The 144,179-nt window shown below is 34.7% G+C and overlaps 1 protein-coding gene across 2 annotated transcripts; it reads right to left on the bottom strand.

Annotated features, from left to right (window-relative positions):
* Positions 1 to 29,396: 29,396 nt before the first annotated feature.
* On the bottom strand, positions 29,397 to 138,782 carry FAM120B (family with sequence similarity 120B). 2 transcript variants are annotated; one of them, XM_051998192.1, is made up of 10 exons: positions 137,752 to 138,782; positions 129,473 to 129,653; positions 114,452 to 114,553; positions 96,603 to 96,775; positions 91,728 to 91,820; positions 57,936 to 58,142; positions 49,160 to 49,268; positions 47,225 to 47,356; positions 37,964 to 38,024; positions 29,397 to 31,199 (listed from the first exon to the last, which is right to left on the bottom strand). In XM_051998192.1, exons 1-10 carry the CDS (start codon positions 138,763 to 138,765, stop codon positions 31,187 to 31,189), a joined length of 2,085 nt encoding a protein of 694 aa, XP_051854152.1. In that variant the 5' UTR covers positions 138,766 to 138,782; the 3' UTR covers positions 29,397 to 31,186. The 2 variants fall into 2 exon arrangements, with proteins under 2 accessions (XP_051854152.1, XP_051854153.1); XM_051998193.1 differs by lacking the exon at positions 114,452 to 114,553.
* Positions 138,783 to 144,179: the final 5,397 nt, after the last annotated feature.

Below are 144,179 nucleotides of genomic sequence, written 5' to 3'. Positions count from 1 at the left end.
ACAAAGATAAATGAAATTAATCTTTGTTAAATGAGATTATAACAGCAGAATTACAGTTTGATGTCACTATCATCTGATAGAATAAAGACTATTTATTTAGTCCCCTCTCAGGGACCAGTCCACCTGGCATTGCAAAAGCAATGCTAAGAGGCATCTATCAGTGGAACACCTTCTCATTCTGTCTAGACCTCAAGGAAATCTAGGGGAACAGCATAATCCTCCTAATTTTTGCAAACCTGAATATGTTCAGGGCAGTGAGAAGGGGCACTGGGGATCAGGTTATGTGGAGTAACCATAAAATGGTCTTTTTACAAATCCGAAGAATCTCTAGACCTGTATCTTTTCCTTGATGGGTACAGTAAGAAAAATTTGGATATTTCAGCAAGCCAAGAACCAAGAAGATGAAGACTTGAGGCTCTTTGATTTTTAGTCAAGTCTTGTATTAAGAGCTCTGGAACTTCTCTAGCTCCATACTAACTTACCTATCATCTTTCCACTGTTATTTCTGCTTCCTTTGGACCTAGTAGACTGATTTTCAAAGTCAATGTAAGTGGAATCTATTTATGGATCTGGTGATGGTATGAGTCAAATTATATTCAACAAACACAGCTATAGGCAATAAAGCCCCATATAACAGCTTATTTTGGAGACAATGTGCCATGATGGATCAAGTCAAGAAGACTTGGATTCAAATCCTGACACACATTAGCTCTCTCTGGGCAAGTTGACTAATATCTATGTCCCCTTAAAACTGTTAAGATACAATAGTTTCTATTGATAATATGCATTCTATAGAATTTCCATACTAGAAGGTCTGTCTTTAGATTGATAAAATCATAGGTATAGACAAAAATTTAAAAAAAAACACAAGATGTAGTATAACTTATATTGAATAGGGTAAGAATTTGTTAAAGACCTGTCATATCCTAGTAGTGAGGGCAAATAAAGCATTTAACCTTTAAGTGTTACATGGAATTCTCTAAGACTAGTTTACAGATGAGTCATTGATATGCAAAAATTGAGTTTTTACTAGGAGTTCCTCTATATTGATGTAAATCAAAAGTTCAGACCAAACAAACAAGCAAGGAAGCAAGAAAGCAAACAAGCCAATATGAAGATCTTTGATCGGTTCCTTGACACCAATGATATAATTGAATTTTCTTTCTCATGATACTTTGCTAAATATTTTCCAATGTAATGAAATTTCATTTAGTGGAAAAAACTTAACTCAAATTCAGCATAGAATTTAAGAGGAAGAAAAATAAAAATGTAAGCAGGTTATTAGCGGGGCAGCTTAGATTAGTAGATGGAGTGTTGAACTGGCAATCAGATGACTGGGGTTCATATCTGGTGTCAGGTACTTGCTAGAAATATGATCAATCTCAAACTGTCTGAGCCTCTATTTCCTTACATGCATGGGTACTTATGCCACCTCTCTTGTGGTGCTGTTGTAAGAAGAGGACTTTGCAAAGTTTAAAGTGTTACATAAATATGAGTTATTTTTAATGTCTTAGGAGCTTTTCCAGTAAGACAGCTCCAGGAATAGCTTTGGCTCAAATTATTTTGGTTTTGAAAACATGGGACCAGAGCAGAATTTATATGACCAATCTAGTGAGGAGAAATGAAATCATATGCAAGCATATTACCTTCTAAACAAAGTAAGAAACTAGTTTTTGAAGTTTAAAAGAAATCTATGGAAAATATATGAAACACATTAGAAGGAAATAGACTTTTTTGTTTTCATCCTTGTTACCAATGTGGCTATATCAGCAATACAGATTCCATTGCAATATTCCATTGAATAAGTTAGTGGCTTGGATTTCTCTTTAAAGGAATTTCTCTTTTGTACTTCCACATATTTTTTTCTTTTTTAATTTAATTTTTTAGGTTATGCATGTACATTCATTTCTTTATATATTTCCATATGATTCATTTTGGGAGAGAAAAATCAGAACAAAAGGGAAAAATCATGAGAAAGAAAAAAAAAAACAGAAAAAAAAAGGTGAAAACTGTATGCTTCAACCTGCATTCAGTTTCCATAGTTCTCTCTTTGGATACAGATGACATTTTCTATACAAAGTTCATTAGAATTGCCTTAGATTTCTGTATTACTGAGAAGAGCTAAGTTTATCATAGTCAAACATCACACAATCTTGCTGTTACTATATACAATGTTTTCTTGATTCCATTCATTTCACTTAGCATCAGTTCATATAAGTCTTTCCAGATTTTTTTTTCTGAAATCTATCTTCTGAGAATAGCAAAGTCATTCACAGCTGATCATCTCACAACATTGTTATTACTTTGCACATAGTACATTTCACTTTGCTTGAGCTCATGGAGGACTTTTCAGGGTTTTTTTGAGAGCAACCTGCTCTGATATCCTTGATATTATAGGATATTATATAGAATATTATGTATTTCTTTTTCTTTCTTCTTCTTCTTTTTTCTTTTTCTTTTTCTTTTTTTTTTTTTTCTTTCTTTCTTTCTTTCTTTTTTTTTTTTGCTGAGGCAGTTGGGGTTAAGTGACTTGCCCAAAGTCACAAATAAGAGGTATTAAGTGTCTAAGACTAGATTTGATCTCAGATCCTCCTGATTTCAGGGCTGGTGCTCTATCCGCTGGGCCACCTAGCTGCTTCATATTATGCATTTCTTTAATGAAATTATTGATACTTCTTATCCTGCCCAGTTCATTACCTTCAGTATTGTTGCCTACTCACACTCATCATGAATCGCTCTAGTGGTCTTTGGGAGATCCTCAATTCTGTTTCTTCAGAAATTATATTGTTCCTATATCACCAGATGAAAAATGATGTTAGAAAGATGGGATTTTGTTTTGGAGAAAAACTTGTGGTCATTAAGATAATCTCAGTTTCCTAAAGGCCTTCCTCTTCTTCCATTTAGCAAAAGTTTATTGTACATTTGAATTATCTGACCAAGATATATGCGCTGATTGTTGTGCTTTACATGTGATTTATCAAATTGTATGTCATTCTCTGGAAAATAGGTAGTTTGGGGTTTTCTTTTGTATTTTTTGTATTTTACAACCTGGATCTTCCATATCTTTTATTTAGTTTATTTTATTTTCCACATATTATACTTCCCTCCTACCTTATCATCCACAGCACTCTACTATCAGATTATGTATCATTTGTATCATTTGTTCCTGGGACTTGGAATACTGTCCCTCATCACTTCTGTCTTACAAAAAGCTTTTTCCAACTCCTCATTTCTCTCCTCTCTCTCAATACCTTCTTTCCCCTATGGGAGTCCCTTTCATTTACAGCATAAAATGTCTTTATATGCACATAGTTGTTTACATGTTATATACCCCAGTAGAATGTGAGGGTTTTGTTGCTGCTGCTGCTGCTGCTGTTTTAGGGCCAAGAACCATTTATTGCCAGAATTTCATGTGTCAGAAGTGGGATTTAAATCACCAGTCATATTGGCTCTGTCCTGTCCTTGGATAGTAGTAGCTCATAAAGAGAGTGAAACTGAAGACTTTGTGCATCTCTGACTCACTTAAATCCAATTTACACATGAATCAAAAGGCATCACTATACTATTTTACCATTTCTCTCCTTAAAGCCCTGTGATGATGGGCTATAACAAAGTAGCAGGTGAAAATACACTGGGAGCTGTAGTTACAACCCTGCACATAGGCAACCTGGACCATAGGGTCTTCTTCTCAATGGAAGCAGCAGTGAGATTTGGCAGCCCCAAATCTCTGAGCAACATTAGAAGTTTTGCACTGCTTACCTCCATGTGTGAGGAAGGGGCTAGAAAAGGTTCCCTAAAAGTTGCTACTCACCCAACCTGATCTGACTACTGCAGCAGGTGGGGATCCCACCCTGTGGTCGAGATGCTAAAAAAAGTACAAAAACTTCGGAAAAGTTAATTCTAAATGTGCAAAATTAGAGAAGCCACACCAAATGTTCATATGAACTATTTGTGTCCAACCTGTGCCCTCCAAACATGCGTCGGTTTGACAGTACAGTTGGACACACTATAACTGGACTCTAACATAGTGATGTCATTTTGGTCCTCTTCAAAAACAAGGACAATCACCAACCAAGCAACCATAACATTCCTGTGAATTTTCATCTTTTGTTCCTGGGACTTCTTTCAGGGATTACTGTCAAACCAACTGCAAGTTTGGGATTTTTAGAGTTTTTTTTTTTTTCCTATAAATTTTTAGAGCTCTTTTTCCAATTGGTTGACTTTATTTTCATAATTTTCTTAGACTTCTCTTTTATCCCCTTAATTTTTTCTCAGATTTTTTTATTTCTTGTTATTGCATCTTACACTTAAGACAACTTGCCTCTCCTTTTTGGTCCTTTTTAAGCTCTTCCAGAAACTCTTTTTGTTCTTGTGACCATCTGACATTTTTCTTTGAGGCAGGAGTGGCTTTTTCCACTATCTTCTTCTGAGTGTGAACACCGATCTTCTCTATTCCAACAGAAGCTATCTGTGCTTGGTTCTTTCTCCTTGCTTGCTCATCTTTTTTTTTTTATGGCTTATTTTTATAATCAGATTTTAGTCTTAAATTGTAGGGGAATTATGCCTCAGGCTTTAGGTTTTTCTTATAATTACTTTCTGAGCTCTGTCTGATCCCCTGTCCTGACCTTGGTACTCCCCTCTACCCCTAAGCCATGGTCCTAGCCATGTTGCATTTTTCAGTCCCTCCCACATTTGCAACTTTTCTCTCTGCCTTGGAACTTAAGCCAGGGACTTCACTCTCCTTTAAGTGCCCAGAGTCAACAGGATCCCTGTCCATCTGCTATGTGTATGCTCACTCCTCTTCATCCTAGCTGCAGGTTAGGACCATATGTGGTCAGAATAACCAAGCCTGGTGTCCCATGACAGTGAAGAGTCCTTCAATTTTCCTCTATTCAGCTCTTTTATCCTCATGCTATCTATGAAGTGAAATTTCCTAAAGCTAAGGTTGCTACTTGTCATTTGTTGATGTAGTGGAATCTGCCTGGAGATATTTGTATTTCAAAGGTCCAGGCTTCCACTCTTGGAGGTCAGGTCTTCTCTGGAGTCCTCTCAGATTGTCTTAGGAGGACAACTGCTTTCCTCCAATTTTATTTTTGCTTCTTTAAGGTCACTTTGAGGCAATATTTTCTCTTGTTTGTGGGAGAAATTTGGAGAGCCCAGTACTTCCTATCTTATTCCACCATCTTTCCAGAATCTTCCTCTTAATGCAGTTTTAAGCTACTTTATGCCTCACTAATGTGGACCGTTAGGTGGCTCAGTAGAGAGACTGGAGTCAGGAAGATTATAAACCAAATCTGGTCTTAGACAGTAGCTTTATGACCTGGACAAGTCACTTAACTCTGATCGACTCATTTGTAGAATGAACTGAAAAAGAAAATGGCTGTATATTTGACAAAAAAAAAAAAAAAAAAAAGAACCTCAATGGAGTCATGAAGAGTCAGACACTACTGAAATGATTGAACAATAAAATATCTCACTTTATTATTCTGATTAGTAAACAGAGAGAGCCATCAAACAAAGTTACGTTGTTAATTTTTTTTTTAAAGGCAACCAAGACTAAAGCAATAACTATTTGGCCATATGCCCATTTTCCCATGAATATCAAATTTTTATGCAAACATATCCATAGATGGACGGCATCATTGAAGAAAGAGAACATTAGAAGGAAATCAGGTTTTCACAAGATAAAGTTTATAGTAGATATTCTTTACATCTTTATCATTATATAAATGACTGAAAGATATAGAGTGTAAGATCATTCTGTACTTGTTGGTTGAACATGAAAAACAAGTCTTTAATTCTATAGTACAAACTTCCTCCTAAAAGTTTCTTCTCCAAAAAGATGCCTCCTATGGATGTCAAAACTGTAAGATACACAAATGAAAAGAGAAGCAAAGCAAAGCAGAAGAAAACAAAATAAAACCCTGTCCCTCCTAACCTTTGATAAAGCCTTTACTGATTCTTCGCTAAAATTCTCCATGGGTTTCTATTGTTGTGGTTCAATCACAGTGCAGCTGGACCAGTTTTCATAGCATAGCATAGCACAGAGGGTTTATTTAAATAACTTATCTATATAGCAAAACAGGCAGCTAGATGACATAGTAGTTAGAATACTAGGCTTGGAATCAGGAAGATTCATCTTCTGGAGTTCAAATCTGGCATGATATTAGTGTGATCCTGGGCAAGTCATCTTGTTATGCCCCGAATAAAATTATTATAGGTGTCCCTTTTTTCCTTGCCATTAGGACTGGGAGAATTAAGTCAGGAAATTAAGTCTGGCCACTTTACATTCCACTGTATCATAAACTCCAGGTGCATTATCTTCATCCTCCCCCCTCTCCTCACTGTCTCCTGCCTTCAACCTTCCTAACTTGACCCTTATTCTGTCAGGATTAAGTTATGGTCCTCTCCTGGGTCCGACCACCCAATGTCCTTGTCTCTCCCCTCCCCCATCTGCCTTTTAAGATTGCATATTCAAGTTATGGGTCCTGTTTAGCTAACATCCTATAAAAAGTCCCTGCCTCAGTTCCTCAGGGCTGAATGAGTTTTGAACATGAGTTCCATTTGGCTGGCTAGGCTAAACTCTCCATATTAAAAGATTATAAACCAATCTCTGTCTTGCCTCAGTTTCTCTTACATTACAATCTAACCTTATTTGCTTCAGTTTCTTTATCTGTATAAGGAACTGAAGAAGGAAATGGCAAATCACCCCAATATTGTTACCACAAAGAATCAGACATAGAATTTTCCCACATTGCCTCTGTTACATGGTCTCATGTACTGAAGTCGGAAAGACCTTATCATATTAGTTAGGCTAACACAGTTGTGTAATATTCTGAGAGATAAGCAGAGGGAATGCCTGAATTATCCTTGCCCACAGTATCCTGAATGCTTGGAGGGGAGGAGGAACCCTAAGCCTAAACTATCAATGTGGCTTTGAGGAAACAGCTTTGGAGAGATGAGAGTTCTTCGAATGGGTACAAGTTCCTACTTATATGAGCTAGAAGAAGGGCTAGCTTGACAGGAAAGTTAAATTCACCTGATGAGATGTAGAACACCCCTGCCTAAACCATGAGTTATCTGTGGGCACTGTCTCTGCCTCAATGACATTCAAAGAATTTCTTGAATTCATCCTGCTGCTCAAGGGGTGGTGGTAGAAGGAGTAGGGATTTAAGGGAGGAAGAGAAGAGCCTCAGTTAGGTGCCTGAGGGAACTATTTGGATAAACAAAACTGAGATATTGAGTGAAGATAAAGGTGAGCTTTTTCAGATGAGAGTCTGACCTCCTGGGAGAGAGTGTTTTAAGAATAGAGACTATACCAACTGGTACTTTGCTCCCGAAGCTTCCATTAGAAATGGAAATGTGTTTCAAAGAGACGGTGACCACATTTTAAGATGCATATTTTAGGAAATTATGATTTCAAAAAGGAATTTCAAAGGAAATATTTGTAGAATTTAGGGATCCCAGTTTCAATTCAGTTCAATTTTGAACCATTAGGAATTTATTAAACACTTTGATAAGTATTTAATAGGGATAAAATCACATCAGTGAACCAATTCTTGCCCTCAAGAGGTTCACAATCTATTAGTCAAGTCTCTGCAGTTTTAAATGAGGACTTATAGATAAGCTACCTAAATTCCTGAAGGTCACTGAGGAAGTAAATAGCAGAGACTGGATTTGTTTGTTTGTTTGTTTTCCCGAGTCTGGATTTAAATATGGATCATTCAATTACAAACCCTGGGCTCTTCTCATAGTCTCCCAAATGAAAATGTCGATACTAAAGTTTTGAACCTACAACCTTCTTCTGATTTGGAATGACTACTGGACTAACATTGTATCACAAGGTCACATCCTTGATCTATTTTTAGGTATACTGGTTTAGTTCTTGGCACAAGAGTTATATCAGAGTTAATGCTAAAAATGAACAGCTCCTAACCTCTCAAAAATAAAAGCTTTTTGAAAGAATGAGGAATGAAAGAATGAAAGAAGAGGAAAAGTATATATTTTTACAATTGCTTTTTGGCATATCTTGTTCCTAATAAAAGGATAGCTTTAAATTTCATTAAGATATTAAAGAAGACTTCTGTTTTCACCTCTATTTTCCAAGAAAATCAAATCATTCAAGTTTGGCTATCTATAGAGAGCCAATTTAACATATATCTTCTAAACTTGTGCAGGACAGACTTGACATCTCACTGACATTGTGGATCTTGTTCAGAGAGCAAGCATTTCCCTCTCAGCCCTCTGAGTAATTTGGAATGATTTCAATTTTTGAGTCAGAAGACAGATCCTGAGTCATGCTCAAGAGACCTTAAAAGCACACACACAATATGTTTCATGCAGACTTGGAGGAAGACATAGCAATTCATAAGTGAGCTATAGGGAAATCAGTCCTGCCTAATACTTAACTAGCCGGGACAAAAAAAGGGACAAGAGGAGAAGGGAGAAACTAAAAGGGAAGATGGAAAGGAAGGTCATTTTCTCTCTGCCTCAAAAGATCTCAAAACAGAAGACTTGGATTGATGTTACTGGTTGTTCTTATCTCTTCAAATCTTCATCTCATCAATCAAATCTCATCAAATCTTCAGATCCAAAATCAAGTCTGCTCTTTCCCTAACTTTCCCTTCCTGTGCTTGGCCATAGGGAATATGTAACAAATACTCTGTTATACTCTTTTTTACTTCTTTTACCTAAGTACTTCTTCAATAGTGATTTAGAGATGAAAATAGATTTAAATTAGGACAGAGAGCTAAACTGCTGGCTGAATGGGAAGAATTTTCTTAACCAGGGGAATCTGAACAATTGTGTTGTACTACTAACTTTTTTCCTAATATAATTATAAATCAAAGAAGGAAATAGCATGGACCTGAAAGAACATTCCATCGCCTCTAAAAGCAGTGACATTTAAGAGCAAGCACAGAGCCTGGAATCAAGAAGACTCAGCTTCCCAACTTCAATTATGATCCCAGACACTTACAAGCTACGTGACCCTGGGCCAGCCACCTACCTCTGTTTGTCTCAGTTTCCTCATCTTTAAAATGAGCTGGAGAAGGAAATGGCAAATCACTGCATTATCTTTGCCAAGAAAACCCTTTAATGGGATCATGAAGAGTTGAATATGACTTAAAAGAATGGACAGCAATCACAAATTTTAAAAAGCAAGCTAACAGTTATAATAATTACGACTGATTAAATCTCCACAAAGGAGATAAGGAAGTGTGGTAACCAGAGGAAAAAACAAAATTACACCTTCAACCACCCCCAGGAAGAAGACTGAGAAGGATTCAGTCTGCGCCTATTCAACAGAAAGGATTATGCACAACTTAACCTCTAAATCTACTATAGTGATATGTAAGCGTTACACATGAAACAACTAAAAAATTGGTTGCTAAATGTTTCAGGGGATGAAGTGAATTCTCTGTTAATTAGGGGATGATTATCCAGTATGTGGATTATCCAAGATTTTGATAATTTCTTCTCTTTTTCTCCCTCTTTTATTTAAGAGTGGGAAACCTACCTGGAAGAGAGGATTTGAGTTTGTTTAACTGTTTTTAGCAGCTCTTAAAGGATATCAACTAAAGGGCTTAAAAATTCTATCAACACAAATAATAAAATGGAATAGAAACTACCTCTGAAGGTTAAACATGAATGTTACAAAGAGGACAATGGAGAAGTGCATGGTCAGTGAACAGCGATGTATTGAAGAACCTGGGAAAAGAACAGGAGTAACAGATGTCATCAAGGAACTGTATGGTAGACACATGCTGGTTCTGTGGTAGGAGCCAGGACACTATAGTGACACTCACTAGACAGGGGAAATTAAGGAAAGTTCCTGGTGCACTGGGTGGTTTCCTACCATGGTGAAGTTAAGTCAGGATGTGGGCAAGAGTCAGACAATATGAGCAGGGGGTGGGTCAGGATCTGCATCATTGGAGGGAGTATCCACAATGATGAGAGCAAAGAGACACTTGAGGAATTGAGTATGAGTTGTATACAGAGTGAAAAATTAAAATCCATTTTATACCTTACAATGCTTTCCATCTCTTGTTTATTCATAAATTACTCATCTGTCCATAAGTCTTATATGTCCCATGTTCTTTTGATTTTCTTGGGATATCTCCTTTCATATCTAGGTCATGTATCCATTTTGACCTTATTTTGCTAAATGGTATACAATATTGTTCTATTCCCAATTTCTACCAAACTGCTTTCCAGCTTTCCCCAAATTTTAAAAAACCAAATATTTATCCTCCAAGTTTAAATTTTTTCATTGGTCAAATAAAAGGTTACTATAATCATTTGCTACTATGTATTGTATGGTCCACTGTTCGTTCACTGATCTACTTTTTTTTTTCTTAACCAGTACCAGATAGTTTTGATAATTACTGCCTTATAATATAGTGTAAGATCTGGTATTGCTAAATCTTTTTTTTCCCTTCGCTTTTTGATATTTTTGATATACTTTGATATTTTTGATTTCCTTTGGTGGAATAGGCAGCTGAGAATAATTGTTCCAATTATGTTGGTACAGTGACTTGGGCTTGGAATCAGGAGCATCTGAGTTCAAATCTGGCTTTCAACACATTCCGTGTGACTCTGGACAATCTACTTCTGTCTGCCTGATATTCCTCAACTATAAAACAAAGATAATAATATCATCTGCTTCCTAAGAGTTGTGAGAATCAAGCACTTACCACATAGCCTGGCACAAAGTTGATGCTTAATAAGTGCTTGTTTCTTTCCCTTCTCCTTCACCTTTTCTCACAGAGTTGCTGTAAAGATCAAAGGAAATAATACATAAAGTGCTTTGCAAATCCTAAAACACTCTATAAATCAAAACCACTCAACTTTAAAAGTTCTTACCTAGCGGGCACTATATAAATAGTTACTATTACTATTATTATATACATTCTCTCTATTATTATGGCAGAGTTGTTTTTTTAAAATCCCTTTGCAAGGAGTGCAAGTATAATACAGTTTTAACCTATAAAGTAAAGGTCAATTGCTTATGGTTGGAGAAAACCTAGTGGGGAAAGGTGTGGATGCCAGCCCAGAGGGCTGCCTAACAGGCTTTTCAGAGCCTCATTCCACCTTTCAGTAAGTGTCACTGTGTAAGCAGCATCCCTTTTCCTGAACTAAGTCTGTATGGAGGAGCTAGGGCAGTGAAGGCACAGGGTTAGCTGCAGAGAGGAATGTGGTATTATTTACCACCGACTTGTATGATGTGCTAACGTGCTTGCCTGAGCCAAGATGCTCACACATCCTTCATTGGCTCAAGTTCTAGATTCCAGGCAGATCCAGAGATTAGTTTTCCCCTGGCAGCTCTGTGCCCCATGGAAGAAACTGATTCCTTTTCCTGAGAAGACAGTAGTATGATGTGGCTGCCTGAAGAGAGTCCTTTCATTGAGAGACAAATAAAAGCACTTTTGGGGTATTTTCTCCAGAAGAAGCAGAAAGGAACAAATCTGAAAGCCTTTATCTTCTAGTCCCTAGAGGTGCTTATATGCAAAGACCAGTTATGATAGATAGTAAGTCAGTATGCATAGGCTAAGTTGTAGTTTACATGAAATTTCCACTAAGAAAAGGCTCTAAAGGGGCAGTTAAATAGAGTAGCAAGGTGGAAGAGTGGATAGAGCATTGGCCCTGGAGTCCATAGGACTCAAGTTAAAGTCTCACCTTAGACACCTATTAGCTGTGTGACTCTGAAAAAATCATTTAACCCCATTGACCCAATGGCCATGGTACTCATTTATAAAATGAATTGGAAATGAAAATGGTAAGCTACTCTAGTAGTTTTATCAAGAAAACTCTAAATAGGGCCATGAAGAGTTGGACAGGACTATCTCAACAAAAAAATTGGTTGTAGAAACAAAGACCAAATGTCTTTTCATAAAAAAAATCCCTTCAATCCTATGTTCTGTAAATGCCCTAACATTTCAAGTCTAGGCAACTAGGTAGCATTGTAGATAGAGCAGCAGAATTGGAGTCAAGAAGAACTGAGTTCAAATTTTACCTTGGACAACACATTTATTTTTAAGTAGCCTTATTTGATTGTCATTAAGATCAAATGAAATAACATGCCAAGGCACTATGTAAACCTTAAAGTGCTATATAAATATTAGCCATTTTTTTGCTATTATTAATAATAAAGAATAGAAAAGTTGTTGATCTAAAATATATTCTGTCTTTTCCATATATTCTTCCTTGTGCAGATCTTTTTCACCAATACTAGTTCTAATTAGCTATCCCATTCAGCAGCCTAACTTTTTGTGGTAAAAAGAATATGTTATTTGTGGTATTCATACTAGTGATTATCAGCTAAAAGTTTTTAAAGGCCCTACAAAGAAATCTAGTGAAAGCTCTGAAAAGAGGAAATTCTTTATATTATGGATTGAGATTTGTAAAGCCTTTTAAATAGCTAAACAAAAATACTTAGAAATAAAGGATTTCCATGTGCAGTTTCTAAGTACATTTTTGATTGATGTTTAAGTAAAATCTGGGATGATCCTGCTTACCCAAGAAGCTTGGGTTAGGTAAATGATGGCAACAGAAGACTTCTAGAAGTAAGGGGGATAGGGACTGTTCATTTTTAATATTTTTTCTATAGAATTCTTAACAGAACACATGAATCTATGACATAGTATTATTCATGCCTTATATCAGGCTTTCCTATAGACCTCTTCCTGCTTTGAAGAAGGAGGATTTGAGGAATCTGAAGTTAAGTGATTGGCCTGGTTTCACAGGAGACAATGATAAAAGCAAAGTTTGGTTTTTACTTGCATCAAGAAAGAATTTAAAAACTGTATGTGTATATACAAAGAAGCAGCCAAATTTAATGGATAGAGAACTGGCCTCAGACTCAAGAAGATTTGGATATTATAGATTTAGAGATATTATGGATTATTATATTTAGCTATTATAGATTATTATGTTTAGCTATTATTTTTTGATATTGAAGATTTAGAGATAAAGCTATAATTTAGAGCTGGGGGGCCTCAGAAGCCATCTGGTTCATCCTTATTTTATAGATGAGGAAAGGAAGGCTGTTCATAAAATAAGTATTAAAGATGCCATTCAAACACAGGCCCTTTGATTCCAGGATCAGTACTTTGCCCATTTTACTATGCTTGCTATTTTCTAGCAGTCTGGAGTAAGCAGGCAGAAGAACCAGATAATATTGCAGGTTTCTATTATTTCTATTCTACTTTTGTCATTATCCATAAAAACCTCTTAAAAGGTTTAGCAAACCATTGCTTTATTTTTTAAAATGGTGTTTTATTTTTCCCAATTGTATGTCAAGACAATTTTCAGCATTCATTTTTACAATATTTTGAGTTCCAATTTTTTCCTTCCCTCTTTTCTCCTCTTCCTAGGCAATTTGATAAAGGTTATATATGTGCAATTATATAAAACATATTTCCATATTAGTCACAGTTGTAAAAGAAGAAACAAATCAAAAGAAAAAAATGCAAAAGAATAAAGTAAGCAAAAAAAAAGTAGGTTTCAAGCTTCAAAGTCCATCATGTGGATAGCATTTTCTTTCAAGGGTCCATTGTATTTGTCTTGGATCATTGTGTTGCTAAAAAAAACTAAGTCATTCATAGTTGATCATCACACAACATTGCTGACACTGTGTACAATGTTTTCCTGGTTCTTCTCATTTCACTTTGCATCAGTTCCTACAAGTCTTTCCAGATTTTTTCTGAAATCTGTCTGTTCATTTCTTATTACACAATTGTACTTCATTATATTTATATACCACAGCTTGTTCAGTCATTCCCCAATTGGTGGATATCCCCTCAATTTCCAATATTTTGACACTTTGAAAAAGGCTGTTATAAAGATTTTTGTACATGTAGGTCCTTTCCCCTTTTTTGTGATATTTTTGGGATAGACATTTAGTAGTAGTACTGCTGGATTAAAGTATATGCACAGTTTGGTTGTCTTGTGGACATAATTCCAAATTGTTCTCCAAAACCATTGCTTTAAAAAGAGAAATTAAATGAACAAAAATTTCAGTACTTGCCTGTGGAAGGGATAGTTGGTAATGATGTTGATACTATAAAAAGAAATGATCAGCTGAATGATAAAGTTATTACATGGCATGATGGATATCAATTGTTTTCCCTGACAGAATGTAAGCTCCTGAAGAGTAAGAATTATTTCATTTTTACCTTGAACTCTAACATCTTATACAGTGGTTGACACAGGTAAGGGCTTAAATCTACTGACTGATGTAAAAAGCCACTCTTAGTCTCAGATTAACTGCCTTTTTAACTAGGTGAACATTTTTAAATTAGCTTTTTTTAAATAAGCAAAAATGGGATTAGCTTGGGAAAATGAGATCCATGAGTTTTCTCTAATCTCCACCTATCACAAGATCTGGGTTTGAATTCTGCCATGCACACTTATTGGTTACAGAATGAGAACATCACTTAGAGCTAGATTCACCATCCTCATCTGTAAAATGGAGTTTAAGATAAGCCAAGCAGTTTTTGCATAGTATCCCTGTGTGGTTAGTGAATTATTATTCCCATTTATACTTGTACTGCTTCATGAGGGTGTTTTGAGGAAAGTGTTCTACAAACTTGAAAATACATTTTTTAAGTGCAGTTAATAAGAGTTTATTACAGAAGGAGTAGAGAAGAGGATGGGCAAGGAAGGAACCAAAATGGAAAGAAATAGGGAAATGTGACCAGGGACTCAGAATCAATTATAAATATAAACTAAAAAGATTCATAAAATGTGCTGAGTGATTCTTTTTCTCTGTGGCAACAGGATCTTCTTAGGCTGGATGATGATGCTATTATGAGAAGCTTTTCCCTGTGACATTCTATTCAAAATGCTCTTTTTTTTCTCTTCATTTACCTACTCTCCACATTAATTTCCTGAAATGTATGAGCATATTAGTTTGGGAAAATAAGAAAGGGATTTCAAAAAAATTGGCAAGGGCCATAATTTTCAACTTCTTCTTTCTCTTAAATTACTTCTCCATACATCTAGCTAGAGTTTTATTTACTTTTCATTGAAACATGGAGTACAGGCTATAGGCCTGGAAGTATCTGACCCAACCAGGTGGGTCAAAAATCTAATCCAAATAGAACAAATTACAAATCTCACATTTTAAAATCCACTGGGGAGTGGAGATTTCACATGATGGTATTGCTTATAAATCAGATGCTAAAGAGAAGAAAAATTCTAATACATTTTATGCTGAATTGAAATCTTAAACTTAAGTGAGATTAGCATACATTAAACAATATTGTCAATGGGTAAACCTAGCATGGGATCAAATCTTACAAAAAGGAAGTTTCTTTCCTGGCTTCTTCATTTTTAAGCTTTAATATTAAAATGCTGTGACCTTCAGTGGGGTGCTCAATTAAAAAAACTAAAGATACATTTGACCGTATCTGAAGACATAATCAACACTGAATTAATGATTATATGTTATTTAAAAGTCAAAACTAAGGCAAAGGAGCTAGAAATACAACTAAGAATCATCTACCTGGTGAAATTAAGCACTCATGGGAAAAATAGTTGTTCAATGAACTAGAAGAATTTCAAGCTTTCATAATAAAATCGGAATTGAACAAAAATTTTGTCTCTAATATCAAGAACCAAGAGAAGTCTAAAATGGTAAAAAGTGAAATGAAAATATGAAGAGTTCAATAGAGCTGAACTGTTTCCATCCCTACATGGGAAAATATATTTGTAATTCTTAAAAATTGTACCACTAATAGTATAGCTAGAAGAAAATACATAGATAGAGACTGTGGGTGTAAAGTAAATTGGAGGGAATACATAAAAATTAAAAAGATGAAAAAGAGGAGTATACTGGGCAAAAGTAAGTGATAGGTAGAATGGGGTAAATTATTTCTCATGAAGAATTATGAAAAACCTTATTACAGAGGAGGGAAAGATGGGAAGGTGGATGGTAGTCTTTTTGTGAACCTTGCTCTCATTAGTACTGGCTCAGAGAGGGAATAATATGCACAAATAGTTGAATATAGAAATCTATCTTACCTGACAAGAAAGTAGGAAGGGAAGAAAGGAAAGGTAGAAGTTCGGAGGGCAGTGACTGACAAAAGAGAGAGCAGACTGGGGGAAGCAGTAAAAAGAAACAAAACACTGCTAAGGAGGGAAATGATGAAAGAAGAAAGGACAAATAGGAGGAAAAATAGTGTGGAGAGAAATTCACAATTAGTAATCAAAACTGTGAATGTGAATGGAATGAATTCTCCCATAAAACATAACAGATAGAAGAGTGGGTTAAAAACCAGAATTCTACAATATGTTATTTATAAGAAACACACTTGAAGCACAGAGACACACATAGAGTAAATGTAAGGGGCTGAAGCAGAACCTATTATGCTTCAGCTGAAGCAAAAAACAAACAAACAAAAAAACCTAGGGGTTAACAATTCTGATCTCAGACAGAGCAAAAGAAAAAATAGATCCAATTAAAATAGGTAAGGAAGGAAACTACATCTTGCTAAAAGGTACCATAGACAATCAAATAATATCAATACTAAACATATATACAATAAATGATATAGCTTCCAAATTCTTAAAGAAGTTAAATGAGTTATAGGAAGAAATAGACAGCAAGACTATATTAGCAGGAGACCTCAACTGCCCCCTCTCAGAACTTGATAAATCTGACCAAAAATGAAACAAGAAAGAAACTAAAGAGGTAATAGAGTATTAGAAAAATTAGATAGACCTGTGGAGAAAACTGAATGGGAACAGAAAGGAATATACCTTTTCCTCAGCAGGACATGTCAGCTATATAAAAATTGACTCTGAGCACAAAAACCTCAAAACCAAATATAGAAAGGAAGAAATGTTAAATATATTTGTTTTGAATCATTATGCAATGCATTCAACAAAGAGCAGTGAAAAGATAGATTAACAATTAATTGGAAACTAAGTAATCTAATCTTAAAGCAGGGGTCCTCAAACTATAGCCCAGGGGCTGAGGATGATTATCCACCTCACCCAGGGCTATGAAGTTTCTTTATTTAAAGGCCCACAAAACAAAGTTTTTGTTTTTACTATAGTCCGGCCCTCCAACAGTCTGAGGGACAGTGAACTGGCCCCCTATTTAAAAAGTTTGAGGACCCCGTTAAAGCATCATGTCAAAGAATAAATCATAGAAATGATAATTTCATTAAAGAGAATGACAGAAATGAGACAATGTCCCACAATTTATGGGATGTAATCAAAATGATGAGGTCTAGATTTAGGGAACCAAAATGAGATTAGGGTTCCTGGTGGTCAGGGAATTAAATGATAAGGTCTAGTGTCAGGTTCGGGGTCCACGGAAACAAATGGAGAGGTTTGGCTCCCCTGTGCCCCCTAGAGATTTGATGCAAGGTAGGGAGTTTTGGGGAACCCCCTTCTGGTGGCACAGAGATTCTCTCTAAAGGAATTTACAAACCCGAAAACCTAGATTGATAAAAGGTTTATTATAGACACTGGGATCTGATAGAAAGGCAGAAAGCCTTGTTAGGGAAATAGGTGAGGATAAAGAGAAGGTAGCACTGGAAGAAAATATCATCCCAGCAGGTAAAGGTTTCCTTGGCTAGCATGGCATAGCATGGCATGGTATGTCAGGTCCTCTGCAAGGAAATGAGTTTAAAATTGGCTCTTTTATAATAAAAGCGTTGGTTACAAGTTAGGCCTGCTCCATGGGGGCTAGGCTAATGGGTGAAGTCCCAAGTTGGCTCTTTTTATCTACAAGCTGGATTTCAGCTTAAGCTGGAATTGAGGAGATCTTAGAATTGAATGAGTCTTTTTAATTTAATATGGTTGGAATTCTTTAGTTCAGAACTGAATCAACCCCACCTAGATAAACCACTTTATCTGATTTCCTGGGGCGGTCTTGAAGGTTGAAGGAGATTTTCTCCTTTAAGGAGCTTCAAGTGCTTTATCTCATGGCTCATTCCCAAAGTCAGAAAGAGAGAAAGAGAGTTTTGGAGTCCCTTCTTCAAAAATAGTTCTCAGGGGAAAATTTATTCTTTAAATTATTACACTCACAAAATAAAGAGCAGATCATTGAATTGGGCATGCAACTTATATAACTAGAAAACAACAAATTAAAATTCCTAATTGAGCATCAAATTTGAAATAATGAAAATCAAAGGTAAAATTAATAAAATTGAATATTAAAAAACAACAATCTCTTAATCTAATAAAAGGAGCTGGTTTTATGAAAAACAGTAGCAACAATGAGATAGATCAACAATTGGTTAATTTGATTAAAAAACAAAAGAAAACCAAATATCCAGTATCAAAAATGAAAAAGGTGAAATCATTACCTATGAATAAGAAATTAAAGCAATTATTAAGAAACATTTTACTCAACTATATGTCAATAAATCTGATAATCTGAGCAAAAACAATTAATATTTGCAAAAATATAAATTACCTAAATAAACAGATCAGGAAATAGAATGCCCAAATAATCCTATCTTTAAAAAAGAAATTGAACAAGCAACCAATGGACTCCTTAAGTAAAAATCCCCAGAGTCAGATGGGTTCAGAAGTGAATTCTACCAAAATTCCAAGACTATATAAACGACTTGTAAAAATAGGTGAAGAGGACCTACCAGACTTCTTTAATGGCACAAATATGGTGCTGATATCCAAACCAGGAAGAGCCAAAACAGAAAAAAATTATAGACTAATATAGATGCAAAAATTTTGAACAAAATACTAGCAAGGTGATTACAACAACATATTACTAGGATTATATACTATGACCAGATGGGATTTATACTAGGACAGCAGAGCTGGTTCAATATTAGGAAAACTATCAGCAATTATGACTATATCATTAACAAAATCAACAAAAATCCTATGATTATCTCAAAAGATGCTGAAAAATCTTTTGACAAAACACAGCACCCATTTCTATTAAAAAACAACAACAACAACACTAGAGAGTATAGGAATAAAAGGAATCTTCCTTAAAATGATAAGCAGTATTTATGTAAAACCATCAGCAAGCATTAGCAGTAATGCGGTTAAACTAGAAGCCTTCTCAATAAGATTGCATTGAATCTTATTATTATTGAAACATTGAAGCAAGGATACAAATCCAACAAAGTACTAGAAATAGTAATAAGAAAAGGGAAATAAATTGAAGGAATTAGAAAGGGCAATGAGGAAAGAAACCTATCACTCTGCAGATGGCATGATGGTATATTTAGAGAACCCTAAAGAATCAATTTAAAAAAAAAAAACTTGAAATAATATAACTTTAGCAAAATTGCAGGATAAATCCATTTTAATTATTAATCATCAGCATATATTTATATGATGAATAAAGCCTAGCAGAAAGAGATAGAAAAATTCCATTTTAAATAATTGTGAACAATATAAAATACTTAAGTCTGCCTGCTACGACAAACCTAGGAACTATATGAACACAATTACAAAACTATTTTCACACAAATAAAATCAGTTCTAAACAACTGAAAAATATCAATTACTCATAGGTAGGCTGAGCTAATATGATAAAAATGACAATTCTAAGTTAATTTATTTATTCAGTATCATACCAATCAAACTACCAAACATTATTTGATAGAGCTAGAAAAAACAGTAATAAAATTTATCTGGAAGAACAAAAGGTCAAGAATATCAAGGGGATTAATAAAAAAAAAAAAACTACAAAGGAAGATGGTGTAGCAATATCAGATCTCAAACTATATTATAAAGCAATAATCATCAAAACTATCTGGTACTGGCTAAGAAATAGAGTGGTGGATCAGTGGAATAGATTAAATACATAAGAACAATAGTAAATGACTATAGTAAACCCAAAGATCCCAGCCTTTGGAATAAGAACTCACTATTTTGATAAAACCTGTAGGGAAAATTGAAAAACAATGGGATACAAACTAGGTATAGAACCAGGTATAGACCAACATCTCACACATCATACTAAGATAATGTCAAAATGGGTACATGATTTAGATATGTGGTGATACTATAAGCAAATGAGAAAAGAATAGTTTAACTGTCAGATCTATGGAGAAGGAAAGAATTCATGACCAGACAAGAAATAGAGAGCATTATAAAATGTAACATAGATAATTATGACTATATTGAATTTAAAAGTTTTTGTAAAACAAAACTAATGTAACTAAGATTAGAAGGAAAGTGGAAAGGTAAGAAACAATCTTTACAGCAAATGTCTCTAATTTCTCAAATACATAGACAACTAAGTCAAATTTGTAAGTGATTCCCCAATTGATAAATGGTCAAAGGAAATGAACAGGCACTTTTCTGATGAAGAAATCAAAGCTATCTATAGTCATATAAAGAAGTGTTCTAAATAATTTTTTATTAGAGAAATATAAATTAAAACAATTCTGAGTTACCACTTTATACTTATTAGATTGGCTAATGTGAAAAAAAAAAAGGAAAAATGATAAATGTTGGAGAGAAAATTGGGATACTATTGTACTGTTGGTAGAGCTGTGAACTGATCCGAGCATTATGGAAAGCAACTAGGAGCTATGCCCAAAGGGGAGCCAAATTGTGGGTACTATTTGATCCAACAATACCTAGTAATCTGGTAGTAAAATATTAGAAATTGAGGGTATGCCTTCTGATCGGGAAATGGCAGAACAAGCTGTGGTATATATAATGAAATACTATTGTGCAATAAGAAATGATGAACAGGCAGATTTCAGAAAAACCTGGAAATACTTGTAGGAACTGATGTAAAGTGAATTGAGTAAAACCAGGAAAACATTCTACACAGCATCAGCAACATGGTAGGGTGATCAACCGTGAATGATTCAGTTTTTCTCAGCAACACAGTGATCCAAGATAAGCACAAAGGACTCACTAAGGAAAATTCTATCCATATGCAGATAAATGAATGGATAAAAATGTATTTTCTTTCACTTACTTTATTCTTTTGCATGTTTTTTCTTTTGATCAGTTTCTTCTTTTTCAACTGTGACTAATATGGAAATATGTTTTACATGATAGCACATATATAACCTATATCAAATTGCCTGCCGTTTTAGGAAGAAGGAAAGGGAGGCAGGGAGAGGGAACCATTTGGAGTCAAAACTTTGTAAAAATGAATGCTAAAAATTGCCTTAACATGTAAGTGGGAAAAAAATATTAAACATTAAAAAAGAAAAGAAAGAAAAAATAAGTCACAATAGGAGCCAGATCATTCTTACATTCCAATTTTGATCTCCTAGTAAAAGAGTCAAGAGGTCAGGCAGCAGTTGGATACCTAATATCTGGAAGATGACGATGGCAAAAGCAGCCAGCATTCCAAAGTGTTTGATCATAGGGCATTGCCAATTGGCATGCTTCCAAGTTGCTTTTTTTTTTTTTTTTTTTTTGTGCATGTGTGTTCTCTGTCCATCCTCCCCTTTTTAGACTAGATGAGAGGTAGGTCTTCAGTGTGTGAAAACCTAAAGAAATGAAGATCAATACTGAAAACATAATTTGTTTTTTGAAGTTCAAATAACTTTCTAGGTAAAGAGGGTAAAAGGCAACTTTTTTATTTCTTATGAGAAGCCATATCAAATTAGCAGTAACACAACAGATCTGATTTGGAGAATGAATGGCTGGTCTGCTCCATGCCTTTGCCATTTCCAAAACAATAAACAGATTGCATGCTAGAGAAGCAGTCTTAATGGAAGGATTCTCATAAATGAGGGGGAAACCTCTGGTTTTAACACCAGGAAATGCCAGCCAGCAGCCTCTCGGTTTCCTGGAATTCCTGCAACAATTTGAAACAAATCAGCCTCAGGCGGAGCATTTATATTATAAATGTGTTCAGAGTGTGTGTAAATCTAAAAAAGATACTCATTATCCAAAGGAAGGTCAGTACTAGTTTCAAAGAATCAATTCCCATTTTATAAACTAGAATATTCTTGGTCATCAGAAAAGACCAAGAAATAGAATTAAAAGGATGCATTTTCTAATAAGTCAGTACTTTCTTATACTTTTGGTTCAACGTAAGAAAAAATTTTTTTTAATGTTTGCCAATTGCTGGCCACTTTCATCACCGTTTGACTAAATTTCACGGTCAATTTTGTAAAGCTAGCCCTGAGTCCTAGGGTTCTTCTTAATGCTTTACAAAGTGCTTCCAGGAACATTTGGAAAACGTAAGCCAAGAGAGAAAAGGCACGCTTCGGCTTTTGCTAATGTAACTAGGAAACAGATGGTTTGGGGCTATGGGCCATACCCCTGGGTGTTCGACATTGCATCAAACAAGAGGGGATTAAAACATCAGGGCCCCTGAGAAGCAAACAGGACTTTTAGGAAGGTGAACACAGCACCTGGTGGAAGCAAACCAGATGTCCATTCTCTTCATGCACAGAGGAGTTACAACAACTGTGAACTCTTGCAGCCTTCAACATGGAGACAAAAGTGGTTGTTTCATCCCTTTCTATTGAATGATGCAGGGTCTGGTTGCATAACAATATCATTGTTAACACAATGGTAAAGCTGCCTTTCAGATCTTCCTTTACTGAACCAGACTCTGGGACAAAGGAGCTTTAAACAGTCTTAACCCAAATGTAAAGAAAGAACAAGGAAACAGACAAACAAAAAAAATCGGGTCCTTTCTACTGGGATGTAACTTTAATAAATCTAGGCCAAACAATATCCTAGGTGTGGTCAGCTAATGCTTAAGATGGCATTGTTTCAGTCACACATGGCCACTGAGAAGTTCCATAATCATACCTTTCTGTGTGGGCTTTTCATTATTATTATTGTTTTTTTGCAAAGCTATTTTTTTTTTAAAATTATAGCACCTGCTTGCTTACTTTTTTCCTGCTTAAAAGTAGCAAATGCTTAGAAGTGTTTGAAAATCTAGCCAAAAGTTTAAGGTAACAGAAAACAGGAAATGATTGTCATCAGCCTGTGATAGTTTATATTCTTTCCTTAAATGCCAGCAATATATGGGAAGATCAGATTCATTGGAAAGTATTTCCCAAAGACTACATATATTTATGTATATATGTAAGTGTATATACCCACATACACCCACACATATATATATACACACACATGCACATATATATACTATATAAGCATTTTTACATACATACAGAGACAGACACAGAGAGAGTACAGAGAGAGACATGGGAGGAGACACACACACACACACACACACACACACACACAGAAAGAGACAAGAGAGAGAGAGAAGGAGAATATAGAAAGGGTGCTTGATTTGAAGTCAGATAAGTTAAAATCCCTGCTCTACTACCTTATTTACTGAATAGTCTTAGACAAATTGCTTGACTGCTCTGGGGCATAGTTTCTTTATCTAGAAAACCAGAGAGTTGAATTAAATGTCTTTTAAAGTCCCTTTCATCTTCAAATCTCTGATCCTGTGTTTCCTTTGCTTAACACAGAAGCCATATTACAATAATGGGGTGTCAAGTGGAAAAAAATCTCACTGGTTTGAGGAATCCAGAGACCTGGGTTTAAGAGCTAGCTGGCTTTAAGAACAGTTGGTCTCCTGATATTGAGTAAAGCACTTTATTTTTCTGGGGCTCATTTTCCTAACTGATAAAATAAGAGATTTTTGATATTTTCTTTCCCCATAAAGTTCTGTTTAAGCTGATATATACATACATACATACATATATATATAAAACCCCAAATAAATTAAATTTCACAATTGACTTATTGGGTTTTTACATCATCAGTTGTTGTGCTACTTTGAATTAGTGACAGCCTTCTGGGAACCAGAAGTAAAAAAAATGAGTAAAAGAGGAAATGGTTCACTGGACTTTGTTTATAGAACTCATAGTTAGGAAGGCAATTAGGTGGCTCAGTAGGTAGTGTTGGGACTAGAGTCAGGGAGACCTGAATTCAAATCCAGCCTCAGACACTAAGTGGCGCTAGGCAAGTCACTTCACTCCGCCTTAATTCATTGGAGAAGGAAATGGCAAATCACTCCAAAATCTCTATCAAGTAAGCCCCATGGACATATGGTCAGGAAGAATCAGACATGATTAAACAACTCAAAAGCAAATTTCCCTCTGATTGAGACTTGATTTGACTCTGCACCTTCTACTCATTATTTCTGGCTTTGTTCTCTAGAGTCAAATAGGTCAAATTTAATCCCTCTTTCAGAAATATATATAAAGTATTCTGCAGATCTTAAAGCAGTTACCCACTGAAATGATTCATTTCATTTTTGGAGAGTTCTGATAGGTACTTGTTTAGTCAAAAACCTTCCATTAACTTCACATCACTGCTGGGAATTGCTCTCCTCATGTATCACAGGAAACTCATACCTTGAGTATTTGCCCATACTAGGGTTATAATGGACTTCTACTTTCGATTAAACCCCTTTTCATGTGGCAGGATGAGAATAACATGAGAAAGAGGTGAAAAGTAGAGGCTGGAGTTATGCATATGGCAGCAGGGCAGAAGATAGGGTTAGGGTGACCTCTTTGATGGTCAGAAGAAACAAAGCATTTGCTAAAGCATCAGTTAGAGAGGTGACAAGTGACTCACTCTAAGCCAGGCAGCTCTGGCAAGATTAGGAAGGAAGCACACCATCTGGTAGCTTCCTATTTTAACTCATTATTCTTGCTAACTAGGTGCTAAATTAAATTGTTTCTACCTGCCTAAGTAAAACACATCCTTGATATTTCAGGGCCTTGTAGCAAAGCCTTCCCCTAGTTATGGCTTTTTTAGCTCCCCTTTGCAGATAATCACTAACACCATAATTAATTCTTCCTGTCTGTTTCTGGATCATCTCTCACCTGAAAGCACCTGAGAATCCCTGACATCATTTCCTAGAAGTCAAGTAGCTACTTCCTTCGTTCTCAATGAGTTCTTGTTATTTTTCAGTTGTTACCAACTCTTTAGAACCCCAGCTAAGAAAGGAATTTGGGAGACTATAAATTAAAATATAGGAATGATGAGTTCCTGGTTGAGATGGGGAACATCTAACAAGGATTGGGAAATATGTGTCTGCAAGTGTCTTATAGATGTCTCACAAACGATTTAAACCCCAGTTGGGGTTTTCTTGGCAGAGATGCTGGAGTGATTTGCTATTTCCTTCTCCAACTCATTTCACAGATAAGGAGCTGAGGCAAACAGGGTTAAATTACTTGTCCAGGGTCACATAGCTACCAAGTGTTAGCCATATTTGTCCTCAGAAAGATGAATTTTCCTGTTTTCAGACCTAGTATTCTATACATTATGCCATCTAGCTGTCTAGCAAATTACTTCTTGGGCATCCCAAAACAAATGTTTCATAAAGTTTATAGGATGTCCAAAACATATTTCATCTTTCCAATCCCAAACTTTCTCCCTTCTGAATTTTATCACTGCCTCAAAAGCCACAAGCTTGGATCATCCTTGATTTTTCCCTCCCATCCAATTTATTGCTAAGTCTTGTCCTTTCCACTTTTGTGTCATCTATATTCCTTCCCCCTCACCCCCCTCCATTCATACAGCCATAATTTTAGTACAACCCTTCATCTTCCCTGACCTGGACTACTGCAATAGCTTTTGAATTAGTATTCCTACCCCCACTCCAATCCTTGTTCAGCTTTCCAAGGATTGATTGTCCACATTCATCTGCTTGAGGAGCTCCGGTGTCTTCTAATTACTTTCAGGACCAAACATAATTGAGATTTAAAACTCTTTATAACCTGATTCCTTCTTACATTTTTGATCTTCTCACATCTAATCTCACCTGCATGAGCTCTATAGTTCTGATAACATTTTGGGGTTTATTTGATATCTTTCAGATATAGCATTCCATCTCCTCTCCCCTTCTCCTCCAAGCCCACAAAGCTTTGCCCTGTCTCCTTTGCTTCTTAGTTTTCTTAGATACCTTCAAAATTGCTCAAGTCCAGCCTTCTTCCTGGTTCCCCCAATTGCTGAGGTTTTGCCCTGTAAGTACTTTTACTCTGTTATGTAAGTGGTATGTATCTAGATACTTTCATGATAAAATCCTCATTACAATATATTCAAGAGCAAGAATTAGAGGGGTTTTTAAACCTTTGTACCCTCAGTGTTTAGCACAGTGCCTGGCACAAAGCAAGTGCTTAATATGTGCTTATTGAATTGTATAAGGAACTAAAGACCCTAAGAATACAGCTGCTACCTTAACTACTGCTATCCATTGATAGAAGGCAAAGGCTTCAGAAACTCAAGTAATATTTGGAAAGTGATCAGCTAAGAATGTAGTGGGAGGGACCATAGAATAAAAATATGAAGGATGAGCTCCTGATTGGGAAGGGGAACACCTAATAAGGACTGGGAAATATGTATCGCTAGAGTCTCGAAGATCTTTCAAAAATATATTTAACTTGAAATAGAAGGAGAAAAGTGTGTTTGTATTTATCCTTTATGGTAACTTAAAAACATTTTTTTTATTATATCTTTTTACTTACAAGTTATATGCATGGGTAATTTTACAGCATTGACAGTTGTAAAACCTTTTGTTCCAATTTTTCCCCTCCTTCTCTTCATCCCCTCCCCCAGATGGCAGGTTGACCAAACTTTTTTTTTTTTTAAACAATTAACAAGAGGATAGAGATATAATTTACTGAATATAAAACCCAAGGGAGCCAGTAATAAAACAGAAGGTAGGTGTAATAAGAAAGGTGAACCAGAGATTCAAATACAAGAAGAACCATTTGGCTTTATAGGTATAACTGGTGCAAATAGGATTCATTGTGTCTGGTCATAAAAGGGTTTTAGATAAAAAAGTCCAAACCAGCATGGTGTTGTATTAGATAGAATTGTAGACTTGGAGTAGGGAAAACTCAAATTCGAATTTGGCTTCAGATACTTACTAGTTGTGTAACCATTATGCCGTTTGCCTCAGTTTCTTTATCTGTAAAATGGGGATAATAATAGCACCTGCCTTTCAGGATCATTGGGATGATCAATTGAGATACATATCAACTACTTAAAACTCTATATGAATGCTAGCTGCTATTATTATGCAACTGAGGCTGCTATTAAAAACAGTTGTTTCTATGTTATTAAAACCCTGAAAGTGCTCTGGATACAGAGTCTTAACTATCATAACAGAGTCTAATACATAACTAGGTTAGGAAAACCGGGAATTTGTCCTAAAGCTCTGACATTAAGACTTGTGACAGCACTATATAACTGAATTTAGTAAAAGGTGGGGAGCAATATTCTATATTAAAAACTTATATTCATTTGAAGACATTTAGTAACTAGAAGGGTGAAGCATGGGGGAAAGAACGAGATCAAAGATAAGAAACCAGAATCCTGGCATGGAAGGATGATATAGTAGTAAACAGAGATATTTCAAAGATTTAGATATGTTTTAGATTTCCTTCTTCACAAAATTGAGCAGCAGAGATTTAAAACTCTTTATAACCTGATTCCTTCTTACATTTTTGATCTTCTCACATCTAATCTCACCTGCATGAGCTCTATAGTTCTGATAACATTTTGGGGTTTATTTGATATCTTTCAGATATAGCATTCCATCTCCTCTCCCCTTCTCCTCCAAGCCCACAAAGCTTTGCCCTGTCTCCTTTGCTTCTTAGTTTTCTTAGATACCTTCAAAATTGCTCAAGTCCAGCCTTCTTCCTGGTTCCCCCAATTGCTGAGGTTTTGCCCTGTAAGTACTTTTACTCTGTTATGTAAGTGGTATGTATCTAGATACTTTCATGATAAAATCCTCATTACAATATATTCAAGAGCAAGAATTAGAGGGGTTTTTAAACCTTTGTACCCTCAGTGTTTAGCACAGTGCCTGGCACAAAGCAAGTGCTTAATATGTGCTTATTGAATTGTATAAGGAACTAAAGACCCTAAGAATACAGCTGCTACCTTAACTACTGCTATCCATTGATAGAAGGCAAAGGCTTCAGAAACTCAAGTAATATTTGGAAAGTGATCAGCTAAGAATGTAGTGGGAGGGACCATAGAATAAAAATATGAAGGATGAGCTCCTGATTGGGAAGGGGAACACCTAATAAGGACTGGGAAATATGTATCGCTAGAGTCTCGAAGATCTTTCAAAAATATATTTAACTTGAAATAGAAGGAGAAAAGTGTGTTTGTATTTATCCTTTATGGTAACTTAAAAACATTTTTTTTATTATATCTTTTTACTTACAAGTTATATGCATGGGTAATTTTACAGCATTGACAGTTGTAAAACCTTTTGTTCCAATTTTTCCCCTCCTTCTCTTCATCCCCTCCCCCAGATGGCAGGTTGACCAAACTTTTTTTTTTTTTAAACAATTAACAAGAGGATAGAGATATAATTTACTGAATATAAAACCCAAGGGAGCCAGTAATAAAACAGAAGGTAGGTGTAATAAGAAAGGTGAACCAGAGATTCAAATACAAGAAGAACCATTTGGCTTTATAGGTATAACTGGTGCAAATAGGATTCATTGTGTCTGGTCATAAAAGGGTTTTAGATAAAAAAGTCCAAACCAGCATGGTGTTGTATTAGATAGAATTGTAGACTTGGAGTAGGGAAAACTCAAATTCGAATTTGGCTTCAGATACTTACTAGTTGTGTAACCATTATGCCGTTTGCCTCAGTTTCTTTATCTGTAAAATGGGGATAATAATAGCACCTGCCTTTCAGGATCATTGGGATGATCAATTGAGATACATATCAACTACTTAAAACTCTATATGAATGCTAGCTGCTATTATTATGCAACTGAGGCTGCTATTAAAAACAGTTGTTTCTATGTTATTAAAACCCTGAAAGTGCTCTGGATACAGAGTCTTAACTATCATAACAGAGTCTAATACATAACTAGGTTAGGAAAACCGGGAATTTGTCCTAAAGCTCTGACATTAAGACTTGTGACAGCACTATATAACTGAATTTAGTAAAAGGTGGGGAGCAATATTCTATATTAAAAACTTATATTCATTTGAAGACATTTAGTAACTAGAAGGGTGAAGCATGGGGGAAAGAACGAGATCAAAGATAAGAAACCAGAATCCTGGCATGGAAGGATGATATAGTAGTAAACAGAGATATTTCAAAGATTTAGATATGTTTTAGATTTCCTTCTTCACAAAATTGAGCAGCAGAGATTTTTAAAAATTCCACTTAATGATTTTTTCATCCTTCAAAAGGTGGAGAACTAAGGAGGGAAGCTGCTCTTCTACCCCTGATCTCTCCAACCCCCCAAATGAAGGACTGCTGTTTCTTGGATGGAAATGATTGGCACTTTGTACAGATGTGGTCATTTCACCTTAATAATTGAATGGAAAGTTGGGCATAGTCAAACACACAAAATTTTGGAAACTTCAAAGTTTATCAGAGAAAGGGTGGATGGGGGTGAGGGGGGCGGGTCTGTAGACTAAAATTCCATAGGGAAGTCATCTCAGGAAAGATAAAAAGTTTTGATAATACATTATTTGAAAGAAGTTTTATTGATGACTGTTTTTACACAAATAATTTCCTGACATACCACAAATAATTAAATAAAACGGAATGACAATCATTTCTGGCATCACTCTATATAGAGAGACAAAGTATATTTTATCATTAGTTAGGATTATCATAGGTTCTGTCAAAGTAAAGAACCCTTTAATCTGTATTTCTCAGTACTTTAAAAAGGTTTTCTTGCAGTTACTTTGTAAAAAAAAATATTGAGATTAATAAAACAAAAAGTATCAGACAAAAAATAACACTGTCATTCGTCATCTGTAATATAGAACACAATGGCCTTTTAAATGCCTCTTTATTTCTAAATCTATGATCATATGTAGGGCTGCTTAAGAATTGAAATAGCAGGAAAGAGCTTATTGCAGCCTAATTAAAAAATATACAATTTGCACAGAGTATTGTAAATTATAAAGGTTATTTATTTTTAATTGTATTTATATGGGACTATAATTTTAAAGTCCTTAGTCACGTAAAGATATAATTTCTAGGCCAATGGGAGAACTTTCAACATAGATGTTACCAGGGAATACCCGATATATTACAGATTTCTTTTTTTTTTCCTTCCCTCTTTTTTCCCCCTTATTTCCTATCCTTATTTTTTTCCTCCCACTCCTTTTTATTCCTTTTAATTTTTCCTTCAAAAAGGAAGTTCCTCTGGTAATAAGCAGTTGTCTCAAAAAAAAAATCACCATAAAAAGTGAAAATTTCTTCCTTATATGAGAATACTTTCCATGACTACTCCAGTTTACAATGATCCTTCCTTCTTGGAACTCCTATTGACACAAAATAAATTCCAAATAACATAGTACTTAATTATATATATTCACCCTAATTGCTGTTTTATTAGTATTAGATTCCTTCCCTTCAATCAAACTCTATGCTTCCTGAGGGCAGAAGCCATGTCTCATACTTTAACTCTATCTCCTGTGACATATAGTACAATTCTGGGCATGTAGTAGGCATGATTGACAGATGATTTCAGTATCACACTTACAAATAATTCTTTACTAATCTCACTTTTTACTCAAGTTTTTAATGCCATTTACACTTGACTTTAGAGTTCACATATTTTCCAGATAAATTTCTATTATTGTTTTCAGACTCTTCTCGGCAACATAGAAGATGGAGAAGATTTGGCTAGGATCCAGGTGGATGTAGTTTTAAATTCTGGCTCTGACACTTAGTAGCTAGTGATCCTAGGAAGTTACTTTATCTCATTCACTTCAAGCAGTTCCCCAGAACTTACTAAGTCATACTTGGTCGTAAATCACAGATCATTTCCATATTGTTATAAACTTCTGAAGGTGGTAAGGAACATTTGGAATTATCTTTTTGCTCTAGCACTACAGAGGAAGCAGTGGCTAAACTCAAATCTCTCCAGATGTTTCACTATACAGAAATGACACAGGAGGAAAGCAGCTTTTAATGTGAAATTTACATTGAAATCTCACTCCATATCCAAATATATAAATTAGCAACTTCTTTTCAATTTTTGTTACATCTTGCTGGAAAAAAAAGAAGCTATTTTTGTGCACTTTTACTTAACAGCAATGGCCAAGAAATTAGAATAGAGAAGACATTACACAAAATATAATGATATTTTTAAGAACACCATCTTTCCTAACTATGTATATTTTTAGATTTGGTTTATAGACAGAATTAAATAGGTATATTTCTCTTCAACCAGTTTTCAAATTTTAAAATGTTTTCTTCATTTGTAAAAAGTCTCTGCTCCATCTCAGCAGCATCACAGTATCATCTGGGCCACCTAGAACATAAACAATCGATATGAAATAAGATATACTACAATAAACCAAAGAATTAATGTGAAGGCTTGTGTGTGTGTGTGTGTGTTGTGTGTTGAAGAATATGGTCAAAACTTGACAGCCAAGAGATCAGACAGTTTAGATGCTTATAATAAGGACCATTTTCTAAAGAAAGAAATTGAAATTCAGGGGGAGGGGAAAGAGAGGAAGATGGACAAAGTGAGTTAAGTGACGGCTTCACCTTCATATTTTTAATGATCCTTTTAAGAATTAAATTGTCTTTTTATCATGAACTTTGATGATGACCAACAAATACAAATACTGCAATATACAAAGAAAAAGAGGATTGTATATGAACTTGCGAATTTGTTATATACAATTTGTTCTTTTAAAAAAAGTCACTATGTTGATCAGGTTTTGAACTTTCTTTCAAAGTTATGCGATGAATCTGAGTACCTTTTAATTTACCAAAGGAAATATCATCTTATATTCAACATAATTTTAGTGGAAAGTATGTTTTAATCCCATTTGAAAATTTTCAAATGTGTGGTATACATGATAATCCAATTAGTTCTACACATTGAGGATCTTAAGAGAGGCATATATATAGTGGGCATAAGCAGATTATAATATATAAATAAGGAATTTTGAAGTAAAAGCAGTGAAAAGAATGTCATCAAAGGAATGAAGGCTTGAAAAAAGGAGATGGGCTTGCTTCAGATGGGTGAGAGAAAGGAATACCTAACAGAGATACAGTGGTCTCCTGGTGATGTCAGGTGGATTTGCAACGGTGTACTTATGAGAAGACATGACCAAGGGTCACTAGGATGGGTGGACATATATGGGTTGCAATCTGTATCATCATGGGGTATACCCTGATGGGAGAAATACACTGATGAAATCACAAACCAATTGAATAACTGAAAAATTAAAAGTCAGAAGGTACCTCAGAGATTATGCCCAACATCCTTATCTCTGAGATTAGTGAGCTGCTCAAGGAGATCACAAATCAAGGTAAATGCAAAGCTAGAGCAAAAGCTTATGCTTAGAGACTCCAAATCCAATGCTTTTTCTACTTTCCCATGCTCTTTCTCTCTGACTAATGAGAATACCTACTTTCCTAACCAGTTAATAAAGAGCATGAAGCACTTGAATTGTGGAGAAATTACAACAGTTATGTGTTGACCACACAATATTATTTACAACATAGCGCTCAGAAACTATGATTAAAATTCAAAGAAATTAATATGGTGGCATTTTTCAAGAGCATAAAATATTAAGTCCATATCAACAACATATAAATGGAAATTCCAACAAATATATTTATGGAAGTATTGGAAATTTCAAACTTACAGTAAACAAGAATGTAGGCAACTGAGGCATTTATAACAGACTGATCAGAAATGTAAGGGAAAATGATCAAGTTCTAAAACTTATGATTTCCATAGGATTTATATGACCCATATGAAAGTAATTAGATATGCAAATATTCTTAAGAAAAGAAACTACAGGAAGTATATAATCAGGATATTTCATACTTTGGAAATACAAAGGTATTAGAATATCTGGGGAATATTCTGTTTTAGAAATGAAAGATGGGATTTGAATACAAGCTGAAGCCTGAAGCTATACATACTTGGGTTTATTAAATGCAGAAACACAAATGGGTTTATTTTTAAAGCTAAAAACAACTGGAAGGGAACTTCTTTTCTATAAGGAAAAGGAACATTTCTTCATAAGTCAAAGCTGAAGGACAAAAACTTTGAGTCTTTCAAACTGTCAAGCAACTCAGAAAACTCTGTGTATTAGAGCTGAGGGAACCTTAGAAATCATTTTCCCTCATAATTTATCTCATTTCCCCCACTTAACCGGTGAGGAAACAGGCCCTGAGAAGTTAATTTAACTTATCCAAGTTCACAAAACTCATGAAAGGCAGAACTGAGATTATCTATCTGGTCATCTAACTTTTAGGCCTGTATTATTATTATTATTATACTTATTGTTATTATTATTTTTCAAATCAATATTCTACTTCTTCCTTCCCCTGTTTAGACCTTTTTGGATTTAATATTGTGGCTCTGAAATGTTTTCAATGAAAAGGATAAAAGATTATTATCTTTAAAAATTCTAAACTTAATGAATGCAAAAAAAACACCTTTGAATATTTCCATATACAAAAGTATTACATATAAAAGCATGAACCTCCATTCCATGGTATGTTTTCTTTTTAAAGCCTATAATAAATTCAACAAACTACTTTCTTTTTAAATTCAAATTTATTTTATTTTTAGTTTCAGATTCTCTCCCTTTCCCACCCACTGAGAAGGCAAGAAATACAAAACCCATTACAAATATGAAATCATGCAAACCGAATTTCTACATTAGCCATCACCAAAAAAAGAAAGAGGGAGAAAAAAACCCACATCAAAACCTGCCTCAATCTGTACTTTGAGACCATCAGTTCTCTATCTGGGGGTGGATAGCATATTCATCATGAGAATTTTGGCATTATGTTGATCAGAGTTACTAAATCTTTCTCAGTTTATTATTTTTATAATATTTCTGTTAATGTATCAATTGTTCTCCTGGTTCTGCTCACTTCATTTTGTATCAGTTCATATATCTTTTTATAGATTTTTCTGAATACTTTTCCTTCATCATTTCTTGTAGCACAATTGTATTCCATTAATTTATAACCATAATTTGTTTTAGCCATTACCTTACTGATAATCATACTCTCAGATTCCAAATCTTCATCACAAAAAGAGCTGCTTTAAATATATATATATATGTTCTTTTCCTTCTCTTTGGAGTATAGACCTAGTAGCAATATAGCTGTGTCAAAGGATATGCACAATAAATAGCTTTCTGGGTATAGTTCCAATTGCTTTCAGGAATGGCTGGACTAGTTCACAAGAGAACATCTATTTTCCTACATCTTCACTAATATTTATCAGTTTCCTTTACTGTCCTATTAGCCAATTGAATGGTTGTGAGTTGGTAGAGTCGTAATTTGCATTTCTCTAGGTTTTAGTGATTTAGAGCATTTTTTAATATGATTTGATCATTTTGATTTTTTTTGAACACTGCTTTTTCCTATCATTTATGTTGGGGAATGGCTCTTATTCTTACAAATTTGGCTCAGTTCCTACACATTTGAGAAATGCAGCCTTAATCAGAGAAATCTGTTGCTAAGATTCTTTCCCAGCAATGTGTTCGTCTTAAAGTTGTATTACCAGTCTATGCTTCTTTTTCAACTTTTTTTTAGTGCATTAAAAAAGTTTAAACAGAATAGTACCTTTTGTGGGCATCATTTATTAATTTTAATCTCTCTTCTATTTTCATTCTTCCTTCTAAAATCTACCACCAATCAAAACAGACAAATCCTTGTAACAAAAAGGCATGGTCAAACAAATCCACACAGTGGCAATGGCTGAAAATCTTTACTTCTTCCTGCAACTTAAGTTTATGATTGCTTTGTGAAGAGTGGGTAACATACTTCATCATAGATCTCTTATAGATGTTGTTTTGATCAGAATTAAGTTTTTCAATGTTGATCTTCTTTACGATCTTCTTGTTATTTTTTCCTGGTTCTATTCACTCACCATGAAAGCCAAAGAATCATTTCTCCCATGAATTCTGACTGAATTTTTGCCTAAGCTATATTTTACGTTGAGATCTTGCTTGTAGATATCCTGAGTGCCCCTGTTATCTTAATATGTTTTTATGGTAATTGGTTTTTTTTTTTTTTTTGCTTGTTCTTTTAGCCTAATTCCTAATTCCAGACTTGGTCTTAGGACTGGACTCCGCATACTTTTGGTGGGGATGTCTGGGCTGATCTATTCCCTGCTTTCTTGGGGGTACTGAGTATTGTATTGTTCCAGTACATTAAAGATATCTCAGGTTGGGGACTCTCAAGCTTTCAGTGTTCCCAAACTGGTCCCATCCAGGGCAAAGTCTGATTGCTGCCTTCTTTACCCCTTTCTCCCCCATCTGAACTTTACAAGTTCCTTGTCCTGTTCATAACTTAGGTTTGAACCTAGCAAAAAGCCTGTAGGTTTGCGGCTGGGTGGAGTTCCAGGAGATGGCTGCTGAATTCAGTTATTATCAGCCAGCCGGAATACTCTGTTGGTTCAGTGATAAGAACAGTACTAGGCTTCCCTTGGATCTGGGATTCTTGCCTTGATAATTTTTCTGCAACCTTCCGAGTAATCTAGAAGCTGGAAGTGAGACTTCATTCTGTTCTTGAGCTCTCAGCCACATAAGATGTTGCTTATTTCTCAACTTGTTTCTGAGTGCTCCTTGATGGATACACAGCCTAAGGCCTATAATCACTCTTAATTCTGGAATAGCAAACTTAATCCAGGTCTTCTCTTAAATCTGCCCTGGATCTGGAACTTGAGACTGGGTAGTAAACAATAATTGGTACCTGGTCTAATATTTTACATATATTGAGGCCTCTCCAGGCTGAATATGAGACCTCTTCTTGCTCTGTTGCATAGAGAACCTGTTTCTGCTCTGGAATGCTCCATGTGACACAGTCCAGGCTAGGCCTTGTTCCCAGAGTCCAGACACTTAATCAATTTGGATTTGGGCTAGGAAAATAACTCACTGATGTTTTTCTTGGATTTTCCAATTAAGATTCTGTCTGGTATGTTTTCTAGTTCTATTTGGAGGAAGTATGGGTGTGTATGTGTGGAGTGGGTGGTGAGGGTGCAGAGTAGGTTGCTCTTCTTTTTTCCTGCTACATCGTCTTTATTTTCTAATAGTTTTATAAATTAGGATCTTTACTACTATGTCTCAACAGCTTCTTTAGCAAATCTTTACCATTCTGAAGTACTTCATGCCCGACATCACAGAAATAAACTTCTATTTTTGCCTGTGTTTCTCACTCAATAACACCACCACACCATCCATTCTTGGTGTATAAAAAATAAAATGAGCAACAACCCCTCTCCCCCCCCCCCCCCAATTAAATCCCAGCAGGGATAACTCAGAGTAAATATTTCATAGCAATCAGTTCTTAGATGGAGAAAGCCAGATAAATTTTTTTGTTTAATCTTTTTTCTAGTCCTAGTGTTTGTGAAGCACTATTTTTTTGGGAGGGGAGGATAGTAGGGAGGGTCCAAATTCATTAGGATAGGAAACTGCCAGTGTGTAAAGTTTCTCTATTAATGCAGATAAGCAGACAACTACCTGCAGTGCACTCTAAGAGTGATCTGAGGCACTGAGAAATTAAGTAACTTCCCCATGGTTTCACAGTTAAATATGTTAGAGGAAGTACTTGCACCCAAGTATTCACGACTCCCAGCCCAGTCATTATATTTGCTAAATAAATCTGAGTCATCATGTATTATGTTGAGAATACATTCCAGGAGAAGTTTCAAGGTGTTATTGGAACAATTTAAAGCGAACATTTAAATTTATTAATGGGTGCAAAAGCACTGTTTTGAATTAATTTATAAGCAGTAACAGACTGGTACAATGATAAAGTGCAAAACATAGCGGAAGCTAGTATGTAATGTAATGTGGATTTTATGTTCTAAACTACCAGATTAGAAAATCTACCTAACGCTCTAAATTGCTTTTACATCTTTTTATTTATTTTTTTTTAACACCATGGTAATAACAAACTTGCAATTCAAAACTCCTTTACTAGAATTAGTCACTGAATTTAAGAATGCTTTCCTGAGACTTGTTGATTCATACTTTTTAAAGCTCTAAACAAAACATTTTTGTCCCATGCAAAAACATCAAGGAATACTAAATATTAAAAATAAATAAAAATTCTAAGTAGCATCATATAGTGAATAGTATCTATTTCCTTTCTAAAGAGACCTTTTCTAAAGAGATATTTTCAAAGAAATATATACTAAAGGACTGTCAATACCACAGGTTAATTTATAATTTGCAGCTACCCTAGGCTTCTTTTTTCTATATAACTAAATACCACAAGGGAGTGGGTTTAATTAACTTACTGACCCATTCTCACTAAGTGAAATTATATCACATTTCTCTTTCTTTCCTCTGAAGGTTTGTGGCAATGTTACTATTGTAATTATGGGCTGGCAGGTTTCAGTGGTAAAGTGATTATACACTGTCCTAGTGATATTACTGCTCCTCAAGTTACTTCAACTTTTTGGCAAGATTTTAATATATAGTATTGTTAAAGCCTGCGTGAAACAATTTAAAATTAATACTATAAATAGGTTGAAGGAAGAATATTTAAAATTTATGCAGGCTTTAAATGAATCCCATGTAACATAGTTCATATAGTCAACAAAAATCCTAGGAAGGAAAAAAGAAAATACTAAAACAAATATCACTACTAGATATCTGCCTAGCTCTTTCATTTAAAGATCTCAAAGCAATTAGCAAATATTGGCTCATTAGACCTGCAAATGATAAAGAACAAATTATTTTCATTTTTATTCTGAAGTGACTGATAGGGTCAGTTACTTTTTGACTCCCGACCTCACATCCCAACTAGCTTTTTCTTTGGAGTAAAATCAAAATCATTATCCAATTTATACTTATATATGTTGTTAAATCATGATACTTAAATGTCTGTAAGGCTTTGCTCTAAAAGATGAAACAAAAAAGTCATAAAATTATAGCGTTAAGATGAAAATGACCTTAGAGATCCCTTATTTTATATATGAGGAAAATGAGCCCCAGAGTTTAAGCGAGCATTATTTCATTTTGGCATAGAGTAATACTTAAAAATTTATTTTAACAGTCTGAAAGTAGATGGATGTTCATTTACCTGGGAGTGTATTGGAATCTTCTTTTCTTCTGACTTTGATCTTCTGACCTATATCCTCTACCTAAGAGACATACACAAAAATAAAACCCATACCGTATAATTCAACACTCAAAATAATTCAATTAGAAAAAATAGCATATAACTGAATATTTACCAAAAACATGTATCTGGAGAGCAGTACTTTATTCTCCTTTCAGTTGTTGCCACCTGTCCCTGTTATTATTCTCTCCTCTTCTTCCCACCCTCCCATTATCCTATGCTCTATAAAGTGGGAAGCAATTAATTAAGAGAGGTAGAACTGTTGGTAAAAAAGAGTAGAGCTGAAGCTTTTCCCTTTGGGAAACAGACAAAATTGTTCCTGTTAACACCAATCCTAACCATCTGCATTATATCTAGACATTTATTGCTGCCAATGACTTTTGGAACTGAAAATTTAGATGCAGATGGCTTTCAGGTAGAAATTTTGCCAACGGGGGAAAAACAATGCTTGGCTTTCCACAGTCCCTACAGTATTCCTTCTTTCCATTCCTATAATTCAATCACCTTTTGCTTTCTTGATAGGGAGTATTTGGAGGAGAATTCTGGTGTAAGAACATTAATCTACAAAGTACACCATGATGTGTACAAAAAAGATGAACTTAAAAAAAAAAAAAGCAGTGAATTTCTAATGATTTTCTCCAAGCCTGGTTATGCTAATAATCCATTTCATAGTAGATACACAGCTCTATAGTCAAGGGACCTAAGTCAAAGGATTTCTATTTTAGTAGAGCTTACAAAAAACTTTGAAAACCCGGGTCAACTTCTATAACACAATGTGATATATGAGGGGAGGAATTTAATGAAAGTTAAAATTTAATATGTAAGCAAGTCTTAAAGGGCACATATTAATTCAAGAGGTAGTGATCCAACATACTTTCTTCCTGGGTTACAATCTTTTGGCTGATCTCACTGTTAGATCACACCTCCACGAGGGGTTGTACTGGAGGAGGGAAACTTAAATCCAGCAAAATGCTACTTGTTAGCATTTCTAGCAAAAGGTTACAGAATTCAATAATAATAATAATAATAATAATAATAATAATAATAATAGGCTCAATAGAGTTTCCAAGTGATTTATTAATTTCAGTTATACTATATCAATCCCCTATTACCATGGCTAATCAAGATCTACAAACATGTCTGCATGTCCCTTCTATGTTCTAAAGTATTAATAGAGACATGAAAATCCACAGGAAGATTGGTGAATTGGTAGTTACCATGTGTGGGATCTTACAGATCATTTATCACCAGCTGGCCAATGCAAAGGTATCTAACAGCAGGGAAAAGGTTAAGCATTTCTCACTTCAGCTGTAGTTTTGTTCTTTGACCACCCGTTAGCATTTAAAAAGTTCTAAGTAGGCTTTGATGTTTAACACCTCCCAGAGGTTAATGGGGATGATGGAGTTCACACCTCGGTGGTTACCATTGTTTACAGGGAGAAAGTTTTTTGCCACGCCTTGCTTAACAATGGAAGATAGCCACCATTTACACAGGAATGGTCCCCTTGGCCAGGAAAGACCATCCATGGCCTGTGATTTTCATGTTTAATTCCTCCTACCCAGCCAAAGGGAGCAGGCTTAACCCTTACCAATAAAGGGATGAGAAAATTCAGAGCCTTGGAGGGCTGGCCATCAAAGGGGAACTATTTTTACCCCACAATGTTGATTTTGGAGGACAGGCTAGTTCTTTTGTTGGCACAAACAAATTCCACTTCTAACACGGTTCTAGGAATATAGATATCAGCCTAGAATCTGGTGCTGCTTTCCTTTTTTCACTGTGAATTCTATGAAATGTTGCTGAGAAAGAAGGTACAGGAGAACTGAGGTGGACAAATTAAACAGAAAATGATATTGTAACTAGTTTTCAAAAAAGACTTTCCTCACAAAAGCTGAAAATAGAGAAGAAAATTTCTCAAACAAAATATTCGTTGCTCAATCCTGGTAAAATATTCCATATAATATGTACCTCATACAAGTTATCTGAATTGAGAAAGCAAATACAGGAAAAATGAATTTTTATTTTTACAACCAGTGTGAAAATATAAATAGAATGTTCCCTGCCATTCCTCACACAAAGTTTATAGATATTTCTGTATTTCTAAACTCTTTGGAACTATACTAACCTAATATTTTATAACTTAATCTTTGCTTTCAACTTTGAAGATCTCAAAAAATGCTACATATTCCAGCCTTGTACTTTAATCTGCACTACTATCCCAGGGATATTCTTTTGTATTAAGACTGTTACTCTTCCACCAACATGGTAAAAGCAGATTTCTTTAAAATTCAAAGCATTACTGTTATATTTCAGCCAAGTCCTTGGATGCTAGCTCCTGAGGTCATTCATGTTTTATTGTTCCTAAGCAACAAGAGGAGCACCTTAGACAACACTTGCCCCCCTCCTGCCCACAGCCAAAGCACCTAAGCCCTATTGGCACTGAAGTCCAGATCTGACAAATGTTTCTCAGAATTCAGTTATCCCTCTTGACATTTTAAAAACTCAAACTTGTAATATGGTGTAGCAAGACTTAGGAAAGGCAAAGACTCATAACTGATGGGTAAAAAATAATCTTCTGAAAATACAACAAAATTTTCAGGAGTTAAGAATGAGAGGGAGATTATTCAATGACACTTTTCCTTTCCTTTCCTTTTCTTCCTTTCTCCAAGAGTTCAACTTTTCAATTCTTTCTTAAATTTCTAGAAGTGAAAAACAGAATACTCTGTTGATTATTTGAATTAAATTTCTGCATTTCCATGAAAGAACCACCTTCCCACTAAGGGAGCAATAAATATTTGATAACAAGGTGAATACAATGGATTCACAAATAGTGATATTATTTCCTTTGTTTTATACTTCATTAACTAGATCTAATTAATATGCACGCACTCTTTAAATTTTTTTTTTTAAATCCTCCAACAATCACCAGTGAATCAGACTGAATTCAATAGCTATTCTTCTGAAATGCTGACTGCCTACAAACTGGGTTTCTGCAATAACCACACACCTAAGTACTTCTTTCTCAACTTAAAATGACTGAACAGAGACTCAAACTAATGGTTTTCTATTTCTGAATGGGATCACCATTTAGAGAGTTTTCTAGAAGACTCTACTGAATATGAACAATATATATAAGAAATGTGTGATAATTTATAATTATAAACATATGCAATTAATTAAGAAATTACTGGAAATAAAAGCAATAATAAAGAACCAAAACAAGTGAGATCAAATGAAAGAAGTGTTGTTAACAAATGATTAAAATTAAAGCACAAATTCTTTCCTTTCTCTGTAATACTTTTTCTTCTTGCCCTGTCTCCTTCCTCTCTCCCTTCTTTGACTCCCTTCTCCCTTCTTTCTTCCATCAATCCGTCTGTCTATCTGCCTGTCCATCCCTCCCTCCCTTTCTTCCTTTCATTTCTGACTTCATTAGTGTACAGAATTCTGGATAAGGAGACTTTCTCCAATGGTGCAGATTAGCAATTGTGTCAGCTGTTTGGGAGACTAAGACAACAATAAATTCACATTTATGTGGCATTTTAAAGTTGGAAAAGCAATTCACATAAATTTTTCATTTGAGTCTCACAACAACTCTATGAAACAGGTACTATTATTATACTCATTTTGACAGATGGAGAAATTGAAGCTCAGAAAATCCAGTCAATGATTTGCCCATAATCACCTAGTCAAATAGGCAGGATTTGAATTTCTGACTTCAAGCAGCATTTTTAACTATGGAGCAAAACTGCCTCTGAGGTTAAATGACTTTCCCTTCGTCACACAGTCAGTATATGTCAGAGACAGGATGTGAACCTGGGCTTTCCTGACTCCATAATTTTCTCTTAATAAGTAGTAAATTTAATATTCACAAATACATTGGTAAGTGATGTACTCCTGTCTGTAATCACCCTATTGGGTGATTCTCCTTAACTGTTCTCAGGAACATACTGTATGTTCTGATTATTTGCTGGCTAGTATCTGTTGTGTCAAAATAAAACATATCAATAACTAACATTTTTTTAAGGGAAAGAAGAAATTATTGGGAAGATATTGCAAGCTTAGCATGCACTAGGTAAAATAAAGGTCATAATCTTAACCAACTCTGGTAGAGCACTGTAGATTAATCTAAAGTCCCATATTACCTACAAGACCAAGAATTTTAAAAAATACTTTTATGTGTATATGTATATGTTACACACACATATATACATATACACATAGAAATATACATTTACATGTATGTGTATTTATGTAAATATACATTTGATCATCCCCTATAAGTAACTTATGATGATCTTTTATAATACTTAACAGAATATCTTGTATATAAATAGGCACTTAACATTTGAACTGCAAAATTTAGCAAAAATAAAAATAATGAAAAATGGCTTTTTTCTTTTTATAAGTTCCTAATTTCATACAAATTGAGCAAATTATTCCTGTAGCAAGATAACAAGATGGCAGTCTCACTCTTTTCTTCTCTAGAAAACTGAACAGATAGGGTATTATTCATCCCTAAATTGTTGAAAGCCAATCGTTACATACTACTTTAAGTTTTGTTACTACATGTTGATGGACTGAACAATGAATCTTAGGGATAGAGATAAGACTGGCTACAATGAAGCCCTAGGTCATTTATATAAGAGATGTCAAACTCTGATAATTTGTGATTTTCTAATTCAATATGTGGTCAACAAGGATCTGTTTCTATTTGAGTTTGATACTACTTATCTACATGACTTAACTTGTATAATAACTGCTGGGTATGTCTACTTGGATGCTACAGAGGTATATGGATATCTGCATATCCAAAATGGAGCTCATTAACACTTCTCCTCAAGTTCATTCTTCCTCCAAATTTCCATTTTTCCCCCCAGTTTAGGAAACCACCCTTTTAAGTAACAAACGTTCTCAACCTTAAAATCATTCTTAACTCCTTGTCCTTCATTACTACCCATATCAAAACAGTTCCCACATCTCCTTGACTGTTCTTCCACATCTCACATCTGTTCCCTTCTTTTCACTTACCAAGTCTCCACCCTAGGTTCAAGTACTCATAAATTCTCATTTAAGCTAGTACATTAGATTTATAAATGCTCTCTGCTTTGATAGTTTCCCCCCCCTTCCCAATCTATTCTTAGTACAGATGCCAAATTATTCTTGAAGAAACACAAGCCTTACCATGGCACACCTTACTCAGAAATATTTAGTGATTTTTAATAAACCGTTAAGATAAACATGCCATTTTTAGCCTGGTTTTAAAAATCCTCTCCAATTTAACTTCCATGCTTCCTTTCCTTTATGTACTACTTTTCAAGTCAAACTAAAAGACATTCCCCTTATACAACATTTCATCTCTCCTCTTTAAGATTTTGCAAAGGTAGTATTCTGTAATCTAAAGCACACTCTTTATCTCCATCAAAGAATGCTAGTGTTAGAGAGATAGGCTTTTGTTTCAGGGAGAAGCGTAGAATCATTAAAAGCATGGTATGATTTCCCAAGAGCAATCCAGTCTGCTCTCTTTCTTCTATTCAATTCTAGATCTAGTTCACTTCTATTTGCAGTACCTTAACAATGAATGCATGGACGGACTGTCTATCCAACTGTATATCATGATTTGAGTAATAAATATCTCTATATGCTTGATTTCCCTTCTCCCTCACTCCTCTCCAACACTCAGATAATTAGGCTGAATGATTTTGGGGGAGAAAAAAAAATTTGGGTGGAAACTGAATTTGTGATTGTGAGGAAAAACTACATCAATGTGGATTAGAAACTTCTCTTTAACTTATGACCTCAGAAAGTTGCCAGAGGTGTTGGGAAACTAAATAAATTACTCAGACTCAGGCAGTGGTTATTTGAAGGATGGTCCTCAATCTAATATGTCAGGCTTTCTCTCAAGTGAAAATTTACCTTATTGAGGAAGTTTTGCAATGTTCTGGGGCATGGGTCAATGACCACAAACAGGAACATCTGGAGGATCTCACTGTCTCTACAGATAATTACTTCTGAGCTGGGAATCCATCATAACTATGGCAAACATCTTTGGTGAGTATAGTTCTTCCTGTTTTATGCTTTGATACTTATAATCAGGAGGCTGACATCATATCTTGTATCTTTTAGGTAACCTGTGATAATTTTAACATATAAATGGAAGACATCTGTTGGAAGAAAAGCTTTAAAGTGACATTTTGTTCTGTGGAATCACAAGTCTTTTGATAGTTAAAGAACATTATCCCTAAGGGAAATCTTATATTTTCTGTACTGTTCAGTTGATTGGGTAATTTTAAAGATAGAATCTGCTGTAGAATATTGCTTTCATACCTTTGCTAATGATGTCCTTGACATGTGTATAGAATACCCTCATAAAGATTTTGTAAGGATGGGAGAATTCTTATTCTATGTCCCTACAGAGTATCAGTGGTTGATGGCTACCAATATTATCTCATTTATTTTTGATAATAATATCCTTTTTTCTAAACATTTGTTTTTATCCTCTTTTCTTATGGATATTTTGAGAGTCAATCTCTCCATGACCCCCAAATTGTGTTGCCTACAGATTAAACGTATACTCTACTTAAGTTTAGTCCCAACACTTTTCCCCTTCTTGATTTTCTTCAGTGCCACAAGTTCTTTTTCAGGCAATAAAGTGGGGATTTTGATATTTGAACTTTGGGGTAATGGCTCTATCATCAATGATGGGAAAAACAGTTTCTTACATTAACCTTGAACAATTTTTTCCATTTTCTACCTGTTTATTGTTTCCCATGCAACTTCATCCCTATATTCTTTTGGTGTAATTTAGCTTAACTAATCTTTTGCTAAGTTTCCTGTAAATTTGCATTTTTACCTCTATTATTCATTGAGATGATCCTGTTTGCACTTCCCCACCAATCTCCTCTATAAGATTTTATAGTTGACACTCTAAGTCACCTCTTACTTGGACTACTGCAATAGTCTTTTAATTGGTCTCTCTGTTCTTTCCCACAGAAATCAAATTTAATATTGCCAAGATGCTAGTCTGATGATATTACTAAAAGATCTTCACTGGCTCTTTACTAGGGTAAAAAAAATAGAACCATTGTTTTCGTATTTAAAATTCTTTACAATCTGGCTCCTCTCTACTTTCCAGATTTATTTCATATTCTTTCTCTTTGCACATTCATCTCTATCTCTTAAGATTCCTAGCTTCCTTGAAGAATCAGTTCAGGAGTACTCTCCTAAAGGAAGTCTTTCCTGCTTATATCAGATATTATCAATGTCTCTACATATTGAAAGAGCAATTCACCAAAAGATTCAAGCCAATCTGACAAATTTATTGCAAAGTATGATGCTAGGTGCTAAAGGAATAAGACATATTTTTAACAACTAATAGCTAACATTTGTGTAGTAGCTAACTGCCTTTTTTTTGGGGGGGGGTAGTCTTTTCAGTTATGTCTGACTCTCTGTGATTCCATTTGGAGTTTTCTTAGCAAGGATATTAGTTTACCATTTCCTTCTCCAGTTCATCTGACGGATGAGAAACTGAGGCAAACAGGGTTAAGTGACTTGTCCAGAGTCACAGAGTTAGTAAGAAGTCTAAGGCCAGATTGGAATTCAGAAAGATGAGTTTTCCTTACTCTAAGCTTGGCATTCTATTCACTGAGCCACCTAACTGCCCCACTTTACTGTTTACAACATGCTTTACAGATATCTCATTTGATCTTCACAACAACCTTATAGGGTAGATAATAGAATAATAATACTTAATGTAATCTGTAATTATAAATCAGGAAAATGAGGCTGAGAGAGAGTTTAAGTAACTTGCCTAGGGTCACATGGCTAGTAAGTATCTGAGCAGGATTTGAATTTAGGTTTTTCTGATTCCAAGTCTAACACTCTATCCCAGGCAACTTACCTGCCTCTAATCTAAAATAAAAATATATTTTAGATATACATATGCTATATCTTACTTTTATTAAAACAAAAAATAAACTTTATTGATGGAAATTATATCAAAAAATGTCATGTCTTCCAATTATACAATATTCCAGAAAAAATGATCTTTCCTATTTGCTTTTAGTGTAGGGGACAAATTTACCTATCTATTCTGTCTAGTACTCAGCTACTAAACTATCATACTGAGTGAATTAAAATAATTTAATAATGTATTTAAATTAAAGAAAATCTTTTCCTTCAGTTTCAGTTCTAAAGATGATCTAATTTCACTTTTGCCTTGATATACTTGATGTTTAATACGGAGCTCAGCAAAAGTTGATAATAAATGTTTATTGAATGATGGACTGTTGTTACTTGATAAAGGAGAAATCATACTTATATTCATACTGTATCAGCATTTACTGAAGATGATGGAATGAAACTAAGCACAGTGAATTAAACCCTCTGAAAGCTATGCTGGATAGATAGTCGCTTTATCTGGCAAGCCTCTGAAAGTTAAACTAGCTCAAGTGATTCTCTAAAATAACTTTAAATCCAAATCTTTGCAGTTTTTCTCTTTCCTACTTTTAATAATGGAATATTTAGAATGCTTTGCATGACCCACGTTCAAAACGAAAACTGCACTTGGTTTTAGTTAAGCGTTACATTAACAATTTCTGAAACATTTACAAGTTTTTAAGGTCATAATGTAAAAAACTAAATCATCATTTAAGACTTAAAATAATGAGGTGTTTGCACAGCACTACTATTCAAAAGTATAAAATTATAAATTTGGAGTAATTTGAAAGTCTATAGAGTTAGACTGTCAACAACTGTTTCAAATTTAGGTTTAAAATGTAGATGTGAGGTTCTCCATGTATTTAAAGTGCAAATTACTGTGTACCCAAGTTAGCTTAACATCTACATTAAAAACAGATATCATCTGTATTACAGATGTAAGATGTAAGAGACTTGTTTTTATTTCCCAGATTACATTGTAACGCTTTTACACAGTATTAAGCCAAGTCACGGAAAAACTCAGAATAGTGTTATTAGTTTGCTGTATTTTATTAGGATTGAGTTAAAAGGACTATGTATTGTATATGATTATTAAAATAGTTTTCTGTTGTTTAAATACAAAATTATACTGAAATGGGAAATTATGCTTGGCAGAGTGATAAAAATTAATAAACTATGAAAAGTCCAAAAATATGGAATTTATCTGTGTATCTGCTATACTTAAGAATATAAATTAGATATATATCGATTGTAAGCATATTGATGCCATTTTATTAATTTATTCTTTACCTGAAGGATCAGTTTCAAATCTAGTTGAGTAAGGCCGAGGACCTCTCCATTGGTTGGGATTATGACATAAAGATGAAAAACGAGGCTGATGTGATCTTTGGAAATTGGAGTCCCATCTTCTGCTTTCAGACTCTATAAGGACATAGATTTATTATATTAACATTTATTAATGCTATGTTCAAAACTATATAGCATGTATAACATAGCTTGATAAAGTATTTTCTGGTTATATGATGAAGTTTGATTCTTAAGATCATTGAAAAGTAGGGGAGCCCTACCATTATCAATTAGTTGATTACAGATATCATAATTGTGATCCCTGGAAGCACATTCTCTCCATTCCCTTCCTCCTCCCTCCCCTCCCTTCAAAGCTCAAATTTTTACTGAAGTGGAGAGGGTGGCCAGAAAACATTACATTTAATATGATAACCACTTAAGTTAGCAGTTAATCTCCACCATCCCCCTTCCTCATGCCTCCAATGGTAGGCCTTTTTTATTAGTAGTACCAAATGACTTCCTTCCATTGTAGGCCTCAAGTCAGAGTGCATAGTACTATCTTGCTTCCAAAAATTTGGGTACTCTTGTTCTAAAGGATATTAGTGCCTTTACAAAAATTTTAAACTTAGGAAAAACTCTTTATTATGCTTATCATTTGATAATTGTCTGGTCCCATTATTTCTATTTATCCCAACATACTAAATGCTTTGGTTATGCTCTTCATTGATTTACACACACACACACACACACACACATCTTCTCTAGCTTTAAAAACTACTGTAACATGATAAGGTAACAAAGAAAAGCAACCCAAGAAGACAAGGGGGTTCATTTCAACATAACTCTAAGCAATCTAATTATAAATTATTGAAACAACTCCTGATTAAGTGATACAGTATGTAACATGGTGTCGAACTAAAAGGATATTTTAAAAATAAATATTTTTGAGTATAGTAGAGATGAAGACAAAAAAGTAATCATTTACACTTATAAGAGTTAATTTATTTGTATTCCATTCATCTCCTGACAGATAACCAAGGCTTTCCTCACTCACTGAGAATAAAATAAAAGAATTCTTTTCATTTCTATTTCTCTTATATTATGTGCCTTTAACTTAACAAGTAGAACAAAATGGTTTTCCAATAATACAAATGTGGAAAGTAATTATGTACTTGTGCCATATAAAAATGTGACTATTAGTGGACCAAGTACCACTTTGAGAGCTATGTACTGAAAACTCCTATTTCTGGATAGCCCATTAGCAGTAGAAGAAAACTTAAGAAGAATCTAATAGTCTTGATAATGAAAAAGAAAAGATATGTAATTAAGTAAGCTTTCCTTTCCTTGTTTTGAGTTCCCTTCACCAATTACCAAGTTTTTTTTATTGATCTCTGGGGACTGGACATTCTTTCCTTTTGGAGTGGGGGTGTGTGAGGCAATGAGGGTTAAGTGATTTGCTCAGAATCACACAACTAGGAAGGGTCAAGTGTGTGAGGCCAAATTTGAATTTAGGTCTTCCTGATTCTATCACACCACCTACCTGCCCCTAAAGACAGGCTATTCTTAAATTCTCAAAGTGGCCAGGGAAGTAGGATTTGTGAGAAGTTTATTCTATTTGCAAAAAGAGAAAGATGAGTTGTTGTAATTACTGGCATAATAGAAGGCTTTCTATTGGCATAAAGGACTTTCTTAGAATGTTATTTTAAAAATTTATGATTAATGGGAAATGAGTGGTTCCTTTCTGAACATGCTTTACTTTAGGACCAGAACTTAATCCCAGAACACTAGTTAGAGACCTACAATTTTATTTCAGACCTTTCCTTTAATTTATCAACCTTTCACTACTATTTTCTTTCACACCTGAGGGAATTAAGAGTTTTTGTATTAATTCCTTAAACATTTATTTCAGTGGCAGAGCTAATATCCAAGAACATCAACCTCTAATGAATTCATTCCCTCGCTGTCGGCTTTGAAGGGCTCGGTTGTTCTTCATGCAGGCCTTGCAGATGAGTGATTTTAGTTTCTGGAACTCAGTCAGCCAATATTTCTGCAAAGGAAATGGACTTAAATGAGTATTGTGCTATGTATCAAGGTAGGATGATCTAATATTAGCAGGTCTGCTAACTATATTAAAATTGTTGCAATTAAAAATCCAATATTTGGATCATGGATTCAAGCTGGTTATTTGCCTCAAGGCAAATCATAACCTTTCCTAGTGCCAGGCTTTCAATATCTCTCTTGATGTTCTGTTCCTGAAATTTTGCTTAGAAAAATTTGCAAGGCAAGGCTTTGTCCCTCCTATTGTCCAAGTGAGGAATAATGGAAACAGAAACCTGGTTTCACTTTGTTGATATTTGGAAATGGGGCCATAATTAGAAGGGATGTCCATGTGTAAGAGGAATGGTTAAGGATAATCATATTCAATTCCTGGAATTCTTGGTATAAGACTATAAGAAAAATACTTGACTTAAAATGTTTTCCTTAATCAAGAATGAAAGTCAGAAGAAAAAAAAGGCTTAGGATCATAAAATTCATGGGATCATAATTTTTATAAAAAGCAAGAGACCTTATAATAATCTAGTTTTATCTCTCATTTTAAAGATAAGGAAACTGAAAAATAGAGAGGTTAAATGACCTGTCCAAGATTAGAAAGGTAGTAAATATCAGAGGTGGGATTGATTTGAATCTCAGTCCTTAGCTTCTAGAGCCAGATCTCTTTCTATTGTACTATCCTGAATGCATTGTACTAAGATGGCTTTGGGTGTAAGGAGGACTTGATTGCAAGCCTAACCTCTAACACATTCTGGTTATTCAGGGCAAGTCATTTAATGATTCAGTTTCTCAAAGAAACTTTCTGAGATCCTAAGTTGCAAACCAGCTATTGATCTGCACTGGAAGAAGAAATTTGCTTGCTAGTCTCTCCCTGAACTATAGTGCTATATCAGGGGAAATTCCTGATAATAGAAGTATGGTTTCTCCTTTGAACGGTTTCACGAGGTTCAAGACACCCTTAAAACTATACTTCTGAGCCCCAACTAATATGTTACATATTTAGTTCAAAGGAAAGACATTTACTTAATAAAATGACATCATTGAAATGACTGCTGTTATTCACATACAATGAAATATCAATAAGCATTTTAAAGCATCTACTATATCCCAAATACTGTGCTAAGAACAGGAGATAAAAAGAAAGAGAAAGGACAATTCTTATGTTTGCAGAGCTCATGATCTGATGAGGAAGACAAAATGAAAACAATTTTGAACATACAAGCTAAAAAAGAAAGAATAGGAAATAATCAATAGAGGTAAAGTACTAGAATTAAGAGGGACTGGGAAAAGCTTTCTGTAGAAAGTGGGATTTTAGGTGAGATTTAAAGGAAGTAAGGGAAATCAGGAAGTGAATATGAGAAGGGAGAGCATTTCAGACAAAGAGCACATCAAGTGAAAATGCCTGGAGTCAAGAGACGGAATGTTTTTTCATAAACTAGCAAAGAGGCCAGTGTCACTGGATTGAAAAGTATATGGGAGATGGATACAAAGGGTGGGAAGACTAGACAATGCATGTGTAAGAGGGAGAGTGGGATCATGGAGGACTTTGAATCCCAAATAATTCTGGATTTGGTATTTGGTTGGGAAATGATAGGGAGTATTTAACGAAAGTCACTTGAACATTTGAATTGAGGATGGATTGGCGAGGGAGAGATTTGAGGCAAGCAGACCCACCCTCAGGCTACTTCAACAGTCTACATATGAGGAGAGGAGGATCTGCATTAGGACCGTAGCAGCATAAGAAAGGAGCGGACAGGATCAAGAGATGTGGAAAGGGTGAGACTGACATGTATTAGAAACAGACTGAATGGAGGTGGAGAGTTGATTGATAGGAAACAAGGACATACCTAGGTTGTGTGACTGAATAACTGGTACTGTCTCTCAACATTAATAAAAAAAATTTGAAAGTGCACAGTTTTTGAGAAAATATCAGGTCACTTTGGGATACAAGTTTAAGACACACACACACATACACACACAGTTTGAGTATCTAATAGTCAGATGGAGATATGAGGTGAGAGGTCAGTAGAAAAGTTAGGGCTAGATAAGCAGATGTGTGAAACATTAGTATAGAGATACATAACTGAGTCTATGGGACTTAATGAGATTAAGAACCTTATTGGACACTTAAGGTGAGTGAGCACCTTAATCAGGAATGAAAGTCAGAAGGAAAAAAAGGCTTAGGATCATAAGATTCATGGGATCATAATTTTTAGAACTGCATCTGGATGAAAATCCAGCAAAGGAACCTGTCAAGGATTAATCAAATAGGCAAGAGAAGAATCAAAACAGAGTAATGTCCTAAAGAGGAAGATCAAGAAAAGAAAAAAGGGTGGTCAGAAAGATCAAGAAGGATGAAGAATGAGAAAAAGCCTCTGGACTATTGTAGAGGGCTGAAACTATTAAGTCAATGCACTGAGGTCAGGACTGCCAAGCACTTGAGGCTAACTACTGTTTGGACAATACTTTATGGGTATATGCTTGGAAAATGGTCCTTGCCACTATCCTGTGCTGGCTCAATGACTGGTGTATACAGAGGACTGTAGGAGGGACTAGGGAGTGGAATAAGATAAGCCAGAACCACTTTGGCCGTAGATAAGGGAGAAGGCGGTTGCAGAGATTCTGCTTCCATCCTGTTCAATCCTGTGTCTAAGACCAAGAAAAAAGACTAAGGACTTTTGCTTATCCTGATTCAGGCTGATTCTGGGGTGTCTGGGGTGCTAGCGAGGGTCATCACAGACTATCAATCTGGACTACTAGTCACATGAAAATATGCTCCAAATGATGAATAATTAGAGAAAAATGAGGTACCCACAAGATTGTCAAAGCTGACAAAAAGGAAAATGACAAAAGCTGGAGGGGGACTGTGGGACAGCAGGTACTACAATGCTCTAATGGAGCTGTGAACTAATCCAATCATTCTGGAAAACAGTTTGGAACTACACCCAAAAAGTTATTCACTTCCGTATACTCTGATCTAGTATATTAGATCTATACCAAAAGAGATTGAATAAAGAAGAAATGAAACCATATGTACAAATTTTTTTACAACAGCTATTTTTGTGGTAGAACAGAATTGGAAACCAAGGCGATGCCTATCAATTGGGGAACAGTTGAATAAATTATGATTTATGAATGTGATGAAATACTATTGTGTTGTAAGAAACGATAAAGGGTAAGGTTTCAGAGAAACCTGTAAAGCCTTGTATGAACTATTGCAAAGTAAAATGAGCAGAACCAAAAGAACATTATATGCAGTTTTCTTTTTTTTCCTTTTTTTTCTTTAATATTTTATTTTATCTTATAATAACTTTATATTGACAGAATCCATGCCAGGGTAATTTTTTTACAACATTATCCCTTGCACTCGCTTCTGTTCCGATTTTTCCCCTCCCTTCTTTCACCCCCTTCCCGAGATGGCAAGCAGTCCTATATATGTTAGATATATTGCAGTATATCCTAGATACAATATATGTTTGCAGAACTGAGCAGTTCTTTTGTTGCACAGGGAGAATTGGATTCAGAAGGTAAAAACAACTCGGAAAGAAAAAACAAAAATGCAAATAGTTCACATTCGTTTCCCAGTGTTCTTTCTTTGGGCGTAGCTGCTTCTGTCCATCATTTATCAATTGGAACTGAGTCTTTGTCAAAGAAATCCACTTCCATCAGAATACATCCTCATACAATATTGTTGTTGAAGTGCAAAGTGATTTCCTGGTTCTGCTCATTTCACTTAGCATCAGTTCATGTAAGTCTCTCCAAGCCTCTCTGTATTCATCCTATGCAGTTTTCTTTCCTTTTTTCATTCCTTTGTTCCCTCTTTCCTTCACTCTCCTTCCCAAAGTAAGAATTTGTTTTGTATGACTAAATATATTTGTAATGGTTTTTCTTCTCAAAGGATAGGGAAGGTAAGGAAAGAGGAAGAGAATTCAGAATTGAAATAAAATAAAATTGTATTTAAAAATTTAAAAAGCCCCAAGAGAAAAAAAGAGGAGGAGAAGAAGAAGACTGAGAAAAGGAGGAGGATGAAAAGGAAGAAAGGGCCTTTGGAATTGGCAATTAAATGATTATTGGTCTGATAAAGGACATTTAAAGTTTAAATATATATTTTACTGTACAAATGATCCCATTCCACATCATCTCCTCCAGCAGATTTTTCTCCTCTATCATCTCTACTCTCTCAACATTCTTCAATCTCTCTCTCTCTTTACTGACTGCTTCCTCCTGCTTGCAAACAAGCCCATGTCTTTCCTATCCTCAAAAAATCCTCACCTGATCCTTCCATTCCCAATCATCCCATATCTCTCCTACCTTTTGTTGCTAAACTCCTTTTAAAAAATAATAAGAATTGACTCAAATTTATAAGCATGATAAATGGTCAAAGGATATGAATAAACAATTTTCAGATGAAATTAAAGCCATTTCTAGTAATTTGAAAAAATGCTCTAAGTCACTATTGAGTAGAAAAATGAAAATTAAGATAACTCTGAGGTATCACTTCCCATCTCTCAGATTGGTTAAGATGACAGGAAAAGATAATGATAAAGGTAGGCAATGTCGGAAAACTGGGACATGAATACATTTTTTGTGGAGTTGTGAACTGATTTAACCTTTCTGGAGAAAAATTTGGAACTATGTCCACAGGGTTATCAAATAGTGCATATACTCTGTGATCCAGTCATATCTCTACTGGGTCTATATACACTAAAGAGATTATAGAAAAGGACCCAGATGTTCAAAAATAACCCTTTGTAATAACCCTTTTTGTAGTGACAAGGAACAGGAAAATGATGGGCATCCACTCAATGTAATGAATAATTATTGTTTTATAAGAAATAATTAACAGAATGATTTATTATTTTTTTAAATTATAGCTTTTTATTTACAAGACATATGCATGGGTAATTTTTCAGCACTGACCCTTGCAAGACTTTCTGTTGCACAACTTTTCCCGTCCTTCCCCTCCCTTAGATGGCAGGTAGAACAACACATGTTAAATATGTCAAAGTATGTAACAGGATGATTTCAAAAAGACTTACATGAACTGATGCTACATGTAGTGAGTAGAACCAAGAGAACATTGTATACAGCAACAAAATGATCAACTGTGATGAACTTAGCTCTTTTCAATAGTGAGGCGATTCAGGCCAATTCTAATAGACTTGTGATGAACAGAACCACCTGCATCCAGAGAGAGGACTATGGGAACTGAATGTGGATGACATTATCAGTATTTTCATCTTTCTTATTGTTGTTTGCTTGCTTGCTTCTTACTTTCTCATTTTCCCCCCCTCTAATCTGATTTTTCTTGTGCAACATGATAAATGTGGAAATATGTTTAGAAGAACTGCACATGTTTAACCTGGGGATATATAATGCTGTTTAGAGGAGGAGCCAGATGGGGAGAGGGAGAAAAAATTTGGAACACAAGGTTTTGCAAAGGTGAATGTTGAAAGCTATCTTTGCATTTATTTTGAAAAATAAAAAGCTATTATAAAAAAGATTATTGGTAATTTTGGAAAGAGCAGTTTCAGTTTAATGATGATACCAGAAACAAGACTATAGAGAATTAAGAAAAGAATGAAAGGAGAGTAAATAGAAAAACTCCTTCTAGGTGGTCTCTTCAAGGAGTTTAGCAACAAAAGATAGAAAAGATATGGGATGGTTCGGGATGAAAGGATCAGATGAGGATTTTTTGAGAATGGGAAAGACACGAGCATGTTTGTAGACAGGAGGAAGCAGTCAATAGAGAGAGAGATTGAAGAAAAGTGAGAAAGTGGAGATGATAGAGGGGGAAATCTGCTGGAAGAGATGATAGAATGGAATCACTTGTGCAAGCAGTGAGAGAGGTTTACTTTGGACAAGAAAGGGCCACTTCTTCATGTGAGACAAGAGTGAAGAAAGAGATAGTGACAGAAGGTATGAGTGATAGGAGATAGGGAGGCAGAAGAGAGAGATCTTTTGGCAAATGACCTCAATTTTTTTTCAATAAAATGAAGCAAGGTTCTTTTCTGAGGAAGTGGTGGAAGGGAGAGTCATGAGAGAGATTTGAGGAAGGATGAAAAGGTCTGGAGAAGATGCTGTGGTGAATGGGACAGTGAGTTAATTGGGCATATATAAAAGGTTCATCTAGAAGCAGTGAAGGCCAACCTGAGGTTATGTAACATAAACTTATGGTGATCCCAAGTCGGTACCATTTGTGATTTTTTTCAGTATCATGCAATTCATATCTACTATACAATCAAAATACTGTCAACTGATTTCTATAGACTGTCCCTTTCCTTTGTCAGTAAGTCTGAGAGCCAGATACATGAACCCTGAAGAAAGAGAGTGACCGTGGTAGAGGCAGAATCTGGAAGTGACAGTGGGAAGCAAGGAGTATTCTAACTCTTTCACCTTAACTTCTGATTCAAGGGGAATGAGTGCTAGAATGGGTAGCCAGCGAGGTTGTGTTGTCAGGAGGAAGCCAGGTCTCTGTGAGATCCAGAAGAAGGAAGTAATAAGAAAAGATTTAAGATGAAAGCAAATTTGTTGCTTATACAGCAGAAATTGAACAGTGAAAAGGGTAGGTAGTGTTCGGTTGAGCTTTTTGAGTGATGGTAGATTGAAGGAAATGGAAGTAAGCAACTGGGCAGCTAAAATATAGGATATAGAGTTTGAATGGAAAGACATTTCCACAATAAAACTGAGATGTATTCTAACACAAATTACTTATAACCAGTGGCAAAAATGAAGTTTCTTATACTGAGAGACAGTAAGCTTCCTTACCTAGTTCCCTGAATCAAAGAAATCATAGATCTGATATTTAAAAAAAAAAGTGATAAGATTCAAGGAAAAGTTGTTTCTTTCAAAGTGTTTTATATATTAGTAGGTGCTCATAAATTCTTATTAAATAAATTAAAAATATTCAAGACTAGCTAATTTGGTAGCACAATCAATGCCTTAATAATAAGAATCTCTTACTTTGCAAAATGAACAAAGCACAGTCTTTAGCTTTTGTCATTATGTTTTAGGAAAAATCAAATTACATAGAAATTCCCTTCCTCTACTTTTTATGACTGGATCCAGAAGAAAAAGCACTGGCCTTGAGTCAAAGGGCATAATTCTGAGACTTATTACCTATGTGACACTGGACAATTCACTCAAATTCTACGGGCCTCAGTTTCTTCACCTGTCTAAGAGGATGACTAGATAAGATGGCCTTTGTTCCACCCTTACTACTATGAATCCTGGGATCTACAATCCCTATTTATTGGTTTTGAGAACTCTTTCTAACCATGCAGATCCATGCTTGCCCTGTACCTTATAGCTGAAAAGAGTGGTCTGGAGGCAGGGAGAAAGGAAGTGACTTCCCTGGTCTCAGGTCTCAGAACCAGAATCTGTTATTAGTGGGAAATGAGGACAAGTCTTCCTGACTCAAATTTGCTTTCTATGCAGTATGAAATAAATAATTTCTTTATCAAGCATTTTCAATTACTATAATTATGATAATGCATTCCTCCTCACTGTATTGTTGATAATTCAGATTGCTCCCACCTGGACATCTAAAAATTGCATACAGCTCATCATCCTAAAGCTTCTGAATTGCAGGTATATTAAAGGACTCATGAATGTCACAGACAGTAGAAGCAGACCCAGAAGTGAACTACCAATTATTTCCTAGGATCATGCCAAGATGTGCTAATGATATAATAGTGAGAACATATAATCCCGGACCTTTGTATCAGTACTGATAACACTGTCCTACAATATTGTCCCTTCTTTAAGGCCTAATTTGAAAGTCTTCCACCAGGAAACACATACCAATTGGACTTAGAAAGTTGAAATAGCAGCAATGAATAACTACTTAAGATTGCTGTCAAGATTCCCAATTAAACTTGTAAACTGTAGGGAATCTTTTCAAGTAATAAGTAACTTCTCCAAAAGTGAGTTTGTTTATACTGGATACTGCAACGGAGTTACATGTAGCATTTTTTTTTTTTTTTTGCTAAAAAGGAGGAACTTAAAATACTTGAAAATGTCTAAATATTACAAAGATCGATGAGTACCATTCACCCTGCCCAACAACATTATTTTTAATGTCTTGAATATTATTTAAATATTATGGCAGAAGTTATCAAAGATATGCATTCCATACTTCTGATTTTTATGAAATGATACATTTTATAGTAGCAATGATATTAAAAAAAATAAAACAGTATATATTTTAAAGCTAAGGAATATAATTTTTCTTAAAATAGATGTTTTTAATACGTGTTTGTTTTCCTAAAGGAATATGAAATAAAATGGAACAGATGACACTACTTAACCTCTAAGGAGGTAACCTAATTTCATTCATTTATAAATTAATATGAATACATGTCACAATATGATTGTGCCAACCAAATAAGATAATATAGATAAGAAAACTTGCTTTATAAGATGATGTCTGATTCTTGGTTTCTCCATTTATAAAATAAGATATTTATACTACACATTCAAGTGGGAGAAATACCTTAAAATTAAGGGGCTAATACCTATTGTTACATCCAGATAAAAGACTGTGAGGTTTTTTTTTTTTTAAGTACCTTAAAATATCAATAATGCAAGAATAAAATATCAATCAATCATTCTGAAAGCCTTCTGGAGCATGTATTCTAACATAAGAGATGTATGAACTTACATTGCCTTCTAGAAGTTCCTCCACAGAACAGCCTCTGTGTGACTGCTGGTACTTCTGTTGAAAAAGTTTTCCATCAAACATCTTCCAAGCCATCAAATCATCCATTCTGAATGGAAACCCACAGGCACTGTTGGCCAGAATCAAATTGGTAAGGCCCCGGACAAAGAGAGAACCAAGGTGCACAGCTCTGGAATCAACATGGGTGAGCTATTGAAAAGACACATGAAACAAATTTGTCCTTATTTTGAAATTATAAATCAATCTGCATAAATCCTGGCACGACATGTTGATAATGTGTTCCAAACAGGTCTGCTCTACAACCTGACAAAAATAAAAAGATCTTCCAAGACTAGAAAATTTGACTGTGTTAAAAGCAGAATTAGGTCTTTTGGGCTTTATGACTGATTCTGATACTTTTTTATTTCTCTGTACTCCACATTTTCTAGTTTTATTTCTTATTAATACCTTCCACATACTTTATGCTCTTATAAGTTATCCCTGATCCTGAAACATCACAAGGTAGAGAATGTTGATTGTAGGTCTGAACTTGACTGACTGAGGGGTGGATTTGGGAAGAACCTAAGAATTATCCCAAATGGCTAGTACACTTATTGCAAAAATGTTTGAGCAAGCATTTAATAGGGAATAGTTCACATGACAGAGATAGAAGTGTCAGATGAGGAAAAGGAAGTTACAAGCTGCTTTGAAACAATTAACATATGGAGTAGACCACTGCCCTTTGGAAAAGGAAACTGTAATCCTGGAATTAATAACTATTACAGAACTGTTACAATTTGTATAGTAAGGAGGGAGAAAAAAAGCATGTAGTAGTATGGTTGCACTGGAAAGTTTTTAGAATGGGAATCAGCAGAACCATTCATATGTAATTGGAAAAGACTAATAGTAGAAAAGGTAAAATGGGATTGGGGCTAGATAAATAGAAAAAGATCAGTATGGTTCCATGAACAAGAAAACAAAAGCTTAAAGCTGATCAGGAACACAGATTATGAGTTAAATCAGGGTCAAGGACAGAATTTGCAGAGGATCAGTTGTGAGATGGTTTTATAGGGTGCTATGGCAAGAATAAGAAAGAAGTTCAAAATGGGCTAATGATTATAATGGCAATAACATTAAGTGTCTGTCTCAAGATCTCCAGTGAACTTGCTGAATTAGGAGGAAAGTCAATGGCACTCAGGAAAAGTATGAAACAGGTTCTAGGAAAGATTGCCTCATCTGTGTCCCCATAGATTCAGGCTGGTGACTCCTCTTCTGAGAGAGCTCCTATAGTATGTGCTCTAATGATGCTTGTTCGAGAGGCAAGAGAGGAAATGACTGAGAAACACTGCTTGGGAAAAGTAGCTATTTTTTATAATGAAGAGAACCAAAGATTAGTGGAATTGAGAAAGCTTCTAGTCCTTCCCTATTGATAGATTCCTTTGCTTCTGGCTATAAACACACCCTATTCTTTCCAATCCTTAAAAACAAAATAAAACAAAACAAAACAAAAAAACACCTATTACCAGACTCTAATACACCATCTACATTTCTTCTCCCTTTCACAGCCAAATTATAAGAAAAGTATTTCCATATTCATTGCCTTCACTTTTCCTTTTACTCATTTCTCACTCCTTTGCAATCTGGCTTGCACCTTCATTAATTAGAAATGTTAACCCCAAAGTTACTAAAGATGGCTTAAATGCCAGGTCTTTAGAACTATTCACATTGTTCACTCATTCTTCTTGATTTCATTGCAGGATCCTCGTCTCTGGAATTCCGTGACACTGCTCTCTCTCAGCTCTCTCCCTTTTTACCCCTCCAGATTTCTCAAGTTGAACATATCTAAAATCAAAATTTATAACCTTTCCAGTGAACCTACGCTGGCTGTTCCAAACTTCACTATTTTGTTGAGTCACTATCCTTCTAAGTAAATCAGATTGGAAACCTCACATGTATCTGTAACTTTCATTCATCCCACAGAGCCAGTCTCTTGCTAAGTCTTGTCACTTCTCCTTTTACAACATTTTCCTCATCTACTCTTCTTTCTATATGTACACAGTCTCTTCTCTCTGCCCTCGATGAGATCTTCATAACATCTTACTGGGACTACTATAATAGTCTCCTAATTGTTTCCCTTATCTCAACTCTTTCTTTACTCAAGCCAGGTTTCACATATCTGCCAAATTGATTTGCCCCAAAGCCCAGTTTCTTATTCAGTAAATTCCTGTGGTTCCCTATTACCTCTTGGATCAATAGAAATTTTGACATTTAAATCCTTTCATGACTTGTTCCCAAACTACTTTTTCAAGCTAATTGCATATTACTTCCCTTTATGCATACTGTGGGGTAGCAAGGTGGTGCAGTGGTTGGAGCACTGAGCTTGGAATCTGGAAGATTTATCTTCCTGTGTCAAATCTAGCTTCAGACATTTAACAGCTGTATGTCTCTGGGCAAGTCATTTTCCCTTATTTGCCTAAGTGATGATAGAATTGTTTTACAATAATTCACTTTTATTAAAATTCCTTGAACATCTACTGTGTGTGAGGAACTGTGCTCAGAATTGTGAAGAAGACACCATTTCTGTCTTCAGGAAACATATAATCAAGCAAGGAAAATAAAAAGTAACACAAAAACCTAGAAACAAGCTATAAGCTCAAGATGTAACAAGGAAGTACAAAGCACTATAGTGGTTCAATGGAGATTAAACAGTTTTGGGGAAAATTGGGGGACTTTTAAAGAAAAGTTCTCCTGTAATCACCACCTTTCTCACTGGCAAGAAACAAAGTCTAGCAATGACTAAACAGAAAATATATAAAACACATTTTAAAAAACAACTAGCAAACCAGGAATGTGCCATAAACTCATATCACAGTAGAGTTGATCTAAGAATATAAATTAATTAGAATTCTGTATATAAAATTTTAATTTATTACCTTGCAAGCCTTATTTTAAGGAAAACAAATTACTTAACTTTTAACTTAAAGATTATGCTGAATTCAGCTTACAAAACAGGTTACCACTGCTGAGAAACTATTAAACATAAAAGAACAGATCCAATGTTATTTTTTATCAAATTTAGAAAATATTATTAAACCATTTTAAGACCTCTTTTGTAAGCAATGAAAGGTTAAACACACACACATATACATATACACACACATATATGCTTCTCATATATTTACATGTATATACATATGAAATCTATCTAAGCTATCGAGGAAAAGGATATTAAAAAGTAGTCATATTAGCAATGTCAGAAGAACACTTTATAAGAATATTATGACATCTGGGCATGAATTTTTTAGGAGTAAAAAAAAATGGGGTTGGCAGCACACTACTCTTGATAAAGTTAAAACTTGGAATCTTGGGCTGGCCAACACTTTTTAGGTACTACAAGACTGGGATTAAGGGTATAAATTTGCAAGCTAGATGGAGAAATACCATTTTCTTCTCAGAAAAAAATTGATTCAGATCCAGAAACAAGTGGCATTAGGAAAGACAAAATTGTGGAAGTGACTATAAGACTATAAATCACCTTCTTAGAATGTGTTAGAATAAGTCTTTAGAAATGGATGTAATACATATCATTTAAGTACACTACTTGAAACTGAGCTACATCATAATGCTTGCCCACACAGTCAGCATAGGGGGAAATGATCAACATCTCTCACAATACTTCCTTGAATTCCCATTGCAAATCGGGCCTCACTAATGCTATTAAGACAGATGCAAGACAGATGAGTCTATCTTGCCAGGTTGTTTGTTGAAAGCTAATTTTTCTAGGCACCATATTCTTGTTTAGTTATTTCTTGGACCATTTTATTAATCTCATGAAGAGGATTACCATTTCATTTCCAGAATTATTCAATAAACACTTCTCAATATAATATATTCCACTTTTTTTCAACCCAAGTTAATGTCTATGAGTCATGTCTAAATAGCAAGGAGTTAAGCACTATGGTGTTATAAATACCTTCACTCTCAATGTCAAACTTTTCTTGTAGTTTTTTGATGCAATATGCCAACATTTAATAACAGTTGAATGATGAATGATAAAGCATTTATTAGGTGCTTACAATGTTCCAGGCACTGTGCAAAGATGAAGCCAAATATACACATCATAGTGTGCTTCAATTTACAAAACCTCCCCCCCACCTTTTCACATGTTCTCATCAGGTTTTTATGTCTTAGGGGTTTATAAAGTGTTGTTCACCTGTATTTAATCCAACTGTAAAGGCTGTTAAATATCACCCATCTGCTAGTGGTTCTGGAGTCACCTGAATCAAATGGAAGTAATAACAAACCAGTTGCTGACTGCAGGCATAGATCGACTATCAGCCTGACACACCCTCAAATTAGACCAGAGCTAATAACTAAATGAAGACTAAGAGCCAGATTTCCGCTTTGTAAAGATCAGTATATATGCTCTACTCTGCAAAGTGCACTCAGTTTGGTACACACATTTTTATAGAAATATGAAAAAATGTGCATATATTGTCTAATTTTACAATTCTTCAGTAAAGTTATCATGGTGATCATAGATACTCAAAGTCTAACAAAGTAGAGTGAATATCAACTGTGGAAGATCCTACCAAGTTTGTCTAATGAACTCACAAATCTTTGAAGTACTCATGTGCAATATGAGCATTACTTATTAGTCACCAGGCATGAATTTCACTAAAGCCAAAAAAATAAGATTAAAATACAATATCCTAGATAAAGTTTTAAACTCATGACTATGGGTTTTCCAAACAAGTTGTTCAGAAATGGCTTTGTGATTTCATTGGTGTTTACATTCTACCTACTAATAATACAGATCACAACCTCTTAGTAGATGGTCTACAAGGGTCAACAGATATGACCAAAAATTTAATCACTTGGTACTAACAGTTTTATAGTTCTCTCTAAATTTAGGTTGGTCCTCATATACAAGACACTAAAAGTGTTACTTATTAGTCATTTGGGCAATTTCTTTACAGCCAGAAAACAGGCTTAGGAGAGGCAATATTCTAGATAAGATTTCATATTCCTGATCCTGGGCTTTCCAAATTGTTTCAGGAATCTGAGCATGTTAACATTATGGGCCAATTATATCTAAGTCATTTAAGGTTATGATGTGGTGGAAAAAATCATTGGCTTTGGAAACAGAGGACTTTTGGGCTTTTATCTTAGCTCTTTTAATTTAATACCTGATTGACTTTAGGTAGTGTCTTAAACTCTTTGGATTAGTTTTGGCAGCTGCAGGATGAAGGAGTCGGCCTACCTCTAAGGTTACTTTAGATTTAAATGCTATGATCTTTTTGTATCTCAGAGTGCTAAAAAAAAAAAAAAAAAAAAAAAAAAAGACAGAGTGCTCTAGCTCTAGCTACTGAAATATGTATACTATTGATTAATGCTTATTTTCAAAGATATGGTTTTTTTATGGCTCTGTCACTGACTTATGTGAATTTGGACAAACTTTTCACCTTTCTACATGCTCCATTGCTGAGTGCTGTTGCAAAGAATAACAAATATAAATGATAGTTCAGTGTTTTGCAAATAGTAGATTTGTATTCTAGGAAGAAGTGGAAGATACCAGCTTTTATTTTATGAGCCAAGAGGAACACAAGAAAAACATGAGATTATGCCACAAATATAAGATAAGGAGTTATTATGTAGCACTGGGCTGGTAACAAACAGTAATGATACTACTTTAGAAAAGAACTGCTGCCTTGGGGCCCCACTGTCCTGATTGGTGATTGCTTCTCTCAGACAGCTATTTCAAGAAGGCTCCTATCATTCATCACTTTATTTTCTACTCTCCAGACATCTTTTCCATAAGTTCACTAATCACTTTGCCATCCAAACTAGAGACTATATAGTGGAAAATTTTCCACCCCTGACCTCACTCACCTGCCTGATGATCACCTATCCAAGACCACTATTTCAAGACAGTTATAAGCTTTATTCTCTCTGGCCATTTCCTCCATAGCTTGTCCAACTGCCTTGCTGCAATTCACGTATTCTCCTTTCCCTGAACCTCATGTTCTAAAACTATGAAACATGATCAATGAAAATGCTTTTTCATTAATTAAGTAGGAAGGACATTGATAAACTAGAATGCAAACAGAGGACAATGACCAGGCTGGTTAAGGGTCTTGAGTTCATGTTAATAATAACAATAATGAAATCATACGGTACTTTAAAGTTTGCAAAGCAAAAATATTATATCATGTTATACTCACAATCATCCTGGAAAGCAGGTGCTATTATTATTTTCATTTTATAGACAAAGAAACTGGGACAGATATTGTTATTTGCTCAGAGGCACACAGCTAATGTTTGAGAGTAGATTTGAACTCTGGTCTTCCTGACTCCAAGCCTGGCCCTCTATTCATTGCACTGCCTAGCTGTCCCATGAGGATTAGTTCATGGACTGAAAATGTTTAGTATGTAGAAGCCAAGGCTTAGTCTTCCAATATTTGAAGGGCTGTCCTATGGCAAGTGGATTATATTTGCTCTTCTTGGTCCCACAGGGCAGATACTAGGAGCAACAGATGGAAATTCCAAAGAGGCTTGATATGAGTGAAAAAGATCTTAAAAGAGACATCCTAAAGTGGAATGGGCCACCTCCAGAGACAGTTGGCATCTCCTCACACAGACTTTCAAGAGAAGGCCAAGTGACCAGGAATTGGGCATACCGTAGAAGGGATTCTTATTTCAGTAACTATTTCAGGTTAGACAAGATATCCTAGAAAGTCACTCCAAAGATTTCTTTAATAATAGCCAGAGCTGAGATGAGAAGATAAGGGTAAGTCACACACTAAGGTATATCACGATGTATGCTTTATAATGCTACTTTTTGTAAATGCATATGAGAAAATACTGCTCTCTGTGGCATAGAAGTATTTCTTTTGTAATAAGTCAAAAATACATATAGGGAGTTCATTCTCTCTAACACAACTGGAAGGTGATTTTTAATCCTTGCTTACGGCAAATAAGGCAGCTAGGTAGTGTTGTAGATAGAGCAGTAGACCTGGAGTCAGGAAGATCTGAATTCAGATTTGACCTCAAACACTTGTTAGTTATGTGACAAGTCATTTAACCTTAATCTATAAAATGGTGTAGCACTCCAATATTGTTAACAAGAAGACCCCAAAATAGGGTCATGGGGAGCTAGCTACTTCTGAAACACCAGGACACAATAAAGCAAACAAAGAAATGCTTTGCTCTAGCTTTCAAGGTAAACACATAACAAAAACAACTTGGTTGGATTGTGGCTAAGATTGTGACCAGTGGTGAAGAGGTACTTGGCTGGAGCCCCAAGAAATTATTGTCAAATGACTAGATCTATTCAGGGAATTCATGGCCCCTCCTATTTAAAAATTCTATGATGCTTTAAAATATATGGATGCTCCAGCAAAGAGACAGGTTAATATTTTGTAGGAAGGGAGAGATAATGTGACATTCATGTTTCTCTGGCATTCATCTAACAGGCAAAAGGTCTTAGGTTCAAAACTAGGTAAACCATACCCTTTCTTTTTAAACATCTTAATGTCTTTACATACTAAATCTACAGTGACAATGTAAACAGTTTCTAATTGAAAATTCTATTCTTGGAAGTAGGACTAAAATAAATATTCTGAAGAGATGTTCTGGAAAGTGCCATCTGCATCCAGAGAGAGAACTATGGAGATTGGATCACAGCATAGTAGTTTCACTTATTTTGTTGCTGTTTGTGTTTGGTTTTTTTTTTTTTCTTATATTTTTTTTCTCTTTTGATCTGAATTTTTTTGTGCAGCAAGATGAATCTATAAATATGTTTAGAAGAACTGCACATGTTTAACTTATATTGGATTGTTTGCTATCTTGGGGAGGGGGAAGGGGGAAAGAAGACAGAAATTTGGAACACAAAGTTTTGCAAAAAATGAATGTTGAAAATAACTTTGCATATATTTGGAAAAATAAAATACTATTAAAAAAAAGTAAAAAGGTAAGTGAGGCCACAAATTTTACCAAAATGATAGGCAGTGTTTATTTTTGTTTCTTAAGATATTAATACTCTGTGATCACAGCTGCTTATTAGTATGTATAATGGGAAAAATAAAACCTTACTACCTATAAACAAATATCATTCCACTTTAAGTGCTTCTGTTACAAGTCAGAACTTGCCAGTGCCCGATAATATTAATCAAGGTAAGAGAAGAAATGAAAATAAACAGAATCTTATCGAGGGCAACTTGAATTGCTGAAACAGAAACCAAACCAGGGTTAGCAAAATCCAAAACTGCCTAAGCCCTTCCTAAAGAAACTGGTTTCTTTCCAGTTCTTGTAAGCTCAAACAGAATACAGGTAGATTTGTGATAATCACTACTTGGCTGCTTAATAACTTTCTTGGCCTTACCTCTTTATCTTTCTCCCAAACAATTAAACATGTAACTGTGCCTAAAATAGGCAAAAACACGTATCGCAGTGAAAAGATCTTATCTTTAGAACAGGTTAGGAAAAAAAAGATCAAATCATGATGTTTTTGAGAGCAAGATAGCCAACTGACTAAAATGGAACAGTAATAACATTATCTGGTCCTTTTCTTCTAAGAACTTAAGAGGGATTTATAAATATTAGTTCATTAATTTCTAGTCTCCAATGACCATATTTTATGAACCAAAAATAGATACATGCTAATAAAGTAGGCATTTTATATGTAAATATACACATATCTATGTATGTATATGTACATACACATATTCTCTTATGAGGTAAGTTGGTGGTGCAGTATACACACGATTCTGATCCTGGAGTCAGGAATTCCTGAATTTTAGAAAAATTTCAGTCTCAGAGACTTCCTAGGAGCATGTTCCTGGGCAAGTCAATTAATCTCTGTTTGTTCAGTTCCCTCAACTATAAAATGGGGTTAATAATAGTGCTTATTTTTCAGGGTTATTATAATGATCAAATGAGATTATCCTTGTAAAGTATGGTATCTAGTACAAAGCAGATTCTTAATAGATGCTAGCTATCCTAATTGGTATTACTCTGTGCCAGGTACTGTGCTAGATACAGGGTATACAGAGACAAAAATAAAAATTTCTGCCTTCAAGGAGCTTAGGGAGAAAAGAGATATATGTATGTGTGTTCAGTCATTCAGTCATCATCTAGGTAGTGCAGTGGATAGAGTGCTAGGCTTGGAGTCAAGAAAGCCTGAGTTCAAATCTGGACTTAGACATGTACAAGCTGTGTGACCTTGGACAAGTCACTTAATCCTGTTTACCTCAGTTTCCTTTTCTGTAAAATGAATTGGAGAAGGAAATTATAAAGCACGTCAGGATCTCTACCAAGAAAACCTCAAATGGAGTCATGAAGAGTGAGACATGTCTTAAACAAATGGACAACAACAAATACACAACACATATAAAGATATAATATAGGTATATGTGTATAATTTATGTGTGTATTATATATATGCATAGATATGAGTACAAGATAATGGGGGCAGGGGAATAAGCATTTATAGTACCTACTATGTGTAGGAACTGTACTAAGAATTAAAAAAGAAACAATTACAAAAATGAGACTCACAACACCAGTATGACTGTCCCTATTTTACAGGTAAGGAAACTGAGGCAAATAGAAGTTTGCTAGTGTCACACAGTTAGTGAGCATCTAAGGCTGGATTTGAACTAACATCTTCCTGACTCTGCACCCAGCATTCTCTCCACCATGTTCCAAGTTGCCTGTGAAAGCATCAATGTCTGAGAAGATCAGAACAGACTTCATCTGGGAAGGTGGTACTTGAGTTGTCTTGAAGGGAATCTAGGATTTTAATAAGTGGAGGTAAAGGACAGTGTGATGGCATGGAAAGGATAATGGGCTACATATAAGGGAAAAGGTCAATCTAATTGCTCCAAAGTGACCAAAAGAACATCACTATGCTATGTTAGAGTCAACTTAAAATATATCTAGCTATGGCTGATCAGATCAATGCCAGTTCGGAATGCTCTGCCACAAATGGTTCACAAATAATTCCTATGAACATTTGAGGTAGACTCTCTAACTCTGTGCATCTTGCATTTCTTCTGAGCTAATTCAATTCTGTTTATCTCACAAAGCACAGCATCTTCTCTGATGAGAGCACTCTAAGCTGGGCAGTCCTATGCCAGTGTCTTCCATGTCATTCCATTAATTCTAAAGTTCTTAAGAGACCTTGAGAGTGTCCTTGAATTGCTTTTTCTGACTATCTTGTTAGTGCTTGCCCTGTGTGAATTCTCTATAAAAAAAAAAAAAAGACTATCTAAAAGGAGAGAAAGGTATAAGAAGGCTGGAGAGGTAAAATGGGGACAGGTGGTATAAATGCCAAACAGATGAATTTATTGTGGATTTGAGAAGTGATTGGGGACAGTGCAGTTCTCCGAGTAGGAGAGGGAGTGATAGAAAATCACTTTGCCACATATGTTATCTGATCCTGATCCACTGTGTAACAATAAGTAATAACCAGATAGGATTGAGGAAATGAAAGAAGTACTAAAATAGCTGACTCTTTGGTCTGAGGATACCCATTGAATGCCTCTTCCACACAGATGCCAAAGAAGTACAATGGCACTCTCCTACTCAATCAGTTCCAATGATCATGTACTGACTGTGATGAAATACAAACTCATCTGTTTGTCAGTTAAAAGTCCTTTATGACTTGGCTCCAATCTATATTCCAAATAGAATTAATCATATAGCCCCTTCATACATTATAAAGTCTAGCAATTTTGACCTACTCACTATCCCTTATGATGACATTTCATCTTGCATTTTCCATATTGTCTGTATTGTCTGGCTCACATGCCTAGGAATGTTCTCTCTCAGTACCTCCACTTCTTGGGAGCCCTTATTTTTCATTTTCTATATAGAGCCTTTCAATTAGCTGTGCTGCCAGCCCAGTGTCAAAAGGTTCAACACTAGAAATTTAGTGATTTTATCAGTAGAAATACACAAAAGAGGTAATGTTATCATCTTTTCCATTGTACTTTACAGCTCATGGAACCTTTGCATCTAACTTGTAGCTAAATATGTGTTATGTGTCTTATTAGAATGTAAATTCCTTGATACCCAGGGCTCTCTTAATTTTTTATTTGTATTTCTGGCACTAGTGTATATAGTCTGTATTTAATAAATGTCTCATTCATTCACTCATACATAACAATACAATCCCAGAAGAACTAACCAACTGTGGCACAGAAGAAAATATATCACCTACCATTTAGTAATACAATTACCATTTCTTGAACCAAAAAGAACAGAGCTGGCTTTGGAATAAATATATCATGTAAATTCAGAGACAAGTGTAAAGCTAAGATGGTAGGAAGGTGAGTCTCCACATCTAAAGTTGTTAAGTAAATTCTGGTTCACCAGTTAGCATCAATTAATTCAAGACCAGGGCTCCTAGAAAGATTTGGTTTTTTGCTCATCTCTCAGACTTGTCAAATAAAATTAATAAACAAAAGCAGCCAATATTTTGGAAACAAGCTTAAAGATGCTTTGGGGATAAAAGACTAAAGGTAATGCTGAGCTCTTCCTGCTTAGGCAGGGCAGCATGACTGAAAAGAAGAGTAGTTCTCTCAAAGGCATCTGATGGAACCCTGGAAACTTGTAAAACCAGTTCTTAATGTTCCTAATGCCTCACTGTAAATATTTAACAGTAAACAGTTCAACTGTTTGGTGTTTATATGCAAAGGAAGGTTCACTTATTGAGGTTTATTGGCAGTTGGGCAAAACTATACTTGGGTGGAACAAAACTGCTATTCTAAGTAAGCCCAAACACTGAAGTTGACCTAAACAAAGTTTCCAATACTATCTTAGCAGTGAGCCTATACTATAAAGGGATGGAAATTCAAACACTGTGAGAACACTATAAATAAGGTATCAGTAAGTAATCAGGGAAGCAAAAACAAACTGTTTTGATTTTTGAGGCACAAAGGAAAAAAAAACGTCTTCTCCATGTCAAGGCTTTGATTTATAGCTTTATGTAAATGTCTTAAAAGACTTATAAAAGAAACCTTTTTTTTTCTTTTCCATATTGGAGGGCGTAAGTGTTCTGATGACACAGAACACTGGAAACAGTTAAAATAATGGTAGACTGGGGCAGGTGTATAGTGAACTTTAAGTACTGGTTTAATTTTTATTTATATTCAAGGTGCTGATCAATCCTTTCTGAGTAAGAATAAAAGAAGTTCAAAGTCTTAGGTGAAAGTTTATTTTAAAAGATGATTTACAGGGAACAAAGACCAGTAAGACCGTTTTTTAAAAAAAAGTAGGCTAACCATCTGGTTAGCTGTAATATACCTAGAAGCTGTACTCAGTTTTTTCATAAAGGACTTCATTTCATGGTTTTAGTATTTGTCTCTTTAAAACTAATACTTATTGCTACCAACTACTTCTGTGAATTTACCAATATAATTTAAATTTGAAAAGTAGTTACCTACTCTTCACAGAGCTCTCAATATCTTCAACAGGGGGAGCTATGTACCAAGATCTAAATAATAGGCCCTATAGAAATATTATCATCCTTTGCTCAATTCTTCTCTAACTAGTTTGTAATCTAAGAGCAACCACCATTTTAAATCTCCTATGACATTAATTTTAAGTACAAATAATTAGCCAGATTGTTTTAGCTCATGTGGCAAGGAAGGCACAGAAATCTATTTTTATTGCTGTGGTATGGTAGAAAAATGTGCTAGACTTGGAGTAAAGAAACCCGAGTTCAAATCCCAACTCTGACTACTGCATGATTGGTGCAAGTCAAGTAGTACGATACTTATATTACCTAATTTTACAGGGTTGTTATAAGTAAAGGGCTTTGTAAACTTTTAAATATTAGTTATGGAAACAAACTAATTTATTATTTTCTTTTGGTTAGGGCTCTAAAGGTTAGCAAAGTATCTTCTGGAGCCATCTTGAAAAAAAGAAGGGAGAATCCTTCCAAATGTTGAGTCCTAAAGTTCTAGCCTTTCCTCTACTCTCTGGCTTTCCTGAAGGTACCTCTTCCTCTTTTCTCCTACTAATTCATCATATACAATACACAGGCAGTTAAGAGAAGACAATTAAATGGTACAATAGTGTGAGAGGATTTGGGGATATAGATAATATTTTAGGTAAGTTAAATGTCATTATGAATGTCCTGGGTCCCTAAACTGAAACTTTGGTCTAAGAAAAGATCTGGAGATTTTGTAGTTTCACTACAGAAGAATGTTCTTCATTCTGGTGTATACCATGTGGGTTTAGCAGCTAACAAAGCTTGAGCTGGCTGGACACAAAACACTTGTGAACAGTATCACACCTTTTCTTCCAAGCCACCAATCCATCAATTAAAATGACAAAAGAGGAAGAGTTCAAACACTACTGCATTAAGTCTTACTATTGGTCTTTCCCACACACATCAAGTAATATTTTCCATTGTACTCTATCCCACCAACTCATGACTCATAGCTACAACACTGAACTCTGGCAATATATGAGTATACGGGCCTTATCATCCAGCATCTTTTCTTCATCTGCTGTGCCACCAACGGTGGGGGAGGCAGAGAGAGAGTTCTTGCTTTTACAACCTATCCTTGTGCCTAGTTCTACAATGTCCTAATTCTCTGACAAGTTTCATTCATGTTTCTCAGCATGCTCAGCATGAGAGACGCCTAAAGAAAGATTGTTGTGAGACCCAAATATGCTCCAATAGTAGATGAAATTGAGAGAATAACAAACATTAGTGGAATGGAACCTGCCAGCTTTTCTACAAGGTAACCTCTCATTATTGATAATCATGAATTCTCCATATTTTGGCTCTTATATCTTTGGTCATTATGTGCTATACAATATAATGGTATACAAGAAAATAAATGGAAATAGTACACACACACAGAGAAAATGGAAATGGTATACAAGAAACAAAATCAGGAAAAATGATTAGATGATTTTTGAGATATGTCAAAAATCTTCAAAGAATAAAAATAGTCATAGAAAATATTATAAAAAAGGCAAGTGATTCTACAATTAGATGTAAGTTACTACTGACCCATGTGATAACCTTCTTAATTGTAGAAAAGCTCAGTTACCATAGTTTTTGTACATATTGAGGGTATTGTCTATGAAAATAAGAAGGGAAACAGCCAAGTCTTTTCTAACCCAAAAAGACTTTACTAATCATGTACCATTTTACAAGGGAGCATGCTAGGAGTTGTAAGAATACAAAGACAAAACAGAAACCAGCCTTTCTCTTTAAAAAGCTCACATTATCAGATGAGAACACAGAAGAGAGAGCTGCTCAAAAATCCTCTATAGACAGATGATAAACAGCATTTATTAAATATCTGCTATATGTAAGGTACTGTACTAAGGACCAGGAATGGAAATACAAGCATCCTTGTCCTCAGGGCATCCTAATGCCAGTTGATCTCACATAAGGATAGCTGGAAAATGGAAAGAAATAGAGGAACATGTGAGCAACACGGTTTAGAGATGCCTGGAAACTTGGGTGGAGGTCTCCTTCAGGCAAAATAAGATGAAAAACTTACTTATCAGAGTCCAGCGATGTATGGAGGCAGAATTCTGGGAATTCCAGTGACAAGGAGTTCAGGAGGATGGTGAGTATGGAGATAGCATAATCTGGAAATATCCAGGAAATTATGTGGAGGCCTGGTTTTTGACCAGTCAAGGCAAAGGGGACTCTGGGAAAGGGTCCAGGCAATGGGGACTGCTTTTGGCATGGAAGAACTGAAGATGAAAAATTGTCTGGACAATAGCTAATATCAAATCTGGCTGGAATGGAGAGAGTGTTAAGCAGACAAATAGGACATAATGCCAGAAAAGTAGCCTGGAGTTAGACAGTGAAGGCCTAAAATGCCAGGCTAAGGATATTCCTAGAATAGACAATCAATAATATAAGATCCATGCCCTAGCTGGTTATAGATCCAATGAAATCTATAATAAAAGAATTTTATTTCCTTATATTTTCTCTTATATGTTAAACTTCCTTATACACTTATGTTTTGCTCTAATATAAGGGCAACACAGCACATTATAACTGGAAAAATGTCATAAGATTTGTATGTGTTTTGTATATTCTTATATGTGTACATTTTGTCTCTTCTCTTTTTAAGCTCCTTGACAGAAGGGACTGTTTCACTTTTTTGTACCCTCAGCTTTATGTACAATGCCTGGCATATAGGAAAGAGGGAAACAAGCATTTATCAAATGTCAATTATGTGTCAGGCACTGGGTAAGTACTTCAGAAATATTTCATTTGATCCTCACAATAACTCTAGGAATTAGGTGCTGATTATTTTCATTTTACAGTAGAGGAAACTGAGACTTACAGCATCATGAGGCCAGATCACAATACTAATAAGTATCTGAGACTGAATTTGAACTCAGTTCTTGATTCCAGATCTAGCTACTTATATAGCAGGTGCTTAATTAATGTTTAATAATCGATTAAACAAGGCAGAATAAAAAGAGTTTGGCAAGTGTTTAAAGACTGAATACTCAATGAAGCTAGTCTCAGTAATCTCCTTCCCACTTGCCACTGAAGCTCTTCAAAGACATGAAAGCAAATAGAAAGGGGAAGGAGCCTTGTGCTAGTCTCATTGCTGGTAGGATTAAGTCACAAAGTCCTTAACCTATCATCTCATGATGTCATTGGTCCTCTTAGAAAATGAGGACAGTAATTACATTAATGGTAAGTCACCTTGAAAGGACTAAGTTTTTCTTTTATTTTAATTATAGCCTTTTATTTACAAGATATATGCATGGATAATTTTTCAGCATTGACAATTGCAAAACCTTCTGTTCCAACTTTTCCTTTCCTTCTCCCCATCCTCTCCCACAGATGGCAGGTAGACCAATACATGTTAAATATGTTAAAGTATATGTTAAATATTACACACACACACACACACACACACTCCATACAGTTATTTTGCTGCACAAGAAGAATCAGACTTTGAAATAATGTAAAATTGACCTGAGAAGGAAATCAAAAATGCAGGTGGACAAAAACAGAGGAATTGGAAATGCTATGTAGTGGTTCTTAGTCATCTCCCAGAGTTCTTTTGCTGGGTGTAGCTGGTTCTATTCATTATTGAACAAATGGAACTGATTTGGTTCATCTCATTACTGAAGATAGCCATGTCCATCAGTATTGTTCATCATATAGTATTGTTTTTCAAGTATATAATGATCTCCTTGTCCTGCTCATTTCACTCAGCATCAATTCATGTAAGTCTCTCCAGGCCTTTCTGAAATCCTCCTGCTAGTCATTTCTTACAGAACAATAATATTCCAAAGGTCTAAGTTTTTAAATCAGTCTTATGGACATAATTCAAATGTTCTATTTCTGTTTAAGCTGCTATTTATCAAAAATTAATCTTTTTCCCCCCTTACCAAAAAATAGGAGATAGATATGATGCTGGCCCTGGGCTCAACTATTTTCCTTTCTTCATCCTCTATAACTCTTCAAGTGCTCTGTGCAAAGACAGATTTTTTGTTTTTCTGTTTTTAACTGTTCCCTGTGAGAACTAGCCACAGTGGAAAACAAACAAACTCAACTGTGTTAGATTTCCCATAAAAGCCCTTTCCGTAGGAGGGTGCCTTTAAGACCCTCAGCATTTGTGGTCATGATCCTGGCTGCTTTGGGCAGATTCCTAGTTGTTTATTCATGGTGCTTGCTGGGCTCCCAGTCACTGGGGAGTCTGGGATCTGTGGTGATGCATGGCTGTTTGGGCTGTCTATCCAAAGCCTATAGTGCATGGCACTCACTGCATTTGGGGCTACTGGTTGACACCTGTCCCTGCAATATGCTTGCAATAAACCTTGCTTCTAAGTCCTTCTCCTGTAGTCATTTTCTTCACTTCTTGATTCAAACTCAAGCTCTTACTGATTTGTCCATTAGGTTAACACCTTCAAAGCTCCAATCAATTTCTCTCTAACATACTGTGACTGAAGGCAATCACATCACCAATCTTCCCATATCTGAGCTGTGAAGCTCTCTTCCTCAATCTCATCCTGCTTCCTTTCTGTGCCTTTTTTTTCAGTCTATCTGCTACAGATATAATGACCTCTCTTACCACTGTTTCTGAGTGCTAAAATCTTTCCTTTTTCTTCAAAAATCCACTTCAAGTAGCATCTCTCTCAGTTTTCCTTAATGCCTCTATATTTAAATCATTACTTATAACTTGCTTCCTTTTGTCGCACCCTGAAATTTTTCTTTGCATTTATATTTTAATTTTTTAAAGATATCTATGAGTGTGTGATATATCATTACCCATATTTGTTTGTAAGCTTCTTAAGGGTAAACACTTTTAAAATTTCATTTTTGTGTGCTTAATGCCTAGTACAGTCCCTTGCACAAAGTAAATGCTAAAAAATGCTTGTTGAATTTAATTTGGTGAAATGAATGGAACCTGAGTTAAAGTGATGATGTTTGGTGGACATCTGGAACTCTTCTATACATTAGACTGTACTAGTCCCATGAATATTACTGAAACAAGCCATATCAATAAAATAGCAAGATTCCCAGCCCTCCTGAAGAAAAATCAAATTTCCACTCTGGCAGAGCAGATTGAATTGTCTAAGGCATTCTGGAGCCCTGGCAGGTCTGACAAGGTCTAATTGGCTCTAATTGGAACTCCTACAAGCTGTAACATTCTTTAGTCTGCAACCCAATGGCACTCAAAGAGAGAAAAAAAAAATTCTTCCCAGCCTTTGAAAACATCAAAGAAATAATTTCCAGGCTGATCCTTGCAACCAAATATCCAGTGATCAGCTGGAAAATTCAATGAAGCTATAAAGTGGCTTTTGGAAAAGAAGGCTCCGGATTGATCACAATGGTCAATAAATAGGAAAAACAAATTCCTCCAAATTCTTATAGATTTTTTTTTTTTTGGGTAAGAGAAGAACAAAAAAAGCATGAGAATGAAGGAGGAAAAATATACTGATTTAGCATAAATATATCAATGGAGGAGAAGTTTCATATGAAAAAGGTAAATGACTCAGTGGATTTGGAGAGAGTTCCTGAAGAAGCACAAAGAAGGGAGAAAGCCATTTTTTTTTTTTTTTTTTTACTTTGAGGAAAAGGAGGGGAGAAGAAAAAAAAATAGCAAGGACTCAGAAAATTGAATGAGAGGGGAAGAGAATAATCTAACTAGTTCACAAAGAAATCTACTTATTAGGAGGACAACTGGACTTTCTAATCCATGAATGAAATAGAATTCCAATTTCTAATACTAAAAAAAAAAAAAAAAAAAAAAAAAATCTAAAACTAGGAAAAAAAAAACCAGAAAGAAGGAATTTAGAAATTTACCAATGGGTAAATGGAGTTTATCATGAGTGATATTAGGGAAGTTCTAATTTTGAACTTAAAGATAAGCCTCAAGCTATGATAATGATAATAGTAATAAAAGCAGAAATGCTTAATTATGTTCTGCAGAGCCTAGTGACTCCACATTATATGAATAAAATTCTGTGAGAACATTTCAGTGTTAGCAAAGGATGGGGGTGGAGTAGGTAGGGGTCACTTAGGAATCAAAACAAATCTGTATTGTTAGCAGAATTCCTACTGAGCCTGTTTCAGGGCGAGCTTGTAATGTAGACTTTTCTTACATTGGAAGTTGAGAATCTGTGTGGAAAGATGGGGAAGGGAGAAAGCAATGAGAGGGATGCAGACCAATTCTTGAAGCTATTCTCTTCATTCACTGCAACACTGTGGCTCCCTCCTGTTATACACCGAGGCTTCTCAAACTTTTTCTCCTCATAACTCCTTTTCACCCCGACTTACAGTTTGAGAATCTCAGTCAGACATACACACAATTTGGTCCCCATCTCCAGATCCCTTTGCCAACACCCTGCTTTCATTATGTGTACATTCTATCTTGCTCTTACTCCCAAAAATCTGTGTCTGACATACACAATCATGACATACTGGTTCTTGCCCCCAAAATGGAAATCTGACATATTTCATCAAAACCACTCATAATCAGCGACTCATAAACACACACATACATTTACCTACATATATAAAGGAGCATGAGTGTATATGTAATGTGTGTATATTTGAGTTGCTTGACCAATAGATTATCATAGAAGATGAAGGTGCTCTTATCAATGTGCCTTATAGCTGGGTTTGTTTTGTTTTTTATTTTGCAAATGCTAAAAATGTGAGGCAACTTTGGTGTGAGTAAATCAAATACAAGGTGTGAAGAAGAATGATGGAAGGGGTGAGTCACATAAGAACATTTCTTATTTGCTCTGATTGGTCTGGCTATTCAACTACAGAATGACAATCTTATTATATGGTATTATATCAGGCACATATATTATCTCCAAAATTGTGATGCAGTTTCAAGCTATTAAAGTTGTAAACTTGCTTAAGCAATTAAAGCCTAAAACCACACTAAGACTTTTGGGACACTGTATATGTTTATGTGTGTTATTAAAACATGTCTGTGTAAATATAGACACAAGCAAATGTATATATAATACATGTATCTTTACATACACATATTCTATTTCCAGATGTATACTTTTCCCCATTCCCTTTTATATTCTATATTTGCACATATACCACCATTCTCCTCATATGCAAAGGTTGATACAAACACCTTCCACCATCTTTCTTTGAATAGTATCTGAAGAAGATACATACCATGTATTTCTCATATATGCTGTCATCCTTATTTATATATTCTGGGCTTGATGGGCCTACCATCCCCCTCATACCTTGTGTTTGATAAATATGGTCTGCCATCTTCTGACATATTGTGTCCCTTTCCCCTTTATACTCCTCCAAAACTTCCCTGATCTATTTTAATCCTAGGAATATTCTATATATCCCAAGTACCATCACGAACACCATTTATGGGCTTCACCAATCTATTTCAATTACCAAAGTATTATGTGGTTAAATTAGTTTGGTAAACTGTGGTCAACAGTGATGAGACATTTATTTGTTTCTAATTAGGGAAGTGATTAGATCCAAGTAGTATTTCAGCTTCAGCTTATGTGCAAAATAGACTGGAATACAGGAAAACCAATTTGAAATACATCATAGGCATATTTACTAACTCCATTATGCCAAAGTTTTGAAGGGAAGTATAGGGATAGAAGTATCTTGTGAAAAGTTGGAATTACAAGCATACCTCACTCAAGAGTGTTAAATTTTTTTTTTGGGGGGAGGTCTTGTTCTTATTTCATTAGTGGGGCCACCTGGCCTGGTAAAGGCCATTCCCTCTCCAAATGCAGATCAGAAAATATACCATAATTTACAGGCTTAAAGAGTTGATTACGGCACTAGGAGGTTAGTAACTTGCTTAAGGTCACAAGGCATTTACTTGCCAGAATTAACTTCAAATCTGGGTTCTGAATTGACACTATGGTTCAACCAATACATATCCATTATACCAAAATGTTTCTCAATTTGGTTTCAAAGGATTGGGGACAACATGGTTGTAATACCTTAATGAATGGAAAGTGTCATTGGTTGAGGTAATATTATATGACACAATTTTTGGGGGTGTAGACTGTGGAGTTATTTAGAACTACCAGTTCTCCCAAATATATACTGCCTTAGAAAAAATACTGTACCAAAAAGAGTTTATGTTGGGTTATTTTCCCAATCCTGGTTTTTCTTTAACAATGGTAAATTATGGAATGGATGCTAGTACTTAGAAAAGTCAGGCTCTGTAGATTTTTAGGAACTTTTAAATTAAGTTTCTCACCTACTTTCTGCCTTAGGGGTTGGAAAACCTCCCCCTCACTTAATAACAAAGGCACAGTACCCAATCCAGCCTAAAGACAATGAGCCAAAACAAATTTCCGGAGAAATAGTTACCAGTTTAGCTACCCCTTGATCACCAAGGACATCTTCTCTTCTTCAGAAAGATTAGGACAAGAAAGACTTCAGATTTTACAGCTAGAGATGGAAGTAGGCTGTAGGAGAGCACTAATAATGATTAGTGCAGGATCAAAAATACCATAACCAGTATTCAAGGGAGAAAAGTATGAAGAGAGAGAGAATAGAAAAAAAAGCCTTGACCCCAGGAGGGGTGTATCTTGATTATTCTGCTGTATCTGAGAAAAGAGGGGGTGTGCTGGTTATTCAACTCTCTACCCTATTTCCTGCATCCAATTCCAATTTCTTATCTTTATTAATGGAGCTCTTTGTATTGTACTTTCCTTCATCTTTTGATTTCCTATCTTTCTATTTTCAAAATGTCATCAACAAAGGCTCTCTAATTTTTCCACTTCCATGCCTGGACTTTCCCATTTTCTCTTAAACTTTCTCTGATAACTAAATCATATCCCACTCTAGCATAAAATGCTTTCACAAAACCAACTTCCTTTCCTTTTTCTCTTCATTATCTTGCTTATCTCTTAATAACATTAGAATTAATTGTATGACATAGGAGACACTGGCACAGGACCACTCAACATGGCATTCCCTCATTGGAGAAGGTGCTATGCTCTGTCCGAAAAGCAGAATTAAACTGGCTCAGAAGAAATGGACAATGTACAGAATAAGAGAATTCACCCCAAATGTACATTGGGACTATTTGTGTTCGACTGTGGTAGGGCATTCCCAGCTTGTATTGATTTGATCAGGCAACAATGCAGCATAGTAATGTCATTTTAAATGTCTCTTCAAGAACAAAGGACAACAACCAACTAACTAAGCATCTTGTTTATATAATTTAAACCTGGAAGTAAGCACAAGCTATCAAGTCTTGAATTCTTGGTTATCAGGGCTCTGGTCAGAACTTCAGTACAATTCTAGGCAGTGAAAACATTCTCCTAAAATGGAATTCTACAGTTTTTCTTTATCTCATTGGATAGGGTCATAAATAAAGGCTAGCAAATCCAATGGGTAACTTTTGCTTTTGAGGAGATAAACTTAGTAGAGAATAGGATCAGGATTTGGAAACATATATTCTAGTTTTAATTTCTTTATTGATTCATGGGTGTAGTAAGTTCAGTCAAGAATCTCAATTACCTTTATTTGTCTGGCAATCATCTTAATTTATCGAACAGTTAGATGAAGGCAATACTTCTTCCAGTCTCTTCAATGGGAAACAATTAGATTAAGGCTTTTAAAAACTGCTTATGCCTATGGCAAGAAACTATGATTATTACAAAATCTAACTATAAAAAATTAACTGATCCATATACAGAGAGATAATAAATGTGCACTACAATAAACATATTTCCATTGGGAATACTGACATGCCTTAGAGATATTCCAAGTTTGGTTCCAAAACACTGCAATAAAGCAAGTATCACAATAAAACAAATCACAACTGTTTGTTTCTCAGTGCATATAAAAGTTATGTTCACACTATACTGTAACCCATAAGTGTATAATAATATTATGTCTAAAACAAAAAGCAATATACATGCCTTAATTAAAAATATTTTATTGCAAAACCTGCTATCATCTGAGCCTTCAGTGAGTTGATCTTTTGATCAGGGTGTTGGTTCTGGAAGGCTGAGGTAGTATCTGTGACAATTCTTAAAGTTAATACAGCAATGGAGTTTGCTGTATAAATTGAATCTTCTTTTTACTTGCATTTAAAGGTCATTTTAGTGTTGTCAACTGGCTAAATTTCAATATTGATGCATGTCAGGTTTCTTCAGGAAAAACAGGTCAGTGGAACAGTCAGAACAAACACAACATGTATTAAGTTTCTTGTCATACTTTGTGGCATCCCAAAACAATTACAATGGTAACATCAGAAATTGCTGATCACTGATCACCATCAGCTCTAATAATGAAAAAGTTTGAAATATTGTGAGAATTACCCAAATGTGAAACAGAGACCTGATGTGAGCACAGGCTTTTGGGAAAATGGTAGCAAGAGACTTGATTGATGTAGGGTTGTCACAAATCTTCAATTTGTTTAAAAAAAAAAAAGCATCACCTGCAAAACACAAGTGTGCCTGTACCTTTTCATTAACCTATAAAGCTGACTGCCTTCTGATAGTCTAAGAGACTGCCAACACATAAGCCACAAATATCTATCTATTGTTTTAGGCTTTGGACTAGATGATAACATCCTTGTTCTACTATTAACTTCAATTTGAAGTAGAAGCAAAGAAGATTAGCACTGCAAAGGAAATGCATCCAATGATTTATATATGTAGGGATAGTCCAAACCTTTCATGATAGGTGAGAAAATGGAAGCCTAAGGAACTAAGTGACTTGTCCTATGGTCATTTAGCTAGCTGGAGAATTTGGGACCAAGTCTTTTCAAAGGCCAATACACTATCTTGCATCTTAGCAACTTATCTAAGTTGCATCTTAGATAAGTTGCATTTTTTTTCACGGAGAATGATTTCTTTCTTATTTGCTATTTATGGTTTTTACCTTTTCTACCACTAACAAAACTTGTCATTACAGCTTGTACAGCATTCTGAGAAGTTGACAAAATATTAAACTCTAGCCACTTATAAAAGTGAGTTCAGGTACTGTTTATGTAGGGCAAAATGGGGATCTGGTGCCTTATTTTTTCATCTAAGTTCTGAATAGACTATTGTAATAAAGGACAGCTAGATGGCACAGTGGATAGAGCACCAGCCCTGAAGTCAGGAGGACCTGAGTTCAAATCTGAGCTTAGACACTTAACACTTCATAGCTGTGTGACCCTGGGCAAATATACATATATATATATGTATATAGTAGTAGGTAGATGCCAAAAAAACCTCCCACTGAAACTTATTTCTGTTCCTGTAGGGATTGTGACAGGGCACACTGATTTGGATGAGACCTCCTTGACTGGATATAAGTCATCAATCAAGTAAAACTAAAAGAAAAATTTGAGTGTGTTGGCAAATCAAGACTGTGCATTATACCTATTTTGACAAAATGTCCCTAAGTAGACTAAAATGATTTTCAGATAGAGTTAGCAAGTTGAGAGACTTCCAAATCAGCAATGGAGTTTTCTTTAAGACAAATGATCATAAACACCATGATATCTCTTATTCTCTGGCCCAACAGTCATTCCATCAGTGTTCCCCTAGGCTGATCCAAATCCCAAGGACTATTCCATTTGGAAAGCTGGCTGAACAGTTTGGCTCCCTTTGAGCTTTGCCTCACCCCACCATCTGCCTCATGTAGTGAAAGCCCAGGCAGATGTGAAACTCACATTCCTGTCAGGGGGTAACAATGGGCTTACTGACAGGTGCAGGCAACCCAGAGCAGATGATGGGCAGGTGCGTGTGCCACCACTTACTTTCTGCTGGCTCCTTTTCCTCTCCTCTCCCCCATGCCCCACCCTCTGGGCAACACCTGCCACTTTGGGACACAGGTCAGCCCTAAAACTTGATGGAGTGAAGCCACACCCCAGTCAGGCAAACACCACATCCTCTAACCTTCCTCTATTTCTTGTTCCTTTTCATAAATACCTCTTTCAAGCTACTATAAAGAACTTCTTTTAAAGAGCAAATGGAAATGCTGATAGGCAAACTTGGCTAATCAATCCATAAGAGAAATTTTATGATCTCTTTCCTGCTGATGAATGCCCAGGCACCCCATTTCTTCTGCTGCTCATTCTTTAAATCAGTGCTTGCTTATTTGTTCCTGTTAGGGGTTGGTTCCTTTTTTGGCCTAAATTCTTATTTGGCAAGGAATATGCATAGAATATTTTGCCTCAGGTTCTGTCTTTGGGCAATGGAATTTACTTCCAAAAACATTACTATGTAGATTCCTCCACCTTCCCAATGCCAGAAACCAAATTACCTGGAATATAAATATATTGCACTCATAGCTCCTCTCTATAATCACATTTTTATTTCATTTTGCTTCTTTTTCCTTAATTGGTTAAGGTTACACATGACTTTTCACCACAGACTAAGAATCATATTCTTATCATCATTATACACAGACCAAAGTATTTATTTTTCAGTTGTCGGTCTTGATTTTTTTTTTTTTAACTGCCATTCATTTCATTTCTAATCACACTGTTATTTTACAGGCACTGCTAGGAATCTGTCAGAAAAACACTCCAATGAACAGTGTTGACAGATGAGAAATTTAAATTGCCAAACACATTAGGGACTTTATGATTCTGAAATGCTCCACATAAGCTTATGTATTTTTCTTCCACAATTCTGGTTTGACAGTAAGGGAGAACGCCTCGCCTAGGACAGAAAAGCTTGGAGCCAGTAGAGATTTTAATAGCCATTTTAAACAATACCTTCAATCAGACCATTTTATTTTGGGATTTGGTTTTTTAGAGAAAAATTCTGTAGATAATATCAGAAGATCCTTCAGTTAAGTTCCCTGAGGCAAGATACATTTCATGAGGGAAAGATGGGGGAAAACTTTCTGGCCTTGAAGCTTTTTCTCTCTAGTTTTTTAAATGGTAACTTTTACTAATATTCAAAGCTTTGGGTATTGATCATTTTTTAATAGGCTTTACCTGAAAACTGGATGAAAAATCTAAGGAACCGAAGGAAATTCAGGAACCCATGTGGATTCCCACAATTTCTTAATAAAATAATAAAATTCCACAATTCTTGATTCCTTTCCAATTAAATACCAATAGTTTAGCAGTGATGCTGGTCAAAGTTAACCAAAGAAACTGTTATTGAGCATAAAAATTTAGACTTTTTGGAGCTTATATCCATTTTTATTCCTAAACATCTATCTGCTGTCCAATTGCTTCAGTTATGCCTAATTCTTTGTGACCCTATTTAAGGGTTTTCTTGGCAAAAATATTTCTCCAGGTCATTTTAAAGATGAGGAAACTGAGGCAAGTAGGTTTAAGCAACAATCTTAGGATCATACAACTACTAAGTTTCTAGGGCTGCATTTGCAGCCTTAGGAACCCTTAGGAAGATGGATCTTCCTGACTTGAGGTTTGGCCTCTACCACTGCATCAGCTAGCTGCCTCAGGATAATAGTATCTGGTATTAAATATCTACTATGTGCCAAGCATTAGGCCCAATGTGGGAGACAAAGAAATATAATACAGAATCTCTATCCTCAAAGAGAAAAACAATTGAGCTGAAAGAAGAATGAGTACATTTAAGTACATTAAAAGTAGAGTTTACTGGATAAAACATAGTCTTATGAGAAAGGAAGCGTATAATACTAAAAATAACTGACATAACTGATATATAGCACATTATACAATTACCTCATTTGATTCTTACAGTAGTCTTATATTATACATGCTGGAGTAATTTTTCCTATTTTACAGATAAGGGAATTGTTGAGTGATTAGACATCTTGCCCAGAGTCACCCAATGAATCACTTTCAGACAAGATTTAAATGCAGTTTCCTGACTCAAAGCCTAGCACTCTGTTATGGCAAGCTACTGTCTTTAGTAATATGAGAAAAGCTGAAGAGTAGGATGACACCAGATTGTGAAATGAGGGAGTATGATTACTCGTTAGCAAAAGGTAGACCCTGAAGATTTTTCAGCAGAGGAGTTACAGATGGGTTCAGCTGGACAAGCCAGACTTTGGGGTCCCTTCCAACATGCCTAGCAGTGGAATCTCTGATTAAAGAATTAGTCATTTTATTTGCAATGCTTCCCAGAATAGGTGGGCCAATTTATAACTCCAGCAATAGCATATCAATGTGACGTTTCCCCAGAATTTCTTCAATTGACTATTCTTATCTTTTTCTTCCATTTGCCAATTTGCTGCATATTAGATGAAACCACAGGGTAGAACTAACTTTCATTTCTCTTATCATTAGTGATCTGGTACATTCATTCATATGATTGTTAATAGTTTGCAACTATGCCTAGAAGAGGGTATTTTAAAAAAATATCTCTTGTCTGTTATCTAGTGGGAAATGACTTGCGCAGCCAACCTTTTATTCTTCTTTGATTGATTATCCTGATCCAGGCCTTTAAACCTCTGCTTGAATGCTCTCTTCTGCAAGATGCTGTTTTCAGCTTCCCAGCTGTTGCAGTCTTCCCATATAAGGTGATCCTGGGAGGTAAGTGCTATTATTACCCCCATCTTAGATGAGGAAACAAACAGGTAGAATCAAAGTAAGCTGGTCAGCGTCCAGGACAGGACTGCAGTTCAGGTCTTTATGACATCAAATCTAGCACTCAATACTCTCAATTAGTTGCTTTTCCCCAAAATTTTCCTTGATTTTTCTGGATTACAACATGATTATGACATGACAATTTGCAGCCTTGAGGTTATTCTTAACTCTCCCTTCTCCCTCATGCCCATACAAATTAGTTGCTAAGTCTTGTCAATTTTTTCTGCACAACATTTCTTTCTTCTCTCCCTTTCTCTTTACTCATAGAGCTATTACCCTAGTTCATCAAATGCTGACCAACTGTCACCAAAGAGCAAATAAACCCAAGAGCCCCCCCTCCTCCCCAGAAGTGATAGTTCCTTGCAGACTGTGGTCTTCCAGTTTAGCTCTGACACGCATCATACTGGAAATTTCCATACAGGAAATTTGGACTGGCAACTGCATCTACAGGTGCTATAACCACAGCCACCGAGAACTCTTCCCACCAAAGTACTCTACATTGTCTAATGACTCAGTGAAAGAAAATGATAAGATTTGATCAGTGGAAATGTCAGGAAAGATGCATTACCATCTGCTTTGCCACAGCACCCTAAGAACTCTGGGACTTATCCATCTGACTTGAAGCTGAAACCTTCAAATATGTGTTATCTTCCCTATTAGAATGTGAGCTCCCTGAGAGGAGGGATTGTGCTTTACTTTTTTTGTGTATATGTATACATATATACACACATACATATATATTTTTACACATAGATCATTTTTCTTTTTATGTATATTTGTATGTGTATATATGTATTATGTACAAAAAGAACTAAAAAAGATAAATGAAAAAATAATTCACTAAGAATTAGAGCTGAACAAATGGAAATGAATGACTCAATGAGAGATCAAGAATCAGTCAAGCAAAATCAAAAAAAATGAAAAAAAATTAGAAGAAGAAAATGTAAAATACCTACTTGGGAAAACAACTGATCTAGAAAACAGATCTAGTAGAGACAATCTAAGGATTACTGGACTTCCTGAAAATCATGATGAAAAAAAGAGTCTAGACATTATCTTTCAGGAAATCATCAAAGAAAATTGCCCTGATGTCCTAAAATCAGAAGGTAAAATAGCCATTGAAAGAATTCACCAATCACCTCCTGAAAGAGACCTCAAAATGAAAACTCCGAGGAATATTGTGGCTAAATTTCAGAACTATTGGACCAAGGCAAAAATATTACAAGCAGTTAGAAAGAGACGTTCAAATACCGAGGAGTCACAACAAGGATTACCTAAGACCTAGCATTTTCCACCTTAAAGGATCGAAGGGTCTGGAATCTGATATTCCAAAAGACAAAGGAACTTGGACTGCAGACAAGAATAAATTACCCACTAAATTGAGCTTTTTTTTTTTTTTTCAGGGAAGAAGATGGACATCCAATGAAACTGATGAGTTTCATTTATTTCTGATGAAAAGACCAGAGCTGAACAAAAAATTTGACCTCTAAATATAGAATTCAAGAGAAGTATAAGAAGGTAAAAAGAAAAGAATTCTTGAGAAGTATATCTCTATATGGTTATATATAGAGAATGTAGGAACAATATGATTTTACTGTAGCTAGAAACTAGAGGTGGAAAGGGGATTATACTGTACATATGTATTATGTATACATATAAAAATATACACATATGAATCCTTTGTTTCCAAGAAATACTTTATAATTGGCATTTAATGAACATTGGTGTGGTCAGCATAAGAATATGGATGATTCATGCAACTTAGTTATGGTACCTAAGAGCTAGCATATTCTGTGGAAAGAGGGAAGTCTGAGGACCTTCAGTATAAATTCAGTGTGCAGTTTATCATCTGTTTAACCTCTCTGAGGCTTAGTTCCCTCACATATAAAACAAGGGGTTGGACTGGATTACCTCTAAGGTCCTTTCCAACTATGCCTATAAGTCTAAAAAGGGCAAAATCCTGCTGCATTTGTTAATGTAAACAGTCACTCAAGGTTAGGTTTAAATCTAGTGGGAGTGATTCTGTCTTTGGCAATATGGAAGCTTCTTTAGAAAATACTTTTCCCCCATGATATTTTTATTCTTCCATTTTATGAATGTGATCTATGATTCTTGAAAACTATGTTAACAGACTAATGGCTCTTGGGGATCTTAAGAAGATTGAAAACCTTTTGAGGACAGATCCATTGTTGGCTCAACAGGGCCTTGTCTAGCGACCTCTTCTTTTTCCTCTCTGAGTATTCTCATCAGTTACCATGGCTTAATCTCTATGATGACTCTTAAATGTATATATCTAGGCCTCATTTCCCTTATAAGCTCCCATTCTCCATTGCCAATTGCCAACTATATTTCCCATACATTATATTTCCCATACTTATCTCAAACTTGACATATACAAAATAAAACTCATATTTTCTCTAAAACTGGTCCCTGCTTCTATCTATTTCTATCAAGAAGACCACTATTCTTCTAGTTACCCCGGTTCATAATCTAAACGGCATCCATGGCTCTTTACTCTTATCCCGTATCCAACTGGTTGCCAAGCCTTGTTTGAATTTCTTTCTCTATTCCTATAGTCACATTTTAGTTCAGAACTCATCACTCTTTACTCAGACTACTGCAATAGCCTCTTAATTGGTCTCCCTGCAGCCAATCTATCCTTTTTCCAATGCATTCTGCAGACATCTGACAAATTAACATTCATAAAGCACCTTTCTGAATATTTTCTTCTCTGCTCAAAGAACTTCAATGGCTCTCTGTTGCTTCCGTGATAAAATACAAACTCTACTGCTCAACATGTAAATTTGCCCCTCATAGTCTGCTATCATTCTATCTTTCCTGCCTGATTACAAATCACTTCCCTTCCTACCCTCTACCTGTCCTTGATATTATTCATACATGTTATTCTGTCTTTTAGCTCCATTCTTTTGCTCTGATAGAGAGGAATATGATTCCTCTATGAATGACAGAAAAATGCCTACTCCCCTCACCCCCATACATCCCTAACACATCATTAAGCATAAAAATTCTAAGGATGACACCTCCAAGTGAGAACTATGTTTGGCGGATTGTCATTGTCATCCAACTATTATCCTGTCATTTAGTCATTCCTTTTATACAACGATATTAAGTAGAAGACATCTTGAGAATGAAGAACCATGACCATATACGAAACACTACAATATTTTGTGTAATTGTGTAATTAAGTGTGAACTTAATTGCTTTTCAATTCTCAAATAAGTTTTTTGATATCGAAAACTTTAAAAAAAAAATCAATTTTCCATCCCAGGTATTTATGACCCTGTTTCTTCTCCATACTTGGAGTATTCTTTCTCTTAAACTTGCCTCCTGAAATCTCTAGTTTCCCCTTCAAAGTTCAGCTCAAGTGCCATCTCCTATAGGAATAATGGTGTCACAGAGGATCACAGATTTAGAGCTAGCAGGGGCCTTAGAATTCATATTGTTCAGAAGGGCTGAACTTGGGACTCATGGTACTGTAGTTTAGAATTCTACTTCTGTCAATTATTACTTGAAAGACTTTAGGTAAGTAAAATAACTGCTCTGAGTCTCAGTTTCCTTAACTGTGAAATGAGGTTATTGGACAAGATGACCTCTAAGGTCCCTTCTAGCCTAAAATTAGGAACCTCATTTTAGAGTGTGACAAAGGGGTGGGATTTGAATACAAGCCATCTGTTTCCAGTTCCAGAGCTCAGTCCTGGTACCATAAGGCCTTCCCTGATTTCCACCTCCATTGCCCACATATTTTGTGTATATATGTATAGTTGCCCTTTGGTAGAATCAGGGATTGTCTCATCTGTGCCTTTGTATCCCAATGGCCTGCATAGTGTCTGGTATGTAGGAGGAATAGGTCCTGATTTAAAGGCGCTTACACTCTACTGGTTGGATACAATATGTAAGAAGATAAGTATAGATATGATTCTTTAAGAAAGAAAAGAGCACTTACAACTAGGAGGATCAGAAAATACTTGCCATAGGAAAGACAGCACTTGAATTGAGCTTTGAAGGAAGTTAGGAATTCTAAGAGGAGCAGTAGAATAGTCTATACAAAAGCACAGTTATTGGGGAATGAAATATCATTTTGAGAAAACAGCAGGTAAGCGACAGTGAATTGAATGAGTGTTTTGTGTGTGTGTGTGTGTGTGTACTATATATGTATGTTTATATATGTATAAGTATATATACATGTACCCACACACATACGTGTGTACATTTATGTATTATATGTAATGCATGTTATAATTTATAATATTTATATGTGGATATATATATATATATATAATATAAATATATCTATATTTATGTATTATATTCCCAGAGGCAATAGGGAATCACTAAAGTTTTCCAGTGAATAAAATGGTAGAGCAGGAGGAAATTTTAATTATTCGGTTGAATATCACAATAAACTAGAAATTTAGATATAGTATTTATAAATAGTCTTTCATTAAAGCAATTTTTGTGCCTTTGATATAACTCTATAACTGGGATTTATGAATGATGCCTTTTGGGACTGAGGCATCCTCTTCCTTAAAATAAGATAAATATACATATTTAAAATCTCTATAGCCAATATCCTTGCAAAAACTTCACAATCTAATGGAGAAAACAACACAAAACCAAATATATACAAATAAGCTATGTAAAAAAACCACAGGAAATAATTAAGAGGGAGGGACCTAGAGTTAAGAAGGAATGGACAAAAGAAGGAAATTAAGTTGGGACTTAAAGGAAGCCAGGGAAGTCAGCAGTTAGAAAGGAGGAAGGAAAAAGTTTGAAGATATGAAGGAGAGAATGCTCCAAGCCAAGAGATGGAATGTCTTGTTCATGGAGAAGTCAATGGATTGAAGAGTAAATGTCAAGAAGTAAGATATAGGAATACTGTAAAGGAGGAAAGAAACTAGCTCATAAATGGCTTTGAATACTAAGCAGAGCATTTTGACTTAAGGCAGCTAGATCTACCACGCTACTGCAATAGTTCAGGTATGGGGTGATGAAGGCTCTTTAACTTCTAAATCTATGAAGAAGACAGAAGAGCATACAATTCTATCTTGGGAATTGAGGAGCTAAAAGACTGAGGGTACTAATAAACAAAAGGTAGTTTGGACAATTCTTTGTAAAAGAGTTAAGACAAGCTATAAATTAGAGCATGAAAAAGAGAAGATAAAGAGATTATAAATTTCTGCTGCATTGCTGGAAGAATTTATTAATAAAATGCAAGGGATCTGAATATGGCTGCAGGAATGCTTTTATTTAAATATTTCAAGGATAATGCCATCTCTACAGATATCCTTCCACTAATGCTAATCAAGGTCATCTTTAATAGGACAATTGCTACTAAACTATTGATCATCTTAATGAAAAACTTAGTAGTGAGACTCTTCAAACTAATTTAGCTGATCCTCAGATAATAATAAATATCTAGTTAGACTTATACTTGAGGCCTTTTTAGACTGGGAAGGACTAGCCAGAGCATGCATTCTGCTAGCTTATCAAGAACTTAGAATCATCTCCACACAATAAGGCACTGAAGCAAGATTTTAGATGAATATGTGGTGGAAAAATGTTTTATAACTATATCTTATTATATTAATTATTAGAAAGCCATGTAGAGATTAACTGAATTGAAGAGGTTATTATGTTTTAAGTATATATATAATACTTATGTTTACAAGTATGTATATACACACAAGCTTATTATATTCACTGAATTGTATTTATAAAGCAAGAACTATGATTCCTCCATCATAGGTTTTTTGACATTTACTACCAAAAAACTGGAAATAAATAGAGACAGAGAAGAAATAGTCTAGTTTTGTAGGTTGGTTTTGAGACAAAGAATTAGATCAAAAAGAATCCAGCTGTGGAAGAAGAGAGAGAGAGAGAGAGGCAGAAAAGATCTATATAGCCAAAGACTATGATGGCTTCAGTGAGGTAGTAAAAAAAGAAAGGATGTTTGTCATCAGGAGCAGCAATTTTTAGGTTTCAACAGAGTAAGATATGGATTAAAAACAAAATAGGAACCTAGCTTAAAGATTCCAATAGTTATGTTCTTCCCAGAAAAAATACTCATTTTTTAATTAAAGGAGGATTTATCAAGTACTCAATGTATGACACTGAACAGGGATTCAAAAGAAAGATAACAAAACCTTTTCTTTCCAGGACCTAACCAGTCTTGCTGATTATATGTAGATAAGACAAATATCAGTTCAAGCCAATGCATCACTGAGTATCAAAATGAGTGCTACATACAATAAAGATTATGTTTTCCTATGTTATTAATATAGAAGTTCATTCTTTAAACTATCTGCTGAACTGCATGGCTAAGGATTTAAAACAGAATCTACTTCAAAATTTTTTTAAAAAGAGAGCCTTAGCATAGGAAACATAGTGAAGTAGTCAATAAAGATCTGGTTGACTGACAAATCGACTGAATAAATATCAGACAATATATTAACCATTTTTTCCCAATATTGTCCACCTAAATCATAGGCTCAAAGAATATGAAATAACTTTATTATAATATTAAATGGAATAATAGTTGTACAGATTAACAGATAGATATGACAATGGATTTAACTGTTACTCCATGATTTGTTAAGAAATAGAAATCAAATGAATTTATAAAGCACATGAACTCTAGACCCCTCTAAACCTTCCTCTTGAAATAACAACTGTAATAAAAGGGAAAAAACGTTGGAAGAAAGCTGAAGCTCTTGGCCATTTCAGGATTATGATTAGAGTCATGCTAATCGATCTGTGTCTGTACCTGTAAGCCTGAGAGATGAGCAGCTGATTTTCCTTGAAGGCACAAAGTCTGAGCAATAAAAGCATTTAAGTCCTCCAGGGAGAGAGTATCCACCTGAAAGAAAAGAGAAAAAAATAAAACCTAGTTCTAAGCTATGGGGGAAAAAAAAAATCACATCTTTTTGCAAACATGCTTTTATTCTAACATATGATCACATGCATATGCTATACTCGGACTTTTAGGGCTAATAGAAGGAATGTCAACAACAAGGTAAATGGATGGATAAATATAGTTCCAACTTTCTCAGCTCCAAATTTTAGGCTCCATGTTATATAGGCTCTTTCCTGTTGCTCATCCAATTCAAAAGGCTTTCATGTTGTTTTCATTTTTCCTTTTGGCTTCTTCTAACTGGTCTCTTCACTAATGCTGGCAATTCGGGCATGAATCCAGAATGCCTTAGTGTGCTAACAAAACTAAATTTTTGGATCAACTCTGTTCCAGTCAAACCTGAAGCTCCAGATTGATTTAAAAACTTAATTAGGGGAGCAGCTAGATGGCACAGTGGCTAGAATACCAGATTTGAAGTCAGGAGGACCTGAGTTCAAATCTACCTCAGACATTTAATACGTTCTAGCTGTATGACCCTGGGCAAGTCACTTAACCTTAATGAAATCAGAAAAAAAAAAAAAAAGAAAGAAAAAGAAAGAAAGAAAGAAAGAAAAGAAAAAACCTAATTAGTGTTCCAGTTGTGCTTTAGAATTGGACTAGATTTGCTAGAATAAATAAGTACCTATTTTTTTTTTCCCCATCTTATCTAGAACCTGATCTATATACTCTGGGGATGCTAGTTTGGGAGCAAACCACCATCCCAACACAGTGAGCAAATCAGAACTTACTTGAATTCTTTCTTTTGTGACAAATGATTGTAATGTTATTTTTTATATTAAGAAGAAAAGCAGCAAGATGGTGTAATAGACAGAAATCAATTTCAAGTTCAATCAATTGAACTTGAAGGCAAAAGTTCAAATCAGTGTTTTAGACACTTATTAACTATATGACCCTAGGCATGTTCCTTAACTTCTGTTTGTCTTAGTTTTCTGATCTGTAAAATGTTAATAGTAGTACTGATCTCTCAGGGATGTTGTGAGGACCAAATATTGTCTTCCCAGGGCATGTAATTTATCTCTCAGAATTTTAGTTTTCTAATCTATAAAATGAGGCAATTGGACTTGATGACTTCTGAGGTTGCTTTCAACTCCAAGTCTATGATCCTCCAAGTTAATAGATAGGGAGTTCTGAATTCTGAAGGACCCTTGATGTACCAACTGCTTTCAGCAATCACTGGTTGGCAGTTGCCGCTCTTCTCAATGTTAACTCTGTGGGAAGTTTTCTATAAGAGAGGAATGGGGAAGGGGTTAAAAAACAATGACATGGATGCTGGACTCTTACCATTCAATGCATTTCAACAAATACCTATAAAGCAGTAAGGCACTGTGCTAACATCTACAGAGACATATGCAACAAGCATAGGAGGAATGACAGACCTGGAGGTTTGGAAGAGATTTTAGGGGCCAGCTAGACTAACCCTTATAAAAAAAGGAACCTTCACTATAACATACTTGACAAATGGACTAGGACAACACTGGCCCTTGTTTAATGTTGTGGCCCCATGATCTTTCAAATAAATATCCCTCGAAGTGGCTCAGTTAATCATACCTGCTAGCTGTTTCAGTATGGGAAGCAATGATCCAACTGGGCCAGGTGATTTGATTCATCAAGGGCAGTTAGGCGCTCTCTAACTCTCTCTTTACTTATTTTGGATATTAACTTCCTGCTAGTCATCTAGTTTGGTCACTTCCAATGTAAAGGGATATCCTTAACCTCAAATTCTACTGAGAGGATACAACATGTATTCAAAGTTTGGAAACAGAAAGTAAATGCAAATCAACTCAAAATAATTAAAGAGGGAGAAATAAAATTAAGAAAACTCATCAGCTTTCACTTGCCTCAGAGTTCTTGGAATTATTCACCCAGAAATGACCATGAAGCTTTACTAAATTGTTTAGTGAGAAGGCCCTTCAATTCCTCCCACAGAAAATCACCAGAGAACCCTCTTGTAAAACAATCCCCTCTTATTATATTGATTTTATTTGTGTTTAATTGGGAAGTATTCAGTGGCAAAATAAAACAAAGGAGAAGAGAGGAAAAAAAATTCAGAAAACAAACCCCTCTATAGCAATTTGGAAGCTATTAAAAATGTTTAATATGCTCATTTCCAGATAAAAATAACCCACTATAAATCAGGAAGACTTTTCATTATGGATTCCTGCTGACCTCACTATGAAAACCTCTTCCCTTGGGAAGATCTGCTAAACCCTGCATAAAGGAAGGTAGGGTAATGGCTATCAGGAACAGTGTAACATTGCAAAGTATTCTTAGCATTCATTATCTCCACCCAAGCGGAAGATATTGATTGGCTGCTAAGATCTGATAATATTCTTTCCGACCCCATATCTACCCTTTGCTATTTTTATTTCAAGGCAGGTGTCACCTTTGTGAAAATGACAGCAACTATAATTATTTCGGGGAGGAATGGAAAAATCTGAAAATGCATACATAGCATTTATGGCCAAGAAAAAAAAAAATCAACCAGAAAATAAATGCTTTATGAAATCAAATAATTCCTTATAATTCTGTGTTTAGATTAAACTTGATAGCTTTTAATTTTGTTTTTTGTTGTTGTTGCTGTTGTTGTTATGAGCCAACAGTTTCATAGAGTACTGATTTAAAATATCAACCTGGGCAACAGGGAAACTATTTCACATATACTACTGAGAGAATACAACCTTTTCATCAACCAAACAAATTTTCTCAAAATTTTGTGTTTTTTTTTTTAAATAAAAGTATGCTTCTTATTTTTATTACAATGTATTTTAAGAATAAACTCCTTAAGCTAATCCATCACTGAACTTCTTATATAGCAACTCACACTAAAATGATTTTATTTAAGCAAAAACAAGTGAGAATTTTCTCTTCAGTCCCTTGAATTGTTTTAGGTATGTGCAAATTACAGTTGAAAAACTGTTATAATAGTATTTTGGGTTTCATAATAAAATAATTTAAATTATAACATACAGTGATAAAACTGTTAAAATTCCATTTAAAAAAGATCTCCTGGTCATTTTTAGTTTAAGGGTTAGATGATGAATTGAAATCAAACACCTAGATAAGTTAATTTCACAAAGTAAAATTCTGTGGCATGGCTGCATACTAACTATATCCAGTTGTCTTACAAATGCCTGTCCAGTTAGTCATAAGGAAACCCACTAAATTAAAGACTTTGAACCACTCCACACAGTCTATCCCTACTTCCAGAATGACAGCTCCAAGTGTGTACTGTTACTCTTGTTGCTGATAGATAAGCAGCATTATTGGCATATTAATAGTATACATAGGCATTTTCATAAGTCAGAAGAGATTGCTTATTTTTTTTAATCCTCTTTAAAATTCCCACGAAAGCTCACCGAAAGAGACTTTAGCAAACTGTAAAGTTGGATGGAAAACATGAAATACTAAAATATAAACATGTAATATTGAGATGTATATAATATGTATTATGTACATGTTTACATGCATATGCAGAATACTTATACAAATACATATTATAAACAAAACTAATGTAAAAGATAATATAGCTATACTTTCAGAAACATGAAATAATTGGACTCACTGAGCCAGTACAACATAATTATTGGACTTAATGCCCAATTTAAATAACTTTCTCTAAAAAAAAAACCCCTGATAATCCATAAAATAAATTCAGGGTGGTGGCAAGTAAGAAGTGTGCTTTTTAAAAATCCACACAATTCTGAAAAAATAATTAACTATACTTGATAAATCATTACACTGATTTAGGTCAAGAAGGTACATTTTCCCCCATGAGGGTAAGTATTAACCATCTTATGATTAATAGAAGGCAAACTGACAAAAAAGAAAAAAAAGTTAGGTTAGAGATTTTAAGTAGGCTCTAAAGCCAAATTACATATTGCTAAGATTAGGAGAAATTATTAAAAAAAACTTTTTTTATCTGGTCTCAACTTCTGAATTAACCAAAACAGCAACTGTACTATAACATGAATCAATAATATGAGTTATTATTATGAATACTGCAACCAAATATCCAAAGAATTTATCTCTACCTTTAATCCTCACTTTTGCAATGGTTTAAATACTCAATTAAGTGGTCACTTTTAAGATATGGAAGGGCAATTAGGAAGGCAAAATTAGGACAATCTAGCTACTGGATCTAATGCCCTATTTAAATAACTTCCTCTAAAGAAAATTGGTAATTTATAAAGTGAATTCAGAGTATTGGCATGAAAACATGAAAAACAGAATTATATTACTTTCTATTACAACCAAATGAGAATTTAATGGCTGTAACACAGTATAGCCGTCATGGTCAGGAATCAGGAGAATTGACAAGGTAGCTTGAAGAGGTCATGGGAGCTGATGAAAATGTCTCAATGAACCAGAAGAGCAGATATTTGGTTGGGGTTTTTGTTGTTGTTATGACAAGTGAGAGACACAAAAATTTGCTTTAAAAACAAAACAAAATCGAAAAACAGCTGAGATGCTGGAACAAGAGAGAAGCCGGCATATGCTTAAATATTTTCATTGTTAAGATGCATAAAGAACATGAGTGGAAATTTTATTAAAATTACAACCTGGATGATTTCCCTAAAGTCTGGTTTATGGACATATACTAATGCTAAAGATCTAGAAAGAAATCAACTAATCCGTAAAAATAGCAACATCCCACAATGCAACATTCCATAAGAATAAGGCTCCAAAGCACCTATTAGCATTAGTTCTCAATGCAATATTAGGTATTACCTGACAAAGGAGGTAGATCAAGAGACAGCACAAGGCTGTAAGAGAGTTTTCGAGAACCTGAAGTTCTTCTCTTTCATTCCAAAGATGAAAACAGGCCAGGAAGGTGTTAAAACGTTGGACTTGTACCTCTGCCTCTTTGCTCAGCCACAATGTTCTCAAACTAGGTGTTCCACCTATTTGAAAACAAGTCCATTTACCATTCTTCTCAGAACTGGCATATTAAAGTGTACCTCTTTCAGAAATACAATGAAAGGAAAACAAATTCTTATTCAGGACTCACTTAATGCTTTAAAACTTGGAAAAATTAGAACATGAACGAGTATTTTAAAAACCTTTTTTTCAGGATTTAAATATGTTCTATTTATAAATATTTCACTGAACATGATCATGTTTTTTAGTAGAATGATTTACTCCTGAAGAATATTTATTTCTTATAATTCCTAAATAAGTAAATTTATTAAATTTAATAACATTTGGAGTCTCCATAATGCTTTCCCCCATCTTTTTTGCTGAAGGTAGGGAATTGGGATTGGGAATCTGGAGTGGTGTATGTGGCTCCTAGTGTGGGAAAACTTACTTCATAATTGCAGGTCTGTCTCCCCTCTCCCCTTCCACTCCCTCACATTAAACCACTTGCCCATGTGTAATCATGCCAATGGCAGGACTTGAATTCACATCTTCTTGTTGCCAAAGCAAAGTATTATGACATACTGCTTTCAGGGACTTTCAGAATGAATCTCCAATCTGAGATGTGATGAGTATAGAGGTCAAATGAGCTAGAGTTATACAGATCACCTGATTTTGGAAATAAGGAGATGATTTTTGGAAGTTTGCCTTGCTAATTCTAACTTTCCTCTCCTGTGCCTCTAAAACTCTAAACCATCACAAAACCAATTATCTTTAATATGAAATTTTTAGTAATCCACTTATAAATAGAATGAGTCATCTAAAATAGGCAAATGAGTCAAAATATTAGACATTTAAATCACATATTATGTAGAAATCAAAGAGTGAAATAAAATGCTTATAGAAACCATTACAAACATCATTAAGTGCCATGAACATACCATACTCAGTTTTGTTTAAGAATTCCAAATGGAGATACTGACAAAAATAGAACAGCCTCAGTACTGCTGCCATATTAGAGCCATCTTGCTTTTGCTTATTGAGCAAACAGAAAGGTGCCAGTTTTAAGATCAGGCAGATTAAGCTGTAATTGATAACACATCTCTCTTTATTAGAAGCAGCTGCAGTCTTCAGTTAGAAACACTTGGCTATAATAAATAGTTAAAGTGTTGTAATGCTGAGATCTAGATGTTACACATGTTTACTAAGCAAACAAAGTCCACTAACCAAATGGTATCAGAGTTAAATCAATCTAAAAAAGAAAATTCTTCTACTTTTCCCTTTTAACATCTACAAATTTTATTTTGATATTTTCTCAGAAGGACATTTCCTGACAACAAATATGAATTATACCTCATTCCCCCAAGCCATCTGCAATTTTGAAAAGTCAGAAATGTTTTTTGTACCAGGTAGTTTTTTTCATTATTTATTCTGCAACCAAAAAAAGAGGTATATTTTCTCTTTTTTTCTTAAAAAATTAAAGACAAAAATGGAAGAAATTACAATGGTACAAAGAATGTGATTTTGTAGTAATATGATCTAATAGTTAAATATCACAGAAAAGAAATTATAAATGCTCCACTTTTTCAATTACTCTAAACATTTAAAGCAAGTCATTTAAGAACCAATTTCTATTATGAGGTAAGGATGAACAAGCAATGAAAGGATTTTATTCTAAAAGTGTGAAGAATAATTTCCCTTTCCTTAAAGCTAACAAAACCAAAGAAAACCCAAATCTTAAAAAAGTAGGTTAGGTACCATAATTTAAAGGATTTTAGATTTGTAATTAAAACAACAAATCAACCAATCATCTTTTAGGTTCAAATCCTAATCTTGGTACTTTTACTTGGGTAACAGGGCAAGTCATTAAATGTTTGTGGGTCTTAGCTTCCTCGTTTGCAAAATTAGGGGGTTAGACTCAGGTCTAGGACCTCTAAGGTCTTTAAAAAATGAGTAAAGACTATGTAACAATAGATGATAATCTTTGCAAAGGTGCTCATTGCGGGCAGACTAGGGACTATCCTTTATTTCCATGAAAAGAAAATTAGATCATTAATATTTGGAGTAAGAAGATAAATCATTCTTAGATGTAAGAAGCAAGAAACTTCAGCACATTAGGAAGAAATTTGTTACTATAAAGTTTTCAGACACCGATTAAAGTTCAATTAATCAAGTAGTTTTGCTTTATATAAAGTCAGATAATCAGTTTGCTCATTTTCCCATTGAATTGACTCATTAAAAAAATTGTGGCATCATCTTCACTCCTCAGCCATCTCTCACAAACTACTATGTCATCTAAAACAGAAAGCAAGGTATGGAGCTTGCCCCACATTCCATCAGTCTTTCTTTCTGAATGGTATAAAATAATGGTGTCACTCTCAAACAGAAATTAAGGTGCTAAATAGTATAAGAATCCCTGCGGGTTGTATGACTTCATTTTTAAATGTACTGTTATCTATGTTTTATTGTACTTTTATTTTGGTAAATTGTTTCAAACTATATTTCAATCTGGCTTGTGCATAAGAGTATTATGGTAGAATGAGGCCTAAGGGCTTCATGTTTGAAATCTTTGGTATAAATACCTACACAGTGATTTCTGGACTCCCAGTTAAGATAATCTTGCTGTTCCTCTAACTAGATATTCCATCTCCTGATGCCAGACATTTTCACTGGCTATCCCCCATATCTGGAACTCTTTCTTCCTTCATCTCCACTTTCCTCCTGATTGTCTTTAAGTCTAGGCTAAAATCTCTTTCTCCAAGAAATCTTTCCCAATCCCACTTAAAAGTAAGTGTCTTCTCTGTGGATTATTTCCAAATTGTTTTGTATATATTCTGTTTGTACATAGTTGCTTGCAGATAATATCTCATTAGACTGTGAGCTTCTTAGGGTGGTCTTTTACCATTCTTTGTATACCCAAAGTTCAGCACAGTACGATGTTGTTGTTTTAACTGTTGTTCAGTTTTGAATGACACTTTGTGAACTGTCCATGGGATTTTCATGGCAGAGATGCTGAAGCGTTTCCCCATTTCTTTCTCTAGGGGATTAAGGCAAGCAGAGGTCATATGATTTGCCCAACGTCACATACTAAATAAGTGTCTGAGGCTGAGACTTAAGGCTTCCTCGACTTCAGGACCAGAGCTCTATCCACAGAGCCATCCAATTGCCTCCACAATTTTTCCTTTCTCAACATTAACAGTTTCCACCATCTTCATTAGAAGGATAAATGATTTTCTTTGGGGCTATATGAAGATAGGCCAAAGTTATTTTTTAGTCTGGAGTGATAAAATGTGAAGCACAAAGACCACCAGACCCATGAGAATTATTAGCAAATAACTGGTAAATTGGTAAATAATACCAATCTAAAATAAGCATTCTGCTAGAAATTGTCGAACTTGACTGATACAGTAAGGAAAATCTGCACAAAGAAGGAAAGCTAGAACTTAAGAATTTTGGTGTGGCAGAAAGCCCCAGAATACCTGAGTTGTGAGAAAAGAGACAACTTCTTCCAGTAAAATCAAAGTTGGTCCTTCTACTTGCTCCGATTACATAGAAGATATCTGAAAAGTGGAGATGGTACTAATAACAAAGGCCTAAAGAAGCAACTTGGTCTTTAGGTCACTCTAGTACTCCACAAAAATACATTAACTAAAAACCCTAATGATATAATTTAGCAACAAACTGTTTCTCTCTGATTAGACAGGAAAGCCTAGAATTTGTCTCACCCCTTTCCCCCAACCCCAAACACAAAGTACTGCAGAGCAGCAAGCAGAAGGGCGGGGCAAAAGAGGTAATTTCTATGATTGACAGCTTTGAATTCTCTCTAGAGCAGCATGGAAGGACACAACCCCTGGGTGGAGGATGGCTGGATGTGCCTCATTAGTAACAAAGCAACTGTCCCGTTTGTGTTTTTACAGCTAGAAACACAAGTCAACTGAAGAAAGACACACCAAGACTCTATGCCATGCCATTTCTGTGTGCTTTTTTATGGAAATAAATGTTTTAATAGCTGGGTTTAAGAGTTATCATGGATATTCTCCTTGCATATTCCTAGGGTGAGAAAACCACATAATTGACTAGTTTAGGCCTCTCTCAGGATGTGAGAGGTGATACTTCTAAATAAACATGAAAAGATCTTATTTCTTAAATTTATTTGTGGGAGGATTTAATTCATAAATTCAATTTAAATTAATATTTATTTAGTATTCTCTACGGATTCAGAATTCTTGGCCCAAGCAAAACAAAGCAAAACAAATCCCAAATGCTCCCATGCATAGTAAATCTTTACTGTGGCTGGTTAAGCCCCAATAGCTTTATTTATAATAAGCAAATAATTCATTCAGATATAAACTGGGCAGAATGCATTAACATCTCAATATCATTAAATTCTGCATTTACACGGATGTGCTGTATAATTTCATGCTTGTGAAACTACATTATTACACTGCTTAGAATATATACTGCATTTGAAATTCACAGAATATGTGGTTTAAAAAATCATGTTAGGCAAAATCTAAAACCTTGTGCTGTTCTCTGTGAAGCAAGAAGATTTAGCAAAAGTTATTTAAGAAAATAGAATTATGGAGATTTTAAGCTCTTGTTTTTCCTTTTTAGATATGATGTAAGGTCATTTTAAAGACAAAGAAATCATATTATCTTGAATGCAATCAATCTAACTTAACCGAACATAAAAGAAATATTTAATGATTAAAACCTTGCATTCACACTTAAAAACTTCAAAGATTCTTACAAAGAATAAATAGACTTAGAACTGGAAGGAAATGAAGACGTCACAGTCAACTCCTGCACTTTATAGATGAAGAAATTGAGTAAGCCAGAGGTTAAGTGACTTGTCCAGGGTCACACAACTAATATGTGCCTCAGACAGTATTCAAACTCAGGTCTTCCTGATGTCAAGTCCCATAACCTATCCACTTTCCATCTGTGCCATCTATCAGCCTCATACTTGGGCCATACTTTAGGTGTCAAAGTGAAAACCTTTAATAGTATTATATAGGAGTGAGTTGAAATATCAGTTGAAATCCCTATTATAGTAGGAACATGTTTTATTTGCCATCAATTTGTCATTTTGTAAAAACACAAAAAGAAAAAACCCTAAGTGTTTTTAGCAATGCTGTGTAAACCTATAAGCCTCGTAAGTCAAAATGTTCTTAAGTCACCAGGAAACATATAAGTTCAATTATTGTTTCCTTAGAAGAATTCTGAGCACTAAAAGGGTTGCAGAATTATGTTTCCTAGTTTCTTAAAACTGAAATTGCATATAAAGTTTATATCTTTTTTAAAAACAGGAAAAGAAGATAATATCTTTTTTTTCTGGTAAAGTATTTTTTTTATTAAAGCTTTTTATTTACAAAGCATATGTATGGGTAATTTTTCCAACATTGACCCTTGCAAAACCTTTTGTTCCAAATTTTCCCCTCCTTCTCCCCACCTACTCCCCTAGCTGGCAGGTAGTCCAAAACATGTTAAATATGCTGAAATACATGTTAGATCCAATATATGTATACATATTTATACACTTATCTTGTTGCACAAGAAAAATCAGATCAAGAAGGAAGAAAAAGAAAAACTGAGAAAGAAAACAAAATGCAAACAATTAACAACAGAAAGGGTAAAAATGCTATGTTGTATTCCATACTCTGTTCCCATAGTCCTCTCTCTGGGTATAGATAGGTCTCTTCATCACTACACAAATGGAACTGGTTTGAATCATCTCATTGTTGAAGAGTCACGTCCATCAGAATTGATTTTGTTGTTGCCATGTACAATGATCTCCTGGTTCTGCTTTTCACTTAGCATCAGTTCATGTAGGTCTCTCCAACCCTCTCTGAAATCATCCTGCTGGTCGTTTCAATAATATTCCATAACATTTATATACCACAACTTATTCAGCCATTCTCCAATTGATGAGCATCCACTCAGTTTCCAGTTTCTTGCCATTAAAACAGGGCTGCCACAAATATTTTTGCACATGTGGGTCCCTTTCCCTCCTTTAATATCTCTTTGGGATATAATCCAGTAGAAACACTGCTGGATTAAAGGGTATGCAGAATTTGATAACTTTTTGAACATAGTTCCAAACTGCTCTCCAGAATGGTTGGATCTGTTCACAACTCCACCATGTATCAGTGTCCCAGTTTTCCCACATCCCCTTCAACCTTCGTCATTATCTTTTCCTGTCAGAAGATAACAATATCAAACACATATACATACTTCTTTGAGAACTAATCTTTAAATTATGGAGGCAGTATAGTTTAAGTGTATTCATTCTGCTAAACTTCTTCCCTTTTTTGGTGGGGATGAGTGTATATAAATTCTTGAGGAATCTGCATAAGATACAGCTACATTTGATATTTTTTATTTTGGAGGAGCTGAAGGAGGGAGGAAAATAGGTATATGTATGAAAAAATGTCCAGTGAATACATGAGTAGTCTGAGAATTATATTTGGACAAATGAGGCTAGTTACATACACTACCCTCTTTTTATAAAAAAAGATAATTTTTCATGATAAATAAAAATAATGAAATAAGAGATATTAATTAAAATATGCATATGTAATTAATTTACACATATATAAACATGTGAATACATGTGCATGAATAGACTATTTGAATAAAATATGTTAATAATGAAAAACAATTTGCTTTTTGTGCTCATTGGTCAATATGGGTTCTTTCCCAGCTTAATTTTGTTCAAAAGCAGTTATATTTTCTATTTGGTTGATTTAGAAAGGAAGCACTAAATCCTATTTAAATTAATATTCTATCAGAGGAAAGAAGGCTCCCTTTTCCTTTTTTAGTGGAGGTTTTTGGCTACTGTGTTAAATTCCTCAGTAGGAGACAATGCACTCAAAAGATCATGCTGATCAAAGACCCACTTCCCAGAAGAAAAGAAAAAAAAAAAAAATCCCAAAACTTATCATTAATGACTAAGGTGTTTAATTCCAAACCATTTATTTTTGCAATCTGTAAATACATTGATTTATTCCATCTCCTTAAAATAACTGAAACATGCAGTTTATTTGGTATGTCTGAAAATGTTTTTTCTTTTTCATCTCATTTCATTTCATCTTTCTACTAGAAGATGTTTTGTACAACCCCTGAATTCTATATGCAAAATGTGTACTAGTAGTACTGAAGGCTCTTCATTATCCTAAAATAGCTATTTGGGTTGCCTGGAAAATCAGATCAGCAATGGAAAACAATCATTGTCTCAATTTCAATGTTTTACTGTATGAAACAAACAATATACAAGTGTAATACTTATGGCATTTCAGTAAAACCACACTTTCATGTATTAATATTGATTGGGAAAGTGATGAATAATTACTGATTTTCTTTAATTCACAATTGATGTAAGGTGTAACCACACAGTGGTTGACCACTCTTCCCAGACAGACACTTTCCTCTTCATAGGTTTTGGGTGATCTACCTCTTCTGATGTTCCTTGAGTCCTTTGTCTCAGTCTAGGGCTTTGTCCTAAGCCCTTTTCTTTTCTCTTTCCATACTCTCATCAATTCCCATGGATTAAAATCTAGTCTCTTTTCAGCACTTCAGAATTGCCTAATGGACATTTTGAAAGTCTGTTCCTGTAGGCTTCTCAAAGTCATTATGTCTAAAACAGAACTCATTTTTTTTTTTCACTTCTAAAACCATTCCTCTTCTAAATTTCCCTTTGTGTGTTAAGGGTACTGCCATGTTTTCAGACATTCAGTTTTATAACCTAGGAGCCATTCTCCAATCTTCTTCATCTTCCACATTAAAAAGTTGTCAATTCTTGTTGATTTTTCCTCCACAAGAGATTTTGCATCTGACTTTTTCTCCATTTGCAGTTCAATTCAAGCTCTTCTAACCTCTTGCCTGGATTATTGCAACAGCCTCCCAATTGGCCTCTTGGCCTCCAGCCTCCAGCCTCTCTCTCCTTTCCAACCTTTTTCTCTTTTCCAGACCCTTTTTCCCTTTGATCCTCCACACAGATACAAAAATAATCTTTCTAAAATACAGATCTGACTGACAATGTCAACTTCTTGCTCCAGAAGTTTCCTATGCTCTAAAGATAAAATAGAAAGTATTTGGTTTAGCTTTTAAAGTCTTTCACCAGTCTATATTTCCAGTATTATTGTATATTATTTTTCTTCATGCTTTCTATAATGCAGCCAAACTGTCCTAATTGCTATTCCCCAAATTTGGCTTACATGTGTGTGGAAGAGGCAGTGTTAAGTAACTTGCCCAGAGTCACAGGTAGCTAGTGTCTGAGGCACATTTGAACTCAGGTTCTCTTGATTCCTGGCCTGCACCACTTTGTACCATCACTGCTTATTCAATGCACCATCTTGCTATCTCTTATTCTTTGAAATTACTTTTAATAGCATGTTTCCAATACACTGAGGGACAGCCTTTTCTCTTTTGCCTCTTAGCATATCTAGCTTTCTTTAGGGCTCAGCTCATGTCAAATCCTGTACGAAACTTTTCCTGATCTACTTAATTGATAGTGGTCTCTCTCTCTCTCTCCCTTTGAATGAACACATTTTACCCAGTATATTCCCCCAGTAAAGTGCAAGCTCCTTGAGGGCAGGTTGGGATTGCATTTTTGTTTGTTTTGTTTTTTTTCTTTGTATTCCTGGTGCCAACCACAGTGGTCTGCACACAAAATGCTTGCTAAATTGAATTGGTTTCTTAGTATAATTTTTCAAAGGATAAAAAGATGGAAAATAAATATATAAATCTTTTCTACAATCTTTGTGTGTGGTTTTTTTCTCCCCAAAAGAAGTACTGCTTGTAATAAAAATAAAATGAAATGTCTGCACTTCCAAGTAACTTATTTCAAGATAGCTACTTTTTTTGGTTTGGTCTAACTTTGACTGATGGAATACAGAATAGGAAAAAAATTCCTTAAGACAACTTCTCTCCAAATAAGGTCCTTATTTGGTAACTTACACTCATGCAATGGAAAAAAACAAAAAAGAATGGCATGAGAGAATCTAACGCATACAAATATGGAGTGCCAAAATTTTATAAAAATATTTCTTCTCTGAGAGATTGACAACAGATCACTAAAAACAAACATCAAAATGCATGCCCTTCTCTTCTTTAAGTCTGCTCTATATGTAGAAAGGTAAAACTGTGTCGTTTCAAACTCTTAGCTGTTTTCTACAAAGTGAAGTTCTGCCTAGCTTTAGTGATATTCTGCTTTTCCTTCTTCTAAGGCAAATTTCCCCCAGTAATTCTGAGATTCTTTATCATGAAATGAATTATTTCTTCCAGTTGGGGAAAAGGGAGAATGTTTTCCTGTTTTCTACTCCTCGTTTCTGATATGTCTGTAAGACAATTTCTGAAACCAAAGTTTTAGTTTCTCCAAAGTATCAGTGCTGGATAGATCCTTTATGGAAGATTTACTGAAAGATAAGGATGAAAAATATTGTATAAGAAAGCAAGAAAAGATTCTGATCTACCACAATGATGAGTCCCCCACAATGAGGAAATAGCAGATTTTATCAAAATACTCAATGCTGTGGAGAAGCCTTTATCTTAATCCAGTACAGGCTTTGCAACAGTATTTGGAGCCCTTCAAGGAATCTTCAGAACATATGTAATTACTGCAGTCTCATGGGTTGGACAGAAGCCTGTGCATGAACACACTCAGCTTGTCTTCACACCACCCTTAGCCATACTCTCAAATGGAGCTTTGTTTATGTTCGGTGCTGACTGCTTTATGGCAGTGCTATACATACACTGCATGAAAGAATCTAATGCATATAAATATGGAAAATCAATACTTTAGAAATAAATCAACTTTTACAAACCTATTAGACCTAATTTATATGGGTAGCTCTCACTTTATGCAAATCTGAGCTGTGAAAATCCAGATTTATAAAAAATATAAACTAATAGGAGATATTTGCTTGATAAAGGTATTACATTCACTGCAAGTAGTCTTCAATGTAGGCCTTCAAGCAGACACTTCCCAATGCATTTAATACAAGATATAAATAAATCTGTAATATCTTATACAAGAAATTCACTGTCAACTTCTTTAAATTACCCAATAAATTAGGTAAATAAAACAAAAATAAAACAAACAAAAAAAAAAGTCAAGAGAATGGATGCCATTTATTTGTAACAATTACTGAATGAAACTTACTTCACTTAAAATTTTAAAACTTAAAACTTAAATTTTTACTTACAAGAAGTTAAATGTCTTTTCTATTGTATTTATGTTTTCATATAAAGTTAAATTTTTTTTTCTAAAGAAATTCTGAAAATATTTATTCTAAACTATTGTCGCTTCCAGGTTTATATTCTCCTATATTCTGAGAATGCCAGGAAATGGCATTCCCAAAATCTTAGCTGATGTTCTGACTACTTGAATTAATAGGGCATTTCAAGGAGTAAGAAATTGGAAAGATTATATAGTAAATTTAATCCCAGTGTTGGAAGCACCTCACTTCTTATTAAAGGGGCAGTAGGTGTTTTCTTAGGCACTTAAATACTTGTTTTGAAAACACCTGGCTTCGACCTTAAATACACATGATAGTCTATAGACTCTATAGGGCTGACAAAAGGATTGTGAAATGTGGATTTTACTAAGGAATGGATTGGCTTAAGCTGTTTGATGTAGTACTTAGAGACAGGGCTAAGGAAGTACCAAGGGAAATTAACCCAGCCCCACGATGGCCAGTTTATTCTGGACTCTTTTGTGAAGGAGAATAAATGCAATAAAAAAGGTTAAGTATAGGCTAGACTGCAGGAGACATATTTTAAGTACTCACAATCCTGGCGGAGAATATTATTTGGTCAGGAAGAAAAATTCTTTGCAGATTTCACTAAATCTTCACAGCCAGTGAATTTTAATATTCAATATTTTATGCACTAAATGTTACACAAAAGCAGGATTATACTTGTTTTACTTGATTCCCAAGGATAGGATTTAGAGTGGTGAATAAAAATTATGAGTTAGCATTAGGTTCAATATATGAAAGAACTTTACAATAACAAAATTGGGTAGAAGCAAAATAGGCTATCTTACTTGGCAGGGATATTTTAAAAAGGTCTCCTGCTTCTGACAGGAGTTGGTCCAGATGACCTGTGGGATTCTCTCTAGATCTGACTACTAGAAAATAATATGGAAAATGCTGTTTGACATTTACAGTCCTTCACAACCTGGGCCCATGTCCTTTTTCTACCTTTTTTTTTTTACACACAATGTTCTTTCACACACACTTTTAAAACAAGTGTTTGGGCAATTTTCTGGGAGATGTTATGTATTCAGTCTCCTGAACTGCCTTGGCCTCAAACTCTGAGATGAAGCAGGGTTTTCCCCAGTGTACAGACTGGCATTTTCCTCATAGAGTCAGGTAGGCCTATAGTCTGGAAAGTACTGCTATGGTCTGGCCAGAGCAAAATTTAGCTGTTTACATGTGATATCTTCATTTTTTGTGCTTCCTATGAAGGAATCCCTTTGAACAAGGTCAGGAGATTTGGCTCTGGAAACTGGAAATGTCCTTTGTTAGCCTACCATTCTAGCCTTCATGTACATTATATGTGTTAGCCGGACTGAAATTCAGCCAAAGTGATGTACCCTTTTCTTTAGCACTCGATCCCTTCTGTATGTCCACATTGGCTGTTCTTCACATTCCTCACTGCCATCTTCTCAAATGTTCAATTTCTTTCAAGGATCAGTTCAATCATCACCTTTTACACGAGGCTTTTTTTGGTCTTCCAAGCTAATAGTGCTTCCTCCCAAAATTATTTTGCATCTATTTTTTTTTAAAGTAGTAACTCTCTCTTTTTACTGACCTATATATGATTTTTTATTAAAACTTTTTATTTTCAAAACATATGCATGGATAATTTTTTAACAATGACTTCTGAAAAACCTTGTGTTCATGTTTTTCCCTCTCTTCCTCCCACCCTCCTCCCGTAAATGGAAAATAATCCAATATATGTTAAACATTGTAAAAGTATATGTTAAATCTAATATATTGCATCTATATTTAAAAGTTTTAAACAATATTTTTTCTTTACTAATTCCACATAAAAACAACTTTTAATATTAATTTTTAAGTGTTGAATACCAAATTCCATTGCTTCTTCCTTTCCCTCCTCTACCCCCAAAGTAATGTTATACATGTTTAATTATGTAAAACATTTCTATATTAGTCATTTTGTCTTGCATCTATGTTGTACATAATTATGTGCATTTTATCTCTGTTATTAAGTTGTATGTTTTTCAAGGGCAAGAACTATCCACTTTTGTCTTTTTACTGTTAGTGTCAAGCACAGTGCTTGACACAAGAGAAGGTGCTTAATAAATGGTTGTTAATTGATTAATCCTTTCTAGTTCTATCATCCATATCTATCTCCTCTTCTAATTCTGAATAATCAGTTGTTAAGACAAGCCTGGAAGACTCTATATGAACTTTTTGGAGGGGCTCTGGGTAAGAGATATATGGACGGAAATCTTAGGTTTGCCATATACTATACATGTGACATTGGGCCAGTTCTCTGGCACCAGTGTGACACGTAAAGTACTTATATTAGAATTGTAAGGTACTAGGGACACTGTCTAGTTTAAACATACCTAATCAAGACTCCTCTCTAGAACATCTTGAGTGGTCATTCAGTTTTTGTCTGAAGATTCCTAAGAAAAGAGAAACCTACTATCTGGGGTAACATACTCCTTTTGAATACATGACCGATTGACTCAATGACAAAACACTATGTACTTACATGCAAAGTACTGTTCTAAGATAAATATAGGTGAGACAAAAAGAAATTCCAAGAGAGTCCAGGAGTTCACATTCCAATAAGGAGAGAGAATACTCACAGAGGTTCTAGCCATAAGGCAGAAAAGCTTCTTGGTTCTCAGGGTAGAGAGGCAAAGCAGATAGTTACATATTTTTTTTCATATAATTTCTACTAATAAGATCATATTTGTTACTCATGTTAAACCATTTGCCAATGCCAAAGATTATGGTAGTTGAGATTTTGTTTTCTAGACTTTCAATAGTGGTGGCTGTAGTTGACAGGCTGTATCTCTGCAACTATTGTTCTCTTAGATAAAAGCTTTAGGGGCTGGATTGGAAGCAGAGCCAGTGGTCTTCCTATTATTCTTGGGCTTACTTGACTTTTAGTGGCAACTGGTTGGTAATTGGTGATGAGGATGGCAGCCCTTCTCCCCAAAGACCTTTTGATCTCTGAATAATGGCTGTGGGGAGCCAAGCTAGAAGCAGTATTAGTGGTCTGAAAAGTACTGCTATTTTTGAGATACTAAGAAGTTTTTCTTTATATTAACCTTAAATCTTACTACCTAGGGAAAAGGAAAAGAGATATAAAACCCTTCTTCTGTATGATAGTTCTTCAAGTATTTGAAGAAAGGTATCGTTTCCTCTAAAATCTGCTCTTTTCCTATCTACACATCTCCAGTTCTTTTTACAGATGGCAGTCACCCTCCACTGGACATGGTCTAGCTTTCAATGTCCTTTCAAAATTGTAGGGCTTGGAACTGAGCACAATACTTCTGATATGGTCTGGCCAGAGCAAAATGTAGCTGTTTACATGTGATATCTTCATTTTTTGTTCTCCTAGTTTTTTTGGATCTAGTAGTAGGTATTTGGGGTGTATGGGTACTGAAAGAGGATTGGTAGCCCTGTGGTGAAGGGTTACTGAGCCCTTTTCAGGGCTATTCATCCAACTCTCTGCTATCCTTTTGGCACTCAACTTTCATCTGTGGCTCCAAGAAGTCACAGCCTGTGCTGTGACCAAACCCCATTCAACCATATAGGCTGACAGGCTAGGTTAAGGAATCAATAGGCCACAAACTTTCAGTGAGTTAGGAGAGTATGACTTCAAGCATGTGAAAACTTTCCCTAATGGAATGGACAGATTTGTTCTAACAATTATGAAGGAGGCTGAAGCAGGCACTGTGGAAGCTTGGAGCTTGGCCAGACTCTGAAGATAATGGGGTCATCCCCTGCATCTGGGCCATCACCATTATGACTTACATCTTGCCACTGGATTTTTTTAACTCTAGAAGAAACAATGAAGTTGACAACCTTGTGCAACTCTGTCTCACTTAAATCCAGTTCATCATCATGATGTCATTGGTCTTCAAAAACAAGGACAAAGCAATAGGTAATTAATCAATATTGTCTGGAAAGATGGGAATATTCAGTGTTGGAGAGTTCATGGGAAAATAGATACATTAATATACTACTGAGAGAGACAGGAATTAGTTCAGTTAATCTGGAAAGCCATTTGTAGCCAAGCAAGAAAATAATTAAAATGTTCATACTCTGATTCCACGAAGAAGCATATACTTTAAGGAGGTCAATGATAAAAACAAAGTTCTCACAGACACTTAAATATTTATACTAGTTGCAAAGAAGTAGAAACAAATTAGAGACCAATCAATTACAGCAGGGATCCTCAAACTACACCCACGGGCCAGATGCAGCAGCTGAGGACATTTATCCCCCTCACCGAGGCCTATGAAGTTTCTTTATTTAAAGGCCCACAAAATAAAGTTTTTGTTTTTACTATAGTCCGGCCCTCCAACAGTATGAGGGACAGTGAACTGGCCCCCTATTTAAAAAGTTTGAGGACCCCTGAATTAGAGAATGGCTAAACAAATTGTAGCATATCACTGTAATGAATTAAGTTCTATTTACACTGTATAAATCTTATTAGTATTTTTTTTCCTATTGTTTCCTCTATTAGAATATGAGGGCCTTCCTTTGGATTCCTAGAATAGTAACTGGCATATAGTAAGTGCTTAATAAATACTTATTGACTGAGAGTTGAATATTACTGAGCAATGACTATAATGAATACAATGAAGTAGAAAAGGCTTACATGAACTGAAGAAAAATGAAATACTCAGAACCAAGAATACAATAAACATAATGCCTACAACAATATCAATGAAAAGAACAACATCTATAAAACAATTTAATTTTTTTTTCCAGGATGACCTATAACTATTAATGATTAGCATTTGGATTTGGATCAGGTCTGAAACCACCTGTCCTAAAGTCTAATGCACACTTCTCTTTACTCTCCACAAGCACAGTATAAGAAAGAAACTTTGTTGAAAATTGTGCTAAAAGGGGGCAGCTAGGTGGTGCAGTGGATAGAACACTAGCCCTGAAGTCAGGAGGACCTGAGTTCAAATCTGGCCTCAGATACTTAACACTTCCTAGTTGTGTGACCCTGGGCAAGTCACTGCCTCAGCAAAAAAAAAAAAAAAAAAAAAAAAAAAAGAGAAAATATTGTGCTATAAACTAGGTAGAGAAAATCACAGCAGTAGCAAGCCATTCTGCTCCACTCTTATCCTCCTGCCATCTACTCTCATATAAGATTTTTAATCTTATCAAAAAAAGGAGGAAAAAAAAGGTTAATCTAGCATGCCTGTTCCTAAGAAAGCCAGGCTATATGTTCACTAATCTTTCCTTTCATAATATCTTCAATGATTTTGCCAGGAAAGTCAAATTTACTGGTTTATAAATTGCTGATTCCATTCTCTCTTCCATTTTGAAGATTATTCCAACATCTGTTCTTTTTTTGACAATGCAGCAGTCTTCAAGTTCTCTATGAGCATTCAAAGATCCTTGACTGGATCAGTAATCTTATCTATCAGGCTTCCTCCCCGCCCTTTTAATGCTTTCTGATTTGGTTCACTTAGAGCTATTAAGGCCATGTAGATATTGTCTTATAGCTCCCTCCTTAAATTGGATTTCAATTCCCAGGTTGTCATTTTTTTTTTTTTTTTGTTCTGTTCTTTTTAATTTAAAGATTGTTCTCTTTGACATATACAAAAGAGAAAATAAGATTTGAGTAATTCTTCCTTTTCTTCATGGTTTATCTTTCCATTAAGCCTGAAAAACAGGTTTATTCCCTTTTTTAATCTTTTGTTTTCCCCAATAAATTTATCTTCTTTCTCCCCATTTCAGCTAAGGAACTCAGCTTTTACTTTTCTGAGAACTGGGGTCATTCTTCTCCAATTATCTTCATCTCAAAACCTTTTGATATAATCTCCCACTCTACTCCTTTCCCCAAATCTTTGGAGGAAAAAATGTGACTTTTCTTCTTTCCAAGATCAAATCTACATAAGATCTCATCTCCATCTATCTTCTCCAGGAGACTGTATTCTCAGCAATCACCGTTCTTTTAAATCTTCAACCCTTTCCCTTTTATTGATTCCTCATCTACTGTCTTCAAACATACCCAAATTTCTCTCCTCCCTAAAAACCTTTCACTAGACTCTACTATCTCTTCAAGTTGTTCTCCTAAATGTTTCTTCCTTTTCTCAAAGTATTAAAAAAAAAATTATCTACAATCCCCACTTCTTCCTCTCTTCTCTATTACTCTTCAATTCTTTGTAATCAGATTTCTGACCTCACTACTCAAAAAAATTCTCTCCAAAGTTACCAATAATCTTTTAATGGCCAAATCTGATGATCTCTTCTCAATTCTCATTTTTCTCAACTAATCTGTGAATATTCTCTCTTGCCTTCTGGTTTTTACTTTACCTGACTGACTGCTCCTTATCAGTCTGTTAGCTCCTCACCCTGATCATACCAGCTAAGTGTAGTGTTCTTCAAGGTTTTGTTCTAGGCCGTCTTCTCCCTCTATACTCTTTTGAGAATCTCATTAGTTTCAGTAGTTTTAACTACTATTTCTATGCAGATGAGTTACAGATACACCCACGCAAAAAAAACAAACCATGTATCATAATAATTGATGTTATAATATTACTATATAATTTAAATGTATAGTATTATATTATAATTTATATTATAATAATTTCATGTGCTTTCTCTTTTTCCCCCTATACCACCTAATGATCTGAAGATATCTTAAACTCAACATGTGTAAAATTTAACTCATTATCTTTCCCCCAAAACTCTACTGTCATTCAAATTTCATCATTTTGTCTGAAAAGTACTATCATTCTTCCAATCTCCCAGTTTTTTAACTCTGGAATTATGCTGGACTCCTCATTTTTCCTCACCTAACATACCAAGCCAATTGACAAATCTTGCTGTTTCTGCTTCCACAACAGCTCTCTAATCTGATTACTCTTTATACTCATATGGTCACTAGTCTAGTTCAGGGTCTCATCAATTCTTGCCTAGATTACTGTATCAGCCTCCCGATTGGTCTGTCTCTAGCCTTTTCCCACTCTAGTCTTTCCTAGATCCTTATGCCCAAATAATTCTTCTTAAGCTGATATTATAACTCCCCTACTTAATTGCCTCCAAAGGTTTCCTTTTCCTAATATAATATAAAATAACTCTTATTTTTTAACTTTTGAAGCCCTACACAACCTGGCCCCAATCTATTTTTCCAGCCTTACTGGATATTACTCATACACCTTCCCATACTCTGCAATCCAGACAAATTGGTAGTCTCTCTCTTCTTCACATATGACATTCACTGTACCAATCTTTTCCATTCTTCCCTACCTTCAAAATTCCTTTTCTTAATCCCATTTTTTCAACCCAATATAAGAATTCAGTTCAACATGGTAAGGTACTTTTTTTTTTTTTACTGATTTAAAGGCTAAAAGTGTTGATAATGTAAAGACATTTTATATTTTAACATCTGATTTTTTCTTGTGAAGTAGTCATCTTGGAGCTACAGAATATATGATAAATTATATTAATATGAAATGCTTCTAAAAATGTTAATTTTGGTCCTACCTGGGATGTCTAGTTTTATGGGCTGTACCAGTTCTGGCTGCTTCAGCTGATTCCCAAAGTACACAAACCATTCTTTTATTATGGGACAGGATCTGCAAGCATCTAAATAAAAAACAATTGAATCATAAAGTATATATGAGTACTGACATTCATTACAGTTGGGAGTGTGATGAAAACCCTTGAGGTTTGCTATCTAGATTTCATAGCTACAACAGGGCTACAATTAGGTCCTATTGTTGAGTTTATTTTAGTCATGTCTGACTTTTTATGACCCCATTTGGGATTTTCTTTTCAAAGATATTAAAGTGGTACCATTTTACAGATGAGTAATTGAGGCAAACAGAGTGAGTGCCTTGACGGGGTCACACATCTACGACTCATTTTATTTTTAAAATAATTTTAGCTCTTTGAAGAATTTTTGTTGGGTTTGAACTCATAAAGGTGATTTTTCCTGACTCTTAGGTGCTCTATCCACTATGCCATGTAGCTGCCCATAATTAGGTTCTTCCTATTTGATATTCTCTTTGGGTTCCCATATCTAAGTGTTTTAAATATATTTTTAGCAAGTGAATATTTGGTCTTCTGCCTTCAGAAATGTGATACTTAATAAGTCCTGGACGTAGAAGTCACAACAGGAAGATCTAGGTTCAAGTCTTGTTCAACTATGTACTAGTTAGGGGACATCAAAGCAAGTCACTGAATTTCTCTCAATCTTAGTTTCTTTATTTGTAAAACTGGTTCAGTAAGATTGGCCTTATAACAGAATTATGAGGATTGTGAATGTGAAAACTCTCAAAACCCTAAAGTGTTATACTTTGTTCACATTTTAAGATATTTTTAAAAAATATTATTTTTATGGGATATTTTAAAAGTTAAAAATTTCAAATACTAAAACCTTGACCAGTTTTTGCACTGAAAAAACATTGAGATACAATATAAAAGACAAGGAAGAAACAAGTCTGAGACACCAAATAACAAGAAAACACAGAATGTCAGTAATTACTTTGGTCAACATTGTTTCCTTGTTTCAGCAATTTACATTTTTTTTTAGTCAATAAGCTTTTGTTGATAGTTTTCATACCTACAGGGCTTATAATAAATGTCTCTTTGATTCTTAGAATTAAAATTATAGGATATTTACATTATCTCAATTAATTTTTTAATGGATACCTCTGTGATTTCATCAATGTGGATGTGATTTCGTCCTTCCCCCCCCATCTGTGATGCAGATAACAATCTATGCAACACTTTTCAACTTATACAACTCTTGTTTACATTCACAGATACTTCCTATAAAGTAGGTTAACATAAAGATCTTTCTCTAGAAAACAAGCTGTTGATAACATTAAAGCATGTTACTTCTGTTTTTTTGCCAGTATATATAACCTATTTCCATTTTCAGTTCTACAGCTTCCTGACAAGTGTTTCTGCTATATAATGCTGAGTTCTGCTGTCTTATTTAAAAAATTTGCTTTGCAAATTATTTACTTTCAAATAAATCTGTGTCATAGTTTTCAATCAATTTCTTTGTTTCTTTCCATTTACTTCTATTTACTTTTCCTAGCAAATAGCAGAACTTCTGGTTTTGCCTTTTTTCATTTTGAAATTTTTCATAATGATCTTTCTCTATTTATGTTTTCCATATTTGTTGTACTTAACTGCATTTTATTATTACATAACATCACATACTACAATCTATTTTCAAATTCTCTTAATTTTGGAAATTTAAGTTGCTTTCATTTTTTTGGAATTAAAAATTACTTTAAATTGTTCTGGAAAGATTAGCAAAGGGAATTGGAGAGAAGAAAATTAAAGCAATCACACTGGTATAGAACAAAGAAATAACCCCTATTCAGTGGTAAAATGATGGCTTACTTAGAAAATTTTAAAGAATCAGTAAAGAAACTAAGATATTAGCTTTAGTATATAAAACATTAGCTGTAGCAAATATTAGATCTTAAACTATACTACAAAGTCATAGTCATCAAAACAGTTTGGTACTAATTAAAAAATAAGTTTATCACAGATTGGGTATGCGACAGAAGCAAATGAGCATAATTATCTGACATTTGATAAACCCAAAGATTTCAGTTAGAGATATGGTATATTTGGCTATGAGTCAAATAGCAAGGTCCAATGGGCCTCAGGGTAAAACAACTAAGCAAATGTTATCTCTCTTTCATGAATAAAACCATATATGCATGCGCTATTCAATAAAAACTAATGGGAAAATGTCTTGATCAAAACTAGATGAAGACTAACATTTTTCATATATCAAGATAAATTCCAAATGGGCATGGGATTTACATAGCAGATGATATAGTAAGTAAATTATATGAACATGGAAGAAATGATCTATTGGATGTAAAGACAGGGGAAGAGTTCATGACCAAACAAGAAACAGGAGGTAAAATGAACAATTTTGATTATATAATATTAAAAAAATTTTGTGCAAACAAAATCCATGTGGCTAAAATTAGAAGGGAATCACGAAATTGGGGGGGGGGAAGAATCTTTGTAGCAAATTTCTCTGGTAAAAGTCTCATTTTTAAGATATAGAAGAAACTGAATCCAATTCATAAAAATAAAAGCCATTCCCCAATTGATAATGGTCAGTGGATATGAATAGGTTGTTTTCAGAGGAAAAAATCCAAGTTGTCAATACTCAAGTGGAAAATTTTCTAAACCATTATTAGAAAAATAATAATAATAAGTCTGATACCACCTCATGTCTATGAGATTGGCAAAGTTGAATAAAAAGAAAAATGACAAATCAGCGCTAGTGAAGCTATGGCAAAATAAGTACTCTGATGCCTTATTGGTGGAGCTGTGAACTGATCCATCCATTCTAGAATGCAATTTGGAGCTATCCCTCAAAATCTAACAAACTAGGCATACCCTATGACTGAGTGATACCACTCAAAGAAATCAAAGAAAGAGGGAAAAGACACACACACACACACACACACACACACACACACACACACATACACGTAATAGCACTTTTTTGTGCTGGTGAAGAATTAAAAACTGAGGTGGTGATCATCAATTGAGGAATTGTTGAACAAGCTATGGTATATAAAAGTGATGGGATACTACTGTGTGGAAAGAAATAATGAAGAGGAAATTTCAGAAGAACCTGAGAAGACTTTCATGGACTGATACAAAGTGAAGTAACACAAAGAGGAGAACAATTTATGCAATAATAATGATCCAATAGACAACTTTGAAATATTTAGGTACTCTGATCAATACAGCCACCAACAATAACTACAAAGGATACAAGGTGAAATGTGCTATCCACTTCCAGACAAAGAACTGATACTCGGTATATAGACTGAAACATATGTTCTTAACTGTTTGTCTCCTAAGTGTGTGCTTTACTACCACTATTTTAAGATCATGACTATTTTCTTTCCCCTTTGAGTCTCTGTGTCTTCCTTGAAGAGTAAGCCCCATGTTTCTGAGAAGAATGCTTTGGAACTACTGTTGCTATGCCATTTGAGCAAATGCCTTTTCTAAAAGCTAACTGGATCTGCTGGCTGACTGAGTTTTGAGTAGTCACATACAGGGTTACCCCTCTGGGAAGTGCCAGTGCCAGGATAAATTTGGGATTATAGTAAACAGATGACAAATACAAAGACAAATAATATTATCTTTTAGGATGTATACCTACTTGGCAGTCCTCCATTAAAATTCCACTAATACTTCACTGTAGCATAGAGGATTATGGATTCTCAAAGATTAAACTAATATAGCACATGATATGATAGGTCTCAACAAGATGGAAAGACTGTGAATATGTGACATAGTCTGTAATCCAAGAAATAATCTAGCAAAAGTAGGAGAGGTTCATTACTAGAAGGTAAGCTTCTTTTTTAGATACAGATACTCATTGTGGAGGGACTGTGATCTATGATTGGCTTAACATTAGCTACATAGCATTTACTATGTGCCACTTATTGTGCAATGACTTTATAAATGATATCTCATTTCATCCTCATAACAATTATGACATCTTATTACTATCATCATTTTACAATTGAGGAAACAGAGGTAAACAAATTAAATGAAACAGAGGTAAACAAATTAAATGACTTGCCTAAGATCACACAGCTAGTAAGTATCTAGGACTCAGTGAGAACTCAGGTATTTCTGACTCCTCGCTCAGTGTTATATCCATCTCATTCCCCACATCACATAGATGAAACTATATATATATATATATATATATATATATATATATATATATATATTATATATATATATATATATATATATATATATATATATATTAAAACCTTGGTGTTTTACTTGATAGTGTTATTTGCAAAATATTTTATGATCATATCTAGATGAGAATAGATGAAGAAATACACTGTATTAAGGTGAGCTGAGCACAAAGCAGAAACTAAAAGCTATCATTTATTTGCCTGCTATTAAAACAGGCTTTCTGTGATAGTCAGTGTGTGTAACAGGATTAAGATATCTGAGTTTCTTTCTCTACATATAGGAGGTAGAAATATGAAAAAGTGCCCTTCACAAATTAAAAAAAAAAAAAAACAATATGAAAAAGTGCCCACAAAAATTAAACACACACACACACACACACACACACACACACACACACATCCATACATATATGCATTAAAAGATAAATTTGGTAGACTATATGACATTGTCCTATAGATACTTCAATCTGTGTCTAACAGCTGCCTCACTATCTGGCTAACTATAAAAGTGGATTTAATCTTCAAAATAGTTAATCTTATAGAAATTCTGTACCATGACAAATGATTCAATTGGAAGTTCTAATGACAGCATAAATGTGAGGGTCAATTTAATTTACTAATCTTAGAAATGAGAGTAATTTTATTATTTATTATAGTCAAGTGGTTTATGCTAATTTTTAAAATTGTTAGCTGTAATATAGGTGCGGATATTTTCAGATTATTCCTTTTTAGGACAATTTGGTTCTGTATTATAACAGAAAATGCTGCCTTCAACAATCAATGGGATTAATAAAAACTTTATCCTAACCTAACTTTTGCCTTCTGTCTTCATGTAAGATGCAGTATGAAAACAAAACATTTGAACTCTCACTAAAAAGACAAACCTCTCTCTCTCTCTCTACATATAAATACACACACACACACACACACACACACACAAATAGTACTCTGTTTCCATGACTCTTACACCATTTACAAGATACTAAATATCCAGATAAAAACTTTAAAAATCAACTAAATATCAGCATAATGTCAAGACTCTTAGTATTTGGAAAGATTCAGAAGCAATTTTTTCAATCCTTATCTATATTGTTATATTGAAAACACTACTTCATTTTAGCATTATTCTTTTTAAAAACATGCTTGCATTTCCTCTAGCCTTAAAAAAAACCTCATTGGATTATAATATTCTTGCTAGATATCATCCCATATCACTTGTCACTTTTTTAGCATTACTTCTCAGAAAAAATAATCTACATTAGGTACCCTCACCTCTTCTCTTCTCACTCTGCAGTAGGACTTCTGACCTCATCAATCCACTACATCTGCTTTCTCCATGGTTACCAGCTACCAAAACTAATGGGTATTTTCTCAATTCTCAAGCTTCTTGATCTCCAGGAAATATTTGGCAATGAGATTTCTGGGATACTTTCTCTTCTTTGGATTTTCATGACATTAGTTCTCCACTAACCTATCTGGATCTAACCACTAACTGTATCCCGAAGGTATCCTTCAAGACTTTGTCCTCTGCCCTTTTCTCTGCCCTCTTAATTAATTTTGTAATCTTTTCAGCTCCCATGATTTCAATTATCACCTTTAAGTTGATGATTTCTAGTTCTATATATCCAGAACTAGATATATCCTCCATCTCCATCTCCATGCTCCTGTGTCCTTCGTACCTGGAATGCTTTCCATTCTCAGGTACACCTTTTAACATCTCTGGCTTCCTGCAACTCTTCAAATGTAAATTTCTGTAGAAGTCTCTTCCTTGTCCTTTTCCTTTCTCTCTATCTCCTAGCTACTAGTGCCTTTCCCTCCAAAATTACCTCCCAGTGATTCTGTATGTATCTTATTCATACTCTTGTCCCTTTTAGGATGGAAGCTCCTTGAGGACAAGAGCTGTTTTTTCTTTTTCTTTGTATCTCTACCAACTTTGCATTTGATTTGGCACATAGTAAACATTTAGTTAAATGCTTGTTAATTTTTTTTTTTTGAATTGTACTTTTTCTAGTGGTATGGAAACTGGTTGAATAAGGAATAACTAAACAATAGGAATAATATAAGAATATAATGGAATATTAAGAAGCAATGAATCTGAAGAACCCAGAGAAGAAGGGGAATTCTTATGTGAACTGATACAAATTGAGGTTATTAGAACCAGGAAAATTATATGCATGATGACAACAATGTAAATGGAAGAAAAAACAAGAAATAAATCGTTATATAATTATAATGACCAAGTCTAATTCTAAAGTAGAAAGAGCAAAGTCACTTTCCTCACTTTTTTGCAGAGGAGAAAGAATTATAGATATAGAACAATGTAATAAGTACTATCAGACTCAAATCATGTACTGCTACCTTTTTTCTCTATTGATTTAAAAATCATTTATTACAAAGGTTAGCTCTCTGGGTAGGAAAGGAAAAAGTAACATATTTAGAAATAAAGACGATATAAAAGCAAAAGATAGCAATAAAAACAAACAAAAAAAACCCCACAGATTTTACAGAGAGGAAAAATTAAGTTTCTATATTTGTATTCATACAAATGTGGTTATTTAAAATTAATTTTGAATTGTCTGAGCATCTGAAAAACAAAATACAGGGATTTCTTGTAGAAGCGTTTGAAAAAAAAATTTAAATTCTTATGTAACAAGGGACTGAAACTGGCCAATTAGAGCCTTGTCCTTATGAGAATACTATGCTGATATAATCCTCATATGGAGAGATTGTTTCAACATATTGTTTCAAGTCAGTTTGAAGAAGAACTCCTTTCAATGGGCTTCTAAGCCAGAGCTAAGAATGCTTACAAAAGGCACTAATCAGATGAGTTAGGTTCTCTCTTTTATCTGGCTGCATTCAAGTGAGGAGTGTGGTCAAGATCTGAGTAGGGAGAAAACTCCCCATCCAGGCCACCAGGTAAGTCATGTATATGATATGGTTGCTTTTTCATATCTATTATGTCTGTTTTTTTCCTACTCTTGGGTGAAACAGTATTGGACAAGGCTTTGACCTTGTGAGCTTCTAAAGGTCAGGAGAGCTGGGGGTCCATGTCTGATTTTACTGACAGCTGAGATCAGCGAGAAGAGAAGTCTTGGGCAACCTGCTTAAACCAACACAGAAGTGCATAGAAAGCAGCAAAAAACACAACAATGCTGAGTTGGCAAATGAATTGGTGGAGTGAATGGTTTACAGAGACTGCAATTCTCCCAGAGCACCAATTGGTAGAGGGGAGTGTGAGCTTCCATATATTGAAGAAGAATGCTTTGTGACTTCTACTTTTATAATAATATTTACCTTTTTGGTAAGAGATTATTGATATTAACTGGTTAAATGATATTGGAGTGATATTGGAAAAGAACACATCAGAATGAGGGCTTACTTTAAACGACTTTCAACAGGTATTGCTGGCTACTCAATGGCAGCCCTAACTCTCTGAGGGAGATGTATCCTGGCTCTGGGAGCCACTTCCCCAGTGAAAGTCTAAGTTGAGATGATGATCCTCAGAGCTTAAAGGCCAATACTTAAAGAAAATAGATATTCCTATGACTTAGTTGATCTAAAGGCAGTTTTGTAAAGGAGTCAATGAATTTGACAGTTTCTATTTATTCAAATTGTGCCAATTATCTGACATTCCCAAACTCTCCAAATTCCCCTTGCCCATAATGACAATTCATGATCAAAACCCATATAACAATAGAATGATAAAAGAAAAGATTTTTATCATTTTTTAGTTCTTTTTAGAAATTGTCCTTATGTTAACTTTTGAACTATTTCTATTAACTGGAATATGCAGTATTTTTATTACAATTACCTAGCTGTGGCTGAGTTTGAAAAAGAGACAATGGATTTACTTTTTGCACAATCTAGATTCCCTTACTGCCCAATAACTTTTAAAATTACAAAAAAAATTACAAAAAGCACTTAATCAGGTAGGATTAAAAACAGGGCCAAGAAGATGGCAAGGATACAGATATAGGGGCCTGAGATTTGTGTATACTTATAGTTTTATTTTTGTTTTTCGCTACTTTGCTACCTAGTACACAGTATACATTCAACTGAGCATATGGGGAATGAACAACAGATGCAACTCATATACTACAATAAAAAGGTACAATATAATATATAGACATTTCTTCCTCTGATCAGCATAACTGTAGCACACAACAAATATTCTTTTTCCTTTCTTACTTTTTAAAAATCAGTGCCTTTCATTTTGCTTTTTATTTCTCAATGTGACCCTTTTATCCCCCTGCTCTCAAGGGCATTGAACCTTCTCTTGTAAGAAAGACAAACAGTTTAATAAAACAAATGCAAAAGTAAACACATCTGACAGCATATGCAACATTCCACAAGCTCAGACTATCACATCTCTATTGGGAAGAGGAACCAAGAAATGTTATTCAAATAGCATCAGGGAAGTCAGGATTTTAAATACCTGGCTAATGCTTTATGGATCAATGCCTGAGAGTCCAAAGTTGTAGAAGTTAAAAAGTAAGCTTATCAAGGATCTATTTAAATGAAAATATTTATAGCAGCTGTTAGTCTCTAAGTGGAAACTAAAGTGGCTATTTCATGTCACCCACCTCTTCCCAGAGAAATGATAAATAAGACATGCATTTTTAGATATGGCCAATATGGGAATTTTTTTTTTAAGTTTTTTGTTGTGAGGAGGGGCAGTGAGAAGGAGAAACAACTTAAAACATTTTAAATTGAGGAAGAAAGACTATACAATACAAAGATATGTGATTTGTTTCAAGACAGATAAAAGACATTTAAGTGGTTTAAGGAAACCTTTGGGATATTTTTTCAATCCTAATCAATCAAGAGTAGTACTATTTAAGTTTTAAAATATCTTCTATCATCTGCATGAAGTTGAACTATTTGAGTTATTTCATATTTTTAAGATATTCAGCTCAAATCCCACCTTTCCAGGATCCTCCCAACCCTCCAAAAATTAGTCTGAGCTTACATTGCATCTCTCTATAGATTGTTAAATTCTATATGTTTATAAATAAATTGTTTATATGCTATCTTTTTCATTAGATCCTTGAGATTCTTGAGAGCAAAGACTATGTTTTTAACCTTTCTTTGTATATCTAGAGCTAAACAGTACCTAGTAAAAGGCAAGAGCTAAACAGTACCTAGTACATAGTAAGTATTTAATTGTTGTCTGTCCTTCCTTCTAAGAGAACCATGACATCAAAGAGATGATGCCATGACATGCAAATGAATTGGATTAAGGGAGTGACTGTGCAAGGTCATCTGCCTCACTTTTCCCTCCAGAACCATCTGGGTCCAGTGGCCAGATTTAGGTCAGAAAGACTGGAAATAGCCCTGAATGAATAAGTGTTTACTAAACGATTATTGACATTGTTTTTAATCACTGAGTTCTTGCTAAAAATCTTAACGTTCCTAAAAAGGCAACAGATATTTCAATTTTAATCACCTTTGCCAAGGTAATAACTAGGTGAAAGCAGACCTATTTTTGATGGTGGAAAGAATAATTCCCTGTTGAATAAGAACAGGCCTACCGGGAAGGACATACAGGAAGCAGCATATGAAAAAGACTTGAAAGTACTATAAGAGAAGCACACCAAAGACAAACGAACTTGTAGCAGTTTTAAACCCACTCAAATCTAAACTAAACAAGGTGTGGTTTCTGCTCTTTTGGAGTATACAATCTAAAATTCTAAACAATAGCAATGTCTAAATATACAGTTCCTTTATGGTTCTAATTAGTATTAATGAGTTATTAGTCAACGAATGACCAAACACAAGCTAAGCAAATATAACTTTTCAGGTTCCACAATAAAACCATCTCCCAAATCTACTTTAGTTACATGTAAAATTTGATAAATTTTATTTAATTATTATTTTAACCTAATTTACATAAGCTTAGTAAAACTGAAACTTTTTCTTCCAACTTAGTTTAGAATTATACTGTTAGAGGTATATCTCACTCAAATATAAATCAAATGACATTTAAATGCATTTGGAGTCAAACCCTGCAAACGGAAAAAATAACTTCTTAGGATTTTTTTTTTTAACCAAGTCAGTATTTTCATATTTTGGGTTTGTTTAAGAAAAGGTTATGCCTGTATTGGAAGAAAAATCTAAAATGATATTCTAAAAGACAATATTGGTTTCTAGAATTTTATTAAAGTCTTTCATTTTAACATTCCAATCATTTCCAGATTTCCCATAAATACACTAAAGATTTACTCACTAAAGATTATTTTCTACAAGGCATTTAAAAGGGGATGAAAATGTATTATGAAAAGAAAAATTAAAAATACCAAAATGAATGAACAAAAATTATTAAGAGCTTATGTTATGACAGGAATGAACTGAAAAAATATTTATGTGTATGGACTTGTCTTTTTTCTTGTTCCTCATCAGTTGAAAAAAAAAAAGACATTTCTTGGATAACGAGCCCTTCCTTTTACATGATGAAATCTTCAGCACACAAAGGAGTAAACAAGTACCCAGGTTATAAATGACCATAATATTATGTTCTGCAATATTATTTTTTCCAGTAAAACTATTTCATGTGTGTCACTTTCCCTTTAAAGTTGTCAAGTATCTGTTTTCCATAGTTTAGTGTAGTTAAGTTGGAAGGAACCCAACACTAAGTTCTAGATTCCATCTCTGCTATTTACCAGCTTTGTGACCTTGGGGAAGCCATCTGATCTCTGAGTATGTTTTCTCTAGATCAATCAAGCATTCATTAAGTGTCTACTATATACTAGGGCATGATGCTAGGGGGAACAAAGAGAGAAGTGAAACAGTCCAAGGACTCAAGAAACTTACATTCAATTGGCAAGGATAACATTTATATGTAAATATAAGCAAAATATATATAAAATAAAAACAAGATAATTTTTTTTGAAGGGAGAGAGGGAAGGCACTACTTGATTCATGTAGGTGAAGCATAGGCTGAGCTTTGGAAAAAACGAGGAATTCTAAGAGGTAGAGGAAAGGAATGCATTGAAGGCAGTCTTGAGGATGCGGTAGGTTGGTTGTTAAATGCAAAGCAGAGGAATCCAGATATAATAAAAAACCACTGAAGTTTATTAAGAAGGAAAAATGAAACATAGTCCTGTTTTACTATAATCATTCTTGCAGTAGTGGAGTGAATGAGCTAAAAAAGGGAGACAAGGCACAAAGACCAATTAGGAGGCTGTTTGGGATAGTCTGGACAAAATAATGAATTTACCATGGTGGTTTGTGAACAGAGGGAAGGGATGGAAGCAAGAAATGTTATGGAGCTAGATGACTAAGATTTTTTCCAGATGGAAATGTATGGCTCTGTTATCTATTTCACCATTAGGGAGCTACTATTTTCATAGAATATTAGACTTCATATCAGATCTGTGCTTTAGCCTTGACTATGTGACTCAGGGCTAATCCATTGACTTCTCTGGAACCATTTCTCATCTATAAAAAGGGAATAAGGAAATCCGCATTTCTATTACAGAAATGTTATGAGGAAAGGGCTTTGTAAACTAAGATGCAATACAAATGCTGTTTAATAGCTGGCATTTATCTAGGATCTTTAGGATTTTCTAAGCATTTTATGCACATTATTATACAGCTTTCAAAGCAAAACCTGTGAGAAAGATACTTCATATGTTATTGGTACAATTTTGCAGATGAAGAAACTGAGATTCAGTGAAGTAAAGAGACTTTCCCAGAGGTCACATAGCTAGTAAGTGTGAGACTCAGGATACACTTTTCACTGCACTTTCCAACATAAAGTCTCTAAAATCATTATTTCTTCAAAATTTATTAAGTTATGAATTTAATTAATAGTTATAACATTAAGACTTAGTATAAGCAAAGAGTACTTAAGAAACAACATAAACAAGCAAAAGTTATGAATTAAAACCAGTAATAATTTATTTTCAAAGCATGACATGTAGGAAATCTAAAGCAATGAGAAAATAACTTATAGAATCTTTAAGAGTTGAAAGAAGCAGAAACCTAGGAAGGCAAAGACCAATTTAGAAAGGAAGGATATTATTAAAATTTTTTCTTAACCACTCAGAGCTTTTAATAACCTACACAGTACAGTAAAGCAAATAGAATAGGATGGAAAAAACAGACAACAAAGTGTTCCACCAGCATCCCTGAAATAGTAAAAGAACTAGGGAAAGGCCTCTGGTGAGCCAGGTGAATTCTCTACAAGGGATTTATAAAAAAGAATAGATGAGAATCAGGCTGAGTGGGTATGAATAACTTGGGAGATGCATCAATGGAAAAAGAACCCACAGTACTGTTGGTGAAATTGTCCTCAAAAGGATTTATATTCATAAAGAACAAAAAAAAAAAAAGTAAAAAAACAATCTTAGTTATCTCATAAAATATTTTAAATCAACATTATTATTTTCATCCTATTTAAGGAAATGATTTGATAGGAAAAGAAATTTTTCTTGACAAATCATATTAATTTTTAAATTAATAGTCTATTCTCAATTATACACAGGAAAGCACAGATGATCTCAAAGTACAAAGATCAAAAGTAACGTAAATGTTATTTTCAGTATTTCATTATCCAAATTATTTTAACCATCATTATTACTTTCTTTGTTAGGCTTTGGTGAGCATAAACATTAAAAAAGTTTGAATTCTGTGAGCAGTGGGAAGTGTTTGGGAAACCTGGGTAATGTAAGGAATAAAGCTGATATTTAAAAAATAGTTATAGAAAACCAACAGACAGATATTTAAGAATTGACTATACTCAGATATTTCTAAAATCACTACCTCTGGATTGGCTAATATATTTTCTGGTTATAATACTTGCATTACACAATATTGGTATACTTTGACAAGAGCAGCAAGTTAGTCCACATTCTATGGAGGAAGTATTCCTAACATAGGACAGATTTTAGGGGTCCATAGATTTGGATAGGGAAAAAAAATACCTACTTTATTTCTATTAACATCTAACTTAATTAATCTAATGAAGTTCTTTTAGCAATTGCTTCCATTATGGATGTAAGGCAACAAGCACTACTCTGGGAAATGACCTACACTGCTAAAGGGATCCATGACACAAAAAAGATTAAAAAATCCTATTAAGGACTTTTTCTTCAGTATCGAAATATGTTTCTTAGGCACACTTCATGTAAAAACCCATTGTCAAAAAATTGACCATGTGGTATTAATCAGTGTCTATATTAGCACCAGTGCTTTGAATTGGATGTAGATTTTGGGTTATCCCAGGTATGGCTGGCTCCAAACTACAGGGTGTTCCTGAACTTCTTTTGCCCTAACTTCATCTTTCAAATAAACTATGACTATTGGGCTCAACACTTAAGGGTGATTATAGTTACTATCACCATTCCTTGAGTTATTCCATATTCTCCTTGCTAGTGTATAATGAAAAGAGAGAGAAATACCTACTCTTTTCCTTTCATTTCTGTGAAATGAATTCCTGAAAAGGTCAGTCAATCTCTGAAGAGCATGGGTGAGTAATGAGATTAGCTCCTAGCCATCAAGGTACATGCCTTGTTGGGTAAGACCCCTTCCCACGGGGAGATTTCTATTTAAAGTATAAAGAAAATCCAGTCTGGTTGATTCATAACCTGGGGAAGGAACATGCTATCCTTTATCCCTTAGAATAGGGTTTAGAACAACCCAGCTCATGAAAAAGAAAACTATTCAGAAAGATTGGGATAGAAATGGCTTCCTTGGCCTAAACGCATTGATGCTGATATTTTTCACGATCAAGCTCAGCTTTTAGCAAGAGGAGCTAAAGACCTTTAGGGCAGTTCTTCATTAAATGTCCCCTAATCAGGTTTGATTTTCACTTGTCATCAATGTTCCTTTTCGAAGGAATTTAAGATTTTTCGGGATCTCTCTTGAGATCTTTGGCTACTGAGAAAAACCAATGTCCATAAATTTACTGGTTGGTGGCTAACTTAATTAATAAATTGATTATTAATTACTCAGAAACTCTTTCTCTCTGAGTTTTAATTCATCACAAAAAATTGTGGAGCAAAATTTAATTATATAAAACATAGAGAATATTTTAATCTTCATTGACATATTAATGTCTCTCTATATAGCATATATGTAAAGAGACACTCACAAATATACATTTTTGTGGAGAGAGATAGAAAGACAGAGAGACAGCCATTATTTTATTAAAAGAAAAATTTGGCTGTATATGTAATGACAATCTACTTCCTTACTAAGGCAGAATTGCTCTTCAAGTTCTCATCTTATGTCCAGGGAGCAAAGAGGCTGAGTGATTTGTCCTGAGCCATACAGAGGAACTAGAGTGGGAGAATGAAGATAGAGAAAATACTATGACACCCCAGTGAGATCCAAAATAGAAACCCATCTCTCATATATTGTTAATTTTTTTAAAAGGCAAAGCTCTAAGCATTCTTGAGAAGAAAAAAAAAGCCTGATATTTTGTAAAATTATTTTATAAAAATGTTTTTAGTTGAAACTAAATAAATATTGTTCCTCTAATAATAAACACATATTGTGCTTTTAGAAAAGAATAAAAAGATTTGATGTTTTTAAAAATTAAAGGATGTAAATGTAACCAGCTGTAGGAAAAAAAATGGACTTTAATGAATTTTGATTGTTTACTAATTATATGTATGCCTCATAGCATTTACCCTAAATTTTATACAGATGTAAGCAATAATGTCAATGAAAGATTCTACCCCAAAATTAAACCTATTTAATTGCCTCTATGAATTAAAAGAATTCACTAGAGTAGGTCAAGGGAGCTTCTCAGACTTCAGCTTTATGTAGTGCTGCTAAGACTTACCTTTACTATCTTCCAACAAGAGTGAGTAAATATGCTGCCGAACAGGACGGAAAACAAGTGCCTGGCCAGGGAGTTCTGGATCAAGTTCATCTTCTAACGTGTTGCTGCATTCAATCTCTCCACTACTTAGAATATTGTAGACCAGGTAGTTTTCAGCTTGGACATGTTGTTCCTTAGCTATCTGCTCGAAGTAAAACAAAACAAAACTGATTCTCTTTTTGACAACAAAATAGTAAATAAAAAAGAACAGATCTGTGCCCTAAAGTTAGTCATACATAATCCTAGTATCCCGAAAAAAAGCTGGGAACATCCAAAGAGACCAATTAATCATTTGATCTTTAGATCTCATTAACTTCAGTATGAAAAGACTAATTTAGAAGGATGATTCCCCAGAAAGAAGATATCACCCCTTGCCAGGTCATGTTATATCAGGTATAAATTCACAGCTTTCTATACAAACTATATAGAACTATGAAATCTTTCATTTATGCATTGAAGATATAAATGCTAGATAAATTGTGAAATCATAATGAGATGGTTTTTTGTTATGTAAAATAATACAGTCCTGTTAAAGTTGATGGGTAACTATAGATGAGTTATAAGGATATTTAAGTGTATTTTCACTCTATTGAGCCTAGACAAAATGCAAAGTTTAATTCACTGGTACTACCTTCAGAACAAGATAAGTTAGTTTAGTAATTTGAAGGTCAACAATATGTAAAACTAGATTTTAAAATTATTTTAATCCATTATCATATTGTGCTAACTTGATAATCTGACAAATTGAAGGTGACCAAGAAATGGAAAATACTTTTAACAGATTTAAGAAAGGAAACTTTTTAAAAAGGCCCAATTATAAAATTTGTTTCCGTGTTTTGTCTTTTCTTGTTTTAATTATTTCAAAAGAAATAAACATTTTTAATCTTAGAAAAGCTTAATTCTTGGTAAAGTGAACACTAACTAAAATTTCAATTCTGGCTAACAACAAGAAATATGATATTCTCTTCTGCTACTACAGAAAAGAATAGATGTTAGTCTTCAACTCCATTTTAATTAACCAAATCTTAAATTCAACACATAAAAAATGAATTTATCTTTCCTCCCAAATGTTCCCTAATCTTAATCACTCAGGCTCACAACTTACTCTTCTTCCCCACCTCTATATCTGATATGTTGCAAGGCTTGTTGATTTCAACTTTGCAAAACACCTCTTGAATCTTCTTAGGTCCTTATCACCTCATGACTACTGTAATAGTCAGCTAATAGATTCACCAGCCACTAGCTCTTCTCTCCACTCCAGTCCATCCTCTACTCAGCTGCAAATCCATCCTCCTAAAATACAAATCGGATCATGATTCTCTTCACCCAATCTTTCTCCCCTCCCCCACAACCAATTAAATTCTAGTAGCACCAATGACCTCTGGGATCAAACAGAAAATCCTATTTGGTGTTCAAAGCCTTTCATAACTGTCTCTCCATCCCAATCTACTTACATTTTATACCCACCATGTATTATTTTTCAATCCAGTGACATAGACTTTATGATTCCTCAAAAATGATCCTACACTTTTCAACTAGGTATTTTCACTGATTATCCCACATGACCAGAATTCTCTCTCTTCCTCATCTCTGCCTCCTGGTTTCCTTCAAGTGCTATTTAAATCTCACCTTCTAAAGGAAATCTTTCCCAATAACTCTTAATTTTAGTGCCTTTTCGCCTATTTTTTATTTCCAATTTATCATGTAGTTTGCTTGTTCATATTTACTTGCATGTTGTTTACCCAATAAGAACTGTGAACTTGAGGGCAGGGACTTTTACTTTTCTTTTGTATTCCCAATACCTGGCTCATAGTTAATACTAAAAAATATTTAATGACTGATTAAGAAAATGTTTTTATGCCCATCATCCAGTTTAAGTATATCTCATTTTGATGTTGAAGACATTTTAACATAATCATTAAATTATAAAGAAATGAGTGAGAGAGAAATTAAAGTGCTAGTAAGAATAACTAATAATGCAGATAAGATTAGGCCTAGGACAAAGTAAAAGCTGAATACAGGCTGAGTAGAGTATCAAAATCAATATAATTTAACAAGCAATTATATTAAGCACTTAGTATACTGGAGACAGTGGAGAGAGAGACAACACTGAAATAGCCTCACCCTGTATGAACTATTGTTTCATTGGGAGAGAGGTTAAAACAGACACAGATAAAGATGAGATAATCAAAGAATACCTGAAGTTTATAAATCTTTTAGTTCAATCTACTAATTTTACATGAGTAAACTGAGGCAAAGAGCTATAAAGTGACTTGATTAGCTTATATAATCAGAGCTGGGGCTGGAACCCAGGTCTCTTAGTTTCAAATGTAGTGTCCTCCATTCTTTCCAGGCTGATCTCTTGATGGTTTTTTCATTCCTATCAAATCTAAGATTGGTGCCACTTATTACTTTATGAATATAATCTAATGCATCTGCACTCTCAATGATTTGGATATTTTCCTTCAACAATGGAGATCATAATCTAAACGTTTGTCCACTCCATTCAACCCTTGTTCATATCCTCCACTAAATTTGTTAATAGTGGGTCTAACCAACAAGTTATAACCCCAAGATAACAATGAATAAGTCATATAACATCCCTGGGAAAATGCTAGTATTAAAAAGAGCTTTTCTTTTTAGCCAGAAGTTTTGAGCCATTAAAGAACTGAAATTTCACAAAGGCAATCTACCTAAGTCCCCTCTTCCAGTTCAATTCTGAGCTATTCATTGTCTAGTTATAGTGTGTCTAAGATGTACATATTAACAGAAAAGCTCTATAAGCTTTTCATCTAAATGTACATTATAATATGGGCAATAGACATTCTGAATCCATTTTTTTGTTTCCTGTATGATAAATTAGGCCAACTTTTTCAAAATTTTTCAAAAAGCATTAACTAAAATGCTTACTATGTGTCAGGCACAGTGCTAGTCAGGTGGAATAAAAAGACAAAAAAAAATTAAACTATCCCTACCCTCAAGAAGTTTACATTCAACTGGCAACCCCAAAAAACATTTATATAGACAATATATCTATAATTGACAAGTGTATATACCTACGAGTGTCAGACACTATGCAAGACCATGGGGATAAAAATCAATAAAAATGAAGCCATTGATGTTAAAAAGCTTATAATCTATAGTGATACAACATGAACACATGAGTTTATACAAAATAAGTTAACTACAAGTTAGTGAAGGAGGTCAATAGATGAGAGGATCAGAAAGGCACTGTAGAGAAAGGTGGTGTTTGAGCTGCATCTTGAAGTAAGAGTAATAGAAATTTTGCAGGATAAGTACTAATAACTTTGCTGATTTTGTAGAAAGTGCCACTTAAGCTGATTTTGAATGATCATGGATTAACAGACCTGCAAAATGTCACACCATGCCATCAAAAGTAGGAACATGAAGGGGACAATCATCAACTATATACAATCTTTGTTCAATCTAGACCCTTCAGCAAATATCTTCTCTTGACAGTGTTGAACTTTGGAAGAACACTTAGTATATTGAGACACTGAAGAGAGAGAGAGAACACTGAAATAGCCTCACCCTGTATGAACTATTGTTTCACTGGGAAAGAGGTTAAAACAGACAGAGATAAAGATGAGATAATCAAAAAATGCCTGAAGCTTATAAATCTTTTAATTCAATCTACTAATTTTACATGAGTAAACTGAGGCTCAATTTATACCTTGTTTGTCTTTCAAGGAATAAGTGAGGGATAGCCTGTTGGAAGACAGACTTTGAAGTAGTTTGTTCCCCTGAATAAATTTGTTTTTTTAATACAAGTAATAAGCAAGTAGATTCTCATATCTTCTAAATCTTCCAATGTATAGCAGTTTCTCTTTCAAAATCTTACCTTTCCTCGTCTAATATCCTCATCAAGGATGCTCTTGGGGAATGTATAGGTTTTGCTTAAAAGATTTTGTATAGATAGCATATTCTAGATAGGATCTCAAGTGAAAAAATTTATTACTTCTTAACTAAATGTCATGGCACAACAAAAACAGTGCTAGTCTTTTAGTTAGAAGAATGAAGTCTGAGTCCTTATCAGTATAATCAAGGGAATACTGCCTAATTTCTATAAAATGAGGAAGCTGATTTTGGAAAATCTGGAACTGTACCAAAAAAGTGACTAAACTGCCCATACCCTTTGATCCAGTGATATCATTATTGGATGAAGTCCTTTAGGAGAATCAGAAAGCAGGAAACATCCTATACATACCAAAAAACTGATAGCAGAATTTTGTAGAATATGAATGTAATAGAATATTACTGAGCCATAAGAAATGACAAAAGAGGAAAAATTCAGAGATGGGTGGCCAGATTTGCATGAGTATTTAGATAGCAAAAGATTTTCCTCAGGACATCCCCATTAGGAGATAGTAACAATTACTCTCACTATTTTACAGATGAAGGCAGTGAGACTCTAAAATGCGAATTGATTTGTTCATGGACACAGAAATTTTCAGAACTATGGCCAAACTCAGGTTTGTTTACTGATTCTGACTCCTATGAGTTGCACAATGCTGTTATAACTTGTACGTAATAAATCAAAAATAGCCAGCTCACATTTAATAATACTGTAAAAAACTGATTACAAACACTAGCAATCCAACATAAAAATCACCATTGTCATCTTCATGATACTTGTACGTCTATCTTATTTTTCTGAAGACAATGTTACCAGAAAATTATTTAAATAAGACCATAAGCTTTAGATGATTTAAAAGAGTATTCTAATTTTTTTCTTTTAAGAAATCATAGAAGGCAGATTTATTTGATGTTATTTAAACCCATCCCTCCCTCACAATATGGTTAACTAATAATACAAAATTGTTTTAATTATGGTATCAATGGGAAAAATTTTAGGAAAACATATTGCCTCTGAATTAGGCCCTGATTAAATTATATTTGGATCAATTTGTTTAATTAATGAATCAACAAATATATTCTCTATATATTCTATATATATTCTCTCTATATATATATTCTATATACAAGGAATGTGAACATTTCTTGCTTGAGTAACAATGAAAAAGTTGGTGTTTAATTCATTAAGTACTACTCTGTAAGACAAATCTAGATCCAAAACATTTTCAGTCTGAAGAATTTTATCATCATCATAATCTAATTTTTCTAATCAATTCTAAGAGCAGGCATTGTTCTTGTAACTACAGATTCACTGTGGTCAGAAATTAATCTTCTTGTGAAATACAAGATCAAATAGGGAGAAAAAGATGGTACCTTTAACAAATGCTCTAATAAGTAGTTATGTGGTACAAACCTTCTCCTTATAGCAAATTTTTAAAGTTTTCATTTCTTCCCTCTCCTTCATCCCCAATATCTAGTTAGCAGCTAAATTCTGTCTATTATGCTTCTACATCTTTGCTATCCTACCTGTTCTCTCCATTCATACAATCAGGTATTCATCAATTCTGTCCTTGACCAAGGCAGCAGCTTAATTGGCTTTCTGGTTTCTAGTCTCTCCCCTCTCTAACCTAACACCTATAAAGCTGGCAAATTAATATCTTTAAAGCAAGCTCTGAACATATGTTCAGTCATGGGTGCCACAGTTTAAAAAAGACATTAATTAGCTGGAGAGTGTCCAAAAGAGTGACAAGGATAGCGAAGGTCCATTTCATGAAGCTCAGTTAAAGGAACTGAGCAAATTTAATTCTAAGAAGACTTAGGGGACAAGAAGGCTGTTTGAGAGCAACTGAAGAATTGTTATTAAATGGAAGAGGCATTAAATATATTCCATTTTGCTTCAGAAGGCAATACCAAGTAATAGGCAGAACTTTCCAAGAAGGAAATTTAGAACTGATAGGGAAAACTTCCTAATAATTAGGGCTGTCTAAAGGAAGATTTGGGTTGTCTCCTAGGGGTCCCTCAAGCAGAGGTTGAACATTTGCTAAGTATTTCTAAGTAGGGATTTCTTTAGTATACGAGTTAAGACTAGCCATTGAGGCTCCTTCCAGATCTCAAATTCTGTTACTTCTTTATCCTAAAAGCAACTCGCTGTTTTATCTAGGATAAATTACAAAGTCTTATTTACCATCCTCTTTAAATGCTCTATGTTCCAGCCCAAGGAACCTGTTGTTCCCTGCACACATTTCATCTCCTGATTCCATGCTTTTGCATAGATTGTTCTCCAAGACAGGAATATTTCTTCACACCTCCATCTATTACAACCCCTCATTCCAATGTTCAATGACTTACCAGTTACCCCAATTGCTGAAGTACACCTCCACCAAAGCATTTTGTTTTGCATTTACTTATCTTTGTCCAAGTTGTTTCTCCCAAGAGGAAGTAAGTTTTTCAAGAACAGGGATGTTTTCATTTTTGTTTGTATCCCTACTGCCAAAACCAGTACCTGGCATATAAACTGTGCTTAATAAATAAATGCTTGTGGAACTGAATTGTTGAATTCCTCCTAAGTGATCTTAGTTATTTCTGTGAAAATTCAGAGGTCCTCTCTATCAGAAAACATTTCTGTCTCTTTATCAATTTTCTGATCTTGTCTCAAAGGAAAAGATACTTCACCTTTTTTCTAAAATCTTGTCACCTACATTGTCCCATTTTTCTCCAACCTCTTACAAACCTTGTCTCAGGTTCCCTTCTCTCCAATCTTAAAACACTGCTATTGGATTCTTCCCCTCTGTCTATAAACAAGCATGTCTCCCTATCTTGGCCAAACTCTCAATTGCTATTATAGTTACTCAGCTCTCAATTGTTTATTTTCCTTCCTTTTATTGCCAAACATTTTAGCTATGTGGTTCTTACCTACTGCGTCCATTTCCTCAGTTCCCCCTTGTTTCTTAATTTCCTATAATCTTTCAACCCATTATGTTAATGAAACTACATTCTCAGAGATCTCTGATTTCCTAATTGTCAAATTCAATAGTTTTTCTTCCTTAGTCCTCACTTATCATCACATATCCTCCCTTATCCAAAAACTTTTTAATCCTTTGAGATGACATGAGCCTAGTTGCTCTCCTACCTCCATGAAAACCCTTTTATCATTTTCTTTTCTATCTCTTGACTCTTAAATGTGACTATTTTCCAAATTCAGTTCTCAGCCCTTTGCTATTCTACTCTCTATAGTCTCTTTTTTGGAAGTAGCACTCACTTTCAAAGGTCTCAAAAATCTTTATTCAGATGATTTTCTCAAATGTGCATTTCTAGTCCTAACCTCTTTCTTGATCTGTATTGCTCCATCTTTAAATGTTTATTGAAGGGTTCCAATTGGACATTAGCAACTTAAACCCATTATGACTCAAATTAAAACAAATTATCTTCTCAAAAGAGCTTCATCTACTCTCATTATTTCTTGCACACTGAAACTCCTCTTGGATCTTTTCTCTTACCATCTAGTTTATCTAATCAGTTACCATTCCCTTCCAATTTTCCTTTTTTAATGTCTTTCTCATCCCAATTTAGGCCCTTATCCCTTACATATGTTATTATCCTTTACATCCCTTACAGCTATTATTCTATCCCATTCCATCTTCTCATATCTAGTATCTCCCTTCTTCAAACCACCAAGAACAACATCACTATCTTCTGAAAACATCACTTTCTTCAAGTAACTCCTGTCATCAAAGGTCTTTAAGACCTCCCCATTAACTGCAGAATGTCAAATATCTTAACCTGACTTTAAATACTCTATATCAGTCTCCTATCCACTTCTGTTTTATAGGAGAGTTCATCCTATTCACATTCACAGATAGTCTCACCCCAAACTCTAATTCCAAGCGGTCTTTCATAGCTCTCCTACAAAAACTCTAACTCAAAATTCCCCTGGGGAACTCAAATTGTTCTCTTCACTATTCTTTAAACATGAGTTGTATATTCTGGCTGCTATATTTTTCCAGTCATGTCATACTCTCTACCTAGACTCTATCCTCTATTCAAATTCTATTCATCCTAAGTTGAAGATTTTCTTGCCCATACCAGTCCAACATGATAGTCCAGACCAGAGAGGATAGTTCCCTCTCTGGAAGTACTATTTCTGCATCATTATATATTATATTTTTAATAAACATTTCATGAATACTTGTCTCATGTCTCTCATTAAAATTTTTTTGAGGGCAAAAACTTTCCTTTTGTGTGTATCCCTCTCACCCTTAAAAGATCCAAAACACTGCCTCGAACATGGCAGTTATATAACAAATATTTATTGACTGCCATTTTTAGTCAGCATGCATTAAATCTGGGTGAATAAGTACAAGTACCTGTAAGATCTCTGAATCTGAACACATGGTTGCTTCTTCCTTGTCTGATGTTTCCAAGCTGGGTATTTGGAGAAGCCAGGGAGATTGTTGCCCTGGAAGGAGATAGGATGCCACCCCTCTATAAAACACAGTTTTATTTTGTCCTAAAGGTAGTATTTCTTCCAAGTCTTTCATCCCCTGCTGTAAGCGGAGCACTCTAGATATGTAGTCTGCTACAGCTAGGATCGTGTTAGTTCTTCTGTCATTGTTCTGTTTAGCAGAGGAATAACCAGACAGGCATTTTTGCCGAAAACTTTCCAACATGCCTTCTGGAACTGTATCATTGCCTAGTAAGCAGGCTAGGAGAGGAAGATCTGTTACGCTGAGACCCAAGCTCTGACAAAGGTTCTCTCTTGAAAACATAACAGTAACAAGACTGTCAAGGCAGAGTTTATTAATAGAAAAGTAAGGGCATGTATTATAGATGAGATAGTCGGTATCTTCTCCAAGAATTCCCAAGCAGTTATTTTGGAGACCATAAGAAGCCACTTCATAGTCTGCCTCTTGTAATGAACACACAGTTTCCTGACCCAGAGATTTTAAAGCAAAGCGTGTAAATGTGGCCAGCCCTGAGGGAATGAAGAACATATCTCTGCCTGGTTGCCGCCTACGTGCCTTGATGAACTGAAAGATTGTAGATATCTCCTTGTTGTTCCTGAGTCTCCGTTTTACCCATTCATGCCTCTTTTTCTGTTCTACCACACCATCGAAGAAGAATACCAATTTGATGCCTGCTGTAGTAAAAGCTTTAATGAAATCTTGTAAGACAGAAAGGTATTCCAGCCACTGGCCACCACAAACCCACGATTCTGGTGTATACCAATGTCTAAGACAGCACATGGCATCAACAACTATTATGGGAGTGGATCCAGGTTGGTGAATTTGGTATTTTTCTGCCATTTCTTTCAAATTTACTACTGTACATGTATTAGGACAGGCATTTCCCACAAATCCATGTAAACCTCTCACACCCATTGTTGAAGTTTTGGTATTAATCTGAAAATAAAAATAAATATAGTTAATCACTCATTTTGTTAATGTAGCTGAAAAAAGTATCTTTCAAATCAAATACACAATAAAATACAATTTATGTACAAAGTTCATTTTCTGCTGAGGAGTAGCTTTACCTGAGACAGAATTATGTACTGGTTAAGAGCTCTGGGAAGTATCAGATGAAAAGTAAATAATACAACATTTACTGGAAACTTTATATAAATAAAATATAGTTATTCAAGCTCAAAACTGTATTAAGTCTCTATAATTACTTGGGTTGGAAGTCAGGAAAGACAATGGTAATCATTTAAAATTACTATTAAAGTTATTGCTTAAAAAAATTCTTAAGCCAAGAACTAGAATAGAAGTATATTTTTCAAAAAGTCAGTTTCAATTCTAGGCATTTTGAATAGAAATAGCAATTTCTTTTTGAAAAGCTACTTGACCAATTGATTATCATAACTAAGGAATACAAGATTATAGATCTAAAAGTAAAAGGATCTCAGAGGCCACCTAGTCCTCATTTTACAGATGAGGAAATTAAGGTCAAGAGACATTAAATTACTTGCCTAAGGTCACAAAGGTATAATCCTTAGAAGTGAAGTATGAACCCCAGTCCTCTGAATTCTGAATTAATGTCATTTCCTTTTCCCATAAAATAACAGCATAAAAGAGAAGTTAACATATATGGAAAACTGGACCATTGATAGTTTTGTTTTTTCTATCTTAAAACCACCCCCCACCTCCTAATCTTGAAATTCAACATTTGAAAACAAAATTTAAGCAGACCATCAGTATACTCATTCAATCAGACAATAATGCCCACCGATAATCAGAAAATATACTACTAACATTTTTATTCTCAACCTAATGATTATTTGACTAAGGATTAAGTATCCCTTATGGGCTCTCATTAAATCAAAAAGACGTTTTTAAGAAAAATATTTAGGAACCAAAGAATAAATCTAATAACTTAGCAAAATTTAGTAAAACCTGTTTTGATATGCTACTAGTTCCTAAGGATAAGAACAACCAATAATTAAATAAACCAATGAATTAAGCAAAGATGCCAAAAGGAAACATTAACTATTTTCTATGACATAGAAGCAAAGACACAAATAAATTCTTGAGTGTTATAAAAACCTCAGCAATGATGACAATATGATATTCTGTACTTTGATAGCATATTTCTTTAAAAATCTGAAATAACATTGGAATCTCAATATAACAATTATATATATTCTATCATATATACTGTATATATGTATGTGTGTGTATGTGTATGTATATATACACACATATAACTAAATTTCCTATAAGGCAGAATTTAGTATAAAAAAATCTCAGATTCCACCCAAATGTACTTCATTGTACAATAAATAATCTCATGTATAAACTGGTATACTGATGCATCTGAGGGCGTAAATCTTATTTTCTACTGAAGATAATTCTAAAAGAGGGCTACAAATGGTGATATTATGGCATAATAAATATAGAATAAGGTGTTATCTTCATTTGAAAAGGATTCAGAAGCCAGAAGGAATTAAGTGAATAAGGCTACATAAAAACAAAGCAAAACAAAATCATATGGTTTCTTGAGTCAAATTATGTATGTATGTAATTTATTTATAATAAATGGACAAAAAGTTAAAGTAACTGAATATTCACTAATATGAGTTACAACTCCCATTGCTTTTTATACACTCCATCCAACATGTGGAGTCTCTCTCCAGGAAATGGGATGGCCTCAAACAAGAGCATGAAGCCATAGGAATCTGGCCCCTATTATAACTATGGAGCTTATCCTGCTCCCATAGTTACTTGGCAGTGATACTTAAGATGCAAATGAAGCCAACACAAACACTGTGGAGATAAATTTGGGAGATGGAGCAAAAATAAAACCCTCACTCACTCCCACCTTTTAGAGAAACACTGGCTCTCATTTGGGCTGTAGCTTCTGTCACATTTGGGTTGGCTGCCTTTCTTTACTAATAAAGGGATTTTTGTTTCAAGTATTTTCTACTGAAAACTGCAAGTGACAACACTGAATTTCTGAAAACATTCTCCTCTTTATTTTGCAAGGAGACAGGCTCAGTCTTTTGCTTTGATTTTATTCAAATGTTTTCCTCCTTTCTCAACCCAGTGAAAAAAATTCACTGAATGTTTTAATTAAAGCAGGTACTGAGTTTTTCCTGTCTTTCACACTGCTGATTTCTCACATTTTGAATCACAAATTACTGCAGGAGTGTTACATTACAATGTGTTCTACAATGGCATTTAGAAAGAAAAATTTGGATAGGAAAAGGTTGGGAACCTGGGACATTAAAGAGGTCCTTTGGGTATTTCAGCTTTTTCAAAGCTTTAAATATTGGCCCCCTTCATCCTTTAAGTGCAGTTTCCAAACACCAACTTTTGTGTTGTAGGAAATGAAATGTTTAAGATGAAAGAGAAAAACTTTATCTATTACTATTGCCAAAAAAGATAATGTTCTCTTTTTTTAAACCTTTGACTATTAAAGGAAAACCATTCTGGCTTTGCTCTCACATATGCCAGACACACTAGCAAATCTGGCACGACAAATATATGGATATATAATATGTATACACACACATATATGGTTACTGTATAATGACTGAGGGATGACACTCAACAAATAACAGAGTAAATGAAATACTGTTTTTATCTCTATTTTGTCCTGTTCTACAAATAAATTTTCCTTGGAAGAAAATCCCATAGGAGCCAGGATAGCATAGTGGATAGAGAACCTGTCTCAGTCAGGAAGACTTGGGTTACAATTCTACCTCTATATGCTGTACATAAATGTACAAGATCCCTCATTAGTTGGCATGTGGTAGGCACTTAATAGATGTTTATTGATTGCTTGATACAAGCTGTGTGATCCTAAACAAAGTACTTAACTCTTAGTACCCTATGCAACTCTCAAACTTTTAGCAGTCACCTTAAACTTAAAAGATCAACTACAGAGAAGGTGCTGATTTAAATTAGTAGAAATTTCCTCAAAATCCCCTTTGCCAATGAAATCAGAGATCCAGTTCTCTTTTTTATGGATAATTTTAGTATCATAAATAAAAATGTCCTTTAAGGGATACCTGAGGGAAACTACTAAATAGAACTGACATTCTTGGGATGGGGGAGAAACTCTCCCAGACCCAAAATACTATGATTCATTATGATCAGAAGATACTGTTAAAAAGACAAACCTTGAATATAATCAGAGAGGATCACAGCATTTTAGAAACAGGATCTAAAAATTCAATCACCACGTTAACCCACTCATTTTATACATGAAGAAAATGAGACCTGAGAGGCTAAGTGATGTGAATAAAATAAGAGATTAATTAGAGCAGAATGAGATAATTCAGAACACTTATTTTGAAAATTGATTGATATTTTACAAATGAGTCAGTCTTCCTGAGTTTTCATACATTACTTAGAAAAGACTAACAAGGGGTATGTAGACATATTTAAGGATGGACTGAGAACATTAAAAAAGTTTTTGACAACTATATTTCAAAATAAATGGTTTCTTTTGTAATTTTGTATCTTATTTAATACATTTAGAAAACAATAGTCCGAGAAAGAGTCCATAGACTTCATCAGACTGCCAAGAGGGTGCCTACAAGACACAAACCCTCTAATTGAGAAGAATTTAAGAACAACAGTATGGTTGATCTGAGTTATTCTAGAAGCTGGTATTCACCAGATAAAAAGTGTTGATTGAGGCTAGCAGAGCTATAGGTATGTCTGTGTGCAGCCAGTGAAGAGAGAACACTATCAGACTTAATGAGCCCCAGTTGGAAAGTGTACATAGTTCTGGTGTACATTCAAAGCTACATGTGCTTATTTCATAAAACCAAACATTTTATAACTCCAAACACAAAGGTGTTTAAAATAACCAGAATCCTGATCTTATAGTTAAGTAGACTGATTTATATATACATATGTATACCAAGAAAGAAAGAAATATATATGCATACATATTATATTTCTTTCTTTCTTGATAACAATCCTCCTCTTATCATGACAAAAATATTTCTAAATATTTCCATAAAAATGTTTATCTCCCAATGGTTTCACAAACATATTTCAATAATTTTGCCAATATCTCAGAAACAATGGTGAGTATGTTCTATTCTATATTCTATATGACTGGGATAAAAATAGATAAATCACTAACTTGAAATTAAAACTGTATCTGTCTAAAAGGTAAAACAAGAATTTTCCTCTCTTTCCCCCAAGACCCCAACCCTTCAATTCTAACAAATTTAATCTAATTTCCTGATCTAAGTCAGGCTATCCCACTTCTTTATCCCAGTCTTTCTCCTATAGGCTAAATCCCATTCCATGATCTTGTTAAGTGCAGTCATTCCTTCTCTTTTATTCGGCTTTAGTCTCTCCTTCTCTAATGGTTTTGGATTCATCTGTTTGCAACCCTAAATTCAGGTTTTCCTAATCCTAAAAACAGTCTGTCTTTTGATTAGTCTATCCTTTTGGATGCACCTCTTCTCTACTCTAGCTGTCACTTCCAATCACATATATCCAAGGCCTTTATTTCTTTCTTACTACTCATCCACTCTTCAAATTATTGGAATGATTTAACTCCTGCTCATCACTTTATAACAACTTATATCTAAAAGTTCACCAATGACCTTACTACCAAATTCAAAGGCCTTTTCTCAGTCCTGATTATCTTTGATTTCTCTGCAACATTTGATCATCTTGGTAACTCTTCTTTTTTATTTTAGCTCTTTTTGGGTTTAGGGACAACACTACACTTCTAATTTTAAGAAATTATGATACTCAACAATTCTCTGTTTTTCTCTTTAACTGATGTTTTGCTGACTCCTTTTCCTCTTTCTAAGGCTTTAAAATTGGTGTTACCCAAGGCCCAGTTGATCCTGGCCCTAACCTTTTCTCACTATACTTCCTCCCCTCCCTGCCCAGCAGCAATCCCTTCCATTCCTACATCTTCAGCTATTCCCTCTATTTATGCTCATGACTCCAAATCATTCTCTCTAGTTTTGACTTTTCTCCCCAAGCTCTAGACCTATATTTTCAAATGTTTAACAGTCAATACAATAAGCATTTAAGCTTATTATGTTCTAAATAGTATAAGTTCTGGGAAAAAAAAGAAAGGCCAAAAGAAAAAAATAAATTAAAAAGTGTACATTTTAATGAGACAATATGTAAATAACTAGGTATATAATTTTAGACAAAGTAAATGGAAGGAAAATTTAAAGGAGACAGCACTGAAGCAAGTGGACTTTGAGATTATCCTTGAAGGAGGAAAAGTAAAAAGCAAAGGTGAGGGGGCAGTACAATGCAGACATGGGAGACAACCACCAAAAAAACTCCCCAAAAACACAGGCATAAAA

Source organism: Antechinus flavipes, chromosome 4 (assembly GCF_016432865.1).
Source record: "Antechinus flavipes isolate AdamAnt ecotype Samford, QLD, Australia chromosome 4, AdamAnt_v2, whole genome shotgun sequence".
Classification (NCBI taxonomy): Eukaryota; Metazoa; Chordata; class Mammalia; order Dasyuromorphia; family Dasyuridae; genus Antechinus; species Antechinus flavipes.
The sequence above is the reverse complement of the archived record's forward strand: the minus strand, read 5'-3'. Positions and strand labels throughout refer to the sequence as shown.

Excerpts from the sequence above, each read along its gene's own strand:
- FAM120B (XM_051998192.1), bottom strand. The coding sequence starts at position 138,765 with ATGGGTGTGAGAGGTTTACATGGATTTGTGGGAAATGCCTGTCCTAAT. Across the intron at positions 58,143-91,727 it reads CTCATCTCTCAGGCTTACAG|CTCACCCATGTTGATTCCAG; the intron begins GTACAGACACAG and ends TCTTTTCAATAG. Across the intron at positions 38,025-47,224 it reads ATTTGAAACTGATCCTTCAG|GTAGAGGATATAGGTCAGAA; the intron begins GTAAAGAATAAA and ends TATGTCTCTTAG.